The 103104-nt window shown below is 44.8% G+C and overlaps 2 protein-coding genes across 3 annotated transcripts; both read left to right on the top strand.

The window, feature by feature from the left end:
- Window positions 1-11800: 11800 nt before the first annotated feature.
- On the top strand, window positions 11801-32450 carry RAB40B (RAB40B, member RAS oncogene family). The gene is made up of 6 exons (XM_008052132.2): window positions 11801-12044; window positions 27041-27149; window positions 29614-29674; window positions 30375-30452; window positions 30835-31057; window positions 31415-32450. The coding sequence occupies exons 1-6, from the start codon at window positions 11801-11803 to the stop codon at window positions 31684-31686; spliced, it is 987 nt and encodes a 328-aa protein (XP_008050323.2). The 3' UTR covers window positions 31687-32450.
- Window positions 32451-42477: 10027 nt separating this feature from the next.
- Window positions 42478-80551, top strand: WDR45B (WD repeat domain 45B). Of its 2 annotated transcripts, XM_008052122.2 has the most exons (10): window positions 42478-42716; window positions 48179-48253; window positions 61412-61513; window positions 70939-71026; window positions 72088-72182; window positions 73564-73754; window positions 76142-76227; window positions 77609-77710; window positions 78565-78686; window positions 79124-80551. In XM_008052122.2, the coding sequence occupies exons 1-10, from the start codon at window positions 42650-42652 to the stop codon at window positions 79228-79230; spliced, it is 1035 nt and encodes a 344-aa protein (XP_008050313.1). In that variant the 5' UTR covers window positions 42478-42649; the 3' UTR covers window positions 79231-80551. The 2 variants fall into 2 exon arrangements, with proteins under 2 accessions (XP_008050313.1, XP_008050314.1); XM_008052123.1 differs by lacking the exon at window positions 48179-48253 and having other exon boundaries at window positions 42601-42716.
- The last annotated feature ends 22553 nt before the right edge of the window (window positions 80552-103104 follow it).

Genomic DNA, 103104 nt, shown 5'->3' with positions numbered 1-103104 from the left:
CGTGGGTCCCGGGAGGTGGGTTCTCCATCGTTTCGTCGCCGTCTGCGCGCCCGCGGGAGCCAGCAGCTGGGCAGGACGCCGGGTTCTCCCAACCTGAGGGTGACTGCGAGGCTGCGGGGGGGAGTCGCACCACTGCTCGGGGTGGGCCTCGCCACGAGTCCGCACGTGCGCATGACGCGTTTGGGAAGGACGCGCAGCCCGAGAAGCCAGGGCAGGAGGGGCGGGCGGGGGCAGGCGCGTCGGAGCGCTTGGAGCCGAGCTCCCGGAGCAGGCTTCGGCGGTGGCTCGGCACGTGAGTCGAATAGAAGGGAACGAGAAGAACCAGGAGGACTATCCCGAGGCCAGGGCTCCCGCATGTGTGAAAGGTCCTTGCCCTGGTGGACAGGCCTGGGAAAGGAAGGAGCCCAAGTGAACCTCGAGAGTCTGACCAGGGGTGGGGGAGAAAGGAACCACTGACGAAAGGGACAGAAGAGCGGGTTCCGGGGCGAAGAAAGGATGGAGCGCCCAGAGCTCGAGGGCAGCCGAAGGGCAGTTCCCGAAGTTTGAGACTTGGGAGCCGGCACCTGGAGAGGGGGTGGACACTCAGAGGGTGAAAGGAAGAAAGGCGGAGGTCAGGGACCGGGCTGTGAGGACAGAAGAGAGGAAAGTGCCGAAGCAGAAACTTGGACCTGGAGGTGCGGAGGAGTCAAGCGGGTCTTCACCACTGCGGGTTGCCACGGCCCTCTGCATGATGCACACCTGCGTGTGACCAATTCCCCAGCTGTCACCTCAGGGACTGTACCCACATTTCCGGCAGAGACTCTGTTGCTGGGCTTCCCCTCTGCCACCCTCGCTTGTGAGAGGTTCCCAGGAGCAGCAGAGGGTGGGAAACGGCCTAGGGGATGGGGTCTTGGTGTAAATGACCTGAAGACTCTGGGACCAGTGCAGCCTCAGGGGAAAGTTGGAGGAACTCCTGGGTCCAAGGGTCCAGGAGATGAACGTTGTCAGAGAGAGCAAGGGGTGGGATAGGATTTGACTCTGTTCTGTAGAAGGGTGCAGGGCATCACAGCAGGCCAACTCCAGGCAGGCCAGTGGGGACACAGGGGCGGTGTGGTCTGCAGCGTGGCAGAAGAAGGGGTCCTGAGGCTGCTGAGCAGGGGTGGCCAGGAGAGATTTTAGGAGAAGTGGAGGGTAGGGGAGTGGGAGTGGAGACAGAGTCTGGGAGAGCAGCTGAGGTGGTGGGCTTGAGCTCACCTATCCTTAAACTGCAGTCTTGTGAAATGCAGATTCTGCTTCTAGGGCTGAGTGGACCAGGAATCTTCATTTCTAGTTGCTTCCAGCTGCTGCTGCTGCTGGTCCCATCTCACTCGGGGAAGCAAGTCTTTAGGACTGTGTTGTCCAATATGATGCCATGAGCCACATGTGGCTATTTAAGTGTAAAGTAATTCAAATGAAATAAAATTAAAAGTTTGCATTAGCCGTATTTCAAGTGCTCCCATCCTAGACAGCACAGATGGACCCTTCCATGGCAAAGTCCTGCTGGACAGCGCCGCCCTGGGGACGAGGGTCCTGCAGGCAGGGCCTTTCTCCACAACTGTGTCCTCAGGGTCTGAGCTCAGTGAGGAATGAAATGTGATAGCGGTAAGGGAAGAAACACTCAACAAAATATCCATCCAGAAACGGCATGGTACTTTAAAAACTATGTGTGTTTGGGGGAAACAGACTGTTGATGTTTTGAGTTCCGTAGCAGGTGAGTGACGTGGGCCAAATATGAGGAGGGATGTGGACAGAATGTGTGTGAAACTTCCTTCTGGCTGGTTTGAACCAAGGCTCAGGGATGCTTCAGTTGCATTACTTTTTGTTGTTGTTTTTTGCTGAACTGAGAACTACCAAAAATAACTAGCTAATGCTTTCTTCTAAAGTTATTCCTTTGACACAGAGGGAAGATTTAGGCTAAAAAGACACCTACCACAAAAAGTTTTGTCATCAACTTCACCTGAGACTGTAGAAAATAAATGCTATTGTAGATGTGCCTTATAGGTTTTTGATTTACCAAATATTTAATTTTCAGAATAGATTTGAGAAAATATATTCTGAAAAATAGTAAGAAGTTGAATTGTTATATTTTTAAAAAACTACACGAGCCGGGTGTGATGGCTCACACTGTAATCCCAGAACTTTTTTTTCTTGGTGCCTCCACTTCAGGAATACCATTTGTATGAACTTCTTATTGTTGCTGTGACAAATACAAACTTAGTGCCTTAAAACAATATACATTTATTATCTTACAATTCTGAGGGTCAGAAGTCCAACACAGCTTCACTGGGCTAAGATCAAGATGTTACCAAGACTGCATTCCTTTCTAGAGACTCTAGGGGCAACTCTGTTTTCTTGCCTTTTCCGGCTTTTAGAATCCACCTGCATTCTTTGGTTTTTGGCTTCTTACTCCATCTTCAAAGCCAGCAATGGCCAGTCAAGTCCTACTCATATCTCCTCACTCTGGCACAGACTCTTCTGCCTCCCTCTTCTACTTTTTAAAAGAATTTTTTTGTTGAGATGGGGTCTCCCTGTGTTGCCCAGACTGTTCTTGAATTCCTGGCCTCAAATGACCCTCCTGCCTTGGCCTTCCTAGTAGTTGGAATTCCAGGTGCGTGTCACTGCACTTGACTCCTCTTCTACTTTTAAGGATGCTGTGATTACATTGTACCCATGCAGGTAATCCAGGATAAAATCCCTGTCTTAAGGGTACCTGGTTAGCAAACTCAGTTTTATCTGCAACCTTAATTCCCTTTGCCATGTGACCTAACATATTCACAAATTCTGGGAGTTAGTATGTGGGCATCTTTGGGGTGGGGGCATTATTCTGTTAACCAACTACTGTTAAGTTGGACTGTCTTTATCTGTTGTCTGTATCTACTCATATCTCTCTAATTGCTTTAATCTTTTTATTTTTCTCTTCTGAATTTCTGTGATTATCTTAAGCCTTTCCTATTTTTTGGTAATTTTGATTTTAGTAAACTGTTTCTAATTTATTTATTAGTTCATTAATTATATTGTTTTAGCTCTAATATTTTTTATGAGTTTGGGAATTTTCCTTGTTTTCAATTTTTAAAAATTTCTTCTTTAAACACATGTGTTTTGTTTGCTGTGTGTGTGGTGGTTCACACCTGTGATCTCAGCATTTTGGGAAGCTGAGTTAAGAGGATTGCCTGAGCCCAGGAGTTCAAGACCAGCCTAGGCAACATAACAAGACTTCATCTCTACAAAAAAAAAAGAAAAATCAAAAGAATTAGCCAGGCATGGTGGTGTGTGCCTGTAGTCTCAGTTACTTGGGAGGCTGTGGAAGGATCACTTGAGCCCAGAATATTAAGGCTATGGTGACGTGTGATCATGCCACTGCACCTGGGTAACAGAATGAGACACCAAATCAAAAAATAAATTAAAAAATCTCGTCAGGCACAGTGGCTCACACATGTAATCCAAGCCCTTTGAGAGACTGAAGTGAGAGAATTGCCTGAGCCCAGGAATTCAAGACCAGACTGGACAACTTGGCAAGACCTCATGTCTACAGTAAATTTAAAAATGAGCTGGGAGTGATGGCATGCGCCTGTAGTCCCAGAGACTTGGAAGGCTGAAGTGAAAGGATTGCCTGAGCTCAGCAGGTTGAGGCTGCAGTAGCTGTGATCATGCCACTGTACTCTACCCTGGGTGACAGAGTGAGACTCTGACCCCCAAAAAAGAAGTCTCTTCTTTGAATTCGTATCTTACCAACTTACTGTTTTTATTAATTGGTTCTTTTGTGTGAAATAATCAGAATGGTCTTCCTTCTGGTTCATGGGTTATGTTTTGTTTTGGTTTTTTTTGAGTTGGAGTCTCACTCTATCACCCAGACTGGAGTGCAGTGGCACACTCCTGGCCACCGCAGCCTTGACCTGCTGGGCTCTGGCAATCCTTCCGCCTCAGCCTTCCAAGTAGCCAGAATTACAGGTGCACACTACCATGCCTGGCTGATTTTTTATTTATTGTAGAGACAAGGTCTTGCCAAGTTGCCCAGGCAGGTCTTAAACCCATGGGCTCAGGCAATTCACTTGCCTCAGCCTCCCAAAGTGCTGGGATTACAGCCTGAGCCACCAAACCCAGCCATGTTTTCTTTTAGATCGGATTGTTTTTCTTTTTCCTTTCCTTTTTACACTTTTTACTGAAATATGATATATATACAGGAGGGTACACATAATGTAATTGCATTGCTCAGTGAATCTTCGCAAACCTGATATATCCATATAACCAGCATCCAGAGTAAGAACCAGAACAGAACAGCCTCCTGGAGACCCCTTTCCTCTTCAGTCACTGCACACTTCGGGTTATCTTGGTTTCTAACAGCATGGGCTAGTTTTGCTGTATTTATGTATGTATGTGAAAAAGTGGAATTGGATGTGCTCTTTTGTGACTGCTTCTCTGGCTCCCATTTTTTGTGTGAGAGTCTCCCGTGTTTTGTGAAGTTTATTTTGTGTTGTTTATTCTCTTGGGTTGTAGTATCCATGGTGTGACTATGCTGTGATCTGTTTATCCATCCTGCTGGTGGTGGGCATTTGGGTAGTTTCCAGTTTCTGACTATTATGATCTGTTATGCGGTAAACATGTCTCATCTATGCCGTTTGTATTTCTGTTGAAATTTGCCTAAGTATGGAATTGCTGAGTATTAGACATGCATTTGTCTACATAGGTTAAACTTTAGTAGATACTCCTAAAACGTTTTCCCATTTGCATCTCCACCAGCAAAATCAGAGAGTTCCAGCTACTCCTTCCCTCCCCCGCAGTATTGGTACTTTCTCCCTTTAGCATTTTAGTCTTTCTAAATAGTGTATACATTGCATTTGCATTACTCTGATGACTAATTGAACACCTTTTCATACATTTATTTGTAAACATTATTCTGTAAAGTGCCCAAGTCATATGTCTATTTTTCACTTAGGTTGAATTTTTTTCAATCATTGGTGAGAGTATTTAAAAAATATATCTGGGCCGGGCGCAGTGGTTCAAGCCTGTAATCCCAGCACTTTGGGAGGCAGAGGCAAGAGGATTGCCTTAGCTCAGGGGTTTAAGACCAGCCTGGGCAACTTGGTGAGACCTCATCTATACAATAAATCAAAAAATAAGCTGGGCATAGTGGCACTTGCCTGTAGTTCCAGCTACTTGGAAGACTGAGGTGGAAGGACTGCCTGAGCCCAGCAGGTCGAGGCTGCAGTGGCCATGAGTGTGCCACTGCACTCCAGCCTGGGTGACAGAATGAGACTCTAACTAAAATATATATATATCACACATCTGGCTGTGAGTCCTTTGTCAGATATATTTGTTGTGGCTATCTACTTTCATCTGTGCATTACCATTTTATTCCTTTAATAGTATTTTTAGATTGACAAAGCTCTTAATTTTAGCATAATCCAAATTATCAGTGTTTTGTGGTTGGGACTTTGGGTCCTAGTTAACAAATCTTTGCTGCTCTCAGGTGATGATGTTCTGCTCTACAAGGTTTACTGTTTCACCTTTGACATGAACAGTGTGTTCCAGTTGGAATGAGGCAGGGATCAAGACACATTTTTTTTTCCAGGTGGATACTCCTTCGGAAAGACCACCTCCTTTCCCTATATTGCATGGTCACTGTTGTCATTGCCCAGGGGCTATACCGTTGACCAGTTTGTCTCTTGTGCATGAACCTCATGGGCAGGCACTATCCTCTACTGTGAGTTAGTCCTGCAATGGGCCGTGTGGTCGCTGTGCCTGGGTGTTCTCTTTGATCCAATACTACCTGAGACCCGGATTCTCCATCCTGGATGTCCTGTTTTCCTTCCAGCCTATGTGTGGTTGAAGGTTGAGGGTCTTGGGGTCTGGATATTACCCTGCAACCTGAGTCTACAGGAGGAGCAGGAAGGTGAGCTTGACTGTGCGGATGCCCACCATGGCATTCATTATCCAGGGACGGGTCTTCCATTCTGCAGCAATGCCCCACATATGATGGTTCCCCCATTCCTGGTGGCCCTAGAGTCACTTCTATCCAGTAAGGAGATTCCCAGCTCAGCCTCTTCTCCCCTTGGAAGTTCCTTTTCTCCCCAGGAAGGAGTAGAAAGAAAAAGGAATCCCCAGGCTGGTCTGGAGTGGGTAGAGATAGGGCACAGTAGGGCTCTGCTTTTCTTTGAGTTTCTCCCCTTGGTCTCTGCTTGGTATTTCCGACCCCAGATTGTAACCCTTTCCTTCTCTGCTGAGTTTTCTACCTTTTTTACATTTTTTAGTGATGTACGTTTTATTTTATTAGTGATGGAGGGGGAAGGTAGATTAAACTGACACTAGACACTATAATCTCTTTCCCCCTGTTTTTTTTTTTTTTTTCTTTTTCCCAGCATAAGAGATTCACCATCTTCTCTAGCTATTTTCTCCAGGTAGCTTCTTTAGCTTCCTTTTCCCAGAAGAAAAATCTAATCTTTCTTTCTCTGTTTTATTTTTGCTAAGAGCTAATAATAGTAACTCCTACCTATTGAGAGTGTGGAAGAATCATCTCATGAGATCAGTTTTGGTTTTGTTTTTTTGGGTTTTTTTGAGTTGGAGTCTCACTCCCTCACCCAGGCTGGAGTGCAGTGGCATGCTCACGGCCACCCCAGCGTCGACCTGCTGGGCTCCAGTGATCCTTCCGCTTCAGCCTTCCAAGTAGCTGGAACCACAGGCATGCACTACCACACCTGGCTAATTTTTTGTAGAGACAGGATCTCACCATGTTGCCCAGCCTGTTCTCGAACCTGTGGGCTCAGACAATCCTCTCACCTTGGCCTCCCAAAGTGCTGGGATTATATGCTTGAGCCACGGCACCTGGCCTGAGAACAGTTTTATTGTTAGACCCAGAGAGGGTGAATAATTCCCTCAAGATCCTACAGTACCTTAGAAGAGCCGAGATGCAGGTGGGAGAGGCTGGTGCTGGACTGTGCTCTGAGTCATTGCCCTCTGTAGCCCCTCTGGTCTTTCAGATGTAATTATCAGAAAAGGTTCCAGAGAGGCAGCTTTTCTTCCCTGCAAGGAGCATCAAAAGCGCCTTTACTTACAGTGACCCAGTTGTTGGGTTTTCTCCTTTCTCTGCCTTTCACAGATGTTCCCAAAGAGATGCGAGCACATGCTCCCTGCTCCCTTCAAAATTCTTCAGATGGTGGTGAATTTGCTGATTGATGGAGCTACTCTTCTGATTTCCCTTGGCAACCACCTTAAGATTTAAAACACAATTTATAAAGTCATCACTTTCAAGTTTGAACTGAAAGTCAAATTGTATTTTATCCTACTTCCTTATGGCTCAACTTGCTAAGGAGACAGTTTTCTACTTTTCTTCCTCCCACAGTAGCACTTGTGAGCAAACAGTACATTTTTTAAATACATTGAGTTTTTTAAAATTGTGTCATAAATGTTTCTGTGTATCTGAAATAATATAATTGCATTTCTGTCGAGTTTTCTTTTTTTTTTTTGAGTCGGAGTCTCACTCTGTCGCCCAGACTGGAGTGCAGTAGCCGCTCCCGGCCACCGCAGCCTCGACCTGCTGGGCTCCGGCAATCCTTCCACCTCAGCCTTCCAAGTAGCTGGAACTACAGGCGCACACTACCACGCCCAGCTAATTTTTGATTTATTGTAGAGATGAGGTCTCGCCAAGTTGCCCAGGCGGGTCTAGAACCCATGGGCTCAGGCAATCCACTCACCTCAGCCTCCCAAAATGCGGAATTACAGGCTGAGCCACCGAGCCTGGCCAAGTTTTCTTTTTAAAAACAATTCGACTCCACCTCTCCTGTGTCCTACAGGGTCTCCTCCCTGCTGTAGTGAACACCCTTTAGCTTGACCCCTTACCTCTGCAGCTACCAGCTCCCCCTCTCAATTCAATATCCGGTGAGAGGCAGGGAGGGTCAGCTTTGGTCAGCCCACCTACTGCCCCTGTGTCCTCTTTTACCAGGCACCAGGCACTGCTGTTGTGCAGAGTGGACATAACTGGCGCAGGCACAGACCCACAGGCCTGCGTCATCCTGCCCAGCCACACCCAGCGCTCCCCTCCTGCCCCAGGAGTGTAGGTTGCTCAGCACAGGGGCGTTTGGGGTGAAGAGAACCAGCAAGGGGTGCCAGAGGCCAGACTGTATGTGGATGGTCTTCACATTAAGATAGGTTTTTTTTTTAACCTTTATTTTAAACTTTATTGCCAGGCTTCTTCAACTTAATTAGCTGTATACAAGCAAAAACCTGAAAAGAGCCACAGCATCCAAGGGCCTTGATCATAAAAATATTAGAGATCTAGATTTTGTCAGGCTAATAAAAAGTTGTTAAAAGTGGTCGTGATATAAAATAGCAGCTCCCAGGACTTCTTCAGAAGTTGACTCCATCCAGTTTGCCCCCTTCTTGAAGCCCCTTAAGAATTCCCCACAAGGTCTGAAACTTCGCCATCATCCTCTCCAGGAGCAAGTGGTGCTTTTCCATCCACAGATGGTTGTGCACATGACAGTCTGAACCACACTGGTTGGAGAGGCTGGTTAGAGTTAGGGTTAGAGTCAGCTGCTGTGTCTCAGTGTGGCTGTGATAGTGGCAGTGTCCACTGCCCAAGATACTACACTGTAGGGTCATTAAAATGAGTCACTGCCCCTTGGTTTGTAGACATAGTCACCTCTTCAATACCAGAGACAGCATTGACCCCTAAACTCTTTAGGAAGGACTGAATTTTTTTTATCTTCTGCTATATCATCTTCTTCCTGCAAACAGTTGCTTTCCCACCAATGCACATGTGCCTGCAGTTTAGTGACTGTCTCCTGGTTCATGAGAGTTTCTTTCATCTTATTCAGGCACCTGCAGGGAGACTAGGTTGACACTCGGGCAGGCACAAGGGGATGCAAGATGGCAGCAAGAGTTTAGGAGGCTTTTTCAGGTATATATTTTAGAGAAAATGGTTCTGTCCTTTCAAATACTTTACATAAAATATATATAATATAAATCTGTATATATTATATAATATACATCTAATATATAATATGAACCTATTATATACTTATGAACATATTATATATATATTCTTTATACATTACTACAGACTGAATGTGTGTGTCCCTCCCAAATTAATATGTTGAAAACCAACCCCCAAGGTGACAGTATTAGGAGGTGGGGTCTTTGAGAGGTGATTAGGTCATAAAGGTAGAATCTTCTGAGTGGGATTAGTACTCTTATAAAAGAGACCCCAGAGAGCTCCCTCACCCCTTCGGCTATGTAAGGACACAAGGTACCTCCGTGGACCAAATACCAAATCTACCATATCTTGGTCTTGGACTTGCACCCTTCAACATTGTGAGAAATAAACTTCTGTTGTTTAGAAGTTACTCAGAATCTGGTATTTTGTTACAGCAACCAGAATGGACTAAGACACACACATAATATATTATAATAATTATAATTATAATAATATGGCCTGGCACAGTGGCTCATACCTGTAATCTCTGCACTTTTGGGAGGCCAAAGTGGGAGGATCACTTGAGGCCAGTAGTTTGAGACCCATATCTACAAAAAAAATTTTTTAATTAACCAGGGCTAGAGAATGAGGTGGGATAATCCCTTGAGCCTAGGATTGTGAGGCTGTAATAAACTGTGACTGAGCCACTATACTCCAGCCTGGGTGATCAAGTGAGACCCTGTCTCTTAAAAAAAAAATGCGTGCACACACACACACACACACACACACACACACACACACACACATATATATAGACATAAATATATATACATATATGTTATTTTTATTCATCTTTGATTAAGGGCAAAAACTTTATATGAGGTTTGTCAGTGAAGAAGCAGGTTATTTTATTTCCTTTAGTTTTGTTGACCCATACAGAAATCCATTGCCCATGAAACTCCTACAGCTCTTCAGATGATTTGAGTGGTTAATTTTGGTCATAGCAGGCTTTTTATTTTACTCTTCATTCATAATCATTTATATTTCTGAGAGTTCAATTTTGTAGTTTGTTTTTTCTTAGGTGGATTTGACCTTCCATGGTCTTAAACTCTTTTTAGCATACTGTGTAGTTTAGAATCCAGCACTCAGGCACCACAGGGCACGTCTCTGACCTTAATCCTTTGCTGATGGGGAGGCTTCCACATGACTTGTGTTCTGGGCCTCAGTTGGCAAAGAGGACAGACTGATGTTCTCCTAGCACTATGGAGCAAAAATGCTCAGGGGCCCACAGTTTTGTTTTGTTTACTTCTTAGAAATGGGGTCTATCCCTTTTGCCCAGGCTGGAATGCAGTGGTATGATCACAGCTCACTGCAGCCTCAGACTCCTAGGCTTATATGATCGTCCCACCTTGGCCTCCAAAGAATCTGAGACTACAGGTAAACGCCACCGTGCCTGGCTAAATGTTTGATTTTGTAAAGATGGGGTCTCACTATATTTTCCAGGCTGGTCTCTAACTCCAGGCCTCAGCTGGTCTCCTACCTTGACTTCCCAAAGTACTGAGATTATAGATGTGAGCCATTGTGCCTAGCCTGGGTCCACAGCTTTGAATGTGCCTGCCCAGTTGGCAGCCAGGCAGGAGGGCCGGGGGTTCCAGGACCCCATGCTTGGCTTCTCAGTCTGTCTATGGAGCTGGTACTTCTGCCTGAAGCTAGCTGCTGATGGCCATGTCTTGGAGAGAGAGCCTCATAGAGATATTGGTATAAAATGCCTAGGTCATCATAAACAATCCTGAGGTTTTCTCTGCCAAACTGTTTTCACTTTATTCGGGTTGTGTGTTTCAACCTCTTGCAACTAATAATTAATTAATTACCCTCCCCCGAATATGACTCAGCCAAGTTTGCTCATGAATTTGAATCAACTGGTGTGTCATTTATATGGTGACTCGTGACAGGACTGGCATTTTGTTGGATTAAAAATAAAAGCCAAAACAAATTTATAGAGGTAGAATCATAAATATACCCACTAAACTCTAGATGACCCTAGTACATGAGGCTAGAAGCTATCGTCTTAATAGGAAATACTAAGTTGATAAGTATGAAGAGTATGAAATTCTCTCTTAGATTAGTAAAATCCATCTGGAAATAAAGTCCATTTCTTCCAGTCTAGAATGCTGTGCATGTTTTAGAAGAGAGACTGCTGCCGCACTGCTGTGGGTTTAAATAGTGGCATGATAGTTTAAAGTTAGAGAGATACAAAAGCAGCATTGTCAGACCTGAGATCATCATGGGATGTAGAAGGAGTCCACAAAGGAGGGCTCTCAATGCCCTTGACCTCTGACCTCTGAGTGTTCTTCTCCCTAGCACTGGATGGGGTGGGGATGGGCCTGAAGGGGAGTAGGGGGCTTCAAGAGTTGCTGAGTGAAATGGCTTTTGAATGGTGTGTTCATTTCCTAAGGCTGCTGTGACAATTTACAGCAACAGATTTATTCTCTCATAGTTCTGGAGGACAGATGTCCAGAATCCAGGTGTGGGCAGGGTCACCCTCCCTCTGAAGGTTCTGAGCAGGGATCCCTCCTTGCCTTCTTAAGTTTCTGGGGTGTTGTGGCAGTTCTTGGCATTCTGTGGCCTGTGGCAGCATCACTGTAGTCTCTGCCTCTATTATCACATGGCCTGTTTGTCTGTGACCCCAAATCGTCCTGTCCTTATGAGGACATCAGCCATTGGATTTAGGGCCCTCCTAATTCAGTATGACCTCATCTTGACTTGATTGCATCTGTGAAGACCCTATTTCCACATAAGGTTACGTTCTGAAGTTCTAGGTGGACATGATTTTGAGGGGATGCTTCAACCCAGTACAGATGGTGACAACCCAAGATGGACAGTTTCCTTCACATAAAGGAAGAACTGGAGCCCCATGGGATCCCCTCCTCCTGCAGCTTCAGCACTGGAACCCCTTGCCCTTATTGGGTCCTGTTGGCTGGGGATCTGGAGGGTCCCACAGGACCTGCCCCAAAGCATGCTGTAGGCCTCGGGCTCACCCTGAGTACTTCCCTACTGGACTTCTACATGAATCCTATGGGTGATACTGAGCTCATTCTGCCAGTTGTCCATGCTCATGGTTGGGGTGTTGAGGCTTCATCCCTTTGTGAAGCAGAGGACTTGGATACCTCAAGAAGGGCCCAGGAATCTTCATTTAAGTGCACAGCAGCATTTGAGAAACACTGCATGGGTTGTCTCTTTCTACAGAGTGTTTCTTCTCCTCTTGCCCTTCCTCCCTCTCCCTTCCTTCTTCCCTCCTCCTCCTCCCTTTCTCCCCTCCTTGTTCAGGTTTATTGACATGTAGTTTACTTAACAGTAAAATTTACCCCTTCTTAAGTTTTGACAAGGGCTTACCATTGTGTGACCACCACCATAATCAAGATAGATAACAGTTCCATGATAGCAAAAGCTTCTGCAGCCCCTTTGTATGCAACCACTCCCAACCCCCACTCCTCCTATGCCTCTCAAAGTGCTGGGATTACAGGTGTGAGCCACTGTGGCTGGCCAGGATTTTTTTTTAAAGATGCCTTTTATCAGGTTAAGGAAGTTCCTCCTTTCTTTTTTTTTTTTTCTTTTTGAGTTGGAGTCTCACTCTGTCGTCCAGACTGGAGTTCTGCAGTGGCCGCTCCCGGCCACCACAGCCTCGACTGCTGGGCTCCAGCAATCCTTTCGCCTCAGCCTTCCAAGTAGCTGGAACTACAGGCACACGCTACCATGCCCGGCTAATTTTTTTGATTTATTGTAAAGATGAGGTCTCACCAAGTTGCCCAGGTAGGTCTCGAACCTGCGGGCTCAGGCAATCCACTCACCTCAGCCTCCCAAAGCGCAAGATTACAGGCTGAGTCACCGAACCTGGCTAGTTCCTCCTTTCTATTCCTAGTTTGCTGAGATATTGTGAACAGGCAATGCATTTTGTCAAATGCTGCCTCACTGAAATAATCACATAAAGGTTTTTCTTTTTCGGTTTGTTGCTTTGATACATTGCATTGATAGATTTTCAAATGTTGAACCAACCTTGCATTTCTAGGATAAACCTTACAAGATGTATTATCCTTTTTGTATCTGCTGAATTTGGTTTTTTTAAATTGATGGTTTTTTTAAAATTTACATGTTTACTTTTAATTTATTGTGTAATAAGTTATTTTAATGATTGGATCACAATACTAGAGAAATCCCCCATCTGAACTCAGTTCTGATGGCTCCAAAACCTCTGCCCACAGCCTTGATTCTTTACCATAGGGTCCCTTGATACCCACCCATGACCTGGGTCACTGTGAGAGGCTCTGTCCATTCAAGCTGTGTTTCCTGGCACAGTGCCCAACTGCCCTGCATTAATCACTGCTTCCTGTATAGGGAAACTTCTCCCACATGGCTGCTCCTAGAATTTCAGAGATATTACTATTTTATCTTTTTGTCTAGAAATGTAATATTTCCTACCTTAGGTTAGTTATGTACCATAGGAAAACCAGCAATATTCTAGTTGTATAAATGGGTTTTTAACCAAATCTTCATTGAGGAGTGGGAGAAGAAAGCTCATTTACTGTTTACCTATTAAAAATTCATATTTCTTAATATATTACCACCTGTATGCTTTGGCAGTTTTGTCCAATGTATATGGAAACAGATACATTTGCTTTTATTTTTAGCTAATTTTTTCTCAAGCATAATTTTCTGTCTTACAAAGGAAAAAGTACAAATACATGGGAAAGTAGTTTATAATCTACTCTTTATTTTTATTTATTTTTTTGAGTCACGGTCTCACTCTGTTGTACAGGTTGGAGTGGAGTGGCACAATCATGGCTCACTGCAGCTTCAGCCTCCTGGGCTCAGTCAGTCCTTCCACCTCAGCCTTCTGAGTAGCTGGGACTACAGGCATGTACCATTACAACTGGCTTTTTTTTTTTTTTGTAGAGACACGGTCTTGCTATGTTATCCAGGCTGATCTCCAACTCCTGGACTCAAGGAGTTCTCCTGCCTCAACCTTCCAAAGTGCTGGGATTATAGGTGTGAGCCACTGTGCCCAGCCTACTATTTCTATTATTCTTTTATGTCTGATAATTAGCATTATTTTTATTCAGTATTCTTCATTGATTTATAGGAAATCTAAATTATATGTAAAAATATATATAATAACACATGCATATATACACATATTATTTATATATATAACTCCAATAATATCATTTGTATTGTTTCCCCGAAAAATTGATGAACATTACCAAAAATGGAAATAAATTGTTCAGAACTAAAAGATCATATAAATATTTCATTTAAATAACATTAAAAATTACATATACTGTGGTAATACTACTATGTGGAAAGAAAATTTTATATACATGAAGAGTGAAATGAGGCTGGTCACAGCGGCTCACACCTGTAATCCCAGCACTTCCAGAGGCTGACACAGGAGGATTGCTTGAGGCTTCTTCTTTTTTCCATTTTTTTTTTTTTTTTTTTTTTTTTAGTCAGAGTCTCGGTCACCCAGGCTAGAGTGCAGTGGCATGCTCACTGCCACCACAGTCTTGGCCTGCTGTGCTCAGGAGATCCTTCTACCTCAGCCTTCCAAGTAGCTGGAACTACAGGGGTATGCCACCACACCTAGCTAATTTTTTTATTTACTGTAGAGACAAGGTCTCGCCAAGTTGCCCAGGCTGATCTCAAATCCCTGGACTCAGGCAATCCTCTTGCCTTCACCTCCCCAAGTGTTGGGATTATAGGTGTGAGTCACTGTATCTGGCTGAGGCTTCTCCTTCTGAAGACAAATGTCACCTTTGCAGACTGGTGTGTTTAGGACAGGATGCTTCCAGAAATAAAATGCAGCTTCACTCAGGTGAACAGACAAAGCACCTTCCAGGTAGGAGGGTTAGGGACAGATACAGGAGAGGGAGGCAAGGGAGGAAGGCAGGGGATGGGGGAAAGGTGGGGAAGCTCGGTAGCGGACTTAGAAAAGCAGGACAGGCTTGTTAGAGCCAGTACAAGCTGCTCTTGACTGTTCAGAAAGAGTGCAGATGTCATACAAAACACACTTATTTATTTATGAGTTGGAGGTCTTGCTCTGTTGCCTAGAGTGCAGTGGTGTGATCATAGCTCACTATAGTCTCTAACTCTTGGCCTCAAGAGTAGATGGGACTACTGGCACATGCCACCACATCCAGCTAAATGTTTTATTTTTGGTAGAAACAAGGTCTTGCTATGTTGCCAAGGCTAGTCTTGAATTCCTGGGCTCAAGTGATCCTCCCACCTCTGCCTCCCACAGCACTAGGATTACAGGGGTAAGGCATCAGGCCCAACCTTACCACACACTTTAAAAGTAAAGATGAGCATTTTAAAGTGAACATGTAGGTTAGGCACAATGGCTCAAGCCTGTAATCCCAGCACTTTTCGAGGCCAAGGTGAGAGGATTGCCTGAGCCCAGGGATTCGAGACCAGCCTGGGCAACTTGGCAAGACCTCATCTCTACAATAAATCAAAAACTCACCTGGGCATGGTAGCATGTGCCTACAGTTCCAGCTACTTGGAAGGCTGAGGTGGAAGGATCACCTGAGCCCAGCAGGTCGAGGCTACAGTGACTGTGAGCATACCACTACACTCCAGCCTGGGCGACAGAATGAGACTCTAACTCAACAAATAAAAATAAAAATAAAAAATAAAGTGAACATGTTATGGCATTTAATAATTCACTATATTGTGCTGCATCACCACCTTCTACTTCCAGGGACCCTGTGTCCATCCAGTAGTTGCTCCCTATCCCCCTCCCCTTAGTCCCTGGCCAGCACCAGTCTGCTTTTTGGCTTATTTATCTATCTATCTATTTATTTATTTATTTATTTATTTGAGTCTTAACTCTGTCACCCAGGCTGGAGTACAGTGGAACAATCATGGCTCACTGTAGCCTTGACATCTTGGACTCAGGTGATCCTTCCACCTCAGCCTCTCGAGTAGCTGGGACTACAGGAGTGCGCCACTATGTTCATCTATTTTTATTTTTTACTTTTTCTGTAGAGACTAGATCTCACATGCTGCCTAGGCTTGTCTTGAACTCCTAGGCACAAGCAATTCTCTTGCCTTGGCCTCCCAAAGTGCTGGGATTATAGGCATGAGTCACTGCACCCAGCCTGCTTTTTGGTATTTAACTCAACGTAAGACAAGTTTATTAAAAGTCTGAGGCTCAAAGATGAATATGTCTGTAAATTATATTTAATTAATATTTGCACCATCAAGAGACTCTCTTATGTTCTGAAGACATACAATTATGTCTGCTCATTCACTAAAATAGAATTAAGCAGGTGGATGGGTTGAAACAGATTACTGAAGTATTTACTCATTGTGTGGCTACAAGTGTAGACAGTGGCATTGCATTGGACTTTTCTCTTTTCTTATTCCTTTTTTAGAAGGTTAAAATTATATCTCTTTTTGTCCCTGCTATTATGTATCACTCAATGAACAGTCTGACAGGCTTTGTTCTAGGAGCCTTGAGTATTTTTATTATATTTTGATAGACACAGTACTTGGGGAGTAAATAAGTTAAGTACAGTGAACTTGAATTATACCTTTTGATCCTAACACTGATGCTAATGTCAACAATGTTAGCTTCTCATGAACCAAAATGTAAGACAACACAGAGAAGAAGGAGCACAGCAACTAAGAAAAGAGCAAACAAATGGACAGGAAATAACAAAAACATCGCAAAGAATAAAGCAAAGTAGTTCAATAAATAAGTTTGTGAAAAAAGAATTCCTCTTAAAATACGAATTTGAACCTGGTTATGAAAGGCTTTGACTTGAGAATTTCTCTAGGTAGCCCTAACTGTGTTAGAGGGTTTAACATGGTTTTGGAATAACTTTGATTTTAGGGAGAAAAAAAATGACTCACAGTGAGACAAAGTTTCTCTCTGGACCCAGTGTCCAGATGTTACAGGCTGTCACTGAGGGATGGACAGGAGGCCCTGTTCAGTTGCAGAGGTCAGGTGGGTGCAGCACCTCAATGCCTAATGCATGCATCTAGGGTCAAGTGGCCCCGAATTAGGGGGTCCTAAAGGGATGCCCATGTCCTAAGCAAAAGGGATGTAGGATGCTCCTAGGGTCAGGCCACCTGTCCCTGGAAATCCAAAATGTTCAGTGGCTGACCCTGGGGATGGGTGGTGAATGCAGATTAGAAAGTTATGAATGAAGATTAGAAAGATTAGAAGGACCCAGAAAGGCAAGGTCCCCACAAGTGAGGCTGAGTCTACAGGGACAGAGTTGACAGGATCAAGGCAGATGGTGAACCTCCTCTGAGTCTTGAGTCTGTGGTAGGGTGGACCAAATTGGCCACAAGAGAGCTGACCAGGCACTGCCTAAGTGGCCTGGGATGAATATGTTTTGTCCTATAGGGACAAGAGAGACCATTTACTGATTTTAAGTATTCCTGTGGAGAATCCCATTGTAATCAGCTAAAAAAGTTCAGTTAGATGGCTGATTATCTAGGACTCAGGATAAATTCAGATTTTAATTTGAGTATTAGTTCAAGATAGTTGAACATTAATTCTTTAAATCAGGCCACCAAAGTAAAGATCCCAAATTTGTGGAGCTAAGCCCAAAAACAGAGAATCCAGCAGAATGTGAAGGGGAGAATGATGCCTTGTGGCGAGTCACTGGCAAGAACTGAGACAGCCCGAGACTCAATGTGCTATGGAGTGGGTGTGGGGAATGGGAGGAAAGACCACTGAAGGTCAGGGCCACCCTCACTGGGTGGGACCCCAGGGATTTGGGAAGAATCAGAGCTTTTGTTGAGCTGCTGGTACTGCATGCTTATGCTTTGATTACTGTGGCAACTGTGTCCTACACAACAGTGCATACCCTACTTATGGTCAGGAAAACTGAGACCCAGGAAGACTGAGGAAGTTGCTGGTGTCAGGACTGGATTTGGTCCCAGGCCTCACTGTCTGAACACTTCACCTTCCTGTGGGTTCATCACAGTACTACATCAGGAACCTCATGGGTCCCCAGTAGGTTTAGTCCATCGCATTCCTGCCTTTCCTGCCTGGTGATAATGACCCACAAATCAAATGGCGAGCACTGTTTTTTCCAGCTTTATCTCCCCACCCCACCTGTAATAGGTTGAATGTCCGTGTCCTCCCACCCCCCAAATTCATATATTCAAATGTAATCCCCAGCTGGGTGTGATGGCTCATGCCTGTAATCCCAGCACTTTGGGAGGCAGAGGTGTAAGGATTACCTGAGCCCAAGGGTTCAAGACCAGCCTGGATAGCTTGGTGAGACCTCATCTCTACAATAAATCAAAAAATTAGCCTGTGGCACACCCCTATAGTTCCAGCTATTTGGAAGGCTGAGGCAGAAGGATCGCCTGAGCCCAGCAGGTTGAGGCTGTGGTGGCCGTGAGCATGCCACTGTACTCCAGTCTGGGCGATAGAGTGAGACTCCAACTCAAAAAATATATATAACCCGCAAAGTGGTGGTATTAGGAGGTGGGTCTTTGCTTTGGGAGGTGATGAGGTCGTGAGGGTAGAATCTCATGAATGGGATTGGAGTCCTTATAGAAGAGGCTCCAGAGAGCTCCCTTGTCCCTTCTGCTGTGAGGACACAGGGAGAAGGCACCTCTGTGAACCAAGAAGCAAGCAGTCACCAGACACCAATTCTGCTGGGGCCTTGACCTAGGACTGCCAGCTTCCAGAACTCTCTCATATTCATTGAGAAATAAATTTATGTTGTTTGGAAGCTACCAGTCTATGTTATTTTGTTATAGCAGCCAGAATGGACCAAGACACTACTCTACCTTAACCTGCCCCAGTTCTGAATTATAGGGACAAGGGGAGGTGCTGTGTGTGGTAAGAGAGTAGGTTCAGGAGAAAGGTCAGAATCACTGCTTTGAAGGAAACAAATGCTTGATGGAAACCATGTCAGGTGAGCCACTCCAAACCAAAACAATGCTTCCAAAAAAGCTCCTGTTCCTCAGAGGTCAAGGTCAGGCTGCTGTTGTCATCTTTTCAAAGCTGCTACTTTGTGGGGTAAGTTATTCATCAGTACTGTCCTGGTGGGAACTGCTGCCTGATAAAATCATTCAGTTTAATTTTGGTCATGATGGGTAATAATTCAGTTATTATTATTGAGTTATGTTTTCTTTTAACTTCTTGTTTACTCTTAGTGAAGTTCTGGGATGTGGAGGTCATCGTACTTTGCTTTGGGAAAATGTTAAAATGCATCTTTTGTAACTTACCCTAGTTTTAGGATGTCTCTGTCTCTCTCCAGTCATTATGTTTTGTGGATTTTATATCAAACAGGATATTTTTGGGGCAAATTTTAAAATTATCTTAAAATAACTTACGCAAATTGGAATTTATCCTCATGTAACTGGCAAGTTGGACCAGGGGTAGGTCCAGTTTCAGGTATGGTTGGATCCTGGTGCCTGAACAATGCCATCAGGATTGTCTCTCTATTGTTCTTTCTCCCTAAACCTCCTCCCTGCACATGCCTGTCTCTGCTTTCTTCTGTGTTAGGTTAAGTCCCAGGTTTGTTCTCTTCTACCTAGTCAGGAATCTGGTCACCAGCAACTGCAAACTATATGAATGATACAAGTTGTGATGCCAGTGTGGAGCAGGTGATAAGTAGGCTTCTCCCAGGCTCAGTCAATTATCCTCCAATGCTTCAAGGCTGTTGGTTTTTCTATTTTGCAAGCATTGCTAATTGACACCTGTAGGACTCCACTGCCATGACCAGAAACAGAACCTCAAAACAAGAAAGATCTTGGAAATTGAAAACAAAAATCTCAAAGAAGCAATAAAAGATAAAATTGATATCATTTCCCAGAATATTGAGAAAGAGAGAGGCAAAATAAGGAAAGATAAGAAAACTAGGGAATAGGATCAGGAGGCCCAATATCTTATTAATAGCATCCCAGAAGGAAAAAAAATAAATAATTCAAGAAACCATTCTCAAATTTAAAGATTTGTGACTCCAGATTGAAAGGCCTGCCAAGTGGTTGGCATGGCCATGAAGATGCCCCATGTTGAGGCATACAAGTGAGTGGTTTCAGAGTGCCACAGCAAAGAGGAGCCCCTCCATGCTCACCAAGTGAAAACATCAGATTGTGTTCAGAGGATCAAAAATCTATTTGACATCTGACATTAACAACAACCTCTGGAACAACATTGGCAAGTCTCTAGAATAAAAAGTATTTCCTTACTCAATTGTGTGCCCATCCAAACTCAATGGAGTGAGGGCAGACTAAAGACATTTTTGAACACTCGAGGTCCCAAAAACTATTTTCCGCCTTTCTCAGGAATCAAAAAGAGGAAGTCAACCAAGAAAGGGGAATATAGAATCCTGCAGTAGAGGAATGGGAGCCATCATCCTAGTCCAGACAGGAGCAAGACAGAAGCTCTGGAAAGATGTCCCCAAGAAGGCAAAATTCTTGAGTGTCTGGAAATACTGAGAAGAGATTTGGATAATTGGAGGAAATAGGAATGAATTGATAATAAATGTAAGAAAACTAAGCAAATAAACAATGAGGCAATGTTTAATTCCAGTAAAAACAAAAGGTTGTACATGAAGGAAAAATAAATGCTATACCACATGGTTCAGTTGAGGAAGGTGTTTACCTGGTATCTTAGTCTGTTTTCTGTTGTTACAAAAGTACCAAAGACTGGGTAATCTATAAAGAAAATAAATTTATTTCATATAGTTCTGGAGAGTGGGAAGTACAAGGTCTGCATCTAGTAAAGGCCTTCTTGTTGCATCATAACATGGCAGAGGGCATCACATGGCGAGAAAGCAAGAGTGTGTCTGCCATCTCAGGTCTCTCTTCCTCTTCTAAAACCACCAGTCCATCATAGGGACCCCACCCTAACCTTATCTAATCCTAATTACCTCCCAAAGACCCTTCCTCCAGTCAACATGTGAATTTGGGGATTAAATTTTTAACACATGAAACTTGGGGGACACATTCAAACCATAGCATCTGGTCATAATGATGTAAAATTCAATATTGATCTAGCTAAAATTCAACAAGACTGTACAGAGAGGATGTGTGTATATGCACTGTGTGTGTGTGTGTGTGTGTGTGTGTGTGTGTGTGTGTGTATGTGTGTGTATTAGAGGGGTGGGGTATGTCAATTAAAGAGAACTACATTTTTACCTTCTATAGTGGAAAGCCAATGCCTAAAGCTGAAAAGTCAGGAGTTAGGAATATAAGTATATTGTTTATAAATGTGGAGATACATGGTGTATTAGTCCATTGCATTGCTATAAAGGAATGCCTGAGACTCGGTAACATATAAAGAAAAGAGGTTTAATTGACTCACAGTTCTGCAGACTGTAAAAGAAACACAGTGCCCGTATCTGCTTCTGTTGAGGCCTCAGGCTGCTTCCACTCGTGGCAGAAGATGAGGGGAGAACAGCCATGTCACATGGCTAGAGGAAGCCAGAAAGATGAGGGAGGTGCCAGGCTCTTTTTAACAATCAGTTCTCTTGGTAACTAATAGAGTGAGAACCCATTCTTTACCACTAAGACAACACCAAGCCTTTCATGAGGAATGCACTCCCATGACCCAAATGCCTTCCACCAAGTCCCGCCTCCAACATTGGGGATCAAATTTTGACATGAGATTTGGAAGGCACAGATATCCAAACTATATCACATAGCAAAAGAAATGATTTTAAAAGGTTAAAATTGGAGGGAAGGGGGACACAACATCAATAAGGGAACCTGATCTCAAAGCAGGCAAAGTGGGGACCAAAAGCGAGGCCCAAACTTTACCTGTACGATGACCATGTGTATACCTAATCCTGAATTGTATCCCACATCTTTAAAATAAAATAATAATTTTTTTATAAAAGTTAAAATGGGTAGTGTGACAGTGGGGTGGGAAATGGACCAGAGATTGTGTGACAGTACTTGGGACCATGAGCATCTATGACTTGTAAACAAAAACCAAAGATGGTTTTGAAACCCACAAGTGCTTAAAAAGATAATCAAGAATTAAGTCTTTTTATATTTATGAAAACATTTAAAAGTTATTTGGCCCTAAAATAAACAAGTACAGGAGGATTCTTTCTAAGTAATAGGAGCCAACCCAGCTCAGGCGGTGGGTTAACCTCTTGAAAGACAAAAATGAAATGTCTCTCCAGCCTGTGAAGGGTAAGTGTCCTTCTCACTGTCTGGAAACAGACATATCAAAGCTAAAGTTATTGCCAGCTTCAAAAATAGATTCCCAAGTGTTTTATTCGTTGCCTCACACAGACAGTAAAAGACCTTTAGCATTCCAGGGGAAAAATAAGTATTTCCAAAACTGATGTTTGGGTTGCTAGAATGAATATGTCTGTTATCTTTATGTATTGTGTGTGCATGTGTGCATTTCATGCTATAGACGCCTCAGTGCTGACTGCTGCAGAAGGATGTGGCATTTGATGGTATCTTCTGGAGAGTGTGTGGGATTTTAAAGGTCTTTAGTAGTCTCTCAAGGCATATTTTAATAGGACTGGAAGCTACTGTGTTGGAACTAGTAGAATCATTTTGTCATTGGATTACAGAAAAATAGTTTCCTTTCTATAAAATTATTCTTTCCCTGATATTCCCCTGGGCACTCGGGGAAACCACACCAATATTGTTTTGTTCTGAGAGCAAGGGACAGATAATGAGGCCGATCCATATCCACTGCCCATGGTGCTGAAAATGCCCCACCAACTCCCCTGTCAAAGAGGAGAGAGACAGAGACAGAGAGAGCACTCCAAAGTATCCAGCTGGGCCAGGCAGCAGCCATGTGGCCAGTCCAGGGAGCCAACACCTTCATTGATGGGTCGAGCAGCGTCTGTATGTACTTCTGACTCTGATAATTCTGCTTGCATTTTTTGTCCTCTAATCTCATTAAGGAACAAACAAGCAGATGTATCCTTCTGGTGGAGTGGAATTTGCCCTTTCATTGATTGACTGGATCTCTCTGATCACTGTGATCGGTGGTCTCTCACTGATGGACCATACATTTTAGTGGGAGACAGACAAGGACACAGGAAGTCTGGACTCCATGTGATGAAGGCTCTGATGGGGGAGAGGCTGAAGGAAGAGCCTCTAGAGCTGCAGTCCAGTAAGGCTGGGGGAGCTGGATGAGGAACAGAGGCCCGGGGGCAGGGGTAGAGGCAGGAAGGATGGCGAGGCTACAGCAGGTGACAGGCTGAACACAGTAGGAAGCCTGGGGATATGGAGAGGGGTGATGGGATGGAGCTAGGGATGGGCATCTGCACAGACATGCTCAGATCAGGCTGGTGGCCTCTTTTTACACGTGCTTGCTGCTTTCTAGTGCTAAGCAGAGGACAGAAGCCCAGATGCTTCTGGAACGTTCATGTTCTGCCCTGAAGTCGTGGGTGACCAGTAGATTAGAAAGCCCATGTGTGACTCCTCTGCCACCTGTTATGCCTCAACATCTTAAGATAGGAAACTATGAATGTAAGATACTTTCTCCTGGGACTAAGGGGCCTCGTAGCCAGTCTAAGTGGTCTAAATCCTCCACAGAGCATTTGCTAAACTACTTAAAATGGCACCTTACACAACATCTATTTTCGAGGATCTTGTTTCCTCAGAATTTGCTGGTTGCACTGGAGTTTTCTCTTGGAGGAGAGAGTTGCCCAGACCTCTCACCCACTCCATGACATCCTCCAAGGTGAGGCTGTGGAAAGGACTTCACTCTTCTTTTCCCCTCCGCCTCTCAGCCAGCACTATTGTTGTTCTTCGTCTTCCTTCTTCTTCCTCCTTTTTCTTCCTTCTTCCTCTTCTTTCTCTTCTTCCTTCCTCTTCTTCTTCCTCCTCCTCCTTCCTCTTCCTCTTCCTCCTCCTTCTCCTTTCTTCTTTCTTCTTCTTCTTCTTCTTCTTCTTCTTCTTCTTCTTATTATTATTATTATTAGAGTTGGAGTCTCACTTGGTTAAATAGGCTCACTGCAGCCTCAACCTCCTGGGCTTAAGCGATCCTTCTGCCTCAGCCTCCCCAGTAGCTGGGACTACAGGCATGCACCATCACGCCTGGCTAATTTTTCAATGTTTTAATAGAGACAAGGTCTTACTGCGTTGCCTAGGCTGGTCTTGAACTCCTGGGTTTAAGCAATCCTCTCACTTTAGCCTCCCAAAGTGCTAAGATTACAGGTGTGACCCATCATGCCTAGCCTACTGTTTTTCAGAGACAAGGTATGGCCGGACTCAGTGGCTCAGCCTGTAATCCCAGTACTTTGGGAGACCAGGGCAAGTGGATTGCCTGAGCCCGTGGGTTCAAGACCCGCCTGGGCAACTTGGCGAGACCTCATCTCTACAATAAATCAAAAATCAGCCTGGCATGGAGTCACGCGCCTGTAGTTCCAGTTACTTGGAAGGCTGAGGCGGAAGGACTGCCGGAGCCCAGCAGGTGGAGACTGCGGTGGCCAGGAGCATGCCACTGCACTCCAATCTGGGTGACAGAGTGAGACTCCAACTCAAAAAAAAAAAAAAAAGAGAGAGAAGGTATTACTACTCTGCTGCCAAGGTTGGAGTACAGGGTTGCAATCATAGCTCACTGCAGCCTCAAACTCTGAGGCTCAATCAATCCTCCCACTTCAGCATCCCAAATAGCTGGGACTACAGGCATGCCACTATGCCCAGCTAATTTTTTTTTTTTTAATTTTAGTAGTGACGAGGTGTTACTATGTTGCCCAACCTAGTCTTGAACACCCAGACTGAAGCAATCCTCCTGCCTCAGCCTCCCAAAGTACTGGGATTACAGGCACAAGCCACACCTGGTATGTTTCCCTTTAGAATTATTTTTAATTCAGCTTTACTTTTCAAAACATTCAGAGTCTGATCACATCCTAGAATGAAAGTTTACAAGGCTGGTCTTTTCTGATTTAGTGCTTTGCTCCCATCCCTAAGTAAGTCTATAAATTAAATCATCAAGCACATTTGCAAAGCCTGGTGATGTCTTGTTATGAAGCAATTTAGAATCTTGTGATTGTGCATTTTGTTGTGTCTATCTTGGGAAGGGAATGCTCCTTTCTGGCATTCTCTAGTCACTTAGTGGAAACTCCCTCTCAGTTGCTCGTTCTCCAGCCACCCTAGCCTAGCATGTTCTCTGCAGACCTGGTAGTCACTGGGGGCCAGAAGTGAATATAGGAGATGGTTTCTCATAGAGGCAGAACATTGGCTTTTGGAACATGGGGACAAATAGTTTTATGTTTTAAAAATATTTATTGTAGGCCGGGTACAGTGGCTCAGCCTGTAATCCCAGCACTTTGGGAGGCCAAGGCAAGAGGATTGCCTGAGCCTGGGGTATTCGAGACCAGCCTGGGCAAGTTGATGAGACATTATTTACAATAAATCACAAAAATTAGCCAGGTATGGTGGAGTGTGTCTGTAGTTCCAGTTACTTGGAAAGCTAAGGCAGAAGGATCACCTAAACCCAGTAAATCAAGGCTGCGGTGGCCATGAACATGCCACTGGACTCCAGCCTGGGCAATAGAATGAGACTCCAGCTCAAAAAAATATATATATATATTTATTGTAGGCTGGGCACAATGGCTCAAGCCTGTAATCCCAGCACTGTGGGAGGCCAAGGCGAGAGGATTGCTTGAGCCCAGGGGTTTGAGACCAGTCTGGGCAACTTGGCGAGACCTCATTTCTACAATAAACCAAAAAATTAGCCAGACATGGTGGCTTGTACCTGCAGTTCCAGCTACTGGAAGGCTGAGGTGGAAGGATCGCCTGAGCCCAGCAGGTCAAGGTTCTGGTGGTTGTGAGCTTACCACTGCACTCCAGCCTGAGAGACAGAGTTAGACTCCACCTCAAAAAATATATTTATATATTTAATATATTTATAAGAAATGCTAGCCAGGCTCAGTGGCTCAGTCTCTAATCCCACACTTTGGGAGGCTGAGGTGAGTGGATTGCCTGAGCCCACGAGTTCAAGATCCGCCTGGGCAACTTGGCAAGACCTCATCTCTACAATAAATCAAAAAAAAATTAGCTGGGCATGGTAGTGCGTGCCTGTAATTTCAGTTACTTGGAAGGCTGAGGCGGAAGGATCGCCGGATCCCAGCAGGTCGAGGCTGCGGTGGCCGGAAGCGTGCCATTGCACTCCAGTCAGAGCAGGGTGACAGAGTGAGACTCCAACTCAAAAAAAAGAAAGAAAGAAAGAAAGAAATGCGTAGTCATTTAAAAAGAGGAGAAGCCGGACTCGGTGGCTCAGCCTGTAATCCCGCGCCTTTGGGAGGCTGAGGTGAATGGATTGCCTGAGCCCGTGGGTTCGAGACCCGCCTGGGCAGCAAGACCTCATCTCTACAATAAATCAAAAAATCAGCCAGATGTGGTAGTGTATGCCTGTAATTCCGGCTACTTGGAAGGCTGAGGCGGAAGGATGGCCGGACCCCAGCAGGTCAAGGCTGCGGTGGCCGGGAGCGGCCACTGCACTCCAGTCTGGGCGACAGAGACTCCAACTCAAAAAATAAAAATTAAAAAAAAGGAGGAGAAAGATTGAAAAAGGTTAAAAACCTACTCATGTCTACACCCCAGAGATCACCATGATGACAACAGGGCATTCCTCACAGCCCTTGCTGTTCACACGCACATGCAGCTTTACACATGCATGCGGCTTCACACACATGCACACACAGCTCAGTGCACATTACCCATCCCATTTTATACACCTGTTATGTTTACTTTCCTTTCGTGGTGTGATCTTTGGGGTAAACGATCTGCATGTGTCCAGTCCTGCTGTCTTCACCCCGGTTCCTTTGGAAGCAGAACTGAGTGAAGCTTTCATGCAGGGAGAACAGAGGAGGAAGGGATAAGGACCAGCCAAGACACCCTCACTGGCCACAGCACCACTGCAAATCTCCTGTTCAAGACCACACGTGGGCACCACTGTGGCATGTGGAGACCCTAGGCTAGGCCGATGGCAGCCAGTGGACACCTGGACCCTGCAGAGGCCAAGGCAGTGATGAGAAGAGAGGCTGGAACTGAGGGCTCTGCATGGGTGGGTGGTGGTAGGGGGGTGTGAATCTGGGGCACACACAGACGGAGTTCCCCCACCTGCCTGTAAACTGAATGCAAGCTTTTCCCATCCTTCAGTGTGCTCAGTGGCTGGCCCCATGTCTAAGCCATCTCTCCCTTCTGCAGGGATCGACTACAAGACCACCACCATCCTGCTGGACGGCCGGCGGGTCAAGTTGCAGCTCTGGTGAGTCTGGGCCACTCTGGGCTCCCGAGAACTCACTGGCAAAAGCACAGCAACCTGGCCTCCCCTGACGGGGCCTGAGCCCAAGCCCCTCAGCCCAGCTGCAGCCGGGCTTCCCAGAAGCATTGCTGGCCTACTTGTCTGGGCCCCATCATTCAAGGCAAGGGCCCCAGGACAGCCTCAGCTCTGTGGTGGGAACAGGCTCTATGAAGTCAGATGTGGGACCTGGGGTGCAGGGAGATGGCCCCCAGCACCAGCAGGAGACCAGCACTGTGATCGAGACAGCCCAGGGCCCCAGGAACCCACACATGCCCAGTGTTGCAGCTGAGTACCCTGCAGGGAATCCGGAGACCCCTGGTATCAGGGGACCTATTGTATGACCTGCAGGCGGAAGAGCAGACAGAGGGTCAGGACGTGCTGCCATCGTGGGTGACTGGCTCTGCTCGCATCCTGAGAACCCTGGAAGCCCAGCTCAGGGCCTTTCTCCTCCCAGGTTCCAGCTTGGGTTCTGGTTACCTCTCTTCTGCCCTCCAGCTCAGGGGTTGGGGCGAGGGGCTTCCTGACCTCACTCATCCCAGGTTGCCTCCTGCCTAAGTTCTTCCCACCCTCTCCAGGCTCCCCCATCAACCATGCAGGCCACTCCCCAGCCTCCCTCCTCCAGTTGCTCAGGTCCCAACCCCCCACCCCCACTCCAGGAGCTGTCAGTCTGAGGCTGGCCAAGGGAGCCTCCCTCCAGTGTCTCCCAGACTTCCTGTCCCTTCCCACTGCCTCTCCTCACCCCACCTTGGGACATCTGGGGTTGTGTCTGGTCTCAAGTTCCAGCTCTCCACGGGGGCATGACCACTCTGAGGTGGTATTACTGTTGGCCACCAGGGTCACTGTCAGCCCCTGTCCTGCCTCCCTCCCTCCCTTCCCCCAACTCTGAGCTGACAGACTTATTCTCAAGTCTCTCCTCCCTCCCCTAGACCACCAGTCCTGTAGTTGTGGTGTAAGTCCTAAGTGTCCATGTGACATCTGAAATGGCGCTCACCCATCTCCCAGTTCTGCTTCTGGTCCAGGATACCCAACTAGCAAACACCCCCATGACTCAGGTGCCCAGCCAGCCCAGTCATCCTTGACACTTTTCTCTCTCACCTCCACTGCCCCTGCTCTGTCCTCAGGGTTTCTGCAAGCTCAGAATCCCCCAAGCCCCCTCAGGCCCTCAAGGCACCACCTACATGGAGCCAGCCACTGGCTCTGTCCATACCTACCTCTTAGCATGCCATTCCTTCTTCAGATCCCTGGACCTGGTTCTTCCCGACACCAAAGGCAGGGCCCCCTGCCTGCCCTTACCTCCCTTTCTGCATCCACTGAGGTATCTAGGCCCTGTCCTGCTGTCCTTCATGGGGCCTGGAGGAGAGACCTGAGGAGTCATCCCAGGCTGTGGAGGGAGTGCTTTCACTTCACAACAGGGCCACTGCACTGACCACATTAGCTGCCCCACCCTTATATGTGCCGGCCCTCCTCCACGTGTGCTGGCCCTCCACCATGTATGTTGTACCCCCACGTGTGCTGCCCCCCCCACATGTGCTGGCCTTCTCCACATGTGCTGACCTCCCCTGTGTGTGCTGATCCTTAGGCTGCCCTGCAAAACTGGCAGCGCCATTTCACCCCTACCTCTTTGCTCTTAGCTTCTGGGCTCCCACCAGGGCAACAGCCTGAACACCTGGGGCTCTGTTGAGACTGGGCCTTTAATTCTTGATCTGTTTGCTTCTCAGAAAGGGAGGTGCTTGGTCTCAGTCTTTGCCTCTGGTTCCCACCTGAGCCCAAGGCCCTTATCTCCAGTGTCAGAGCAGTCTCCAACCACAGGTGACACATAATAAAAACAGCAAGACCATGCCACATCCTACTGCTCTCACGTGACAATGTGGCATGCTCTCATACCTGGTTTGACTTTTTACATGACAATTAGAGAAGAAAATGAACCTGGAAAGACATCCCAACACCCAGATCACTGCAGGGACATGTGACAATTTGTTGAGGTCTTGGTCTTGCAATGTGATGGTCACTGACTAACAATTGTGAAATGGGCTGGGCTCAGTGGCTCAACCTGTAACCCCAGCACTTTGGGAGGCTGAGGCAAGTGGATTGCCTGAGCCTGCAGGTTCAAAACCAGCCCAGGCAACTTGGTGAGACCTCGCCTCTACAATAAAATTAAAAACTAGCCGGGCATGGTAACACGTACCTATAGTTCTGGCTACTTGGAAGACTGAGGTGGAAGGCTCACCGGAGCTCAGGAGGCTGACGCTGGGGTAGCCATGAGCATGCCACAGCATTCCAGCCTGGGCGATGGAGAGAGACTCCAACTCAAAAAACAAAAAAAGCAAAAAACAATTGTGAAATGCATTTGTTGTGGCTCTGAAGGTTGAGAACCTATTGTCAGGAGCACTGATCTCTTCTTAATGGTCTCTTAATCCCTCTTTTCCAGGGATACGTCGGGGCAGGGAAGATTTTGTACCATATTCCGCTCCTACTCTCGGGGTGCACAGGTAACGCAGCATCCTCTGAGCTAGGAGATCAAACTAACTTTGAATAACATTATGATCCTTAAGCAGCTATCCTCCCTAATGGATAATTGAAGGATAAAGTAACTAAGCTTATATATAAATTGATGCCAAAGTCTAAAATTGTGCTGTAGAGTGGTTGGTTGAAAGCCTTCTTCAGCATCAGGGATGTACATATGCATATATGCAACACTTGCTTAAATATGTGCACTGTGTATGTATAGGTATCTGTATATGTGAGTGCCTGAATATGAATATGTGTGCACAAACATATATATTCATGTGTGTGCATGTGTGCACATATGAACTGCATGTGCTGTGCACGTGTGTGTGTGTGTGGACTCTGTCCAGGTGAGTGGGCCTTGCTCCTCATGAGGTGATTCTTGCAGTGTCCCTGCAGTTTGTTCCTAGAGTAGCTCATAGATGTGAATTCTAGTCCCCAATTCACCTTGGCAGTTGAGGGTATATCAATGAAATGTCATTGGAAATAATCATAAAAATGCTACATTTGGCTGATAAATTAAAATTATATATTTAGTGTTAAAATAAGTAAAATGGTTATTTAATTGTCTTTGACTGAATTGCCCTCATGCCAGCCAGCGCATCCACAGTGATCATGTCTGCATGGCCCTAAGCGGTACCTGTGCCTGTGTTCTATATGTGAACCTTGTGACCTCTCCCCCAGGGTGTGATCCTAGTCTATGACATCGCAAACCGCTGGTCTTTTGATGGCATCGATCGATGGATTAAGGAGATTGATGAGGTATGATACAGTGATGTTGTTGCCCAAGTTCCCCATAGCTTGAGAGAACATTAGGTGAAAATTGGGGCCAGACCCACCAGGGCTCGTGGAAGCACATGGGCCAGGGCACAAGTCCGAGGCTTCAGCAACAAGAAATGTGCATAACCTCACAGCACTGCATTGGACTGGGCCCTTGATATAACCTAGAGAAACTCCAAAGCCCAGGAATGACCTCATCTTAACTAATTCCATCTGTAAAGACTGTATTTCCAAATAAGGTCCCATTCTAAGGTTCTGGGTGGATATGAATTTGGGGGACACACCATTCAACCCCACATGTTGCCAACAACAACAAAATTTCACACAAGTAACACATTTTCCTTACCTTTCTCTCACCCATTAGCATGCCCCTGGTGTCCCTAAAATCCTGGTGGGGAATCGCCTACATCTGGCATTCAAGCGGCAGGTGCCCACAGAGCAGGCCCAGGCCTACGCTGAGCGCCTGGGCGTGACCTTCTTTGAGGTCAGCCCTCTGTGTAATTTCAACATCACGGAGTCCTTCATGGAGCTGGCCAGGATCGTGCTGCTGCGGCATGGGATGGACCGGCTCTGGAAGCCAAGCAAGGGTAGGCCCAGATGCTGTCAAAGTGCTAGTTCTGCCCACCAGTCATGCAGGTAGTTCTGCAGCCCCTGCACAGTTGTCTGCTTCCCAGGCCCCGTCTCCAGGCCACTGTGTCCATTTTTCAAGAGTAAATGTTGTCATTGGAGAGAAATTATTACAGCTTTGTCAGAAAGCTCATGAGAGAAATTTCTGAAATCTGAACTTGAGCAGAGGTGAAGTCACAGCAGGGTTTGCTGCATTTATAAGTGACAGGCACAGGCATCCCCAGAGTCCTGGGAATAAGGGAGGATGGGTGTGGGCACTGCCCCCTCGTGGTTGGGACTGACATCAGCTAAGCGTGGTTTTGTTTTTTTTCCCCAAGTACTGAGTTTGCAAGACCTCTGCTGCCGCGCCGTAGTGTCCTGCACGCCCGTGCACCTGGTGGACAAACTCCCACTCCCCATTGCCTTAAGAAGCCACCTCAAGTCGTTCTCGATGGCCAATGGCCTGAACGCCAGGATGATGCACGGCCGCTCCTACTCTCTCACCACCAGCTCTACCCACAAGAGGAGCAGCCTCCGCAAAGTCAAGATCGCCCGCCCACCCCAGAGCCCACCCAAAAACTGCACCAGAAACAACTGCAAAATCTCATAGGGAAGGCATGGAATCTCTCCAGGAGAAGATGGAAGATGTACTCTAGATCGAAGAAAAACATTTGCAGTATCTCATGGTGACAGTGCTGCTTGGGAATACGTGTACCACCTTCCATGCAGTGAAAACACACTACATGCTTGACTTTGAATTTCTATGTGGATGTGCATGAAGTTCTTATTTTAGACATGTGTTTATAAAGGGAAAATTAGTACTCTGCTCAACTCCTGATAACATGAAATTCTGAATGTTACTTATGTCATGATTGCACTGAAACTTTTTCCTTAAAATAACTGCTTTTGTAAGAATGGTGATATGTGAGTGATGCATATAAATTCAAGCAATGACAGTAATTTACAGTCACCAATATTACAAGAGGGGCCTTTTTGTAAACCTCCTTTTTCATGTCAAAGCACCAATTTATAAACTGCTGCAGATGCATTTAGAGATTATGCACAACAGATCCGTCCCGTTTGTGTATGAAATGGATTTGATAAAGTTTTTGCTATGTTATTTACTACATTTTGGGATTAATAAGTGATTTATATGCATATTTTTCTGTAAATCTACTTTTTTTGTACAAGATGTTCTACAAGTCATGATGCTAAGGGAAGAAAATGCCAAAGATACCTCTAGTTATGTTGAATAGAGCCAACATGGTTTCAACAGATCAGCAAGGAGAAAGCCGTTTCAGTAAGGAAGTAAAAGCACTTATTTAAGAAAATTGTTTCTCAACAATAAAACGTATCCTTGTTTCTCTCTTGGTAGAGTTAACGGCTGGTTCTTTCTAATTCTGTATTTTTACAGCCCTTTTCTTCATTTGCATTTTTGTTTAGTAGAGACATCACATATGCTAATGCACAATGTTGACAACAGGCTGAACTCTTGAACTGAGTCACCTATCAAAAAAGATTGGCTGGGCTTGGTGTCTCAGCATGTAATCCCAGCACTTTGGTAGGCTGAGGTGAGTAGATTGCCTGAGTCCGCAGGTTCGAGACCAGCACAGGCAACTTGGCAAGACCTCAGATCTACAATAAACCAAAAAATTAGCCAGGTGTGGTAGCATGTACCTGTAGTTCTAGCTACTTGGAAGGCTGAGGAGGAAGGATTGCGGGAGGCCAGCAAGTCAACGCTGGGTTGGCTTTGAGTATGCCACTGCACTCCAGCCTGGGTGACAGAGTGAGACAGGAAGGAAGGAAGGAAGGAAGGGAGGGAGGAAGGAAGGAAGGAAGATTTCGCCAGGTATGGTGGCTCATGCCTGTAATCCCAGCACTCTGCGAGGTGGAGGTGGGAGGATTACCTGAGTTATGGGGTTTGAGACCAACCTGAGCAAAATGATGAAACTTCATCTCTACAATAAATCAAAAAATTCATGCCTGTGGTCCCAGCTACTTGGAAGGCTGAGACAGACGGATCACCTGAGCTCAGCAGGTCAAAGCTGTGGTGGCTGTGAGCATGCCACTGTACTCCACTAGCCTGGATGACAGAGTGAGACTCCAACTCAAAAGAAAAAAAAAAGAAGAAAAAGATTCCTTTTCCTGAAAAGAAATTTAGAGGAAGAGAGTGGGAAGTATTAAAAAGTGATATTCAAGCATGTGCCTGATAAACTTTGGAAAGGTGCTCTTGAAGCTTCCTGTTAAAACTCAGAGGTGTCACCAGCCATCCCACAAAAGATGAAATCCTTACTGCCAATCCACAGATGCCAGTCGCTTTCCTGATTGCCCTGTTTAATGTTTCTCTGTGGCAGCTGGAGAAACTAAAACCGAAAACTTGAAATGAAAAATGCCCAGATGTTCTCAGCTTCTGTTAATGATTTGTAGATCTTAGAAGTTTAAGGAACCCTAGAATCAGAAGTAATATTTTTATTCACAGTTGAGGCCCAGAGAAGAGAGAGGGGCTTCAGCCCAGGAGTTTGAGGCTCTGGTGAGCCATGGTCGTGTCTCTGCACTCCAGTCTGGGCAACAGAGTAAGACCCTGACTCATAAAATAATAATAACCCCATTAATTAATAAACAAGGCTAAACAAGTGTTTTGTCTTCCTTTCCATCTTTTTTTTTTTTTTTAACTGAAGTACTCCTCAGGACTACTATTAATGTTCTAGAAGGAATAAAATAAAGTTCCCCAAGTCTCTGACCCAGAGCCCCCAGGAGGGTCTGGTGTTTATGGGGCACATAGGTCACCCAGAGGCCTTGGCCTTCCAGGAAGGGTTCTCCCCAAGATTCTCCAGAAGGAACACAGTCCTGCCAATATATTGGTTTTGGACTTCTGGTTTCCAGAACTATGGGGAAAAAAAGTATCTGTTATTTTACTCCACCAAGTTTGTGGCAATTTAATATGGTAGCAAAAAAATAAAGTCATATTCACAGTAGAAAGTGCTATGGCAAAAAAAAAAATTTTAAATAAGAAATAAAAGGAAAAAAAGAAAGCGCTATGGCACATCACAGTGGCAATTCTGTGAAATAAAAACAATAAACCCTAATACAGAATGTATTAAACAGAAGTATGTGTGTTTGGGTAGAAAACATACACAAAATTTAATTGAACTGTAAATTAAGCCCTAGACAAACTTTGCCATTTTCTCAAACTTTGTCATTTTCTTCCAAGGCCCTTAATGCTACAAAATCTATCCAAAATTTAAACATGAGCACCATATTATGTCCCAGATGTTTGTGATTCTTTTTTCAGACATCGAGATTCAAAATATATTATGCACAATTATGTCTTCAATTGCTCTGTGAAAATTACTGCAATGCAGAATAATTTTCTAGACAGCTTGCAACTTGAATGAGGAATATTTAGGCAAAATATTGAATCTAGAAAAAATGTCAATTACAGGCTTGATAATATTTCTTTTTGACAAAGAGACAGAAATGCTGGGGCTTCCCTTTGCCGAAGAACAGCTTTGTCAATTTAAATGTGGATATTAGGCTGAGCACCATGGCTGGCTCTTGCCTATAATCCCAGCACTTTGGGAGGCCAAGGTGAGAGGATTGCCTCATCCCATGGGTTCAAGATCACCTGGAAAACTTGTCGAGACCTCATCTCTACAATAAATCAAAAAATTAGTCGGGTGTGGTGGCACATGCCTGTAGTTCCCACTACTTGGAAGGCCGAGGCAGAAGGATCACCTGAGCCCAGCAGGTTGAGGCTGTGGTGGCCGGAAGCGTGCACTGCCCTCCAGCCTAGGTGACAGAGTGAGACTCCAACTAAAAAACAAAAATGTGGGTTTTAGAAGCAAAATTTAAGCTGCTCATATTAGGGGAACTGAAATAAGGTTCTGTTCCACAAGGGAAGGCTAGAGGATAGGAGGGATGACACAATCGTTATGGGGGTGGTCTCACCTCCATCCCAGCTCAGAGGGTGGGGTGGTGAATGGTGTGGGGCTGGAAGGAGTAGGAGGTTCTTAGTCTACTTGTGCTGCCATAACAAAATACCTGAGTTAGGGGTAATATATAAATAATAGAAATTTATTTCTCACCATTCTAGAGCCTGGGAAGTCCAAGATCAAGGTGCTGGCATGCTTGGTGCCTGGTGAGGGCCTGATCTCTGCTTCTAAGATGGCACCTTGTTGCTGTGTCCTCATATGATGGGAACGGTGGAGGGCAAGAGGAAGGGAGGAGACAGCCCCCTCACACCTCTCTCATAAGGTCATCAGTCTCATTTGTGAGATCCCTACCCTTGTGACTTAATCACCTGCTCAAGGCCCCACCTCTCAATATTATCACTTTGGAGATTAAGTTTCAATATGTGAATTTTGGAGAGTTTCTGAATATCTTCAGATGATAACAGAGATCTTGTGCTCACATCCCACTTCTCCCCCCCCCCAAAAAAGTTTGACATAGTAGCACATGCCTGTAGTCCCCAGATACTTGGGAGGCTGAGGTGAGAGGATCACTTGTGCCCAGGAGTTTGAGGCTACAGTGAGCTATGATTGTGCTACCACACTCCAGCCTGGGTGACAGAGTAAGACACTGTCTCTAAAACAACCACAAAAAGGCAACCGTGCTTTACTCTGCATTTGAGGCTATCAGGAAGCAGGGGTGATTCTGAGATTTACTACCTAATTCTTATCGAGAAGGTGGGAAAATAGAGCAAGGGTAAAGCTGTCATTGCTAAGAAGTGACAGTCCCTCATCTGCACCAGGATAAGGGATGTTCAGTCATCTGGGTGACTTGGACACTGTTACCATCTGTGTTCAGATGGATCTTGCTTTTTGTCCTGCCCCATCAGTCACAGGAGTGGCCCTGTCTATGGAACTGTCCCATCCTGAAGGGGCCTGCCAAAGCCTTGCTGTGTGTGCCTGCAGCTCCCAGCACTCAGGGCTTCTGTGGTCTTTCTTGCTGCCCTCTGAGGTGGCAGAAAGACTGCCATATAAGGCCAAGAGTAAAATGTAGGCACATCGTGGTTTGGAAAATGCCTATCTGTGACCTGGTGGAAGCCAACCTACCTTTCTGCTGAAGGAAAGCAACTGTGTTGTCCAAAGCCAGTTACCATTATCTGCTGGTTTCTTGATTCCTTGTCCTGAAATCTCATCACTGCTCCGTGTTCCACTTTAATAGGGATCATGCATGGTGGCTTTGTTTTATGGTTCTCTAAACATTTTATTTGTGACATAATATAAAACAGAATTCAGATAGCATGTATATTTTAATGAATGATAATACCGTTATGAATACAAATACCTGTGTACTCACTACTTGGCAGTTTAAGAAGTAGAAATGGGACCAGGGTCGATGGCTCAGCCTGTAATCCCAGCACTTTGAGATGCCGAGGTGAGTAGATTGCCTGAGCCCATGAGTTCAAGACCAGCCTGGGCAACTTGGTGAACCCTCGTCTCTACCATAAATAATAATAAAAAATAAATTAGCTGGGCGTGGTAGCACACACCTGTAGTTCCCAGTACTTGGAAGGCTGAGACGGAAGGATCGCTGGAGCCCAGCAGGTCGATGCTGGGGTAGTTGTGAGCATGCCACTGACTCCAGCCTAAGCGATGGAGTGAGACTCCAACTTAAAAAAAAAGGCAGAAATGGGAAGTGGAAACTTTTGGTCTCCTGTGGCTGCTGTGTATTAGTCTTCTGTGGTTGCGATGACAAATCACAACTTGGTGGCCCAAAACAACAGAAGTGTATTCTGTCACAGTTCTGGAGGCAACAAGTTCAGTCACTGGGCTGAACTTAAAGTGTTACTCCCTCCAGAGGCTCTAGGGGAGGATCTTTTCTGCCTCTTCCAGCATCTGAGGGCTCCAGGTATTCCTTGGTTTTGTGGTCACATTGTTCTAGTCTACCTCCTTCTTCACGTGGAGTCTTTGTGTCTTCCTATGTCAATTCTTCCTCAGTCTCTTTTTTTTTTATTTTTTGACTTGAGGTCTCACTCTATCAACCCAGGTTGGAGTGCAGTGACATGATCACAGATCACTGCAGCTAGCTTCAACCTCCTGGGCCAAGGCCATCCTCCTGCCTCAACCTCCCAAGTAGCTGGGACTACAGGCACACGCCACCATGCTTGGCTAAATTTTCTTATTTTTTGTAGAGATGAGGTCTTGCTATGTTGCTCAGGCTAGTCTCAAACTTCTAGGCTCAAGCAATCCTCTCGCCTCAGCCTCCCAAGTGCTGGGATTATAGGCATGAGCCACTGCACCCAGATCCCCTGCCTTCTTATAAGGATACATGTAACAGCACTTGTGGCACATCTGGATCATCCAGAATATCTCCCCATCTCAGGATCTTTCATTTAATCACATTCCAGAGATCCTTTTTCCAAAATAAGGTAGTACTCAGCCTTGGCAACATAATGAGACTTTGTCTCCACCAAAACAAAAAAAAAAATCAAAGAAATTAGCTAGGTATGGTGGCATGTACCTGCTCAGAAGGCTGAGGTAAAAGGATCGCCTGAGCCCAGGAGGCTGAGGCTGTGGTGAACTATGAACATGTCACTGCTCTCCAGCCTGGGTGACAGAGTGAGATTCAGACTCATAAATAAATAAACAAATAAGTTACTACTATATTTAAAGGTTCCAGAGATCACAAACTGATATCTTTGATGGTCATTCTTCAGTCTACAACAAACTATAAGAAACGGTCACAGATTTAGTGGCTTCAAACGACACACATTTATTCTCTTACAGTTTTGGAGGTCAGAAGTCCAAACTGTGTCTCAAGGGGCTAAAATAAAGGTGTCATTTTAGCAGGACTGGATCCTTCTGGAAGTCCTGGGGAGAATCAATTCCTTTCCTCCAGCAGCCTCTAGAAGATGCCAGCATTCCCTGGCTCCTGGCTGCAACACCCCCATCACCGCCTCTGGTCACACTATACCCCTTTCTCATTGATCCTCTTTCCTCTTCTTATTTTTTGACACAGGCTCTCCCTCTGTCACCCTGGTTGGAGTGCAGTGACATAATCATAGCTCACTGAAGCCTCAATTCTCCTACCTCAGTCTCCCAAAGTGCTGGGATCACAGGTATAAGCCACCATGTCTGGCCCACTCCTTATAAGAACCCTTCTGATTACGTACAGTGCCCACCTGGATAATCCAAGTTAATCTCCCCATCTCAAGGTTTAATTTAACCAAATCTGCAAAATCCCTGTGGCCATATAAGGCAGCATAGCTACATGTTCTAGGGGTGGGATGTGGGCCTTGTTGAGGACTATTATTCAGCCGATCACACACTCTTCTCTATGGCAGATTATTCTCTTGCCCTCAGGAGTAACCACCACCTCCAATCCTGTGTAAACCATACCACTGTCTTTCTTTATATGTGTGAATCCACATACGTATGTATCCCTGAACAATAAGTTGTTGAGTTTTGCCTATTTTGAGTTTCGTGTAAATTGTATCACACCATGTGTATGCTTCTGCAATGTGTTCTTTTTGCTTGACCTTCTTTCGAGTTGCATTCACCGACACACAAGCAGTTGCTGCTGTTCATTCTCACTCCTCTGTGGTGCTGCAGTAGTGATGGGTGCCACCATATATCCCCTTGCTGTGCAGATGGCTGCTTGGGTGTCCCCAGACAGAGATTCTCTATAAGCTTCAACACAGGTGCCTGAACTCCCTGGCCTTGCACAGTATTTTTCATTCTTTTTTTTTTAACCCTTTTTAAAATAATCTCATGGGGGTACTCATGACCCATGAATGCCATGTCTTGGTTTGGAAATACTCTGTTCTGGAAGAATTTGGTGAAGCATTTCTTTTGTTGTTGCTGCTGTTTTCTTTTCTTTTCTTTCTTTCTTTCTTTCTTTCTTTTTTTTTTTTGAGGTGAAGCATTTCTTTTGTGGTTTATATTGTTAAAACATTAGATGATATTTTTTGTCTTACAAATAGAAAGTTGTGTCTTCTTTTTTTCTTAGAGATGGGGTCTTGCTCTGTCACCCAGGCTGGAATGCAGTGACAGGATCATGGCTCACTGAAGCCTCAAACTCCTGGGCTCAAGTGATCCTCAGTCTCAGCATCCCAAGTAGCTAGAACTAGACACCACCACACCCAGCTATTTTTAAAATTTTTGTAGAGACGGGATTTCACTATGTTGTCCAGGCTGGTCTCAAACTTCTGGGCTCAAGCGATCCTCCTGCTTCTCAGCCTCCCAAAATGCTAGAATTACAGGCATGAACCACCATGTCTGGCTGGTGTAAATCTGTGATTTAATATAAAAGTATATAATTTATATTCCCTTCACTCTAGAGGTGAGACTCTGCTGTGTCCTTAGAATCTTAGAATTTTCATAGAAAAGGGCGGGTGGGAGAGTTCTGTCACTCATTTTGAGTCACTTTTCCTGTTTTCCACATGAAGCCTTGTAAGCTATCAATGGGGTGTTTTGGTTTCCTAAGGCTGCTTAACAGAGCGCCCCAGGCCTGCGGCTAAACAACAGACATTTACTCTTTCACAGTCCTGGAAGCTCCAGGGATAATCTATTTCATGCTTCCTCTGGCTCCTGGTGGTTGCCAGAAATTCTTTGACTTATGACAAAATCACTCCAATCTCTGCCTGTCTTCATGTGGCCTTCCCCTAGGTGTCTTCTTCCCTTTTCTTCTCTTCTAAGGACATCTGTCATTGGATTTAGGGCCCACTCTAAATCCAAGCTGATCTCAAGATCCTTTATTACATCTGCAAAAACTCTTTTTCTCAAAAAGGTCATATTCTGAGGCTGCAGTGAGCCGTGATCCTGCCACTGCTCTCCAGCCTGGGTGACAGAGTGAGACCCTAACTCAAAAAAAAAATTCAGTTAGGTCATATTTATAGATTCTGGGTGAATATATCTTTCAGGAGCCACCATTCAACCCCCTACAACAGGCAACATAGCCTTGAGGTTCCTGGTTAGGACACAACTGAAGTGGCATCACAGCCACAGGAAGTCTTGGAATGGAATAGGAATTGAAGGAAGCCCAGAAAGCGGTACTCAGAAATCAAGGGAGATGCCCCTTACCGCATCTCTCCACTTTCTTTTTGTGACATGGTGGTCATGACAGGTGTCCATATGCGTACATGGCAGTGGAGATAAGCAGGGGGTTGGTGAGCACTCAATGCCCTCCAGGGATCAGGGTGCTGCACATGTGGACTGCAGTTAAGCATTCTGGGCCTTGAACCAGCTCTGTGATTGGAACTGGGCCCCTATCCTGTAACCACACCCAGGCTGCTTGACTCTTGTAACCTTTAGGGAGGAGTTGCTGTTTCCCCCACAAGACACAGCCACCTCTTATGTGGGAATTGAGTTATTCAACGCTGCAGAGTTGGCCTGGCTCTCTGCTAAAGGCTAGATATAGAGTGAGGCCAGTGCTCTGTGTTTAGAGTTCACCTGATTCATGTGACAGAATGGCCTGCACCCACAGACCAACACAGGCACACAGTGAGGATGGGATAAGGAAAATGACATGCCAGGGTGAAAGGCAGGTGGAGGAGCCCTGCAAGGACCTCCTAGGAGATCAGGTGTACTGCAGTGGGAAAAGGAGAGGGGACAGGAAAGTAGAGAGGACTCCCTGGGTGGGAGACGTAACAGTCAGTACTGAGGTCTCCAAGGCCATTCACTGTTTGAACAGAGCCCTGGGCCAACTGTAACGAGGATGCCCTAGCAGCGTGTCCCCAAGAGCTGGGGAGAACCATGGGCACCATGATCTGTGGTAGCCCAGACTCCTGTTGGAGTGATGCTGTGTGAGAACTATCCCTTAGGCATGTCCTGTGAGGTCTGTGTCCTATACAGGCTGTGTCTTCTGTGGGGAATCTGTGTCCTGAGGGCTTGTGTCATCTGAGGGGTTGTGTCCTGGGGAGCTGTGTGACCTGGAGGAAGGTGTCCTGTGCAGGTGTGTGTGTCTTGGGGGGACTATGCATCCGGTGGGGCTGTGTACCCAGGGGGACCTATATGTACTGGAAGGGGCCATGTGGGCTGTTGTTCAGGAAAAACTCTCAAACTGTGTTTTTCTTCGGTCCTCATACCACTACAACAATCATCAACCCAGAAGACGTCTGTGACCAAATGTGTGGTAGTTTCTCCTACCACCATACAATTGATTCTGCAGCTACACCAGCTGGGTGTACTCCAATTCAAGTTACAGATGACTATACACACCACCTCCTAGGCCAGGTGTGGTGACTCATACCTATAATCCCAGCACTTTGGGAGGCTGAGGCAAGGGGACTGCCTGAGCCCAGGGTTTCAAGATTAGCCTGGGCAACTTGGTGAGGCCTTGTCTCTATAATAAATAAAAGAATTAGCCAGGCATGGTGGCACATGCCTGTAGTTCCAGTTACTTGGAAGGCTGAGGAGGAAGGATCGCATGAGCCCAGCAGGTCAAGGCTGCGGTGGCTGGGAGCGTGCCATTCCACTTCTGTCTGGGCAACAGAGTGAGACTCCAACTCAAAAAAAAAAAAAAAGAAAAAGAAAATTCCAATAGTATCTACCTGGAAATAGCGTCAGATCCCATAGGGTAAGGGCTCAGTCTCCAAGACTGTCCCCCCTCCTCCACCCTAGACACCAGGGGCAAGTCGGGGCCTTCAGAACTTCTGACAGAGGGGCTTCAAGTTGAGGGTCCCACGAACCCCTCCTTAGGTTCAATTAACTTGCTAGAGCGGCTTACAAAATTCAGAGGAACACTTTTACTGGTTTATTAAAAGCGTATTAGAAAGGATACAGATGAAGAGATGGGGAGGGCAAAATGTGGGGGCGGGGTAGGAGCTTCAATGCCCCCCTGGGCACCACTCTCCAGAACCCTCCAAGTGTTCAGAGATTCAGAAGCTCCCAAGCCCAGTTTTCTTGGGTTTTTATGGAAACTTATTGGCCTAAGCATTCCTTCCCCCAGGATAGGTGGTAAGATCTATCAGGATGAGGGTTTTAGGGCCCACAACCAGAAAGATTAGAATCCGGTCTTGGAGCAAGTGAAAGGAGGGCCGGAAAGGTCGAAGATTCTGTTTCCTGGGGCCCCGAGGCCAAACACTCAGTATTGTAACGAAGACTAACAAGGGCTGTGGAATTTATAACCAGAAACCTAGTCCGGAAAACTACAATTCATAACACGGCAGCTGCGTGTGCTGCGGGGGCGGGGAGGGGGCGCTGAGTGTCCCAGGTGTGTGTGTGTGTTCTGAGGGGATGTGTGTTCTGGGGCGGGTTGTGTCCTAGAGTGGGTGCTCCCGCGGTATCGCGGTTCTAGGTTTGCCTCACTTGAGGGACAACAGCTGGGCCTCTGTTTGGAATCAGCCTCCCTTACCGAGAGTCCCTTCTTGCCCTGACCGGCAGGTTGTCGGTGCCCCTCAAGGCCTCCTTTCGTCCCTCAAATGCATCCAACGCTCCCCGGGTTAGATGAGCTCGGCGCTCCACGGCCTTCCTGTAGGGGCGGGCGTGCACGCACATACTCACGCACGCACGTACGCACGGTCAGCACTTCCGGCCGTGGCGCCCTCGGCGCCGGCCCGACGGGACCAGACCGCCGGCCTCCCGGAGCGGCATGCGGCTCTGAGGCGCGCGGACCAGAACGGCGGCGCCATGAACCTCCTCCCGTGTAACCCGCACGGCAACGGGCTGCTCTACGCCGGCTTCAATCAGGACCACGGTAAGGCGCGCGGCCCGGCCCTGACGCCTTGTCCCGCCAACCTCCCCACCCCGGAGTCCCCGACTCGTTCGGGCCTTCCCTCCCGCAGACCCCAGCCCAGCCAGGCCTCACCCCACGAAGCCCCCGACCCGGCCGCATCGACCCTCCCACCCCCGTTCCCTGTCCGAGCCAGGGGTCCAGATGAGGCCCTCGCTGGCCCCTGCTCTCTCGGCCTTTCGCGCCCCCCAGGGCTGCGGCCACCCCTCTTCTGGCTGTCCCGGTCCTGGCCGGACACCGAGCAGAAACCAGCCTCCCCTTGGGCCTGTCGCCCCACCTCCTCGCCACACCCACTCGGGGTCCCCGCCGGCTCCCAGCCGGATTGAGGGATAACCATGTTGTGTTTTTTTTTTCCCCTGTGATAATTTACAGTGTACCTGAAAACTCGTGGGGTTTTTTGGTTTTTTTGTTTTTTGTTTTTGAGGGAGGGGTACTCCTTTTAGGGCCGCTAGCGAGTACGCTGTGGTGGTTGAGTTGAAAATCGTTCAAGTTCTTTCCAGCTAAGTAACTACACTTTATTGACGGTTTTTGTAGGCCAGGTGACCTCGGCTGGGTGTCGTTCAAATCAAAAGGCTTAAATTAGAAAATGTAAAATGTAACCTTCACCACCCCCACTTTCTGTGTGTGTGTGTGTGTGTTTTCTTTTAATTGATAGAATAAAAGGATTTTTAAGGTGTGCCCCTGAGGGAAGTCTCATCTCCCGTTTTAGAATCCAGCTGTAATCTTTGGACGGTTAAACCACTCAGGGAAAGTGATCTCTTTACCTGCTTTAAGAGCTGCTCCCAGGAGCGCCCCAGGGTGCAGGAAGATGCAAGTGATCAGATTCCCCCCAGAGGTGGGGCTGGGGGGATCTCTATAGCCTTGTGGGGCTGGGAACTGGGATTCTGAAAGTTAATCTTGCCACCTCAGATTTGAGATGCTCGTTACTAAATTTCATGATTGGGAAGAAAAAGGGATAACGGCTGTTTATTAGGAACAGATCTCTAAGAGTTTTTATGTTATTGGCTTTGAGAGTTTTGTTTTTGCAGACAATCAAAGCAAGTGCTGTGCCGTATTTATGAAGATAAATTTAAGTAGATAATGCAGTGATTATCTGTCTTTCATTTGGCATATGTGTTCTGTGTTGGGTGGTTCTTGGGGTTTGAAGGACACATTGGGTTTAAGCAAAACCTGTTCTCTGTATTCCTAGTGCTGTAGGAAGAGAGCTAAATTATATCTAAGCAAAACCAAGTTAAGAGGCAGAAAATATGCATGCTATGAAAGAGGTGTGGGGAATTTTCCATTAAGTTGGTGGAGGGCAAATTTACTTCCGATGTTTGAAATCACAGAATGGTTCCTGGTGAAGAGAGCAGTTGGACTCAAGCAGCAGTGGCTGTGGGGAAGGTTGAGGCCTCCACAGTGACTTAGTTTGGCCCAAATGTAGGGATGAGAAAGAGAGCATTTACAGTTAGTGAGGCATGCGGTTGAGCCTACGTGTTGGACATTGGGCAGTATCCATCTGAACGTTTTGGATTTTTATTGGCAGAAGAGGGCCAGTAGTTTTTTTGAATAGGTTTTAATAATAATTGAGAACCCTTTAGGAATAGCAACTCCTCGGGAGATACACTTTCAGGCTAGGTGTGGTACTCATGCCTGTAATCCCAGCACTTTGGGAGACCGAGCATGAGGATTGCTTGAGCCCAGGAATTACCCAGCCTAGGCAACATAGCAAGACCTCATCTCTACAAAAAATAAAAAAATTAGCTGGGTGTGGTGAAGTACGCCTGTAGTCCCAGCTAATTGGAAGCCTGAGGCTGAAGGATCACCTGAGGCCAGGAGGTCGAGGCTGCAGCAAGTCGTGAGTGTGCATTTGCACCCCAGCGTGGGTGACAGAGTGAGACCCTGGCTCAAAAAAAAAAAAAAAAAAAAAAAAGAAAGAATATAAGAATATACTTTGGTCTTGAACTTCTGGTTACAATTAGGTTAATAGCCTATAATGTAAATTTGTACCAGACGGTTGGTTTTATTACATTTTGTTTTTACTTATACTGGTTTTAAATTTTTACTCTTACTGTTTGGTTTTGTTTTTTTTTTCAGTTGGAGTCTCACTCTGTCGCCCAGACTGGAGTGTAGTGGCCGCTCCCGGCAACTGCAGCCTCACCTGCTGGGCTCCGGCGATCCTTCCGCCTCAGCCTTCCAAGTAGCTGGAACTACTGGTGCGCGCTACCACGCCCGGCTAGTTTTTTATTTATTGTAGAGATGAGGTCTCGCCAAATTGCCCAAGTGGGTCTCGAACCTGCAGGCTCAGGCAATTCACCCACCTCGGCCTCCCAAAGCGTGGGATTACAGGCTGAGCCACCGAGCCCAGCCACTCTTACTGCAAATCCAGGCTTACCCATTTTTAGAAGGATAGTTGCCCATTATCTTAAATTGTTCAAACTTTTGACTTGTCTTCTCTCAAAGAAAATGTGTACTCCAGATTTTAAGACTCGAAGTGTAAAGGTGAACATTTCTAAGACGTGCTCACCCATTTCCTTTTAATTCCCCTGGGACGCCGAAGTGTTTTGCATATACACACCTATGTATACCTGGCTTGAGCTGCTGAGTTCCTTGGCCCACTTCTATAGTTGTCACTTTGGGGGTGGGAAATATTTGTGGATTACATTTATTTGGAAGAACGCCCTCTTGGTGATTCTGAGGCAGTCAGGCTTCCTCAGCGCTACCAGCTTTCCCAGGGTTGTACAGTTGCTAGCCTGTGTGCCAAGGGTTTCTCTGGGAAGAAGTTTTAAGATTTGTTATCTTAAAGATTTGTTAAGTTTTTTTTTCCCCCTTCCCACCCCACTTTCCAAAACCCTGTTAAGTTATAAGATTTGTTATCTTTGTGACAGCCTCCTTCGAGAGTGGTTTCCAACTTTTTGGTATTTATAACACCTTCTAACTTTATTCAAGTGTGTTATACACATAGAAAAGTGCACATACCATAAGTATTTAGCTTGATGGAGTTTTTTTTAAGCTGAACACACCTGTCGCTAACAAAACTGAAAATACCTAACAACCCTGTGCTGCTTCCAGCAACTGCCCCCAACCTTTTAACAGCATAGATTCATTTTGCCAACTTGTGTATTTTTCATACTTAGTTTTGTTTCTGGTTTTCTTATTCAACATCGTGTTTCATTTTGTTCCCATATTGTTGATTATAGTTGTAGATCACTCTCTCTGATGTATAGTGTTTCTTTATGCTGATAATGTATCACATTTCATATAGCCATTCTACCATTGATGAGCATTTGGGTAGTTTCCAGTTTTTGGCACTCATGAGTATAATAGTGCTACTATGATTATTCTAGAACGTGTCTTTTGGTTACTGTTTGTTCATATTTCTACAAGGCACATACTCCTACATACTTAGGAGTTGAATTGATAGCTGTCATAGATAGTGCAGTTAATTTTCCAAAGTGGTTTCACGAATTTGCCCTCCACTAGCAGGTGTGCGTTCCCATGGCTCTATACCCAGCTCACACTTGGTGTGTTCCATCATTTTGGGGTGATCTCATTGTGGGGATCTCATTGTGGGGTTTTGTTTTTTTTTGTATTTTTCTGATTCTGTATGTTCATTGACCACCTAGATATCCTCTTTTGTGAATTATCCATCTTTTATTCATCTTTCTGTTGAGTTGTCTACCTTTTTCTTGTGGATTTATAGGAGCGGTTTGTATTTTTTTAACAAGTCTTTGGTCAGAAATATATGTGTTCTGATGAAGACAAGATAGTTACAGGTTAAAACTTGACTCAAAAAAAAATTTTTTTTTAAAAACCAGCCTGGGTAACTTGGTGAGATCTCATCTCTACAATAAATCAAAAAATTAGCCGGGCGTGGTGACACATGCCTGTGGTTCCAGCTATTTGGAAGACTGAGTCAGAAGGATCACCTGAGCCCAGCAGGTCAACGCTAGGGTGGCGGTGAGTGCTGCTGTACTCCAGCCCGGGTGACAAAGTGAGACTCTAACTAAAAAAAACAACTTGGGAAAGTTGCGACAGAAAGGAAGAAATTTCAACTCTAGTATCATTTTTGTATTCAGCAAGGAAAGCTCAGATTCTTCTGTTTGGATTATATGATTCCAATAACATGAAGACATAACCCAGAATAATTTAAGAAATAGTAACATAGTACTTTCAAGTGAGTTTCAGATTCCAGGCCCAGATAAATAAATTACATTTCAGAACATACAAGTTGATTGCAAAATGTGATCTCCACTTCACTAGGGTAGCTGTCATGGGTACTTGGATCTATCATGATCTATGGTTTTATAAGTGACTTGGACAAAAGATATAGATGTGCTTTTCACTTTTGGAAGGGTGGCTATTAGGACAGACAATTGTGGCTCCAAAACAGAAAAGGTGGATTAAATTTAGTAGAATGGAATTTTAAGAGGGGGTCTTTGCATTGATTTTCAAAGCAGTTGTGTGGTAACCGTGAGGGGCCAGACTTTGCAACATTTCATGTGAAAAGAATTGGAGAGTTTGATTTTTCTCTTTCCAGCCACAGTTTCATATGAATCAACAATTGGACATGGCATTTAAGGAGATGAGTGTAGTCCTTGGATCGCTACAGGAACCAATCCTTCTTCACACTTGAGTGCTTTATTTGGTTCCTAACAGTGCCTTTTATTTGGATCATTAACTGTGATGTGGTGACCAGGATGCATGACTCAGGTCATTGTGACCATGACAGAGTTTTAAGGAGTTAGGACGATTTACAGTTGGGAGCGAAGTTATGGGAGACCTCAGAGCTTCCTTTTAGGAGACCATCCTGTAGATGGGAAGGAGCATCCCTCTCCTTCCCTTCCCTGGATCTAGGACTACCTTCCCGTCTCCCCTAACACCCTGCCCTTCCCCTCACCTGCTTTGTCCACAGCAGGCAAGAGTGCCTGCTTTACAACTGTCCACCACTAAGATGTGGACTTTATTATTCTTCATTTGTTGCCTCTCCAGGACCTGACATGATTCCTGACACACTGCACTCAAGAAGTGTGTTTGGAACTGAAGGCCAGTGGTGAGCATTAGCAAAAGGCAGGTGTTAACAGGAAATGCACAGTGGCAGTGGCTTGTCGAGATAGCTTCTCTCACTGGAATTAAATGTTCAGGCGGAAACCTGGTCCACAGGTCCGAATGCCACAGAAGGACCCTACAGAGGGGAAGTTAACATGAGCAGCTCTAAAGGCTCTTTTGCATGCAAAACAACCAACAAAATCTTCTAAGATATGCATGTCACTTAATGACATTTCTACAGAAAAGGAGTTGTGACTTAGCACACAGCATGTCTGTGAGATTTGAGCATCTGCAAAAGTTTTTAGTAGAAACTAAATCCCATTTTTTCCAAATCCCTTGCTTTTGTCCACTCCAGGCCTGGGGATTAATGTGTCTTTTTTTGATACTCTCTGCTTTAGGGTGCTTTGCATGTGGGATGGAAAATGGATTCCGAGTCTATAACACCGATCCACTAAAAGAAAAAGAGAAACAAGGTAAGGAGCAAGTGACATTTCCTGGTATCTCCCCTTTCCAACCCTCTAAGAGTCTAAATTTTATCTTGCAGGTGGATTGGGGAGGAGAGAGGACAGCCATTTTTGATGAATAAATAAAGTTCAGGGTCCTCCATTAACTTAAGTGGAGCTGCCTTTTTTGCATTGAGCTTCTGTGAATGCTGGGCCCATAGAGTGCTGGGGGATACAGAGGTGTGTCAGCATCTTGGACGCTGGCATTTCTTATTTCTCTAGTGAATTGTCAGCCAGTGTAAACTTCTTTTGTCTTTCACCTATGTATTCGGTCCTTGCTAGCTGTGTGTGGAAGAACAGGGTATCTTTAATGCAGGCCATTTCACTTTTTCCTTGCTGAATGTAAAACTGTAGAGAACTCAGATGATAGGTTTAATTACAGCATATGGGACCCTTAACTTCTGGCAAATGACCAGCATTTAGAAGATATTACTTGTAGTGACTATAGTTTTCTCCTCTTAATCTATGTTTTTGTGAAATACCAGTTTTCAAAAGCTGAAATCAGGAATTCTGTTGGTAAACAAAATAATGGTGACCCTTTTCCTATTAGCCAGGAAAAAAGTTTTTGTTTTGTTTTTTTTCTTTTTGAGTCAAGGTCTCACTCTGTTGCCCAGGCTTGAGTGAAGTGACACAATCGTGGCTTACCCACAACGTTGACCTCCTGGGCTCAGGTGGTATTTCTGCCTTAGCCTCTCGAGTAACTAGGACTACAGGCATGCACTACCATGCCTAGCTAATTTTATTTTATTTCACTTTATTTGTTTTGTTTTTGTTTTTTTGAGTTGGAGTCTCACTCTGTTACAGCCCAGGCTGGAGTGCAGTGACAAACTCACCACCATCCCAACATCAACCTGCTGGGCTCCAGCAATCCTTCTGCCTCAGCCTTCCAAGTAGCCAGAACTACAGACACGTGCTACCATGCCCGGCTAATTTTTGATTTATTGTAGAGGCGAGGTCTCACCAAGTTTCCTGGGCTGGTCTGGGACCCATGAGCTCAGATTATTTTACTATAGTTGTTGTTTTTTGCTTTTTGAGTCGGGGTCTTACTCTGTTGTCCAGGCTGGAGGGAGTGGCACCATCATGGCTCACTATAGCCTTGACTTCCTGGGCTTAGACAGGCCTCCTGCCTCAGCCTGCTGAGTAGCAGGGACTGCAGGTGTGCCACCATGCCTAGTTAATTTCTTTATTTTTTATTTTTAGAGATGAGGTCTTGCTATGTCACCCAGGCTGGTCTTGAACTCCTGGGCTTAAACAGTCCTTCCGCCTCAGCCTCCCAAAGTACTAGGATTACAGGTATAAGCTACCACACCTGACTTAATTTTATTTTTTGTAGAGACAGGGTCTTACTACATTGTGTAGGCAGGTCTCGAACTCCTGGCTGCATGCAATCCTCCCACCTCGGCCTCCCAAAGTGCTGCAATTACAGGTGTGAGCCTTCGTGCCCAGCCATACTTAAACTTTTGGCAACTCTTGGTCCATACACTCTAGGAGAATCAGGTCTGCCAATGAAGGAGCAAATCTCAGATAAATCATAGAAAATGAGAAACATCTTTTTTCTTTCTACATTTGTGGTTCTGGCTTTTATGCACATGTTAAATTTCTGATGCTAGAACTGTTGTTATCTGTAAGAGGAAGTTACTACTGGAGCTTCATGGCAGCCTGGTGTGCCATTCAACAAGCCCTTTCTACTGTAGGAACTGATATTCTATGTCCGGGATTTTTCAGAGGTTTTTTTGGCAGTGGAAACCCTTTGTCAAGTGAAATCTTATGTACAACCCTGGAATGTAAAACAGTAAGTGGAACTTTATGTCCAGGAGTTTATTTGTAAGCTAGAGTTCATAACCTTGATTGATTGATTGATTGATTGATTGAGCTCTTTTGCCCAGGCTGGGGTGCAATAGCACAATAATGGCTCACTTCAGCCTTGACCTCTTGGGCTCAGGTGATACTTACCCTTCAGCCTCCTGAGTAGTTGGGGAACTACAGGCATGTGCTACCACACCTGGCTAATTTTTAAATTTTTTTTTGTAGAGACGAGGTCTCACTATATTGCCTAGGCTAAAGCAATTCCCCTGCCTTGGCTTCCCAAAGTACTGGGATTACAAGCATGAGCCACTGTGCCCATATTCTTGATTTATTATAGAAAGACAGTACAGCCTAGGAACTAAGAGCTCAGACAGGATCCACATTGTATAGATTTGAATTCTGGCTCTGGCCTTTGCCAGCTTGGGCAAGTTTCTCAACTTCTCTGGGCCTCACTTTCTTGATATGTAAAATGAGATTGATAACAGTGCCTACCTCATAAGGTTATAAAAATGAATTTGAATGCATAAAATGCATAAATTAGTACCTGACACATGTGTTAAGTGCTGTGTGATTGTATGCCATCATCATCAGCAGTAGCAGGAACATCACCACTTTAGAGTAAGTCAGTGGAATCAGAGTGTTACAGGTGTCGGTGGTGGTCTCATATCAGTCTTTCATGCATCTAATTTGTAGTTACTTTGTTTTGGCTGGGTAATAAATTGATATTTCTGTTTTATGTAGATAAGTAGTTATGAAACATTTTTAAATAGCTCGACTTGCAAATCTCAGGTTACTTTTTACTAAATTGACGCAGAAGCTTAAAGAGGAGTTGTAGACATTGGAGTCAAAGTTGAATCATTAGCGGCATATTAACAGCTGATTCTTAATTCATGAAATGTGAACAAACCCCTTCAGATCCCCTCCCACTGTGGGAGCTTTTCTGTCCTCTCAATAAATCCTGCTTTTAAAAAAAATTAAATGAAATGTTTACAATACATCATAATTTATCAACATAAGTTAGACAAGAAGCATCTAAACTTCGAGTTCCAGAGGAGTATACTATGTGCATAATACACATAACTACACACACTTGTTCATGTGCTGCTGCTCAGTTCTGCTTTCTGGGGCGAGGTATCTTGAGGTGAGTTTGGGTGAGCTTATACATGTGCACTTGTGGTGCACTCACATAGCCAGTGTATATGAGCAGATAGGCCTTATTGTGAAAATGGTTATAGTAGGGCCATGATGTCCTTTTTGATGGTACATTTTGAGAAATTTACCCAGATGTATTTGCAGATTAATCTGTTCTTATGTTTATGGCAATTTACAGCTTAATACTTGAAAAACGCAGACGACGTGCCCTTGTTCCTTTTTTTATTTTAGTGGTTTGCTTTCCTAAATGGTGAGGAAGGAAATGTGCCTGCATTGCAGCAATCTGTCCTAGATCTGGGCTCTTGGCCTTGTTGTCCCCAGTATGACTCTGGTGTAGTGTAAGAAGACGTGACTGGGCCATGAGCAGAGTGCCTCTTCCAGGTGTGCCCACTGCCATTTGGCAGAAGTGGAAATCTGGTAGTGCAGGAAAGCTGTCTTGGGGACCCCTCATCCTCCAGTTGAGGCAGGGGAGTGAGTGGTGTGGCAGTTCTCCCACCTTGCTCCAAGATAGAGTTCTGTGTCCACCATACACCCAGGTTCCTACTCTCCAGAGACAGCTCGGCTATCAGAGCAGTGCTACTCTACTTGCAGGAAGGGCTACCTGGAGTTGATAATGTGGCCTGTCATGGAGATGCTGTGGCATCACAGATAGGACTCAGACATCAGAGAATATACTACCAAAAAAGTTGAACAGTCTAATTTGTACAAATAGAAGTGTTTCAAGAGTGATAATTTGGATGAAGTATTCTTGCCAGTGGTTGCAGAAACATTAGAGTATATGTAAGAAGTCCACTTGTCACTGACAAACACAACCCTCCCATATGACAGTGTTGACTAGAACTTGTATAGGCTAGACCTGGCTCAACAAACTTGCACAGTCTTCAGGGTAGGCAGAGGTCTTCAGAAGCATTCTGCTGTCTCAAGGCTGCCTGCATTTGCCTCCATGTGACCAGCACTCATGCAACGAGATGTTGGCAGCTACATATGGGGAAGTAGAGGGAATGCACATCCTAGAGGGAATGCCACATGGCTGAGGTTGAGTAGCAGTTGAAGGTTGCTCATCCTGTGTCTATTGCCTAGTTGTTGGGCACCCACTGGGTGTCCAGGGCTGCACTAGGGGCTGGAAATAAGTGAGGAGGAAGACTGGCATGGCCTTGATGAGATGCACTGAACATTTGCTAGTTTTTGACGTTACCAGTCCAGCAACCTGCTTGACCTGACCCACAGCCCATAATCTTTATTATGTCTAACTCTGCAGTGAGTCCTGTGGACATCATGGTCTGGGTGATGGCCCATCATATTGGGTGAAGGTACTAGAGAAAAGGTAGGGGATAGTGGTGATCACCACAGGTGAGAAGAATGCAAAGATAGCATGTAGCTTTGCTAAGGATGTGGAGAAGCAGAAAATTTCATAACTTGATGATCTAAGTTTGAATTGATAGAGACCTTTTTATAGAATAATTTGGCAAAATGTGTTCATTTTAGATAAATATGCCATTTGATTCAACAGTAAGACCTAAAAGATTTTATCTGAAGGAAAAAAAGACACCAGATGATTATATAAAGATATTATTTGCAGCTCTATTTATAGGAATGAAAAATTGAGGGGAAAGCTAAGTGACCATCATTAGAACATTGAACTTGGTTGTAGTGCATTCTTAAAGTGGTGTGCTCATGCAGTAAGAAAATGAGACCAGTCTGAATCCTGGCTTATAGTAATGATATGTAATTTTTAATAATGAGAAATAATTAGGATATTTCCATTTTTAAAAAACTTTGACCAGGCATGGTGGCTCATGCCTATAATCCCAGCACTTTGGGAGGCCCAGGTAAGAAGATTGCCTGAGCCCACGGGTTGGAGACCAGCCTAGGCAACTTGGCAAGACTTTATTTATTTATTTTATTTATCTCTACAATAAATAAAAAACTTAGCTGGGCATGGTGGCGCATGCCTGTAGTTCCAGCTACTTGGAAGACTGAAGCAGAAGGTTCGCCTGAGCCCAGCAGGTCGAGGCTGCGGTGGCTGTGAGCAAGCCACTACACTCCAGCCTGGGTGACAGAGTGAGACTCCAACTCCAAAAAAAAAACTTCACAGACTGGTCATGGTGGCTCACATCTGTAATCCTAGCACTTTGGGAGGCAAAGGTGAGGTGATTGCCTGAGCCCCGGGGTTCAAGACCAGCTTGGCCAACTTGGCATGACCTCCTCTCTTTAAAGGAGAGAGAGAGGGAGGGTGGTGTTGTGTTCAGCTACTTGGAAGGCTGAGGTAGAAGGATGCACTCCAGCCTGGGTGACAGAATGAGATCCTAACCCAACCCCCTCAAAAAAAAGAAACTTCCACAAAAGGCTGGACACAGTGGCTCATGCCTATAATCCCAACACTTTGGGAGACTGAGGGAGGAGAATCACTTGAGCCCAGGAGTTCAAGATCAGCCTTGGCAACACAATGAGTGCTCATCACTACAAAAAATAGAAAAATTAACTGGGTATGGTAACCTGCACCTGTAGTCCCAGCTACTCGGGAGGCTAAGGTGGGAGGACTGCTTGAGCCTAAAAGGTCGAAGCTGTGGTGAACTGTGATCATGCCACTGCACTCTAGCCTGGACAACAGAGTGAGACCTTGTCTCAAAAAACAAAAACTAGCCAGGCTCGGTGGCTCAGCCTGTAATCCCAGCACTTTGGGAGGCTGAGGTGAGTGGATTGCCTGAGCCGGCGGGTTCGAGACCCGCCTGGGCAACCTGGCGAGACCTCATCTCTACAATAAATCAAAAAATCAGCCAGGCGTGGTAGCGCGTGCCTGTAGTTCCAGCTACTCGGAAGGCTGAGGCGGAAGGATCACTGGAGCCCAGCAGGTCGAGGCTGCGGTGGCCAGGAGTGGCCACTGCACTCAAGTCTGGGCAACGGAGTGAGACTCCAACTCAAAAAACAAACAAACAAACAAACTGCACAAAAATAGGAAAGAAGGAAGCAGGGATTGCAGGACAGAGACAAAGATGCAAAGGTAGGGAAACTGGTATTCCAAACTATTACCCTCAAGTGCCAGAATGGTTGTGTTTCACCCATTTGTATAAAGTGATTTGTTTTTTCTCTTAGTGGAATGGGAGGCTTTTTTTTTTTTTTTTTTTTTGGTAGTAGAAAAACAGGTTCATTGAGTATGCTGCTATAGCAGCAGCAGGCAAAACAGTGATTGCCCACTAGAATGGGAGTTATTCCAACATGCAAACATCTCTTTTCCGCCTTTTCTTTTAGTTTCTCATCTTTTGGGTTAGGGTCTATTGGGAGAGTTTATGCCTGTCAAGTATTGATATGTGTCTGAAGATTTATGTATTTATGTATTTATTTATTTATTTACTTTTTGAGTCAGAGTCACACTCTGTCGCCCAGACAGGAGTGCAGTGGCATTTTTACTGCCACCCCAGTGTCGACCTACTAGACTCAGGCGATCCTTCCACCTAATCCAAGTGACCGGCACTATAGGCACTCACTACCACACCCAGCTAATTTTTTGATATATTGTAGAGACAAGGTCTCACCAAGTTGTCCAGACTTGTCTCAAACCCCTGGGCTCAGGAAATCCTCTCACCTCGACCTCCCGAAGTGCTGGGATTATGGGCTTGAGCCACCACATCTGGCCTATTTATTTTTTTTAGTCAGAGTCTCACTCTGTCACCCAAGCTGAAGTGCAGTGGCATACTCACAGCCTCGACCTGCTGGGCTCAGCCTTTCAAGTAGCTGGAACCACAGGCATGCACCACCATGCCCAGCTAATTTTTTTTCTATTTTGATTTACTGTGAGGATGAGATCTCACCATGTTGCTAAGGCTAATCTCAAACCCCTGAATTTAGGCAATCTTCTGGTCTCTGCCTCCCGCAGTGCTGGGATTATAGCCATGAGCCAACACGCCCGGCATGTGTCTGAAGTTTTTTAATTTATTCATTCATTCATTCATTTTTGAGTTGGAGTCTCCCCGTTGCCCAGGCTGGAATGCAGTGGTACACTCATGGTCACCACAGCCTCAACCTGCTGGGCTTAGGTGATCCTTCTGCCTCAGCTTTCCAAGTAGCTGGAACTACAGGCACGCACCACCAAACCTGGCTAAGTTTTTGATTTATTGTACATTCGCGGTCTTGCCAAGTTGCCCAGGCTGGTCTCAAACCCTGGACTCAGGCAGTCCTCTTGCCTCTGCCTCCCAAAGTGCTGGGATTACAGGCTTGAGCCAATGCATTTGATGTGAAGTTTTAATCAGTTGATATTTAGTGGGAGCCTGTTTTATGTCCTGTTCAATCTATGTGTGCAGTTTTAGTATGCTGTTATAGACAGGCCGAGACCCCAGTCACTTTTAGAGATGTGGATACTGACGTCCTTGGCACCCTTGGGCAGATCTTCTGCTTTTTTTGTAAGCAAGCAATGTCCTTTGTAATATTGCAATACTAGCCACTGGGGGCCTGGAACATGGGAGGCTCTGAATGCAACCCTGGTCCTTCTGGGAAGAGAACCTCTCCACTTTTCAGCTGCAGGAGATGAGGGTTTAAAAGTCTTCTCACCTTTGGTTACTTTGGAGTCTCACCTTTGTTTACTTCTGCTCATCCCAGAAAGGGCTTTAACTTCCCTTTCTCTGCCTCTGCACTTGATTCTGAAGAATATGCTTTCCTCTTTTTCTTTCCACAGTTAAAACCCAGAGACCATACAGTTTATGCTGGTGACTTACTGCACTTGTTTGTCAATTCTTAACTCTCAAATCTTTATGACTTGACATTGATATTTTTCTAAATTGCATTCAAGTCTACCAGAAATAGGCATAAAGGTAAACCTAAATATTAGTTAATTAGTTGTGGTTTTGATTTTTGTTTTTATTTTCTTCTTTTTTTTTTTTTTTGAAACAGCGTTTCACTGTCACCCAGGCTGGAATTCAGTGGCGTGATCATAGATCACTGAAACCTTTATCTCCTGGTCTTAAGTGTTCTCCTGCCTCAGCCTCCAGAGCAGCTAGAACTATAGGCGTGTGCCGTCACCACACCCAGCTAATTTTTATTTTTTTATTTTGTAGCGATGGGGGTCTCACTGTGTTACCCAGGCTAGTCTTGAATTCTGGCCTCAAATGATCTTCCTGCCTCAGCCTCACAAAGCACTGAGATTACAGGGAGCCACTGCATTCAGCCTGTGTTTTTTAGAAAATAGTGGTTTTTTGTTAGAAAGAGGCTTAGAGGAAAATCATAGCCTGTATAATTTAAATTATAACATTAAAATATTTTAAGACCGGGCTCAGTGGCTCAGCCTGTGTAAGACAGTTTTTTTTTTTTGAGTTGGAGTCTCACTCTGTCACCCAGGCTGGACTGCAGTGGCATGCTGTGTGCTCAGGCGATCCTTCTGCCTCAGCCTGCCAAGTAACTGGAACTATAGGCATGTACCACCGTGCTTGGCTAATTTTTTGATTTATTGTAGAGATGGGGTCTTGCCGAGTTGCCCAGGCTGGTCTCGAACCCCTGGGCTCAGACAATCCTCTTGCCTCTGCCTCCCAAAGTGCTGGGATTATAGGTATGAGCCACAATGCCTAGCCTTAAAACAGATTATAATCAACTTTTAGCAAAAATTGATGGCAGTTTCTTCATGGAAGTACTTCAGGTTTATTTTATTTAATTTGTTTTAATTAAATGATCTTGCTATAGTGCCCAGGCTGGACTCAAGTGATTCTCCTACCTTGGCCTCCAGAGTAGCTGGGACTACAGGCACATACCACCATGCCTGGCTCAGTTTTATTTTAATTAATTTTTTTGAGCACTGACTCTGTCACCCAGACAGAAATGCAGTGGTGGATTCCTGGCTCACTGCAGCCTTAACCTCCTTGGGATCCTCCTACCTCAACCTCTGAAGTAGCTGAGACTATAGACACATATCACGACTCTAGCTAATTTTTGTGGAGATGAGGTCTCACTGTGTTGCTTAAGCTGGTGTCTAACTCCAGGGCTCAAGCAATCCTCCCTTGGCCTCCCAAAGTTCTGGGATTGCAGGCGTGAGCCACTGTGCCTGGCTGGAGATTGTTATACTTCTAATGGTCTGGAGCAAAGAAGTTCTTGAATGGCAGCATTTTTTGTTGTTGTTTTTCTTCTCTTTTCTTTCTTTCTTTTTTTTTTCTAAATTGGAGTCTTTATCACTCAGACTGGAGTGATGCAGTGGCACGATCACAGCTCTGCAGCTTCGACCTCCTAGGTTCAGGCGATCCTTCCACCTCAGCCTCCCAAGTAGCTGGGACTACAGGCATGTGCCACCATGCCCAGTTAATATTTTAAAGTTTTTTGTAGAGATGGAGGTCCTACTGTGTTGTCCAGGCTGGTCTTGAACTCCTGGACTCAAGCAGTTCTCTCACCTCAGTCTCCCAAAGCCTTGAGATTGCAAGTATGAGCCACTGCTCCTAGCCTTTTTTTTTTTGCCCCCAATTATGGTAAAAAACAAAAAACAGGCTGGGCGCGGTAGCTCCCAGCACTTTGGGAGACCAAGGCCAGAGGATTGCCTGAGCCCGGGGGTTCAAGACCAGCCTAGACAACTTGGTGAGACCTCATCTCTACAATAAATCATAAGCCCAGCAGGTCGAGGCTGCGGTGGCCCTGAGCGTGTCACTGCACTCCAGCCTGGGCAACAAAAAGTGAGATTCCAACTAAAAAAAAAAAACAAAACATGGAACATAAAATTCATCATCTTAAACATTTAAAGTTTATAAATCAGTAGTGTTAAGTATATTCACATTGTTGTTAAACAGACCTCTAAAAAGTTTTCATCTTGTAAAACCAAAATTCTATTTTCTTAAATGACTCCCTCCCGCTAACCCCTGATAACCACCATGCTACTTTTCTGTCTCCTTGAATTTGGCCACTTTAGGGACTTCCTATAAATGCAGTGATAGTATTTGTCTTTTTGTAACTGGTTTGTTTCACTTAGCATAATATCATCTAGGTTTATCTGTTTTGTAGCATATGTCAGAATTTCTGCCTTTTTAAAGCTGAATAATATTCCATTACATGTATGTACCACATTTTGTGTTCATTCATTCATCAGTGTATACTTGGATTGCTTCTTCATCCTAGCTATTGTGAATAATGCTGTCATGAACATGGGTATGCAGATATCTCTTCAGGGACCCTGCTTTCAAGGCTGGGCACAGTGGCTCACACCTGTAATCCTAGCACTTTGAAATGCTTAGGCAGTTGGCTAATTTTCTGAGGACCTCTGCCATACAGTTTTTTATAACAACTGTACCAAACAGTGCTCAAAGGTTCCAGTTTCTTCACATCTTCACCAGCACTTGTTTTTTGCTTTTTGAAAAAGATATATTAGCCATTCTAATGGTATGAGGTGATCACGTCGTGGGTTTGATTTGTGTTTCTCCAATGACTAATGATGCTGAATATCTTTTTATGTGCTTGTTGACAGTTCTTGAATCATCTTTGGAAGAACATATATTCAAATCCTTTGCCAGTTTTTAAATCTGGTATTTGTTTCGTTTTTAAAAGACAGAATCTTGCTTTGTCACCCAGACTGGAGGGCAGTGGCATGATCATAGCTCACTGTAACCCTGAACTTCTGGGCTCAAGCAATCTTCCCGCCTCAGTCTCCTAAGTAGCTAGGGCAAGATTATAGGCATGTGCCATCCTGCCTAATTTTTTATTTTTTGTAGAGATGGGGTTTCGCTATATTGCCCAGGCTGGTGTCAAACTCCTGACCTTAAGTGATCCTCCTGCCTCATCCTCCACAAAGTTCTGGGATTACAGGCATGAGCCACTATCCCTGGCCTAATTTAGGTTATTTGATTTTTTTTTAAATTTTTGAGTTGGAAAAGGTCTTTATGTATTCTGGATATTATCTACTTATCAGATATATAGTTTTTAGATATTTTCTGCCATTCCTTTAGGTTGCTTTTCATTGTTGATTGTGTCCTTTGGTACACAGTTTTTATGTTTGATATAGTCCATTTGTCTATTTTTGCTTTCTTGCATTCAGCCTCAGCCTTCCAAGTTGCTGGAACTACAGGCATGCACCACCACACCTGGCTGATTTTTTTGTTTGTGCTTTTGGTGTCATAGCTAAGGAATCATTGCCAAATGCAGTGTCATGAAGATTTGCCCTTTGTTTTCTTTTGAAGTTTTATAGTTTTGGATCTTATTTTTAGGGCTTCTGTCCATTTTGAATTAATTTTTGTATATGGCATAAGATAAAGACCCCACTTGCTATTCTTTTGTGGATATCTGATTTCCCAAGAAATGTTGGCTGAAGAAGTTCCTTCCATCATTGAATGATCAGCATTTGTTATGCTGAAGGTTATTAGGAGTCCTTCCCTTTAAGCTCTGGCCTATTATAAGTCATTCTAAGTTAAAAACCAAGCATTAAGCAGCAGTTAATTTTCCTACTGCATGAGATGCAGTTCATGGAAACAAGAGTAATGGGCTTAGTTGCTGGGGCTCATGTCCTGTGCTGTGGGGGTAAAGAAGCTGTGGACTTGTACAGATAAAGGGAGCTGTCTCCACATGAGCCATTGTCATGATTTGGACCGTGGCCACATCCTGTTAAAGCCAGAATTACTTTGTAGGTTTTGTGTAGCTATACATAAGAAATTGTAAGAAAAAGTTGTTTTTATTGTGGATAATATTTAATATTTAGTCCTTTCTAGGGTTGCTACTAGGCCTTAAATTTTAGGTATATCATAGAGTGAGCTGGTAAACTTCAGAGTCATTTTGTGCAGTTATGACTGGAGAAGTAGAACACATGGTCATTACAGACCAGAAAACTGGTGGGGCAGTCCTGCTGTGTTACATGAACCGTCCAGGACATGGGAATTTCTCATTAGTGGTCTCTCTCAGGTAGCTTACCAGGGATAGCATTGGTCATCTTTTTGTCCTGGAGGACATCTGGAAAGCTATGAAGATTTTCCTCTTACATAATTCATGAACATATTTGAGCATTTCAAAACTCAGTGGAAGAAGTGGTGTTTTTTTTGTTTTTGTTTTGTTTTTTTTTTGAGTTGGAGTCTCACAGCCTGTCACCCAGACTGGAGTGCAGTGGTATGCTTACGGCCACCACAGCCTCGACCTGCTCAGCTCAGGTGATCCTTCAACCTCAGCCTTCCAAGTTGCTGAAACTACAGACATGTGCCACCACGTCTGGCTAATTTTTTTACTTATTGTAGAGATGAGGTCTCGCCAGTTTGCCCAGGCTGGTCTTGAACCCGCGGGTTCAGACAGTACTCTCACCTCGGCCTCCCAAAGTGCTGGGATTATCAGCATGACCCATCACACCTGGACAGAAAAGGTGTTTTTAATGATAAAAAGAACTCAGTTTTTGTATGAAATCTTTTGAGTTTGTTTTCTCAGAGTTTACAGGTTTTGCCATATCTTACAATTTGAACTTAGATATTTCATACATTTTGCAAAGTTGGCTACTTAGGGTTCTGTGTGCTTGGCATTAATGAAACACTGTTTGTGATGACAGTGTGCTGAGAGAAGTCCATCAGTGGCTGTTTTTTTTTGTTTTTTGTTTTTTTTTGTTTTTTGTTTTTTTTGAGTTGGAGTCTCACTCTGTCGCCCAGACTGGAGTGCAGTGGCCGCTCCCGGCCACCGCAGCCTCGACCTGCTGGGCTCCGGCCATCCTTCTGCCTCAGCCTTCCAAGTAGCCGGAACTACAGGTGTGCGCTACCACGCCTGGCTGATTTTTTGATTTATTGTAGAGATGAGGTCTCGCTGCCCAGGCGGGTCTCGAACCCGTGGGCTCAGTCAATCCACTCACCTCAGCCTCCCAAAGGCGTGGGATTACAGGCTGAGCCACCGACCCCGCCTCATCGGTGGCTATTTTTATTAGCCAGGCACTATTCTCATTTCCGATGGTAGTTGGAGTAAGAATTCCTTTATTTGCTTAAAAATGAGCCCTATTATCCCAGCTTCTTAGGAGACTGAGGCAGGAGGATCGCTTGAGCTCAGGAGTTTGAGGCTGTAGTGTACATCTGTGGTTGCACCTGTGAATAGCCACTGCATTCCAGCCTGGGTACATAGGAAGATCTCATCTCTTAAAAGAAAAGAAAGAAAAATAAATGCTGAGTGTTACATGTCTTAACTTTTTCTTTTCTTTTTTATTGAAAAATATACATATTAACTTTAAAAAATTGTTTTTTACAACTATCATTTCAGAATTTCTTGAAGGAGGAGTTGGCCATGTTGAAATGCTGTTTCGCTGCAACTATTTAGCTTTAGTTGGTGGTGGAAAAAAGCCGAAATACCCTCCCAACAAAGGTACAATAATATGCAACTAAGAACATGTCTTGTATATAGTAGTTGTTTTTAGAATGTGTTCATGTCTGTAGCTGCATGTGATCTTCCTGGTAGTCCTGTGAAGAATGAGGGACTAATCACCAGGAACGAAGCATCTGGAATTTGTGAAAAGGATCATGTGTTTCCAGCATCATAGAAAATGTACTTTTCAGTTAATGTTGGCACATGGAGAATAGAGAACCCACCATACCTGAGTTGGTGTCATGAATGTTAATTTATTTTAAAGCAAGGTATAAGGAATTTCTTTCTCAGAAGAAAGAAACATTAATTTTATAGCCACAGAGACCAAAAATCCCATTTGGCTCTGGGTTTAGAGGTAATTCTTTTAGATTTGCATGTATGCATATCTATATGTGTCCTGAAGGAGATTCTGTGTAAGAACTCTGGCCCTTTATTTTTATTTCTTTTTTTTTTTGAGTCTGAGTCACACTCTGTCATCTAGGTTGCAGTGCAGTGGCACCATCATGGCTCACCACAGTCTTGAACTCCTGGGCTCAGTCAATCCTTCCACCTCAGCCTCCCAAGTAGCTGGGGCTACAAGCATGCACTACCTTACCCAGCTAATTATTTTATTTTTGTAAAGATGAGGTCTTGCTATGTTGCCTAGACTGGTCTTGAACTTCTGGCTCAAGCAATTCTCCTGCCTTGTCCTCCCAAAGTGCTGGATTATAGACGTGAGCCACCACACCTAGCCAGCTGTGACCCTTTACAGTTAAGGGAAGAATAGAGAGCTTCACTAAACACAGCTATATCTTTCATGCCAACTTAAACCAGCTTTTGGATGAAGGAAGAGGGCTTGAGGAAAAAGAAGCTCAGGTGAGCCAGGAAGAACAACACAGAGAAGAGATGGAAAGTAGATTGGGAAACTGCATAGGGACAGATCTGCGAGGCCTTGAATATTAGACAAGGGTCGATCCGGGAGAGATGCCATCAGATCTATGTTTTAGGACAGTTCTAATCTAGATACAGTGAAGAGGCACCAGAGGTTGGAGGTAGAGAGGGGAAGCCATTGGTTCGTGGGAAGAGGTGGAAAGGCCAAGCAAGTGTACCAGAGACCAGTGCTGGATGGAGGAGTGTGACAACTGGGAAAGTGACCGCCAGTGGCTTTGGAGGACTGTCTGGTGGGAACTCAATGGCAGGGGTGGTGTGAGAGGAGGTGGGGAAGGGAAGGAGAGGAGTGAGGGAGGCCATAAAGAGTAAAAATGGGTTCCGCGTGCAAGAATGGAAGTGTAAAGATGAGCTAGGGTCTGGGCAAGACTGCAATTGGGACTAGCCTGGCCCTGTCCCATGAGCAAAGAAAGTAAATGTGTGTAGCCGGGCTCGGTGGCTCAGCCTGTAATCCCGCGCCTTTGGGAGGCTGAGGTGAGTGGATTGCCTGAGCCCGCGGGTTCGAGAACCGCCTGGGCAGCGAGACCTCATCTCTACAATAAATCAAAAAATCAGTTGGGCGTTGGTAGCACACGCCTGTAATTCCGGCTACTTGGAAGGCTGAGGTGGAAGGATCGCCGGAGCCCAGCAGGTCGAGGCTGCGGTGGCCGGGAGCAGCCACTGCACTCCAGTCTGGGCGACAGAGTGAGACTCCAACTCAAAAAAAAAAAAAAAGAAAGTAAATGTGTGGAAAGGCGGAGGATTCTAGATGACTTTCAGCGGCCCTGGGCTTGGGTTCACAGTTCTCATTGGAGTCCCTGATTTTGTGCAATAGTGAATACAGGAAATTGAATGCACACTCATGTGAGGTCTAGTCTGGGCACATTTGTTTTTGTTTTGGAATTTAAGCAGAGAAATAGGCCGGGTGCGGTGGCTCATGCCTATAATAATCTCAGCACTTAGGGAGGCCAAGGTGAGAGGATTGCCTGAGCCCACGGGTTCAAGACCAACCTGGACAACTTGGCGAGACCTCATCTCTACAATAAATAAAAAAATTAGCTGGGTATGGTGGCGTGCTCCTCTAGTTCCGCTACTTGGAAAGCTGAGGCAGCAGGTCAAGGCTACGGTGGCCATGAGTGTGCCACTGCACTCCAGCCTGGACAACAGAGTGAGACTTCAACTCAAAAAAATAAATAAATAAAAGCTGAGAAATGAAAAAGGAAGAGATTGTTGGCAGTGAAGTCATTAGAATACCAAGTTTACGATTTTAGAGCAGTTTTCAGGTTCACAAGTCCAGGGTTTGTCTGTGTTGGCTTTAAAGCAGAATGAAGAGCAGCTGCGAGCACCGCCCAGGAGCAGAGAGGCCTGTGGCTTGTAAGTCTTGGAGGACACAAACCAGAAATGACACTGGAGGCATTTCTACTCAGAGAGTGGGACAGATTTTGCAGTAAAATAAGTGTTATTAGCTTGGGCAACATACAAGACTCTATCTCTACCAGAATTAAAAATTAGCTGGGCATACGTGGTGGCACATGCCTGTAGTCCCAGCTACTCAGGAGACTGAAATGGGAGGATCGCTTGAATCCAGGAATTTGAGGCTGCAGTGAACTATGACTTCACCCACTGTATTCCACCATGGGCAACAGAGTGAGACCCTGTCTTAAGAAAAATTTAAAAGTAAAAAATAACTTTATCCTGGTTACTTGGAGAAGGACAGAAATCCTGCTGCTGAATTGGTCTTTGTCTTGCCATGAAGAATTTCTTTGACTATTAACAAGAAAAGGGAACTTATGGGTGTAATGCCAGGAGGCCTGGAGTGCTGCTTCTCTTAGCACTGTTGGAGGACCTCAGGTGCTACTAAGGGACAGTTTGTACTAAATAATCTCAGGTCTTATTATGTAAAAATTTAAGCTATCTAAAAAGTGAAAAGGTCATAGAAGTTTTACAGACTTAGAAGAAAGCTTTTTTTTTTTTTTTTTTTTGAGTTGGAGTCTCATTCTGTTGCCTAGGCTGGAGTGCATTAGCACACTCACAGCCACTGCAGCTTCGACCTGCTGGGCTCAGGAGATCCTTCCGCCTCAACCTTCCAAGTACCTGGAACTACAGGCATGTGCTTCCATGCCCAACTTAGAAAGCAATTTTTTACAGGTTTTTACATAATGAACTTTTTTTTGGAATCCAAAGGCATTTTTTTTTTTTATTAGCAACTTTGTGTTTTAGAGCAGTTTTAGGTTCACAGCAAAACTGAGTGGAGAGTACAGAGTTCACATGTAGTTGCTGTCCCCAGACTTGCACACCCTCTCCCACTAATGAGACCTGTCACCAGAGTTAACTGTTGTTTTAATCAGTGAACCTGCACTGACAAACATTATCGCTCAAAGTCCATAGTTTACATTAGAGTTCACTCTTGGTATTATACATTCTGTGAGTTTGACAAATGTATAATGACATGTGCTCACCATTGTAGTATCCTACAGAATAGCTTCCCTGCCCTAAAAATCATCTGTGCTCCACCTGTTCATTCCTTCCTCCCTCCAGCCCTAGCAACAGCTGATCTTTTTAGTCTCCATAGTTCTGGCATTTTCTAGAACATCATAGTAGGACTCATATAGTGTGCAACCTTTTTAAGAGTGGCTTCTTTTAGTTAGTAATATACAATTAAGGTTCTGCCAAGTCTTTTCATAGCATGATAAGTTCTTTTTTAGTACTGACTAATATTCCATTGTCTGGATGTAACATAGTTTATCCATTAATCTACTGAGGAACATCTTGTTTGCTTCCAAATTTTGGCAACTATGTTATTTTTTTGTTTTTTATTTTTTTGAGTTGGAGCCTCACTCTGTTGCCCAGGCTGGAGTGCAATGGCACACTCATGACTACCACACCTCTACCTGCTGGGCTCAGGCGATCCTTCTGTTTCAACCTTCCAAGTAGCTGGAACTATAGGCATGCGCCACCACACCCAGCTAATTTTTTGATTTATTGTAAAGACGAGGTCTTGCCATGTTATCCAGGCTGGTCTCAAACCCATGAGATTAGGCAGTCTTCTCGCCTCTGCCTCCTACAATGCTGGGATTATAAGCATAATAATCTGACTGGCAGTTATGAATAAAGCTGTCATAAACATCTGTGTGCAGGTTTATGAGTAGATGGAAGTTTTAGATTCATGTAGGTAAATATCAAGGAGCATGCAATTGCTGGCTTGTGTGGCAAGAGTAGGTCCTTTCCTTGTCTTGTTGCATGTTGATTGAAAAGCAATGGTGGCTGGGCATGGTGGTTCACGCCTGTAATCCCAGCACTTTGGGAGGCAGAGGCGAGAAAATTGCCTAAGTCCAGGGGTTCAAGACCAGCCGGGCCACTTGGCGAGACCTCATCTCTAAAACAGATAGATAGATAGATAGATAGCCAGGCATGGTGATGCACACCTGTGGTTCCAGCTACTTGGAAGGCTGAGGTGGAAGGATCACCTGACCCTAGCAGATGGAGGCTGCGGTGGCCATGAATGTGCCACTGCACTCCAGCCTGGGTGACAGGATGAGACTCCTACTCAAAAAAAGAAAGAAAGAAAAGAAAAGCATTGGTGAAGGGGACATCCTTGCCTTGCACTCGATCTTAGCCCAAAAACTTCAAGTTTCTCACCATTAAGTATGATTTTGGCTGTAAGGTTTTGGAGATGTTCTTTCCTCTGTTTCTAGCTTTCTGAGAGTTTTTCTCATTAATAGCTCTTGGATTTTGAGAAATGCTTTTTCTGTATCTGTTGATAAGGACCATATAATTTTTCTTCTTCTTCTTTTTTTTTTTTTTTTGAGTCAGGGTGTCATTCTGTCTCCCAAACCTGGAGTGCAGTGGTACGGTTATGGCTTACTGCAGCCTCAACTTTCTGGGCTCAGGTGATCCTTCTGCCTCAGTCTCCTGAGTTAACTGGAACTATAGGAACACAACACTATGCCCAGCTAATTTTTTTATTTTTTTGTAAAGATGAGGTCTCACTATGTTGCCTCAGGTGATCTCAAACTGGACTCAAGCAGTTCTCTTGCCTTGGCTTCCCAAAGTGCTGGGATTACAGACTTGAGCCATCATGCCTAGCTGATTTTTCTTCTTTTAGCCTGAAATGTCTTTGTGTGGATTTGGGTTAGGGTAGTGCTGACCTCATAGAATGAACTTGAGGAATACTCCGTGTTTACCTCTGAAAGAGATTGTAGAGAATTGGTATAATTTCTTTTTTAAATGTTTGGTTAGAATTTACCAGTGAACCCATCTGGGGCCTGATGCTTTCTGTTTGGGGAGGTCATTAATTATTGATTACATTTATTTAATAGATATAGTCCTATTCCGATTATTTATTGCTAAGGGCATTTTTTTTCTTTTTTGAGTTGAAGTTTTAACTGTGTTTCCCAGGCTGGAGTGCAGTGGCATGATCACGGCTCACTGCAGCCTTGACTTCCTGAACTCAAGTGATCCTTTTGCCTCATCCTCCTGAGTAGCTAGGACACATACATGTGCCACCATGCCTGACTAATTTTTTATTTTTTATAGAGACGAGGTATCGCTTTGTTGCTGAGGCTAGACTCAAACTCCTGGGTTCAAGCAGTCCTCCCTCCTCGGCCTCCCAAATTGCTGGGATCACAGGTGTGAGCCCCTATACCTGGCCTGTTAAGAGCAATTATTTAAAAAAAAGTTGGTCTGATTAGCATTTGTAGAATTAAAAATATTTTTTTCAATAATGTAAAAATTACTTCTTGAAATTTACTCTTAATATTTTAATTACAGATTAAGCTATAGGGTGTTCAAATTTGAAAGAATTTAGCATCTTTGGTTAGCGAAAAATAGGATAAAGCAAGACTGGAGGAGATGTAGCATTACAGTGAGACCGAGAGAGTTTTTTCCAGACTGTGGCACCTGATCAGGCAGACCAGAAAGGCCTTTTATTTTGTCTTGTTTAGGAAGGAGCTGAGAGGACAGAGGAAAGAAAATTGCAGAATTTAATGGTTACTTTTTCTTTTTTTTTGAGTCAGAGTCTCACTCTGTTGCCCAGGCTGGAGTGCAGTGGCATGTTCATGGCCACCACAGCCTCGACCTGCTGGGCTCAGGCGATCCTTTTGGCTCAGCCTTCCAAGTAGCTGGAACTACAGGTGCACGCCACATGCCTGGCTAATTTTTTGATTTATTGTAGGGATGAGGTCTTGCCAACTTGCCCTGGCTGGTCTCAAACCAATGGGCTCGGGCAATCCTCTTACCTCAGCCTCCCGAAGTGCTAGGATTATAAGTGTGAGCCACCGCACCCAGCCCAGTTTCAGTTTTTGACATCAGGAACTGTATTAAGAGACGCCTATAATCCCAGCACTTTGGGAGGCTGAGGGGAGAGAATTTCCTGAGCCCACAGGTTCCAGACCTGTCTGGGCAGCTTGGTGAGATCTCATCTCTACAATAAATCAAAAATTAACCAGGCATGGTGGCATGTGCCTGTAGTTCCAGCTACTTGGAAGGCTGAGGTGGAAGGATCACCTGAGCCCAGCAGATCAACTGCAGTGGCCATGAGTGTGCCGCTGCATTCCAGACTGGGTGTCAGAGTGAGATTCTGACTCAAAAAAAGAAAAAAAAAATTTTTTCAGTGTACTATGCAGCACCAGTGGTTCACACCACTTAGGTTAAGTTTTCTATCCTTTGCAATGGTGAAACAGTAGTTAACCCCAGGCCCAGAGTATCTCATCTGATCACATATGCAGTATTTTGTAAGCAAGAATTAGTACTTCATCACGCTGTGATATCTGAAATGGAGTTCACCTGAATTAAAAGCACCAGTACCTGGCATTGAAATAGCCTTGACACGCTTATCTGCAGAATTCTGTCCTGTTTGGGCCTGCTTGCATGAATTGCAGACTTTCTGCTTTAAGGTTGAGGAGCCACAGGAAGTTTAACGCTTTAAAAGTTCAAAATAGTAGCAGTGTTTTTTGTCTGGAAGATTACTGTTTTCAGAGGTAACTGCTCCACTTGCTAACATGTTAGTGTATTAGTATCCTTTAAGTTGAAATAGACTTCTAATAATTTTTTTTTTTTTGAGTTGGTGTCTCACATCTTACTCTGTTGCCCAGGCTGGAGTGCAGTGGCATGCTCATGACTACCGCAGCCTCAACCTGCTAGGCTCAGGTGATCTTTCAGCCTCAGCCTTCCAAGTTCTTGGAACTACAGTCGTGCACCACCATGCCCAGCTAATTTTTTGGTTTATTGTAAAGACGAGGTATCGCCAAGTTGCCCTGGCTGGTCTCGAACCTCTGGGCTCAGGCAATCCTCTCTAATCTCTGCCTCCCAAAGTGCTGAAATTACAGGCATGAGCCACCACACCTGGCCTTCCAATATTTGTTAAATGAAGAGATTTATCAAACAGATGACATTTTAATGGAATAAGGACAAAATCTGTTTCACTTTTGAATGGTTATAAACTATAACTTCTTGAATAGTAAATAAATTTGATGTTATTTAACAGTAAGTTTGGTAGTGTTTTTTGTTATTGTTTGTTTTGTTTTTGAGTCGGAGTTTCACCTCTGTCGCCCAGGCTGGAGTGCAGTGGCTTGCTCATGGCCACCACAGCCTCAACCTGCTGGGCTCAGGTGATCTTTCAGCCTCAGCCTTCCAAGTAGTTGAAGCTACAGGTGCATGCCACCACATCCGGCTAATTTTTTGATTTATTGTAGAGATGAGGTTTTGCAAGTTGCCCAGATGGGTCTTGAACCCGTGGGCTCAGGCAATCCTCTCACCTCTGCCTCCCACAGTGCTGAGATTATAGGCATGAGCCACTGCGCCTGGCCTGTTTTGTTTTTTAAATTTTAGGGATAGGATCTCTCTATGTTGTCCAGGCTAGACTCAGAACTCCTGGGTTCAAATAATCCTCCCGCTTCAGCCTCCTGATTAGCTGAGATAACAGGTACATGCCAGCAAAGTTGGGTAGTTGTATTGCTTGATTTGGAATTTAGGTCACTTAGGCCATTTTGGCAAAACTCACACCTGAATTAGGCCTCAAAGAAACACAGTAGTCACCATGTCAGGACCTTTAGGGGGAAAGCATTCCTTCTCATCTTTGCCCATGACCTGACTGTTGAGGAAAACTTACTTTCCTTCACCTTATGCCCTTCATAGATGGCTTTCCAAATAGAGAAGATAGAAAACATCTGGATTCTGTGCTGCCTGTGGTTCTTCAAAATTGCAGTGCTGGCTGGCATTTGCATTCTTAAAGCTTATCTGTAAATTAGGCCTTAGAACACAAAGTACTAATCATCCTAGTAGGATGCTACAGTGTTCCCAGGCAACCAAGACAGGAATGATTTCTGAATTTGAAGATCCAGAGCAACCTGGGAGAATGAGTGGAGTTAAGAACTCACTGGCAAGCCGGGCTTGGTGGCTCAGCCTGTAATCCCGCGCCTTTAGGAGGCTGAGGTGAGTGGATTGCCTGAGCCCGCGGGTTCAGACCCGCCTGGGCAGCGAGACCTCATCTCTACAATAAATCAAAAAATCAGCTGGGCGTGGTAGCACACGCCTGTAATTCGGCTACTTGGAAGGCTGAGGCGGAAGGATCACCGGAGCCCAGCAGGCGAGGCTGCGGTGGCCGGGAGCGGCCACTGCACTCCAGTCTGGGTGACAGAGTGAGACTCCAACTCAAAAAAAAGAACTCACTGGCCTTGGGTTTTTATCCACCTGATTTTACTTTAAAACTGTAACTTTGGTCGAGCACGGTGGCTCACACCTGTAATCACAGCACTTTGGGAGGCAGAGGCGGAAGAATTGTCTGAGTCCATAGGTTCAAGACCAGCCTGGGTAACTTGGTGAGCCCTCATCTCTACAATAAATCAAAAAATTAGCCAGGTGTGGTGGCACACACCTGTGGTTCTAGCTACTTGGAAAGTTGAAGCAGAAGGATCATCTGAGCCCAGCAGGTCGAGGCTGCAGTGGTCATGAGCATGCCAGTGCACTCCAGATAAGGCAACAGAGTGAGATTCCAACAAAAAAAAAGAGATATAAAAATTAAACTATAACCTGTCTTTTCTTGATATGGGTTCATCTCTAACACATTAATGCTAAGTAACTATGGTTAGTCTTACTTTTTGGCTTGGTCAAGTAAAACCAAGGACGGGGAGAGAGGTTTGCCTGAAGTAACTAGGCAAGGGTTGACTGAGAAGAGATGGGGGACATCTGCATATGCCTGTGTGTGTGTGTGTGTGTGTGTTGGTTACTGGAGTACCTGGTGAACTTGTGTACTGAGAGGAGCAGGGAAGCACCCAGCTACCAAGACAAGAGAAATTGGAGTGGGGAGGAAGGTTGAGGGCGGATCCCCAGCACAGGCCACCATGGGTTGCACCCCAAGGCCTCTCAGGTAGAGGCATTTGAGTATATCTAAAGCCTGGGTAGGAGTGGGACAGTAGGCCTCCATGGGAAGAACAACAGTCTCTGTGTCAAGGTAACATCTCTACATCCCAGCACCATAGCCTATTTATGATTGTGTTCACAAATTATTTCTGATATTTCAGTGATGATCTGGGATGACCTGAAAAAGAAGACTGTTATTGAAATAGAATTTTCTACAGAGGTCAAGGCAGTCAAATTGCGGCGAGATCGGTAGGTTTGGTGTCAGTAATTTTTTAAAGTGGAATTTCACTTTCTCTGAAGATGGCTGAAATACTTTTCTACTGAAGGAAGAAAAATGTTTAGAAAGCGATGTATTAAAATTTTGGCCCTGTTTTTTATGACTCCAAAGATAGAAGGATTTTTTTGTTGCTGCAAGAAAGGCAGTGGATTTTATTGGGTTTCAGGGCACCATTGAAGGTAAGTAGTGGGTGTGTATGAATTGTGCTCCTGTGACCAGGCAGTAGCTCTCACTCCCTCAGGAGCGCTGCCTCCATCCAACAGCTGCAGAGCGAGGGCATGAGTTTGGAGGCTTGAGTGGTCTTGCTGTTAGCCCAAGCTTTGCCAAATGTTGCCTGTCAATGTTTTAATTTGAAGGTAGAGTAGAATTGAGATGTCATTGAATTTTACCTCTTGAAAGTAGTAGGCTTCTGTTGGCCATTGTCCTGGTGGTGTTTAGGCAAGTGTGGAGACTTAGCCTAGTACACTGAGTCAGAGAGAGCAGCATTTTCATTCATATGGATTTTAACTTGATAAGATTGACATATCATCCTCTAAAATTTCTGTTTCTGTCAGCTGTAGGAAGGCAAAGGCTAAGGAAGTTGAATGTAAATAGAGGTTCTACCATATCCCCACATTCTTATGTAGGTTTGTCATTTGTAGTAATACCAATATTTAAAGGCCCTTAATGCAAATGTGTGAGCCAGATTGAAGATTTCCTACTTTCAGACTTTTAAAATGTATCCAGACACCTGAAAATCTAGCATAAAATTATAACTTCTGCCCTGTATGTTTTTCTGGGTTCTGAATTTAGATGAAATGTTTTGTAGTGTATTCCTGAGCCTCAAACAGGTCTCAGTCAGAGGTACACATGCAGCAGTGCTGGCTCATGTGTGATCACATTTGGACAGCACACTGATGAGCTGTGGTTGAGGAAAGATCCTCATCATCAGTGATACAGTATTTCTGGGTTTCAATATAATAAAAACAAGGGTCTCAAATTGTTTGGGTTTGATTTTTGAGGAAACAAACTCTGATCTTGTTTTTCTTTCCAGAATTGTGGTGGTCTTGGACTCCATGATTAAGGTGTTCACATTCACACACAATCCCCATCAGCTACACGTCTTTGAAACCTGCTATAACCCTAAAGGTGAGAGATTCAGAACACTAGTGATGACAGGAAATGGGTCCACATGGGGTTGCAGGCCTGTCCTGGGGGCTTCTCTTCTGCTTGGGTCTCTGTCTGAGCTGGGTGCTGTGGTGAGAGCAGTCCTGAACATGTGGGACGCTTTCTAACCCTTTCCCTGGGCCTTCTCCATTCCCCAGAGTGCAGTGTCCAAGGTTCATGGCTCTGAAACTGCCTCCTGACCAGAGTCATTATGGGGACTCTGACACAACAGAAACCCGCCCCCCTGCTTCTGCCCCTCAACTCCCATTCAGGAGCTTGTGATGGTCCAGAAACCCATGTTTTCATTAGGTTCTCACCGCATCAGGAGCCACTGAATTCTGGTCTCAAGCATTTCCTTTCCTTTTTTTCTGGATTGGAAGATTGCTTTTGCCCAGCTTTGTTATTCATTGTATCTTCAATATCTTTTTTAATTTGGGGATTTCCCCTAGTTTTATTAGGGGTATAATTTACCTAAGACATTCATTTTAAGAATATCATTTGATACCTGGGCATGGTGGCTCACACCTGTACTCTCAGCACCCTGGGAGACAAAGGCAAGAAGATTGCCTGAGCCCAAGAGTTTGAGACCAGCTTGTGCAACTTGGCAAGACCTCGTCTCTGCAATAAATCAAAAAATTAGCTGGGTGTAGTGCCAGCTACTTGGAAGGCTGAGGCAGAAGGACCGCTTGAACTGTAACTTCTGGAACTTTAAAATAAATCTTGGAATTAAGTAACAGGTCTTCCAAGCTAGTTCTTATTTTACAAAAAAAAAATGTTTGACTATTCTAGAACCTTTTTATTTTCCCCAGTAGTACTTAGTATCAGTCTGTCTATTTCTCAAAAAAAAAAAAAAGCCTGAGCTTTTAATTGTTATGTACTGACTTTTATTAGATGGATTAGAGACATATGTAACTATTAAATCTTCCAGTCCATGATCATATAATAGCTCTCCATCTGTCAGATCTTCTCTGCTTTTCCTTTGTGATGTATTGTAATCTCATGCATAGGTCTTGCATATCTGTTGTTAATTTCAGAGTGTTTGGGTATTTTATGCTATTGTTAATGGAGTTTTTAAATTTTATGATCTTGCACTGTATTTTCAGTAGCCAGTGCCATCAAAGACAATTGATAAAATTGTTCAGCAAATGTTTTTTGTTATGAAGCGGTCTCACGAGAGGCAGTTTTGCTTGGCCCTCTGATACTCTTTACAGTGAAAAATCTTTAAATTGATTTTGTGATGGATATAAATGAAAACCCACAAATAATATTACTACAGTTTGTCCTGAGAACTTGAGAGCAGAGTAGGTTTTGGTTGTGGGAAACCAGAAGCAGTTCCTGACAGACATCTTCTATCTCCATGTAGGCCTCTGTGTCCTCTGTCCCAATAGTAACAATTCCCTCCTGGCCTTCCCGGGCACACACACGGGCCACGTGCAGCTCGTGGACCTGGCCAGCACAGAGAAGCCACCTGTGGACATCCCCGCACATGAGGGTGTCCTCAGCTGCATTGCACTCAACCTGCAGGGAACAAGAATTGCAACTGCATCTGAAAAAGTAAGTGCACTCTGCTCACCTTGTTGATGCACCTCCTGGAGCTGTAGGCTCTGCACAAAACCTGGCCACTCTCAGTTCTGAGACCCAAGGGTGGCAAGTGGCCCTGGAATGGAGCCCCTCAGGGGCCCATGGACCTGGCTGGTCACTTGAGGGTTTGAAGTCAGGTCTTCACAGGTTATGCCAAAGAACTGCTTTTATTTCCAATTCTGCACAAATCAGTGTGTTATAAATAAATTACTTAAAAAAACAAAACCAAGCAGAGTGGCTCATGCTGATAATCACAGCACTTTGTGAGGTTGAGGCAGGATGATTGCTTGTGCCCAGGAGCTTGCACCAGCCTAAGAAACTTAGTGAGACCTTGTCTCTACAAAAAAAATTTAAAAATTAGCCTGGCGTGGTGGCATGTGGGCAGCTACTCAGGAGGCTGTGGCAAGAGGATTGGGTGAATAGCGATCATGCTTCTGTACTCCAGCATGGGTGACAGAGTGAGTCCCTTTTGTCAAAAAAAACCAAAAAACACATGCTGCATGCTCCAGTTTATCATTAAAATCTGCAGATAGCAAATCTCTGTAGTATTGCCATAAACATTGCAGAATGACTCCATTTCTGTACTTATGTCTTTATAGCCTGGTAGCAAACAACTCAACACCCTTTTTCTTATCTGCCTGGGTATATTTCCTTGTCAAATTACCACCATTGTCAGGTGTGGTGATTCACGCCTGTAATCCCAGCACTTTGGGAGTCCGAGATGGGAGAACCAGGAGTTCAGTATCAGCCTGCAACAGAGTGAGACCTCATGTCTACAAAAAAAAGTTAGAAAAATTAGCCGGGTGTGGTGGTGAGCACCTATAGTCCCAGCTACTGTAAGTTAGGGTTAAGGGTTGGGGGTTGAGGTTAGGGTTAGGGTTAGGGTTACCTGAGCCCAGGATGTTGAGACCGCAGTAAGCTTTGATCATGTACTGCGCTCCAGCCTGGGCAACAGAGTGAGACCCCAACTCAAAAAAAGAACCACCTTAGTGTAACTTGAAATATTGGACATATTAGTTTGCCTTATGTGAAAAACTTCAGATTGTGAGCCAGTATGACAGGACAGACTTCACACTGCCCGTTTACACAGTGCCCATGTGGCTACTGGTGAAGTGAGCAGCAGTCCCCTGGGTCACTTTTCAGTGCCTGTGGGGTCAGCACCATGGAGGAGTGTGTCCTGCTTCTTCCTGGGACTTGGCTAAGAAGAAGCTTAGCTGATCCTTTTTTTTTTTTTAAATTGAAATCTCACTTTGTTGCCCAGGCTGGAGTGCCATGGCACTCAGGGCCACCCCAGTGTCAATATGCTGGGCTTTAGCAATCTTTCCACCTCAACCTTCTGAGTAACCAGAACTACAGATGTGCACTATCATGCCCAGCTAATTTTTTATTTATTGTAGAATTGAGGCCTTGCCAAGTTGCCTGGGCTGGTCTCGAACCCGCAGGCTCAAGCAGTCCACTCACCTTGGCCTCCCAAAGTACTGAGATTACAGACTGAGCCACTGAGCCTGGCTTTTTTTTTTTTTTTTTACCAAAACAGAATCTCAGTTCTGAATGTGGACTGTATATGTACTTCTCCACTTCTTGCTTTTCTTAACTCACAGTACCCTCCAAATTCATGGGTGTAAATTGCAGTGTCTGTGATGTTCCACCGCTGTTCAGCAGTCACCTTGGGAGGAAGGTTCCTTTCCCCAGAGTGGGCTGCTGGCTTGAAGGATAGAAGAGTTTTTTGTTTTAATGCATGTTGGCAAATAGCTTTCTACAAAAGATATAACAATTCGGCTCTCAGGATTAGCTAAGGAATCTTCTTCATTTTGAGGGAAAGGTTAAAAGGAGATCTGAGTCCTTCCCTGAGGTCTTGTGTACCTTCTCTCTCTTGGGAAGGTCAGCATAGTTGACACAGGCGATCTAAAGTCATTTCATTTTCTTGTGCCTTACCCTTTTGGCAGCTGGATTATAGTGGTGTTTCTTCTAACTGCCTGTGGAAGTTACAATTCAAATAACATTTCTCTAGACAAGGAACTTGTCTGGCAGGAATGGGGAACCAGCCTAGGCCTGGTTGTTTCTCTTGGATGTTACCCAGGAGAGCAGATGCCCATAATGTCAGTGGAGGCCACCCTGCCAGGAGATTGTGTCCTGAATCCTCTCTGGACCCTGCCCAGTGCTATGGGACCAGGAGTTACCAGCCCGTTCTCAAGGGTGCAGCTCTGAGTCTGTAGATGGAGGGAAAAGTTGAGTATTAGATGATGTGGGTCAGTTTTGGAAAGGGTTGTGTGGGTGAACACATTTGTTAATATACATCATTTCAAAAAACTAAAAAGTTTTTAATCTTTGATAATGAAACACTTCACTGTTTTTCAAAGGGGACCCTTATAAGAATATTTGATACTTCATCAGGGCATTTAATCCAGGAATTACGAAGAGGATCTCAAGCAGCGAATATTTACTGGTAAGGACAGACTTAATTTCACTCTAAAATGGCACGGAAATGGGCCTGGGATGGGGTGGGGGAAGCAGGGAGTCAGGAGCAGCCATCCCTCTACCCCATGAGGCTGGGAAGGGATACTGCTGAGCTTGTTAGGAGGTCAGGTTTCAGCTCTTTTTTATTATGACTAATTTTAATTTTTTATTGAGATATACACAAAAGTAATAGTAGTCGTAGTATAATTAACTACCATTAACCCATCACCCTGCTTCAGCATTTGTCAGTATTTGCCAGTTTCCTCTCACCTTCACCAGCACTCCAGCTTGTCTTGTATGGTGTTTTAAAGCAGCACTAGAAGCTGTGTTCGTTTGTGATTCCTCCTGCTTATTACAGGTTGAGACCATGCTGCCACATCCATCGTGGTGCCCCATACCCATGTCTGGTGCTCCCTGCTTGCACTGGGAGACCAGAGGCCACCCTCTTTACTAGCTGCGGCCTTTGCAGCTGTTGAGCGGCATATGTGTCTATGGGATGAAAATGTAATTACTGAGCCAGGCTTGGTGGCTCACGTCTATAATTCCAGCACTTTGGGAGGTGGAGGCAAGAGGATCGCCTGAGCCCAGGGGTTTGAGACCAGCCTGGGCCACTGACTGAGACCTTATCTCTACAATAAAATAAAAAAATTAGCCAGACTCCAGCTAATGAGGCTCCAACTCCTTGGAAGGCTGGGGCAGAAGGATCACCTGAGCCCAGCAGGTCAAGGCTGTAGTGGCCATGAGCATGCCACTATACTCCTGCCTGGGCAGCAAAGTGAGACTCCAACTCAAAAAGAAAAATAAAAATAAAATGTAATTACTATGTACATTTAGTGGATTTACCTGTGAAGTCTTGGGCCTTGCAGTATGCAAAACACTCGCCTGTCTGCCTGTTCCCAGGATGAAAATGGCAGGTGGCCAGTGCCTGACCTAGCCCATATGACCTCCAGAGGGGCAGTATTCCCTTCTTGGAGTCAGGGTTACTGAAGAGGATGATCTCTCGCCTGTCTTCTGACAGCAGCCCTGAGTGGCATGTGGGGAGTGGTCTGCAGGAAGCCCCTTTCTCTTCACACACAACTCGTTGGCTCCGTCTGGGGGCACTCAGGACAAGAGTCTTGTCACAGCACACAGGATCATGCCTGTGGCTTTATAGCTTTGAACCCCTGGCTCTGTTGTGACAGCTGTCAGCTTGTTAAAGAAAGGGTGCTTTCTAAAATTGGTTCTTCAGATATGGGAAGGTTGAGGTCTTACAGGGTGTGAACAAGCGCAGTTTGTTGGGAATGTTGAGGTCTTCCAAGGAGTGAACAAGCATAGTCTCTGGGCTCTCCACATCTGCACAAAGACTGAGCTTCATCTGGTTTTCTCTGCAGCATTAACTTCAATCAGGATGCTTCCCTCATCTGTGTGTCTAGTGACCATGGCACAGTGCACATTTTTGCAGCCGAAGATCCAAAAAGGAATAAACAGTCCAGGTAGGTTCTAGGAAGTCTGGTGGTAAGGAAAAGCCCAAAGCAGAAGGATTCACCATTGCTTCATTGTTGAGAAACTGACTGTTAAGCCAGGATTGAAATCTTTGTCATCTAGTTTGATTTGGGGGAAAGGGGTTGGGTAATCTGTGCAGATTGACACTAAAACAGTGGCATTATTATTTCTCCTATTGTTAATTCCTTAGACAGTGTTGGGTGAGAAGATCCAGGCACGTTTGAAATGATTTAGAACTTAGTCCTGAACTCGGATTTCTGTGTTTACTGTGTTCAGAAGATTAATGGCAGGAGAAATTTATACCCCTTTTAGTGTTGATGGAGTCTGGTAATAAAATCAAAACTAAGGACTCAGCTTTTTCATATGAGAAAGATTAAAAGTAAAAAAAGAATTTCTTTAAAATCATTAAAGCTAAAACAATTTTTTTTTTTTGAGTTAAGAGTTTCACTCTGTCACCCAGGCTGTAGTAAGTGGCACACTCACAGCCACCACAGCCACAGCCTGCTGGGCTCATGCAATTCTTCTGCCTTAGCCTTCCAAGTAGCTGCAACTACAGGTGTGTACCACCTCTACAATAAATTTTCTTGATTTATTGTAGAGACAAGGTCTCACCAAATTGCCCAGGCTGGTCTCGAACCCCTGGGGTCAAGCAATCCTCTCACCTCCACTTCCCCAAGTGCTAGGATTACAGACTTGAGCTATCTTGCCCAGCCTCAAACAATTATATTAAGGAGAGCATTTTAATATTTTTAGCAGCATTCTGGGTTTAAACAGGTGACTTCTCCATGTTTTTCAAACTTTGTTTTGTGACTGCAAGTGCTTCTTTTCTTTCTTGTCCTCACAGTTTGGCATCAGCCAGTTTCCTTCCAAAATACTTCAGTTCCAAATGGAGTTTCTCCAAGTTTCAGGTTCCCTCGGGCTCTCCATGCATTTGTGCCTTTGGAACAGAGCCAAATGCTGTCATTGGTGAGTGGTCCTACCTGGAGAGCATGGTCCCCTCCCCCATCCTGGGGTTCATCTACCAAGCTTCAGGTCTGACTTCCCATAGACCCCCGCCCCAAGTATTGTCAAGACTGCTGTGTTGCCCTGGGGACTCAGTGCGTTGAGCTCACAGTGGGCACAGCCATTCGGGATGTCATCAGCCCCCACCCCTCCAGGGATTCCCTGGGAAATCATGGACAGATTATTTGTTTTTTGTACAGAAGACCAAAGAATATTTTTCCTGTGGCCAACACTAGTTGATCAGATGCATACACCAGGGCTCCCACTCAGCAAGGGTGAGGGACCTCTCAGGTAGCACTTGGAAGAGTTGCTCGACTTCGAGAGGCTGTTTGTAGCTCAGCTGAGTTTGCTTTTACCTTTTGAGGAAGAAATGTGAGTAAAATTATCTCCTTCTGTCCCAGCAATCTGTGCAGATGGCAGTTACTACAAATTCCTGTTCAACCCCAAGGGGGAGTGCATCCGAGACGTCTATGCGCAGTTTCTAGAAATGACCGATGACAAGCTGTGACTCCTTGCCAGTGAGTGCGACTGCAGACATGCCCGTCGCCCCTCAGGCTACTGGGGCTGGTGCCAGTGCCCCATAGGCCGCCTGGGTCACAGGCTGGAAGGACTGCCGGGGACCGTGTTCTCAAAGCCATACATGGTTGTCTGCTTTCCTAAGAAGGACTTTCCATTTCCAGTATTAAAGAATCATCATCAAAGCATCGTAGATACTCCGTGGCTCTGAGCAGCTCCTGCCACCCGCTGGCTGTCACCTCTAGTTCAGCTGTGATGTGTGCTTCAGGGACCCCACCGTATCCTCACTCTGAGGGGCTCCACAGACCTGGACTGGTTTGAGAGGATGGACAGATTGAGGTTTGTTTTTGCAATAGATTCCATGGTGTTTCCCGAGTCTACAGTGGGGAAATGAATAAGCGTGTAGATGTTAGTTCTGACATGATAAGCATATTAAAATCAAACACCAGCAGCTTGCCTTAGAAAGGAGAAAGGAGTTCCTTCTCCCATCTGAACGTGAAGAAAAACGATGTAACCCTATTAGGAGAACAGTGTGGATGTTTCCCCTCGTGTGAGCCCAGCCTCGTCAGTGCCCATCATGTGGTTCTCTCTGCCTGCTCATGGGCGTCCCTGTCTCTGTGGAGCCATTAGAACAAGGCAAGCACCAGGCCTACCCAGCAAGCAGAGCTATCATCCTCATGCTTGGGTGTCGGACAGCCGGGTCTCCTGGTTAAATTCTGGGTTAAAACTGAGTTTCCTTGTTATGTGTTAGGAGCAAGGTAATGCGTAGACTTTACAAATTAGTCATAGGAGAAAGAAAGCATCACTTGCTTGAGGGGACATCTCCACAGGGCAGTGCCTGAGGGCGTCCTCTGGCAACTCTGATGGTTGAAGAGAGCGCCCCAGTTGGCCTGTCATTTACCTCCCTCTCACCACCCTTCCCGACATTCATAAGGATAGCCACAAACTAACATTTGGGAAAGAAAGGCACATAACTTTTTTTAACATTTGGTAACTAAAGTAGGTTATGGGCTCTACGTTGTCAACTACTTTGAGGTATATATTTAATTTTCTTAAATTCCCTTTAAAAACTCTTTGTTTTATGGTTTTGATTTCAGGTTGCATACATTTAAAATCTGCATAGCAGCAAGTTCTCAGTTTTGCCAGTTCCTTTACTGTCATATAATCAACTAACTTTGTATGTGGATTTTGATGTAAAGTATGCATGTTACTTTTATGTGTATTTAATCATGAAGTTTAATTTTGCACACTTATTTGTAATGTTTCTTTTAAATAAAAGTGACTAATTTTGTTGTACTCTGTACCTATAAAAAGAAGTAGAATCGTGCATTACAGAACTAAATGTTCTTCCCCTTGTTTGGTGAATCTGGTTGAGCTGTAGCTTCAGAACAGCCTGTGCACGCGAGACAGGAAGGAGTTCTGTGAAGGTGGAAACCAAGGCTGCAGGATACCGAGCCCAGAACTCCATGCCCTTGCCTCACTGCTGTCTAGGTGGCAGCTTGGCCAGGGAAGGTGTGTGCTCCTTCGTAGACAGCCTCAGTGCTTCTGGAGAAAGGGAGAAGGAAATACATCTGTGGGAGCCAAGCATAGCTCTAGGAGGGTTTGTGGCTCGGTGGAGAGTGACCCTGACTAGCAAGCACCATGCATCTTTATCCCCTGTGGCCAGCCTTTGGGGAGTTGCGTCAGCATTAACAACTGCCTGGGTGGTGTGGACTGTTCCATCTTTCCTAGCTGCTGTCACCTTCATGTATCTAATACTTTAGATCTGACTTTTTAGGTGCAGTGTAGGATCCTTCACATTTATATAATTACCAGCTCATAGACATGACACTAGGAAGAAAATGCATGCAAATGGGTTTTCTTGCAGTGCATGTAAACAGCTTCAGAACTGGTGAGGACGGCAGAGACCCTCTAGACATGTAGAGTGTGTGGTGACAGCCCATGCCCTCAACAATGGGGTGTTCCAGCACCTCTTGTTGACATCAGGACACGACGACTTATAAAACGAGATGCAGATATCATGAGTACTCTGTGAGAGTTGCTGCAGCTGCATTACAGGGCCAGCTGCGTCTTACCTGGTGGCAGCCGTCCTGTTGGCTTCACAGCATTAGCACCTGTAATGTCACAGCTCCTGTTCTCTTCGCAAGGGCCTCTGGTTTGGCCTTGAGGGGTCTCCTCCAGGGCTCTACTTAGGGACAGTGAATGCATACCTTGTCTCCTGTCAAAAGTGCCCTGAAGGAGGCCTGTGGACAATACGTGGAGAGCCTAGAAGGATGTGCCCAAGCAATGAGACCCTTGGACACCATCTGCTTCCCCAGGCATGCGCTTTTTTTTAACCACCCTAGAGAGTATCAGGTAGGATGCACTGTTCCTCGCACCAGAGGACTGTCAGGATGGAACTTTGAGTTTCATCGCTTTTTCAACAGAGCTGCTTATGAGGCTTCCTGCAGAGGAGACGAGGCCCGGCTGCTGCTTCCTCCTCAAACCTGTGCTGGGCCCTGTTTGTGGTGTCTAAGGGATGCAGACATAATGGTCCCCCAGGGGATTCCAGAAACCCCTGCCTAGTTCACTTTTCCAGTCATTGCCTTGGCTGGTACCCGCTTGCCAGGTTTCCTGTCCAACTTTCCAGGCATGTGGTCTTGAAGACCAGCAGCATTGCTCACCTCCCATTCCTCACCCCAAACCATCCGGGCATGTCTGTGAGGACAGTTGGCTCATGGCCTGCAACCTCCCTGTTCTCCAGCCTTGTGCATGTTGCATCCCTCAGTTTGAAACCCTCAGCTTGCCACAGCCTGGGGTACGCAGCCACCATCCGTGCCCGTCCTGCATCTGGTGTTGATGGCGTGTGAACCTGGGCCGTGCCCTTTCCTCTTACTGTGCAGCCTTGTGTGACCAAAAGTTTTACATTTGTATTTTCTTCCTGCAACCAAACCAGGCTTCTAGATGCCAGAGATTAGTTCCCATGACTTAGCCCTCATTTCCTTTCACTTCTTTATGTCACAGGCATTTGCTTGATTGTGGAATTTTTGGAACTTGTGCCAGAAATTTTCCAAATGAATTGAAAATTTATGATAAAAAAATGCTCCTTATAAAATAAAAATGAACATACCAAAAAAAGAGCTGTAAACAAAGTTGTCCTGTCTCCACCTCCAGAGAAGACCATTTTTAGAGGGCCCCATGCCTAGTGTAAAATTTGTGATTTTAAACAGCACTTAAGTACTTTTTTTTTTTTTTTTTTGGTTGGAGTCTCACTCTGTCACCCAGACTGGAGTGCAGTGGCCACTCCCAGCCACCGCAGCCTCGACCTGCTGGGCTCCGGCGATCCTTCCGCCTCAGCCTTCCAATAGCTGGAACTACAGGCGCGCACTACCACACTCGGCTAATTTTTGCTTTATTGTAGAGATGAGGTCTCGCCAAGTTGCCCAGGCAGGTCTCAAACCCGTGGGCTCAGGCAATCCACTTACCTCAGCCTCCCAAAGGCGCAGGATTACAGGCTGAGCCACCGAGCCCAGCCTGTTTTTAACTTTTTAAAGCTCTCATACATGTTAGGACATACTTTAATTGCCCGAGCATGCTTATTTGTAATTTTTTTGTTACTGCAAATAATTTAGAAACAGAAATCCTGTGCACACACAGATACGATTATTTCTTTTTTTTTTCTTTGAGTTGGAGTCTCACTCTGTCACCCAGACTGGAGGGCCGTGGCACGCCTCTCGGCCACCATAGCCTCAACCTGCTGGGCTCCAGCGATCCTTCTGCCTCAGCCTTCCAAGTAGCCGGAACTACAGGCATGCACTACCACGCCCAGCTAAGTTTTGATTTACTGTAGAGACGTCTCCCCAAATTCCCCAGGTCTCCAACCCGTGGGTTCAGACAATCCACTCGCCTTGGCCTCCCAAAGTGCTGGGATTGCAGGCTAAGCCACGAACCCAGCCAGATCCAATTATTTCTTTGGGACAACAGAGCTCATTGCTAAGTCAGTTTTCATGTTTGATATACATTTGCCTCCTCTTCCTGGCAAGATTCTATCTATGTAAACACTCCACAACACTTCGCTCACACCTGGGCAAAGCTCTGAGCAAAAACTCTGAACACAATCTTTTTAATCTTTGATGGAGGAAAACAATCGATGTCTAGTCAGGTTGAACATTTTGGAGTACGCTTACCACATGTACTTTTTTTTTCTTTTTTTGAGTTGGAGTCTCACTCTGTTGCCCAGACTGGAGTGCAGTGGCACACTCCAAGTCACCGCAGCCTCAACCTGCTGGGCTCCAGCAATCCTTCTGCCTCAGCCTTCCAAGTAGCTGGAACTACAGGTGCACACTACCACGCCCGGCTAATTTTTGATTTATTGTCGAGACGAGGTCTCGCCAAGTCGCCTGGGCTGGTCTCAAACCCGCAGGCTCAGGAAATCCACTCGCCTCGGCCTCCCAAAGTGCTGAGATTACAGGCTGAGCCACATACCTGTTTTTCAAGTTGCTTATTCCTGTCTAGGATTATTTTTCTCTTGAGGTATTTGGTCTTTTTTCATTTGTAAGAACTTAGGATAACTCATTTTTTCTGCTTTGTGTTAAACAGATTTGGGGGATTCTACTTAGCTGTACACATATTTTTTAATTTATTTGTCTATATTTTTTTGAGTCGGAGTCTGTTGCCCAGGCTGGAGTTCAGTGGCATGCTCATGGCCACCGCAGCCTTGACCTTCTGGACTCAGGCAATCCTTCTGCCTCAGCCTTCCAAGTTGCTGAAACGACAGGTATGGCCACCACACCTGGCTAATTTTTAAAAAAATCTATTGTAGAGCTCTTACCAAGTTGCCCAGGCTGGTCTCCAACCCCTGGGCTCAAGCAATCCTCTCACCCTGGCCTTTCAAAGTGCTGGGATTACAGGCATAAGCCACTGCACCCAGCCTGTTTCTTTTTTTTGTTGGAATCTCACTCTGTTGCCCAGACTGGAATGTAGTGGCACATTCACAGTAACCGCGGCCTCAACCTGCTGGGCTCAGGTGATCCTGCTTCAATCTTTCAAGTAGCTGGAACTACAGGTGCACACCACCATGCCTGGCTATTTTCTTTTTTTTCTTATTTATTGTAGAGATGAGATCTCACCAAGTTTCCCAGGCTGGTCTCAAACCCTTGGGCTCAGGCAATCCTCTCACCTCGGCCTCCCAAAGTTCTGGGACAACAGGCATGAGCCACCACGCCTGGCTTGATTTAAAAAAAAAAATTTTTTTTTTTTAATTCTTACATAATTAAATGAACCTTTTTTCTTTATGTTTCTGGTACTGATTCGTGATTGGACAGCAGCTTCTTTGAGTATTATGAGTTTTGTTTCCACAATTCAGTCTGTAACTAATATTAATTTCAAAGCATGTAATTATGATGCTCTTATGTTCTTCCTGCACAAAATGGTTATGCACTGCTCAAACACAGGGCGACCCTAATCTTGATTTGCCTCTTAACTGTTCCTGGTTTATGCCATCCTTCTGGTGTCTCATTCAGTTTAGCATGTTAGACTCTCAAAAGTGTTCTGGTTTGGATGACAAATTGTGCAGCTGCCCTTTTTTATTGCTACTTATTAACTGGTTGTTTACCCATTGACTTAAAATTCTTTATGAAAAACTAAATTCTAGCATGTGGTTCTGCTGATTTTCAGCATTCTTAAGTATTTTTTCTTGTAGATGAACTTTAATCTGGAATAATAACTAAAAACAAAAAATTTGAAATTTCAAAAATGTAAAAATGATTGATTCTCAAGTGCTGAGGGAGGGATAGGAACAGGATGTATAGGATTTTGTTGTTGTTGTTGTTTTTTGAGTTGGAGTCTCACTCTGTCGCCCAAGCTGGAATTCAGTGGCACTCTCTGCCACCGCAGCCTCGAACTGAAGGACTCAGGTGATCCTTCCGCCTCAGCCTTACAAGTAGCTGGAACTACAGGTGCGCACCACCATACCTGGCTAATTTGACTTATTGTAGAGACCAGCGCTCGCCAAGTTGCTCAGGCTGGTCTCGAACTCCTGGACTCAGGCAATCCATTTGCCTCTGCTTCCCAAAGTGCTGGGATTACAGGCGTGAGCTGGATTTAAATAGTGTTTTCTCATCTCCAATGTAACATTTCAGAGGATACCATAAATACACTGTCCTTCATATTTGCTTATTTGCCATTAAGCTATTCAATTTATGTGGAAAGAAACAATAAACTTTCCTTTTGTGCTTCCTGTGTTCTGTTTCAAAATGTTAAACTACAAGATTATAATTTGGAAAACTGATGTGTCTACATGTGGCTTTCTTTGTATTTATCGTGTGGGTTTGCTGAGCTTGAATCTGTAAACTTATGGCTTTCGCTACATTTGTGAAAATTTCAGCCATTGTTTAATCAAATAATTTTTCTTCCATTGCTTCTCTCCTTTTGGAAAGTCAAGTACATATAAGTAACACCTTATATATTGTCCCACTGGTCAATGAGGCTGCTCAGATAGTGTTTAAAAGTTTGTATGTAAATATATATAAATAAATAAATACAGGGTCTCACTCAGGTCTTACCCAGGCTGGAGTGCAGTGGCATGACCATAGCTCACTGCAGCCTCCAACTTCTGGGCTCAAGTGATCCTCCCGCCTCAGCCTCCCTGTAGCACATGCCACTGTGCCCAGCTAATTATTTTGTGTAGAAATGGAGTCTTTCTTTGTTTCCCAGGTTGGCCTTAAATCTCTAGCTTTAAACAATCCTCCTGCCCTAGCCTCCCAATCCTGCTTGGATTACTATGAGCCACTGTGTCTGGCCTCTTAAAAAATATTTTGTTTAGGCCGGGCTCGGTGGCTCAGCCTGTAATCCCGCGCCTTTGGGAGGCTGAGGTCAGTGGATTGCCTGAGCCCACAGGTTCGAGACCCGCCTGGGCAGCGAGACCTCATCTCTACAATAAATCAAAAAATCAGCTGGGCGTGGCAGCGCATGCCTGTAATTCCGGATACTCGGAAGGCTGACGGAAGGATCGCTGGAGCCCAGCAGGTCAAGGCTGCGGTGGTTGGGAGTGGCCACTGCACTCCAGTCTGGGTGACAGAGTGAGACTCTAACTCAAAAAAATATATATTTTGTTTAGGCTGGACTCCGTGGCTCAGCCTGTAATCCTAGTACTTTGGGAGGCTGAGGTGAGTGGATTGCCTGAGTCTGTGGGTTCAAGACCAGCCCGGGCAACTTGGCAAAACTGCATCTCTACAATAAATCAAAAATTACCTGGGTGTGGTAGCATGCCTGTAGTTCCGGCTACTTAGAAGGCTGAGGCGGAAGGATCGCCAGAGGCCAGCAGGTGGACAATTGGGTGACCGTGAGCATGCCACTGCACTCCAGCCTGGGCGGCAGAGTGAGACTCCAACTAAAAAAAAAAAAAAGTGTTTCTTTCAAACAGGATAACTTAGATCTGTTATTGACAATCATTAATGATCCATCTACCGCTGACTGCTCAAATTCACTGTCATGCCTATCCTACTTTAAAGACCATAGCATGTATTTTAAATTTCAGATGTATTGTCAGTTCTAAGATTAGTTTCTAATTCTTGGCTAAGGATTTTAATTTGCCAATTCATATGCATTTTTTATTTACATCATTGTCTGTGTTTAGAGTACACACGTTCAAGTCCTTGTCTGCTAACTCCAACATCTGGGTGTTTTAGAGAGCATCTTCATGAGTTTTATTCTGAGTGTGAGTCCCGTTTACTTGTCTTGTTGTCTATTAACCATGGGTTGTTTTGTGGCCATTGCAAATAGCACATGGTAGATATGAGCTCTGCTGTGCTCATCTGAGAAATACAAATCTTGTGTTTTAGGCAGTGACCCAGGCGTTCCTGAATTATGCTGCATTTTTGTCTCCCAGTGGTGGGAACAAACAGGGCCAGGACGAGACAAGTAAACCAGGCACTTAGAACTGAGGTCCCTGCCACAGGGAATGGGTGTTTAATTTTCTCAAATGGGTTTTCTGCATCTATTATGATGGTCACATATATTTGTTTTTGCTTTGTTAACGTGACGAATCACTCTGTTTTTTGACTGTCCAACCAACTTTGCTATCCTGAGAAACCCCATTTGGTTGTTGTGTGGTATATACTGCTGAATTCGACTTGCTGATATTTGAGGATTTTTTTGTGTATATTGATAAGAGATTCTGATTTATAGTTTGATTTTTCTGTAATATCCTTGTTACATTCTGGTATTATGGATCAAGTTAGTAATTTTATGGTTTGGGCATGAATTTTAAAATGATTTGTCTTATGCAATATCCACCAAAATGTAGACATACGATGGATTTTATTAAAAGCAAAAGTAGATTTGAGGGACTGAGATAACAACTAGTTGAATGTGATTTTGTTATAGCTCTGTCAAGAGTAGCACCGCCATCTGTAGAGCCATGAATCTTCACCCAAACATCTGCTCTGGCTGACCCGCCAGATGCTTGCAACATCACTGTGACTGTTCCATCCTGGCTACCAGCCAGACACAATCCTGACATCCATGTGACATCTTTCTGATGGTGAGTTTGACTCTTCGCGGCTGTGTGAGCTGATAGGGATGAATTTTCTCAAAGTCTCTTATGGGCAGGTAGTGACAATAACATCAAAGGTCTGGCCAGATACTATGGACGAGGGTGTCAGGGTGACCTTCATAGCAGACATGTGACTCCAGAAAATCACAGCACTTTTCTACCTTAGTTTCAACATTTGCACAAGGGACTGAACTTCCTAATAACTGTCAACTTATACTGACAACTGCCATCCTTTAAGTGCCCACTGCTTGTGACCATGAGATTGCTCCATTTTTTAGCAGGCAGGAGTTTATTACTATCCAGAACCCGTTACAACAAAGGTTATCATGTGCAATAAGTGAAAGTTAGAGCCACTAATTAAGGTAAATCATTTATTTGAATACAAGAATTTACAATTCTAGTGTGAAAACTGAAGACCAAAAACAAATTACTTTTCTTTCTTTTTCTTTTCTTTTTTTTTTTTTGAGTCAGAGTCTTACTCCGTTGCCCAGGCTGGAGAACCAGTGGCACGCTCACATGGCCACTCCAACATCAACCAGCTGGCTCAGGTGATCCTTCCGCTTCAGGCTTCCAAGTAGCCAGAACTACACGTGCATGCTACCATGCCCAGCTAATTTTTGGATTGTTGAGACAAGGTCTCGCCAAGTTGCCTGAACTGGTCTCGAACCCACGGGCTCAGGCAATCCATTCACCTCGGTCTCCCAAAGTGTTAGGATTACAGGCTGAGCCACTGAGTCCGACCCAAATTACTTTTCTAATTCCAAGAAAGGAATTACCTATTTTTACTCAATTTTAAGACTCTTCATTTTAAAGTCACTCTTTCATGTCCAACACTCTGCTCTGCTGTGAAGGTCGTGTGTGTCCCGAGGATACCATTCATATAATAGCTTTCTGAAAATTGTCCCCAAGGAAGGAATGTGAGGATAGTCAGACACGTACCTGCATCCCTGTAGCCTCACAGAAACTCGTTTGAACACACTCTAGAAAATAAGGTAAAAATCATAGCCCACAAACAATTTCATTAGGAAGGCATCAGACAGTCTCTCTGAATCTGCTCTGGGGAAGTTATCATGGCCAGGTTTTATAATTTTTCTTTTTTTGTCCTTGGTATCCATGGCAAGGTTCTTCTGGTTATTGGGTCGAGGTAGTTGTACCATATGAAATTCTGCTTCAAGGAGCTCTCAGCTATGAATATGATTACAGATAGATGACTAAGATAAAAAGTTCCAGCAGTCGTCCATTTTTTCAGTGATTATTTCAAAGTTACTCTTGATGTACCTACAGAATTACACGACAGCCAGCTGCCACTGTTGAACTGTTACTCGACAGGTGAGTTAAAGTATCTTAACAGATTTACCTGCTTAAAGAGGTAGAAGGAAATTCTACCTGCATCTGAGGAAATTGCAGATTATGGGATAGTGGGTGTGGGGTGGGTGGGGAAGTATGTGCATTTTCCATCTCTTATCAAGATTCTCCAGAGGTTTCTTGAGAGCTCAAAGGTTAAAAACTGAAGAGGAAGAGTGACGTGCTCCGAGCCCTGTGATTCACTCTTAACTTTTCTCTGTAGTCAGGTTGAGTCAGGTCTGTAGAGATATCAAACTCATCATATTTTAACTCCCTTTCCTGGAGACAAAAACATAAAACTGACCATTTTATTTTATTTTTGAGTTGGAGTCTCACTTTGTCACCCAGGCTGGAGTGTAGTGGCATGTTCACAGCTACCCCCAGCATCGACCTGCTGGGCTCCGGCAATCCTTCTGCCTCAGCTTTCCAAGTAGCTAGAACTACAGGTGCTTGCTACCACGCCTGGTTAACTTTTGACTTATTGTAGAGACGAGGTCTCACCAAGTTGCCCAGGCTGGTCTCAAATCTGTGGGCTCAGGCAATCCACTCACCTCGACCTCCCAAAGTGCTGGGATTACAGGTTGAGTCACTGAGCCGGCCTAAAACTGATCATTTTAGAGAGTATAATTCAATAGCACTAATTCAGTGGCACTAAGTACATTCACAATGTCATGCAACTATCACCACTATCTAGTTCCAGAACTTTTTCATCGTTCCCAAACAGTAACTAGGCACCTATTAGCAGTCACTGCCCATTCTCCCCTCTCCCCAGCCCACCACAACCACCAGTCTGCTTTCTGTTTCTATAGATTTGTCTGTTACCAAACCTAACATGGGCCCACAGCAAAGCCAAACACTGACATCAGGATTTGCAGTGAGAGAAAGTGAGACATTTATTGTAGGGTGCCAAGTAAGGAGAATTAGGCAGTTGATACTTGAGACTTGAGCTCCTCGATGGCTTTACAGGTAGGGGTTTTTAAAGGTGGGGAGGCAGAGGGTGCGGGCAAAGTTATAAACCAATACACAGAGGCTGTACATTGGTTTGACTTGACCTAAAAAGGCAGGACATCTTGGAGTGGGGGCCCACAGGTCGTGGTGAATGAGGCCAGGTTTTTGTCTAAAAATTTGGGATCTGCATAAAGGGATATTAAGCTCTGAGCTCTGGCCTGTGGGTGTGACTTCCTCCAGGCCCCTCAGGAAGAACAGTAGAAAAAGAAAGACCGAGTTCATTCCTGTTTACCCTTATCTGACCGAGTTCTACAAGCCAGCAGACAGCATTTTTCATTTGGTAAGGGTCCAGGTTTCTGAAAAACAACTCAAGGATTTATGTTAAAATGTTGTCTTTTTTTTTTTTTTTTAGTTGGAGTCTCATTGTCACCGAGACCAGAGTGCAGTGGCACGCTCCCAGCCACTGCAGGCTCAACCTGCTGGGCTCTGGCGATCCTTCCGCCTCAGCCTTCCAAGTAGCTGGCGCGTGCTACCAAGCCTGGCTAATTTTTTTGATTTTATTGTAGAGATGAGGTCTCACCAAGTTGCCCAGGCAGGTCTTGAACCCACAGGCTCAGGCAATCCACTCACCTCAGCCTCCCAAAGCGCTGGAATTACAGTCTGAGCCACCAAGCCCAGCTGTTAAAATGTTATCTTTAGTTCCATTGGAAACCAAACATTTTAGGACTCTTAACTTCCTTAGCTGTTGTTTTAAGCTACTTGCTTATCAGATTGCTTATTTGCTTCTCAGGACTGCCTGGAATTTCCCTTGAAGGAACTCAAGATTTTCCTTTATTTCCTGTCTTGTGGGGAGGTGGCCAGGAGACCCCTGGAGGGGGGTGTTCCTTGCTCTGTCTCAGTTATTCTGGACACCTCATATAAATGTAATCATATAATATGTGGATCTGTGTCTGGCTGCTTCCAAATGTCATTTGTCTCCTTCAGGGAAAGAGGGGCTGGGACCGGCAGCACTGGGGGTGTGGCCTGAAGACATCACTGTTTAGTGTTTCATCTTCTTCCAAAACTATCCCAATAATCTCACACTCAGAGTTAAGATGCTCAGGGCTAGGCACTGCCACCAGCATGCATCTGAGGGCCCAGGCCTGTCATCAGCCAGCAACTCATGGCCTGGCCGAAGGAATTTATCTTCTTTTATAAAATCACAAACAGAAAACTCCCCATTTGGGGGTGTGCGCATTAGCCACACTTATAACCAGGACGTGTATGGTTTGGTCATTCGCACAACTCCCTTGCTCTCACCATAGTCACGTCCTGCCCCAGCTCCTAGCAGCCACTGCTGTGTTCCCCAGAGTTCTTTCTTTTCCAGAATGTCACATAAGTGGAATCTTACTGTGTGTGAGCTCCCTGGGGCTGCCACAACAAATCACCACAAATGGAGTGACTTGAAACAACAGAACTTTGTTCTCTCACAGTTAATGGAGGCCAGGAGTTTGCAGTTAAGGTGTCAGCTGGGCTGAATTCTTTTTTTTTTTCTGAGTTGGAGTCTCACTCTGCCACCCAGGCTGGAGTGCAGTGGCATGCTCATGGCCACCCCAGCATCGACCTGCTGGGCTCCAGTGATCCTTCCACCTCAGCCTTCCAAGTAGCCAGAACTACAGGCACACTCTACCCTGCCCAGCTAAGTTTTTGATTTATTGTAGATACAAGGTCTCACCATGTTGCCCAGGCTGGTCTCGAAACCACAGGCTCAGCCCATTCTCTTGCATCGGCCTCCCAAAGTGCTGAGATTACAGGCTTGAGCCACCACGCCCAGCCTGGGCTGATTTTTTCTGGATGCTCTGTGGGAGTCTGGTCCAGATCTCCCTTGCAGCCCCCAGTGGTAGACAGCGATCCGTGCCATACCATAGCTTGTGGACATATCACTCCAGTTTCTGCTTCTGTCTTCAATGGCCTTCTCATATAAGGTGGGGGGACCAAAAAAACCTGGAATTATTTTTGGAGGGCAGGCCCCTTGTAGTACAGGCTTCCCTCGTTAGGTAAGTGTTCTAGGAACCCATCAGCATCAGTGTACAGCTAGCATTGTTGTGAGAGGCTACATTGGCTTCAGTGAATTTTTTTTTGGAGATTCAACATGTTTGTCCATTTCATAATGGTACAAGTGCAACTGCCTACACTGTGCTCAGTGTTCAGCAGTTTTTGACCCAAAGGGGCATGGTCCCCATGCCTCACCATCCCTCGACACCTGATCTTGCCCCTAACGACTTTTTTTTTTTGTTTCCGCATATGAAAAAAGTCTTCAAAGGGAAACATTTTGCCAATGTGGAAGAACTGAAACAAAAAACAACAGAAGAACTAAAAGGCATCGAAACTGATGAGTTAAAAAACTATTTTAGCCGGGCTCAGTGGCTCAGCCTGGAATCCCGCGCCTTTGGGAGGCTGAGGTGAGTGGACTGCCTGAGCCCGCGGGTTCGAGACCCACCTGGGCAGCGAGACCTCATCTCTACATAAATCAAAAAATCAGCTGGGCGTGGTAGCACATGCCTGTAATTCCGGCTACTCGGAAGGCTGAGGCGGAAGGATCACTGGAGCCCAGCAGGCAAGGCTGCGGTGGCCAGGAGCGGCCACTGCCCTCCAGTCTGGGCGACAGAGTGAGACTCCAAATAAAAATAAAAAAAAACTATTTTGAGCAGTGGAAAAAGTGTCTCGATAGGCGTATTGCATGAAATGGACAGTACTTTGAAGTACTTTATACAAACTATCAGTTTCCAAATGGCTGCACCATTTTGCATTTCCACCAGCAGAACGTAGGACTTCCAGTTGCCTAGAAGTTTAAACATGTAAAAATAAATATATAATTTTTTATAAATAAATTCTGGGGTTTTTTGGGGGGGCGTCCCCTCATAAAGACACACATCATTGGATTGGCCTACTATCATCCATATGATTTCATCTTAGCTCACTTCCATCTGCAAAGACTCTATTCCCAAGTAAGGTCATGTGCACAGGTACTAAGAGTTAGGACTTCCTCACACCATTTTTGGAGACACAATTCAACCCATAACATTTAGGACCTTAGCTTTTTGAGTCTGGTTCCTTTTTTTTTTTTTCTAGTTGGAGTCTCACTCTGTTGCCCAGGTTGGAGTGCAGTGGCACACTCATAGCCACCACAGCCTTGACCTGCTGGGCTCAGATGATCCCTCTACCTCAGCCTTCCAAGGAGCTGGAACCACAGGCATGTGCCATCATGCCTGGCTAATCTTTTGTAGAGACGAGGTCTCACCAAGTTGCCCAGGCTGGTGTCGAACCCCTGGACTCAGGCAATCCTCTCTCCTCAGCCTCCCAAAGTGCTGGGATTACAGGCGTGAGCCACTGCAGCCTGGCTAAGTCTGGTTTCTTTCACTCAGCATAATGCCCTTGACACTAATCTGTGTTGCTGTATGTATTGATAGTTTGTTTGTTTGTTTGTTTATTTTGAGTTGGAGTCTCACTCTGTCACCCAGACTGGAGTGCAGTGGCCGCTCCCGGTCACCGCAGCCTCGACCTACTGGGCTCCGGCGATCCTTCCACCTCAGCCTTTCAAGTAGCTGGAACTACAGGCGCACGCTACCACACCTGGCTAATTTTTTTGATTTATTGTAGAAATGAGGTCTCGCCTGCCCAGGCGGGTCTCGATATTTAATTTTATAGTTAAGTAGTGTTCCACTTACCATGGGTTGTTTATTCCTTCAGGCATTAAAAGGCATTTGGGATGTGTCCAGATTTTGGCAATTATAAATAATGCTGCTATAAACATTCAGATATAGGTTTTTGGATGAATATATGTTCTCATTTCCTTTGGATAAATACCTAAGAGTGGAACTGCTGAGTCACAAGGTTTAACTGTATACAAACTATCAGTTTCCCAAGTGGCTGCACCATTTTGCAGTTCCACCAGCAGAATGTAGGACTTCTAGTTGTCTGGCATCTTCACTGCTTCTCTGTTCTTCTAAATTCTGCAAAAAATGTTTTTCTTCTTCTTCTTTTTTTTTTTTTTGAGTTGGAGTCTCACTCTGTTGCCCAGACTAGAGTGCAGTGGCCGCTCCCGGCCACTGCAGCCTCAAACCTGCTGGGCTCCGGCGAGCCTTCCGCCTCAGCCCTCCGAGTAGCTGGAATTACAGGCATGCGCTACCACGCCCAGCTGATCTTTTTGATTTATTGTAGAGATGAGGTCTCACCAAGTTGCCCAGGCGGGTCTGGAACCCACAGGCTCAGGCAATCCACTTACCTCAGCCTCCCAAAGCACGGGATTACAGGCTGAGCCACCGAGCCCGGCTAATGTTTTTCTTCTATGTGTGGTAGAATTTGTCAGGGATGTCATCTGGGTCTTAAGTTTTCCTTTCTTTTTATTGAGGTGAAATGAACATAATATAAAAATTAAACATCATAAGGTATACAATTGAGTGTCACTTAGTGTACAGACAACCCCTGACTTCAGATGTTTCAATTTAAGATGTTTTAATTTAGGATTTTTTTGACTTGACTTGACCATGATGCAAGTGATACACATTTAATATGCTCCTTGATTTAGGATGGGATTATGTTCTATAAAGCCACCATAAATTGAAGATACTCTAAGTCAAAAGTGCATCTTTGACATTTGACATTCTCAATTTATGATGGATTTGCTGTGATGTAATTTCAGAATACTCACAATGTTATGCAAACACCACCTGTCTCTAGTTTTAAAACTTCGTTCCTAAAAAATACGTCATACTCATTGAAAAATCACTTCTCATTGAAAAATCACTTCTTAATTCTGGCTACTCGGAAGGCTGAGGCGGAAGGATCGCCGGAGCCCAGCAGGTCGAGGCTGCGGTGGCCGGGAGCGGCCCCTGCACTCCAATCTGGGCGACAGAGTGCGACTCCAACTGAAAAAAAAAAAAAAAAAAAAAAAAAGAAAGAAAAAAATCACTTCTAATTACCTCCTCCCCATTCTGTGGTAACCACTAATTTGCTTTCTTTCCCTATGAATTTGCCTACTCTAGATATATCATGTACAACTAACTAATTACACAATATGTTTCTGGCTTCTTTCACTTAGCAAAAAGTTTTTGAGGTTTAGCCAAGTAACATGTGTCAGTATATCATTCCTTTTTATAGCTGAATAATCCATTATATGAATATACCCTGTGTGTGGTTTGAATGTGTCCTCCAAATTTCATGTGTTGGAAACCTAATTTTCCAAATTCATGTTGATGGTATTTGGAATTGGGGCCTTTTGGAGGTAATTAGGATAAGGTCATCAAGGTGGAGCTCCCATGATGGAACCGGACTGATGGCTTTATAAGAGGAAGAGAGACCTGAGCTGACACACAAGCTCTTGCTCTCCTGCCACGTGATGCCCACTGTCATGTTATGACACAGCAAGCAGGCCCTCAACAGATGGTGTACCATGCTCTTGGACTTCCTAGTCTCCAGAACTTTGAGAAATCCTTTTCTTTATAAATTACCCAGTCTGTGGAATTCTGTTATAGAAACAAAAAACCAGACTAAGACACCATGCTTGGTTATCCATTTATCTGCTGATGAGCATTTGGATTGCTTTCACCTTTTGGCTATTATGAATAATGTCACTATACATATTCTTATACAAGGTTCTATGTGGACGTAGGTTTTTTGGGGTTTTTTGAGTTGGAGTCTCACTCTGTCACCCAGGTTGGAGTGCAGTGACATGCTCATGGCCACTGCAGCCTCCACCTGCTGGGCTCAGGGGATCCTTTCACCTCAGTCTTCCAAGTAGCTGGAACTACAGGCATGCGCTACCACACCTGGCTAATTTTTTGATTTATTGCAGAGACAAGGTCTTGGCATGTTGTTCAGGCTGATCTTGAACCCCTGAGCTCAGGCAATCCTCTAGTCTCGGCCTCCCAAAGTGCTGGGATTATAGGCTTCAACCACCGTGCCTAGCCTGGACATATGTTTTAATATTTTTCTTGGGTAGATATCTAGGAGTGGAATTGCTTCATCACATGGTAATTCTGTAATTTTTTGTGAAACCACCAGACTATTTTTTTTTCTTTTTTTTTTTTAGTTGGAGTCTCACTCTGTCGCCCAGACTGGAGTGCAGTGACTGCTCCTGGCCACCGCAGCCTCGACCTGCTGGGCTCTGACAATCTTTCCGCCTCAGCCTTCCAAGTAGCTGGAACTACAGGCACACGCTACCACGCCCGGCTAATTTTTGATTTATTGTAGAGATGAGGTCTTGTCAAGTTGCCCAGGCAGGTCTCGAACCCGCGGGCTCTGGCAATCCACTCACCTCAGCCTCCCAAAGGTGCAGGATTACAGGCTGAGCCACCGAGCCCGGCACTAGACTATTTTCTACAGCAGCTGTGTCATTTACATTTCCACCAGCGATTTACCTATTTTTAGGATTCCTATTTTTCTATATCCTTGATAACATTCTTATTTTCCATTAAAAAATTAAAACAAGGCCGGGTGTGGTGGCTCACACCTACAATCCCAGCACTTTGGAGACTGAGGTGAGAGGACTGCCTGAGCTCACGGGTTCGAGACCAGCCCGGGTGACTTGGCAAGATCTCATCTCTGCAATAATAGTAATAAGAAGGGGTGGCTCAGCCTGTAATCCCGCGCCTTTGGGAGGCTGAGGTGAGTGAATTGCCTGAGCCCGCGGGTTCGAGACCCGCCTGGGCAGGCGAGACCTCATCTCTACAATAAATCAAAAAATTAGCCGGGCATGGTAGTGTGCACCTGTAATTCTGGCTACTGGGAAGGCTGAGGCGGAAGGATCGCCGGAGCCCAGCAGGCTGAGGCTGCGGTGGCCGGGAGCGGCCACTGCACTCCAGTCTGGGCGACAGAGTGAGACTCCAACTCAAAAAAAGAAATTAAAGCAAATTCAGTGACTGTAAAGTGGTATCTCATTATTTTGATTTGCAATGGTGTTGAACATCTTTTGAGGTGTTTATTGACCATTTGCATATCTCTTTGGAGAAATGTCTTTTCAAACCCTTTGCACAATTTTTTTGTGTTAAAATATACATAAAATTTATCATTTTTAATTTTTTTTTTAGTTGGGGGCCTCATTCTGTCACCCGGGCTGGAGTGCAGTGGCACGATCATGGCTCACTGCACCCTCAACTTCCTGGGCTCAGGGAATCCTTCTACCTCAATCTCCTGAGCAGCTGGGACTACAGGCACATGCCACATCTGGCTAATTTTTTGACTTTTTGTAGAGACGAGGTCTCACTCTATTGCCTAGACTCATTTTAATAATCTTAAGTGTACAGTACAGCACCATTAAGTACATTCACATTATTGTGCAACAATCACCATTATCCATCCCTAGAACATTTTATCATCCTCAACTGAAACACTACACACATTAAACAATAATTTACGTTCCTCTTCCTCAGCCCTTAGTAACTTCTATTTCACTTACTGTCTCTGAATTTGACTATTCTAGTCACCTCTATAGTGGAATCATACAATGTTTGTCCATTTGTGACTGCCTTACTCACTTAGCATAATGGTTTTTGTTTTGTTTTGTTTTTTGAGTCAGAGTCTCACTCTGTCACCCAGGTTGGAGTATAGTGGCACACTCACAGCCACTGCAGCCTCGACCTGCTGGGCTCAGGCGATCCTTCTGCCTCAGCCTTCAAGCATAATGTTCTCAAGGTTCGTCCATTTTATAGCATGTGTCAGGATGTCATTCTCATTTTTAAACTGGTTGTCTTTGTTGTTGAGTTTTAAGAATGCTTTATATATCCTGAATACTAGACTCATATATATATATATGATTTGCAAACATTTAGATATATTATTTGCAAATCTCCCATTTGGTAGGTTGTCTTTTCACATTCTCGATAATGTTCTTTGATGCTTAAAAGTTTGTAATTTATTTTTTTTGAGTAGGAGTCTCACTCTGTCTCCCAGGCTAGAGTGCAGTGGCACCCTCACCGCCCCCGCAGCCTCAACCTGCTGGACTCAGGTGATCCTTCTGCCTCAGCCTTCCAAGTTGCTAGAACTATAGGCGTGTGCCACCACACCTGGCTAATTTTTTGATTTATTGTAGGGATGAGTCTCGCCAAGTAGCCCAGGCTGGTCTCAAACCCCTGGGCGCAGGCAATCCTCTTGCTTCCACCTCCCAAAGTGCTGGTATTACAGGTGTGAAAAGTTAGTAATTTTTATGAAGCTCAATTTTCTTTCCTTTTGTGCACACATTTTTTATGTCAAATCTAAGGCTCCATTAACAAGTTTGGCCGGGCTCGGTGGCTCAACCTGTAATCCCAGCACTTTGGGAGGCCGAGGTGAGTGGGTTGCCTGAGCCCGCAGGTTCGAAACCCGCCTGGGCAACTTGGCAAGACCTCATCTCTACAATAAATCAAAAAATTAGCCGGGTGTGGTAGTGCGTGCCTGTAGTTCCAGCTACTTGGAAGGCTGAGTTGGAAGGCTCGCCAGAGCCCAGCAGGTCAAGGCTGCGGTGGCCGGGAGTGGCCACTGCACTCTAGTCTGGGCGACTGAGTAAGCCTCCAACTCAAAAAACAAAAAAAAAACAAGTTTGAGGGCATGAATATTTACTCCTATATTTTTATTCTAATAGTTTTGTAGTTTCAGCCCTTGTAATTAGGTCATTGATTCATTTTTAATTAATTTTTGCATGTGAAATTAGTTAGGGGTTCAACTTCACCCTTTCGAATGTGGTTATCCGGTTACAAAGTTGACAATTAAGTTTGTGAACTCATTCTAGAAAAAGTGTCATGAACCCTCATTGCTGAATATCAGTACGGTCATCTTCCAAGTACTCCCCTTGGGAAGCAATGTACCAATGCCAGTGCCTAGTCTACCCATCAAAGCAGTTTTGGAATTCTTTTTCTGGAATGTGGTCGTATTACCCTTGATGTCCTTTCATCAAAATGTCTTCCTTTCGATATTTCCTTTATTTTAGGTAAACAAAAAACTCACTGGAGGCCAGATCAGGTGAATAGGGAGGAAGTTCCAATACAGTTATTTGTTGACTGGCTAAAGACTCCCTCACAGACAGTGCTGTGTGAGTTGGTAAGTTGTCGTGATGCAAGAGTTCCTTCGGGACCATTTTTGTCCACAGCTTTCTCATGCCAAGATTTTCAGTTAAGATTTTCCTGTTTCTCTCTCAATGTTTATTTGGCCTGCTATGCTTTTCACAGTCAGCCAATGATTTTGACGCACAATCAACAAATTTTTGCAATGTTTTCATCAGTTCTTTTTACTGGAGGTCCTGTTCCGTCTTCATCAGTAACACTTTCTTTCTCTCCCCTCAAAAAACATTTGAATCCATTTCTACACTGCCATCTTCTTCATGGCATTATCCCCATAAACTTGGACTAGCATGTCCCTGATTTCACTTCTACTCTTGTCAAGTTTAACAAGAAATTTAATGTTGTTTGTTGTTCTAATTCAACGTCTGACATCTCTGATGGCCATTCCAGAAAAAAGGTTCTAAAATTGCTTTGATGGGTGGACTAGTTGCTGGCATTGGTGCATAGCTTCCCAAGGAGAGTATTTCTAAGGTGATTGTAGGGCTATTCAGTCATGAGGTATGTAACACTTTTTCTAGGATGAGTTCACTAACTTAATTGTCAGACCCCTTATTTCAGCATTATTTGTTTTTTTGTTTTTTCTTTTCTTTTTTTTTTTTTTTGAGTTTTTTTCCCGCATTGAAGTCTCACTTTGTTGCCCAGGCTGGAGTGCAGTGGCATGCTCACAGCCACCGCAGCCTCAACCTGCTGGGCTCAAACAATCCTTCCACCTCAGCCTTCCAAGTAGCTGGAACTGCAGGCATACGTTACCACACCCGACTATGTTTTTTATTTATTGTAGAGATGAGGGATGTATTGCCAAGTCACCCAGGCTGGTCTCGAAACCCTGGGCTCAGGCAATCCTCTTACCTCGGCCTCCCAAAGTGCTGGGATTATAGGTTTGAGCCACCATTCCCAACCTTTTTCTTTTTGTTTTCTTTCTGCTGCTTAGATTGTATGATTTCAGTGTCCCTGTCTCTAAGTTTCCTGTTCCTTTCTGATGACTGCTCAAATCTGCTGTTGACCTCCTTTAACGAATTTTTTATTTCAGCTATTTTACTCTTCAGCTCTGGAGTTTCTAGTTGGTTTCTTTTTATAATTCCTATCTCTCTACTGCTATTTCTTATTCATATACTACTGTTATTTTTTTAGTTCTTTGACCATGGTTCCTTTCAGCTCTTTGAGCATATTTAAGACTATTAAAGTCTTTTCTAGTAAGTTCAACGTCTGGATGTTAAGGATGGTTTTTGTCAGTATCTCCCCTCCTCCAGTCCCATGAATGGCCCATTATTTGCTGTTCCTTTGCATATTCTGTAATGTTTGAAAATTTAGAAATAGACATTTTGAATATTGCAGCATGTAACCCTGAAAATTAGATCCTTTCTCCTCCCCGGGGATGGCTGTTTGATGAAGGCTGTAGTTGCCCATATGTTTAGTGACTTTTCCAAACTTCTTTTGCAAAGACCGTTTACTGTTATGTGTAGTCACTCCAATTTCTGTTCTTTTAGCTTGTGCTTGTGTTCATCTTTTTTTGCCCCTTTAGAGACAGGGTCTTGTTTTGCTACCCAGGTCGGAGTGCAATGGCACAATCATAGTTCACTGCAGCCTTAAACTCATGAGCTCGAGCAATATTCCCACCTCAGTCTCCCAAATAGCTAGGACTACAGGTGTATGCCACTACACTCAGCTAATTAAAAAAAATTTTTTTTGGTAGAGACAGGGTTTTGCTATTTTTCCCAAGCTGGTCATGAACTTCTGGCTTCAAGTGATCCTCACACCTTAGACTCCAAAGCACTGAGATTATAGGAGTGATCTACCATGTCCAGCCATCCCCTAATATTTTGATAGAGACTTTCTTAAATGCCTTGATTCATTAAGATTTTCAAAAATGACAATCTGTCTTTTAAAATTACAATCTGTCTTTTAAAATCCCCTTGCCCCATGCTATAGGGGAAGCTTCAACTATGGAGGCTGAAATAATAGCCAGTTGGCTGCAGCAGCACCTCAGTGAACCATCAGACAGCCCCAATTTTTAGAGGAACAGGTTCCTACTGTCCACCCTGGCACCAGCAAGTCACATTGGAACATAGGACACTGTCCCAATGGCTGCTTGCCACAGAGTTGGATAATGTGGGATGGTAATCACAAAGTAAAATGTCAAACTCACTGAAATTTAACAGCCTCTTCATCAAGCACTCCCTTAAATTCTGTAAGTGTTTGAGTAGATTCCATAGTTCCAAAATAGTTGATTCACATGATTCTTCCAAGTACACAGTTGATTTGATGGAGGGAGTGATTCCTGGGGTTTTCTACTCTGTCATCTTCCATTATATCACTCCTTAGGGATTCTTTGTTGGAAGATCTTGAATTTCTTTTTTTTTGAGTTGGAGTCTCACTCTGTCACCCAGGCTGGAGTGCAGTGGCATGCTCATGGTCACCCCGGCATCGACCTGCTGAGCTCAGGCGATCCTTCTGCCTCAGCCTTCCAAGTAGTTGGAACTACAGGCGCATGCTATGATGCCCAGCTAATTTTTGATTTATTGTAGAGATGAGGTCTCACCAAGTTGCCCAGGTTGTTCTTGAACCTCAGGCAATCCTCTCGCCTCAGCCTCCCCAAGTGCTGGGATTACAGGCTTGAGTCACTGCACCTGGCCTAGTTTGTGTATTTTAAGGAATCCATTCATTCCATCTAATTTGTTGAATTTATGAGCATGGAGTTTTTCATAGGACTTCTTTATTATCTTTTTAACTGGGATTGGTATAGAATAAAGCCTGAAATTAAGGTTCAGAATTATGCTACCTTGACATATAGTGCAACAGGGAGGACCTAGAATGACCTAACTCCAAGTTCCCTTCCCCACTCTGTTCCCAATGGACATAGTCACCTACAGTGCTCACCCAACAGTAGTCCCTGCTTGTTCCTGAGTAGCAGATTTCAGTTCCCTGCTGCACACAGAACTATTCAAACAAGTCAATCACCTCCTCCCACAGGAACAAGGGGGTCCTTCACATTCATAATACTATAAAGTCCTTCTCCTACAGACCCTATTGTTAAAACTACGTTCCGCTGCAACTCCCATTTGGCCCTGCATGGGCTGCAGTGTCCTCCTCCCTGAAGCCGTGAGTAGATGTGACTAATAAATTTCTGCCTCATCTGTCCAGTGTTGGACGTCATGTGTTTGGCTGTTTCCATATACATAGGGTGAGACTCTCTCCCTCACCAGTGGATGAATTGGCAAATCCAACAATGGGATTTGCTATGACATCCCTTTTTTCAGCTCTGATGGTGGTTACCTTTGTCTTTTTTCTTGGTCATTCTGGCTAGAGATTTATTGATTTTTTTTTTCCCCAAAGAATCAAATTTGATTGTATTGGTTTTTTTCCCTCAATTTTATTTTTTTTTTTCAATTTGATTGACTGCTTTGTATTTAGTTTATTTTAAAATTTAAGGTAGAAACTTAGATGATTGATTTTAGACCTTTTCAAATGAGTATTTCATTCTAAAAATTTCATATAAATACTATTTTATATTTCACAGATTTGGTTTATGGTTGTTCCTCAGTATCCATGAGGGATTGGTTCCAGGACCTCCCAAGAACATCAAGATCCACAGATGCTCCAGTCCCTTATATAAAACAGCATGTTTGCACATTCTCCTCATATGCTTTCAATCATCTCTAGAATTATAATACTTAATACAGTGTAAATATGTAAATAATTCTTATACTGCATCTTGGGGTTCGAGACCAGCCTGGGCAATTTGGTGAGACCTCATCTCTACAATAAATCAAAAAATTAGCCAGGCGTGGTGGCGTGTACCTGTAGTTCCAACTACTTGGAAGGGTGAGGTAGAAGGATCACCTGAGCCCAGCAGATCGAGGCTGCGGTGGCTCTGAGTATGCCACTGTACTCCAGCCTGGGCAACAGAGTGAGGCTCTGACTCAAAAAAATTTGTTATCTAATTTCTTTTCTTTTTTTTTTTTTTTTTTTT

The sequence above is a fragment of the Carlito syrichta genome, unplaced genomic scaffold, assembly GCF_000164805.1.
Source record: "Carlito syrichta isolate Samal-C Ts95f unplaced genomic scaffold, Tarsius_syrichta-2.0.1 Scaffold257243, whole genome shotgun sequence".
Lineage (NCBI taxonomy): Eukaryota > Metazoa > Chordata > Mammalia > Primates > Tarsiidae > Carlito > Carlito syrichta.
Note: the sequence above shows the minus strand (reverse complement) of the source record. Positions and strands in the feature narration are given on the sequence as shown.

Coding starts and splice junctions, on each gene's coding strand:
- WDR45B (XM_008052122.2), top strand. CDS start 42,650: ATGAACCTCCTCCCGTGTAACCCGCACGGCAACGGGCTGCTCTACGCC. Junction 42,717..48,178: donor CGGCTTCAATCAGGACCACG/GTAAGGCGCGCG, acceptor TCTCTGCTTTAG/GGTGCTTTGCATGTGGGATG. Junction 77,711..78,564: donor AAAAGGAATAAACAGTCCAG/GTAGGTTCTAGG, acceptor TTGTCCTCACAG/TTTGGCATCAGCCAGTTTCC.
- RAB40B (XM_008052132.2), top strand. CDS start 11,801: ATGGACAGTTTCCTTCACATAAAGGAAGAACTGGAGCCCCATGGGATC. Junction 29,675..30,374: donor CCTACTCTCGGGGTGCACAG/GTAACGCAGCAT, acceptor CCTCTCCCCCAG/GGTGTGATCCTAGTCTATGA. Junction 30,453..30,834: donor GGATTAAGGAGATTGATGAG/GTATGATACAGT, acceptor CTCACCCATTAG/CATGCCCCTGGTGTCCCTAA.